We start from the raw sequence: 144,179 nt of genomic DNA on the forward strand, positions 1-144,179 counted from the left end.
AATGCCTCCAGATGTTCATCGGAAACTGCTACTGGTCTTCCAGGGAACGATCAAATGGTAGACTGTTTGAGACATTACTTTTATGGAGGAATGTGCGCATGGTGACTGTTGTATTCAATTCCGATGCAATTTCTCCGTTTCATCATCACTCTAGTAGTCCACAGATTATAGAATGCCTCCATATGTGCATCGGAAACTACTACTGGTCTTACAGGGAACGATCAAAGCGTAGACTGTTTGAGACATACCTCCCGTGGAGGAAAGTGCGCATGGTGACTGTTGTATTCATTCCCGATGCAATTTCTGTGTTTCATCAACACTCTGATAGTCCACAGATTACAGAATGCCACCAGATGTGCATCGGAAACTACTACTGGTCTTACAGGCAACGATCAAAACATAGACTGTTTGAGAATTACTCCTATGGAGGAAAGTGCGCATGGTGACTGTTGTATTCAATCCCGATGCAATTTCTGCGTTTCATCAACACTCTGATAGTCCACAGATTTCAGAATGCCTCCAGATGTGCATCCGAAACTAGTACTGGTCTTCCAGGGAAAGATCAAAGCGTAGACTGTTTGAGAAATTACTCCCATGGAGGAAAGTGCGCATGGTGACTGTTATATTCAATCCCGATGCAATTTCTGTGTTTCATCATCACTCTAGTAGTCCACAGATTACAGAATGCCTCCAAATGTGCATCGGAAACTACTACTGGTCTTACAGGGAACGATCAAAGCATTGACTGTTTGAGGATTACTCCCATGGTGGAAAGTGCGCATGGTGACTGTTGTATTCAATCCCGATGCAATTTCTGTGTTTCATCAACGCTCTGATCGTCCACAGATTACAGAATGCCACCAGATGTGCATCGGAAACTACTACTGGTGTTACAGGGAACGATCAAAGCGTAGACTGTTTGAGACATACCTCCCGTGGAGGATAGTGCGCATGGTGACTGTTGTATTTAATCCGGATGCAATTTCTGTGTTTCATCAACACTCTGATAGTCCACATTTTACAGAATGCCTCCACATGTGCATCGGAAAGTACTACTGGTCTTCCAGGGAACGATCAAAGCGTAGACTGTTTGAGACATTACTAACATGGAGGAAAGTGCGCATGGAGAATGTTGTATTCAATCCCGATGCAATTTCTGTGTTTCATCAACACTCTGATGCTCCACAGAATACAGAATGCCTCCAGATGTTAATCGGAAACTACTACTGGGCTTCCAGGGAACGATCAAAGCGTAAACTCTTTGAAACATTACTCCATGGAGGAAAGTGCGCATAGTGATTGTTGTGTTCACTCCCGATGCAATTTCTGTGTTTCATCAACACTCTGATAGTCCACAGATTACGGAAAGCGTCCAGATGTGCATCGGAAACTCTTACTGGTCTTCTGGGGAACGATCAAAGCGTAGACTGTTAGAGACATTACTCCTATGGAGTAAAGTGCGCATGGTGACTATTGTATTCAATCCCGATGCAAAATCTGAGTTTCATCAACACTCTGATAGTCCACAGGTTGCAGAATGCCTCCAGACGTGCAATTAAAACTACTACTGGTCTTCCAGGGAACGATCAAAGCGTAGACTGTTTGAGACATTACTTCCATGGAGGAAACTGCGCATGGAGACTGTTGTTTTCAATCCCGATGCAATTTCTGTGTTACATCAACTCTCTGATAGTCCACAGAGTACAGAAAGCCTCCAGATGTGCATTGGAAACTACTACTGGTCCTCCAGGGAACGATCAAAGCGTAGACTGTTAGAGACATTACTCCCACGGAGGAAAGTGCGCATGGCGACTGTTGTATTGAATCCCGATGCAATTTCTGTGTTTCATCAACACTCTGATAGTCCACAGATTACAGAATGCCGCCAGCTGTTTATCGGAAACCACTACTGGTCTTCCAGGGAACGATCGAAGCGTAGACTGTTTGAGACATTACTACCGTAGAGGAAAGTGCGCGTGGTGACTGTTGTATTCATTCCCGATGCAATTTCTGTGTTTAATCAACACTCTGATAGTCCACAGATTACAGAATGCCTCCAGATGTTCATCGGAAACTACTACTGGTCTTCCAGGAACGATCAAAGCGTAAACTGTTAGAGACATTACTCCCATTAGGGAAACTGCGCATGGAGACTGTTGTATTTAATCGCGATGCAATTTCTGTGTTTCATCAACACTCTGATAGTCCACAGATTACAGAATGCCTCCAGATGTTCATCGGAAACTACTACTGGTCTTCCAGGTAACGATCAAAGGGTAGACTGTTTGAGACATTACTTTTATGGAAGAAAGTGCGCATGGTGACTGTTGAATTCAATCCCGATGGAATTTCTGTGTTTCATCAACACTCAGATAGTCCACAGATTACAGAATGCCTCCAGATGTTCATCGGAAATTACTACTGGTCTTCCAGGGAACGATCAAAGCGTAGACTGTTTGAGAATTACTCCCATGGAGGAAAGTGCGCATGGTGACTGTTGTATTCAATCCCGATGTAATTTCTGTCTCTTATCAACACTCTGATAGTCCACAGATTACAGAAAGCCCCCACATGTGCATCGGAAACTACTACTGGTCTTCCAGGGAACGATCAAAGCGTAGACTGTTTGAGACATTACTACCGTGGAGGAAAGTGCGCATGGTGACTGTTTTATTCAATCCCGATGCAATTTCTGTGTTTCATCATCACTCTGATAGTCCACAGATTACAGAATGCCTCCAGATGTTCATCGGAAACTACTACTGGTCTTCAAGGGAACGATCAAAGCGTAAACTGTTTGAGACGTAACTCCCATGAAGGAAACTGCGCATGGAGACTGTTGTATTCAACCCCGATGCAATTTCTGTGTTTCATCGACACTCTGATAGTCCACAGAATACAGAAAGCCTCCAGATGTGCATAGGAAACTACTACTGGTCTTCTGGGGAACGATCAAAGCGTAGACTGTTAGAGACATTACTCCCATGGAGGAAAGTGCGTATGGTGACTGTTGTATTCAATCCCGATGCAATTACTGTGTTTCATCAACACTCTGATACTCCACAGAATACAGAATGCCCCCAGATGTTAATCGGAAACTACTACTGGTCTTCCAGGGAACGGTCAAAGCGTAGACTGTTTGAGACATTACTCCCATGGAGAAAAGTGCGCATGGTGACTGTTGTATTCATTCCCGATGCAATTTCTTTGTTTCATCAACACTCTTATAGTCCACAGATTACAGAATGTCTCCAGATGTGCATCGGAAACTACTACTGGTCTTCCAGAGAACGATCAAAGCGTTGACTGTTTGGGACATTACTCCCATGGAGGGAAGTGCGCATGGTGACTGTTGTATTCAATCCGGATGCAATTTCTGTGTTTCATCAACACTCTGATAGTCCACATTTTACAGAATGCCTCCAGATGTGCATCGGAAACTACTACTGGTCTTCCAGGGAACGATCAAAGCGTAGTCTGTTAAAGACATTACTCCAATGGAGGTAAGTGCGCATGGTGACTGTTGTATTGAATCCCTATGCAATATCTGTGTTTCATCAACACACTGATAGTCCACAGATTACAGAATGCCTCCATATGTTCATCGGAAGCTACTACTGGTCTTCCAGGGAACGATTAATTCGTAGACTGTTTGAGGCATTACTTTTATGGGGGAATGTGCGCATGGTGCCTGTTGTATTTAATCCCGATGCAATTTCTGTGTTTCATCAACACTCTAATAGTCCGCAGATTACAGAATGCCACCAGATGTGCATCGGAAACTACTGCTGGTCTTCCAGGGAACGATCAAATCGTAGACTGTTTGAGACATTACTCCCGTGTAGGAAAGTGCTCATGCTGACTGTTGTACTCAATCCCGAAGCAATTTCTGTGTTTCATCAACATTCTGATTGTCCACAGATTACAGAATGCCACCAGATGATCATCGTAAACTACTACTGGTCTTCCAGGGAACGATCAAATCGTAGACTGTTTGAGGCATGACTCCCGTGTAGGAAAGTCCGCATTGTGATTGTTGTACTCAATCGCGATGCAATTTCTGTGTTTCATCAGCACTCTGATAGTCCACAGATTACAGAAGGCCACCAGATGTGCATCGGAAACTACTACTGGTCTTCCAGGGAACGATCAAATCGTAGACTGTTTGAGACATTACTCCCGTGTAGGAAAGTGCGCATGGTGACTGTTGTACTCAATCCCGATGCAATTTCTGTGTTTCATCAACACCCTGATAGCCTACACATTACAGAATGCCACCAGATGTGCATCGGAAACTACTACTGGTCTTACAGGGAACGATCAAAGCATAGACTGTTTGAGAATTACTCCCATGGAGGAAACTGCGCATGTTGACTGTTGTATTCAATCCCGAGGCAATTTCTGTGTTTCATCAACACTCTGATAGTCCACAGATTACGGAAAGCCCCCAGATGTGCATCGGAAACTTCTACTGGTCTTCCAGGGAACGATCAAAGCGTAGACTGTTTGAGACATTACTGCCATGGAGGAAAGTGCGCATGGTGACTGTTGTATTCATTCCCGATGCAATTTCTGTGTTTCATCAACACTCTGATAGTCCACAGATTACAGAATGCCACCAGATATGCATCGGAAACTACTGCTGGTCTTAAAGGGAACGATCAAAGCATAGACTGTTTGAGAATTACCCCCATGGAGGAAAGTGCGTATTATGACTGTTGTATTTAATCCCGAGGCAATTTCTGTGTTTCATCAACACTCTGATAGTCCATAGGTTACAGAATGCCCCCAGATGTGCATCGGAAACTACTACTGGTCTTCCAGGGAACGATCAAAGCGTAGACTGTTTGAGACTTTACTCACATGGAGGAAAGTGCGCATGGTGCCTGTTGAATTCAATCCCGATGCAATTTCTGTGTTTCATCAACACTCTGATAGTCCACATTTTACAGAATGCCTCCAGAAGAGCATCGGAAACTACTACTGGTCTTCCAGGGAACGATCAAAGCGTAGACTGTTTGAGACATTACTCCAATGGAGGAAAGTGCGCATGGTGTCTGTTGTATTCAATCCCTATGCAATATCTGTGTTTCATCAACACACTGATAGTCCACAGATTACAGAATGCCTCCATATGTTCATCGGAAGCTACTACTGGTCTTCCAGCGAACGATTAATTCGTAGACTGTTTGAGACATTACTTTTATGGGGGAATGTGCGCATGGTGTCTGTTGTATTTAATCCCGATGCAATTTCTGTGTTTCATCAACACTCTAATAGTCCACAGATTACAGAATGCCTCCAGATGTTCATCGGAAACTACTACTGGTCTTACAGGGAACGATCAAAGCATAGACTGTTTGAGAATTACTCCCATGGAGCAAAGTGCGCTTGGTGACGGTTGTATTCAATCCCGATGCAATTTCTGCGTTTCATCAACACTCTGATAGGCCACAGATTACAGAATGCCACCATATGTTCATCGGAAGCTACTACTGGTCTTCCAGGGAACGATCAAAGCGTAGACTGTTCGAGACATACCTCCCGTGGAGGAAAGTGCGCATGGTGACTGTTGTATTCATTCCCGATGCAATTTCTGTGTTTCTTTAACACTCTGAAGGTCCACAGATTACAGAAGGCCACCAGATGTGCATCGGAAACTACTACTGGTCTTACAGGGAAGGATCAAAGAATAGACTGTTTGAGAATTACTTCCATGGAGGAAAGTGCGCATGGTGACTGTTGTATTCAATCCCGAGGCAATTTCTGTGTTTCATCAACACTCTGATAATCCGCAGATTACAGAATGCCACCAGATGTGCATCGGAAACTACTACTGGGCTTCCAGGGAACGATCAAAGAGTAGACTGTTTGAGACACTACTCCCGTGGAGGAAAGTGCGCATGGTGACTGTTGTATTCAATCCCGATGCAATTTCTGAGTTTCATCAACACTCTGATAGTCCCCAGATTACAGAATGCCACCAGATGTGCATCGGAAACTACTGCTGGTCTTCCAGGGAACGATCAAATCGTAGACTGTTTGAGACATTACACCCGTGTAGGAAAGTGCGCATGCTGACTGTTGTACTCAATCCCGATGCAATTTCTGTGTTTCATCAACACTCTGATAGTCCACAGATTACAGAATGCCTCCAGATGTGCATCGGAAACTACTACTGGTCTTCCAGGGAACGATCAAAGCGTAGACTGTTTGAGACATTACTTTTATGGAGGAATGTGCGCATGGTGAATGTTGTATTCAATCCCGATGCAATTTCTGTGTTTCGTCAACATTCTGATTGTCCACAGATTACAGAATGCCTCCACATGTTCATCGTAAACTACTACTGGTCTTCCAGGGAACGATCAAATCGTAGACTGTTTGAGACATGACTCCCGTGTAGGAAAGTGCGCATTGTGATTGATGTACTCAATCGCGATGCAATTTCTGTGTTTCATCAGCACTCTGATAGTCCACAGATTACAGAAGGCCACCAGATGTGCATCGGAAACTACTACTGGTCTTCCAGGGAACGATCAAATCGTAGATTGTTTGAGACATTACTCCCGTGTAGGAAAGTGCGCATGGTGACTGTTGTACTCAATCCCGATGCAATTTCTGTGTTTCATCAACACCCTGATAGTCTACACATTACAGAATGCCACCAGATGTGCATCGGAAACTACTACTGGTCTTACAGGGAACGATCAGAGCATAGACTATTTGAGAATTACTCCCATGGAGGAAACTGCGCATGTTGACTGTTGTATTCAATCCCGAGGCAATTTCTGTGTTTCATCAACACTCTGATAGTCCACAGACTACGGAAAGCCCCCAGATGTGCATCGGAAACTTCTATTGGACTTTCAGGGAACGATCAAAGCGTAGACTGTTTGAGACATTACTCCCATGGAGGAAAGTGCGCATGGTGACTGTTGTATTCATTCCCGATGCAATTTCTGTGTTTCATCAACACTCTGATAGTCCTCAGATTACTGAATGCCACCAGATATGCATCGGAAACTACTGCTGGTCTTAAAGGGAACGATCAAAGCATAGACTGTTTGAGAATTACTCCCATGGAGGAAAGTGCGTATTATGACTGTTGTATTCAATCCCGAGGCAATTTCTGTGTATCATCAACACTCTGATAGTCCACAGATTACAGAAAGCCCCCAGATGTGCATCGGAAACTAATACTGGTCTTCCAGGGAACGATCAAAGCGTAGACTGTTTGAGACATTACTCACATGGAGGAAAGTGCGCATGGTGCCTGTTGAATTCAATCCCGATGCAATTTCTGTGTTTCATCAACACTCTGATTGTCCACAGATTACAGAATGCCTCCAGATGTGCATCGGAAGCTACTACTGGTCTTCCAGGGAACGATCAAAGCGTAGACTGTTTGAGACATTACTTTTATGGAGGAAAGTGCGCATGGTTACTGTTGTATTCAATCCCGATGCAATTACTGTGTTTCATCAACACGCTGATAGTCTACACATTACAGAATGCCACCAGATGTGCATCGGAAACTACTACTGGTCTTACAGGGAACGATCAAAGCACAGACTGTTTGAGAATTACTCTCACGGAGGAAAGTGCGCATGTTGACTGTTGTATTCAATCCCGAGGCAATATCTGTGTTTCATCAACACTCTGATAGTCCACAGATTACGGAAAGACCCCAGATGTGCATCGGAATCTTCTACTGGTCTTCCAGGGAACGATCAGAGCGTAGACTGTTTGAGACATTACTCCCATGGAGGAAAGTGCGCATGGTGACTGTTGTATTCAATCCCGATGCAATTTCTGTGTTTCATCAACACTCTGATAGGCCACAGATTACAGAATGCCACCAGATGTTCATCGGAAACTACTACTAGTCATCCAGGGAACGATAAAAGCGTAGACAGTTCGAGACATACCTCCGGTGTAGGAAAGTGCGCATGGTGACTGTTGTATTCATTCCCGATGCTATTTCTTTGTTACTTTAACACTCTGATAGTCCAGAGATTACAGAATGCCTCCAGATGTTCATCGGAAACTACTACTGGTCTTCCAGGGAACGATCAAAGCGTAGACTGTTTGAGACATTACTAACATGGAGGAAAGTGCGCATGGTGACTGTTGTATTCAATCCCGATGCAATTTCTGTGTTTCATCAACACTCTGATACTCCACAGAATCCAGAATGCTTCCAGATGAGTATCGGAAACTACTACTGGTCTTCCAGAGAACGATCAAAGCGTAGACTGTTTGAGACATTACTTTTATGGAGGAAAGTGCGCATGGTGACTGTTGTATTGAATCCCGAAGCAATTTCTGTGTTTCATCAACACTCTGATACTCCACAGAATACAGAATGCCTCCAGATGTTAATCGGAAACTACTACGGGTCTTACAGGGAACGAACAAAGCATAGACTGTTTAAGAATTACTCCCATGGAGGAAAGTGCGCATGGTGACTGTTGTATTCAATCCCGATGCAATTTCTGTGTTTCATCAACGCTCTAATAGGCCACAGATTAAAGAAAGCCCCCAGATGTGCATCGGAAACTACTACTGGTCTTCCAGGGAACGATCAAAGCGAAGCCTGTTAGAGACATTACTCCCATGGAGGAAAGTGAGCATGGTGACTGTTGTATTCAATCCCGATGCAATTTCTGTGTTTCATCAACACTCTGATAGTCCACAGATTACAGAATGCCGCCAGCTGTTTATCGGAAAGTACTACTGGTCTTCCAGGGATCGATCAAAGCGTAGACTGTTTGAGAGATTACTACCGTGGAGGAAAGTGAGCGTGGTGACTGTTGTATTCATTCCCGATGCAATTTCTGTGTTTCATCAACACTCTGATAGTCCACAGATTACAGAATGCTTCCAGATGTTCATCGGAAACTACTACTGGTTTTCCAGGAACGATCAAAGCGTAGACTGTTTGAGACATTACTCCCATTGAGGAAACTGCGCATGGAGACTGTTGTATTCAATCCCGATGCAATTTCTGTGTTTCATCAACACTCTGATAGTCCACAGTGTACAGAAAGCCTCCAGATGTGTATAGGAAACTACTACTGGTCTTCTGGGGAACGATCAAAGCGTAGTCTGTTAAAGACATTACTCCTATGGAGGAAAGTGCGCATGGTTACTGTTGTATTGAATCCCGATACTATTACTGTGTTGCATCAACACTCTGATAGTCTACACATTACAGAATAACACCAGATGTGCATCGGAAACTACTACTGGTCTTCCAGGGAACGATCAAAGCGTAGATTGTTTGAGACATTTCTTCCGTGGAGGAAAGTGCGCATGGTGACTGTTGTATTCAATCTGGATGCAATTTCTGTGTTTCATCAACAGTCTGATAGTCCACATTTTACAGAATGCCTCCAGATGTGCATTGGAAACTACTACTGGTCTTACAGGGAACGATCAAAGCGTTGACTGTTTGAGGATTACTCCCATGGAGGAAAGTGCGCATGGTGACTGTTGTATTCAATCCCGATGCAATTTCTGTGTTTCATCATCACTCTGATAGTCCACAGATTACAGAATGCCTCCTGATGTTCATCGGAAACTACTACTGGTCTTCCAGGTAACGATCAAAGGGTAGACTGTTTGAGACATTACTTTTATGGAAGAATGTGCGCATGGTGACTGTTGTAATCAATCCCGATGCAATTTCTGTGTTTCATCATCACTCTAGTAGTCCACAGATTACAGAATGCCTCCAGATGTGCATCGGAAACTACTACTGGTCTTACAGGGAACGATCAAAGCGTTGACTGTTTGAGGATTACTCCCATGGAGGAAAGTGCGCATGGTGACTGTTGTATTCAATACCGATGCAATTTCTGTGTTTCATCAACGCTCTGATAGGCCACAGATTACAGAATGCCACCAGATGTGCATCGGAAACTACTACTGGTCTTCCAGGGAACGATCAAAGCGTAGACTGTTTGAGACATACCTCCCGTGGAGGAAAGTGCGCATGAAGACTGTTGTATTCATTCCTGATGCAATTTCTGTGTTTCATCAACACTCTGATAGTCCACAGATTACAGAATGCCACCAGATGTGCATCGGAAATTACTACTGGTCTTCCAGGGAACGATCAAAGCGTAAACTGTTTGAGACATTACTCCCATGGAGGAAACTGCGCATGGAGACTGTTGTATTCAACCCCGATGCAATTTCTGTGTTTCATCTACACTCTGATAGTCCACAGTGTACAGAAAGCCTCCAGATGTGCATAGGAAACTACTACTGGTCTTCTGGGGAACGATCAAAGCGTAGACTGTTAGAGACACTACTGCCATGGAGGAAAGTGCGCATGATGACTGTTGTATTCAATCCCGATGCAATTACTGTGTTATATCAACACTCTGATAGTCTACACATTACAGAATGCCACCAGATGTGCATCGGAAACTTCTACTGGTCTTCCAGGGAACGATCAAAGCGTAGATTGTTTGAGACATTTCTCCCGTGGAGGAAAGTGCTCATGGTGACTGTTGTATTCAATCCGGATGCTATTTCTGTGTTTCATCAACACGCTGATAGTCCACATTTTACAGAATGCCTCCAGATGTGCATCGGAAACTACTACTGGTCTTCCTGGGAACGATCAAAGCGTAGACTGTTTCAGACATTACTGACATGGAGGAAAGTGCGCATGGTGACTGTTGTATTCAATCCCGATGCAATTTCTGTGTTTCATCAACACTCTGATAGTCCACAGATTACAGAATGCCGCCAGCTGTTTATCGGAAACTACTACTTGTCTTCCAGGGAACGATCAAAGCGTAGACTGTTTGAGACATTACTACCGTAGAGGAAAGTGCGCGTGGTGACTGTTGTATTCATTCCCGATGCAATTTCTGTGTTTAATCAACACTCTGATAGTCCACAGATTTCAGAATGCCTCCAGATGTTCATCGGAAACTACTACTAATCTTCCAGGATCGATCAAAGCGTAAACTGTTTGAGACATTACTCCCATTGAGGAAACTGCGCATGGAGACTGTCGTATTCAATCCCGATGCAATTTCTGTGTTTCATCAACACTCTGATAGTCCACAGATTACAGAATGCCTCCAGATGTTCATCGGAAACTACTACTGGTCTTCCAGGTAACGCTCAAAGGGTAGACTGTTTGAGACATTACTTTTATGGAAGAAAGTGCGCATGGTGACTGTTGTATTCAATCCCGATGCAATTTCTGTGTTTCATCAACACTCTGATAGTCCACAGATTACAGAATGCCACCTGATGTGCATCGGAAACTATTACTGGTCTCACAGGGAACGATCAAAACATAGACTGTTTGAGAATTACTCCCATGGAGGAAAGTGCGCATGGTGACTGTTGTATTCAATCCCGATGCAATTTCTGTGCTTCATCAACACTCTGATAGGCCACAGATTACAGAATGCCACCAGATGTTCATCGGAAACTACTACTAGTCATCCAGGGAACGATCAAAGCGTAGACAGTTCGAGACATACCTCCGGTGTAGGAAAGTGCGCATGGTGACTGTTGTATTCATTCCCGATGCTATTTCTTTGTTACTTTAACACTCTGATAGTCCAGAGATTACAGAATGCCTCCAGATGTTCATCGGAAACTACTACTGGTCTTCCAGGGAATGATCAAAGCGTAGACTGTTTGAGACATTACTAACATGGAGGAAAGTGCGCATGGTGACTGTTGTATTCAATCCCGATGCAATTTCTGTGTTTCATCAACACTCTGATACTCCACAGAATCCAGAATGCTTCCAGATGAGTATCGGAAACTACTACTGGTCTTCCAGAGAACGATCAAAGCGTAGACTGTTTGAGACATTACTTTTATGGAGGAAAGTGCGCATGGTGACTGTTGTATTGAATCCCGAAGCAATTTCTGTGTTTCATCAACACTCTGATACTCCACAGAATACAGAATGCCTCCAGATGTTAATCGGAAACTACTACGGGTCTTACAGGGAACGAACAAAGCATAGACTGTTTGAGAATTACTCCCATGGAGGAAAGTGCGCATGGTGACTGTTGTATTCAATCCCGATGCAATTTCTGTGTTTCATCAACGCTCTAATAGGCCACAGATTAAAGAAAGCCCCCAGATGTGCATCGGAAACTACTACTGGTCTTCCAGGGAACGATCAAAGCGAAGCCTGTTAGAGACATTACTCCCATGGAGGAAAGTGAGCATGGTGACTGTTGTATTCAATCCCGATGCAATTTCTGTGTTTCATCAACACTCTGATAGTCCACAGATTACAGAATGCCGCCAGCTGTTTATCGGAAAGTACTACTGGTCTTCCAGGGATCGATCAAAGCGTAGACTGTTTGAGAGATTACTACCGTGGAGGAAAGTGAGCGTGGTGACTGTTGTATTCATTCCCGATGCAATTTCTGTGTTTCATCAACACTCTGATAGTCCACAGATTACAGAATGCTTCCAGATGTTCATCGGAAACTACTACTGGTTTTCCAGGAACGATCAAAGCGTAGACTGTTTGAGACATTACTCCCATTGAGGAAACTGCGCATGGAGACTGTTGTATTCAATCCCGATGCAATTTCTGTGTTTCATCAACACTCTGATAGTCCACAGTGTACAGAAAGCCTCCAGATGTGTATAGGAAACTACTACTGGTCTTCTGGGAACGATCAAAGCGTAGTCTGTTAAAGACATTACTCCTATGGAGGAAAGTGCGCATGGTTACTGTTGTATTGAATCCCGATACTATTACTGTGTTGCATCAACACTCTGATAGTCTACACATTACAGAATAACACCAGATGTGCATCGGAAACTACTACTGGTCTTCCAGGGAACGATCAAAGCGTAGATTGTTTGAGACATTTCTTCCGTGGAGGAAAGTGCGCATGGTGACTGTTGTATTCAATCTGGATGCAATTTCTGTGTTTCATCAACAGTCTGATAGTCCACATTTTACAGAATGCCTCCAGATGTGCATTGGAAACTACTACTGGTCTTACAGGGAACGATCAAAGCGTTGACTGTTTGAGGATTACTCCCATGGAGGAAAGTGCGCATGGTGACTGTTGTATTCAATCCCGATGCAATTTCTGTGTTTCATCATCACTCTGATAGTCCACAGATTACAGAATGCCTCCTGATGTTCATCGGAAACTACTACTGGTCTTCCAGGTAACGATCAAAGGGTAGACTGTTTGAGACATTACTTTTATGGAAGAATGTGCGCATGGTGACTGTTGTAATCAATCCCGATGCAATTTCTGTGTTTCATCATCACTCTAGTAGTCCACAGATTACAGAATGCCTCCAGATGTGCATCGGAAACTACTACTGGTCTTACAGGGAACGATCAAAGCGTTGACTGTTTGAGGATTACTCCCATGGAGGAAAGTGCGCATGGTGACTGTTGTATTCAATACCGATGCAATTTCTGTGTTTCATCAACGCTCTGATAGGCCACAGATTACAGAATGCCACCAGATGTGCATCGGAAACTACTACTGGTCTTCCAGGGAACGATCAAAGCGTAGACTGTTTGAGACATACCTCCCGTGGAGGAAAGTGCGCATGAAGGCTGTTGTATTCATTCCTGATGCAATTTCTGTGTTTCATCAACACTCTGATAGTCCACAGATTACAGAATGCCACCAGATGTGCATCGGAAATTACTACTGGTCTTCCAGGGAACGATCAAAGCGTAAACTGTTTGAGACATTACTCCCATGGAGGAAACTGCGCATGGAGACTGTTGTATTCAACCCCGATGCAATTTCTGTGTTTCATCTACACTCTGATAGTCCACAGTGTACAGAAAGCCTCCAGATGTGCTTAGGAAACTACTACTGGTCTTCTGGGGAACGATCAAAGCGTAGACTGTTAGAGACACTACTGCCATGGAGGAAAGTGCGCATGATGACTGTTGTATTCAATCCCGATGCAATTACTGTGTTATATCAACACTCTGATAGTCTACACATTACAGAATGCCACCAGATGTGCATCGGAAACTTCTACTGGTCTTCCAGGGAACGATCAAAGCGTAGATTGTTTGAGACATTTCTCCCGTGGAGGAAAGTGCTCATGGTGACTGTTGTATTCAATCCGGATGCTATTTCTGTGTTTCATCAACACGCTGATAGTCCACATTTTACAGAATGCCTCCAGATGTGCATCGGAAACTACTACTGGTCTTCCTGGGAACGATCAAAGCGTAGACTGTTTCAGACATTACTGACATGGAGGAAAGTGCGCATGGTGACTGTTGTATTCAATCCCGATGCAATTTCTGTGTTTCATCAACACTCTGATAGTCCACAGATTACAGAATGCCGCCAGCTGTTTATCGGAAACTACTACTTGTCTTCCAGGGAACGATCAAAGCGTAGACTGTTTGAGACGTTACTACCGTAGAGGAAAGTGCGCGTGGTGACTGTTGTATTCATTCCCGATGCAATTTCTGTGTTTAATCAACACTCTGATAGTCCACAGATTTCAGAATGCCTCCAGATGTTCATCGGAAACTACTACTGGTCTTCCAGGAACGATCAAAGCGTAAACTGTTTGAGACATTACTCCCATTGAGGAAACTGCGCATGGAGACTGTCGTATTCAATCCCGATGCAATTTCTGTGTTTCATCAACACTCTGATAGTCCACAGATTACAGAATGCCTCCAGATGTTCATCGGAAACTACTACTGGTCTTCCAGGTAACGCTCAAAGGGTAGACTGTTTGAGACATTACTTTTATGGAAGAAAGTGCGCATGGTGACTGTTGTATTCAATCCCGATGCAATTTCTGTGTTTCATCAACACTCTGATAGTCCACAGATTACAGAATGCCACCTGATGTGCATCGGAAACTATTACTGGTCTCACAGGGAACGATCAAAACATAGACTGTTTGAGAATTACTCCCATGGAGGAAAGTGCGCATGGTGACTGTTGTATTCAATCCCGATGCAATTTCTGTGTCTCATCAACACTCTGATAGAGCACAGATTACAGAAAGCCCCCAGACGTGCATCGGAAACTACTACTGGTCTTCCAGGGATCGATCAAAGCGTAGAATGTTTGAGAGGTTACTACCGTGGAGGAAAGTGAGCGTGGTGACTGTTGTATTCATTCCCGATGCAATTTCTGTGTTTCATCAACACTCTGATAGTCCACAGATTACAGAATGCTTCCAGATGTTCATCGGAAACTACTACTGGTTTTCCAGGAACGATCAAAGCGTAGACTGTTTGAGACATTACTCCCATTGAGGAAACTGCGCATGGAGACTGTTGTATTCAATCCCGATGCAATTTCTGTGTTTCATCAACACTCTGATAGTCCACAGTGTACAGAAAGCCTCCAGATGTGTATAGGAAACTACTACTGGTCTTCTGGGGAACGATCAAAGCGTAGTCTGTTAAAGACATTACTCCTATGGAGGAAAGTGCGCATGGTTACTGTTGTATTGAATCCCGATACTATTACTGTGTTGCATCAACACTCTGATAGTCTACACATTACAGAATAACACCAGATGTGCATCGGAAACTACTACTGGTCTTCCAGGGAACGATCAAAGCGTAGATTGTTTGAGACATTTCTTCCGTGGAGGAAAGTGCGCATGGTGACTGTTGTATTCAATCTGGATGCAATTTCTGTGTTTCATCAACAGTCTGATAGTCCACAGATTACAGAATGCCTCCTGATGTTCATCGGAAACTACTACTGGTCTTCCAGGTAACGATCAAAGGGTAGACTGTTTGAGACATTACTTTTATGGAAGAATGTGCGCATGGTGACTGTTGTAATCAATCCCGATGCAATTTCTGTGTTTCAACATCACTCTAGTAGTCCACAGATTACAGAATGCCTCCAGATGTGAATCGGAAACTACTACTGGTCTTACAGGGAACGATCAAAGCGTTGACTGTTTGAGGATTACTCCCATGGAGGAAAGTGCGCATGGTGACTGTTGTATTCAATACCGATGCAATTTCTGTGTTTCATCAACGCTCTGATAGGCCACAGATTACAGAATGCCACCAGATGTGCATCGGAAACTACTACTGGTCTTCCAGGGAACGATCAAAGCGTAGACTGTTTGAGACATACCTCCAGTGGAGGAAAGTGCGCATGAAGACTGTTGTATTCATTCCTGATGCAATTTCTGTGTTTCATCAACACTCTGATAGTCCACAGATTACAGAATGCCACCAGATGTGCATCGGAAATTACTACTGGTCTTCCAGGGAACGATCAAAGCGTAAACTGTTTGAGACATTACTCCCATGGAGGAAACTGCGCATGGAGACTGTTGTATTCAACCCCGATGCAATTTCTGTGTTTCATCTACACTCTGATAGTCCACAGTGTACAGAAAGCCTCCAGATGTGCATAGGAAACTACTACTGGTCTTCTGGGGAACGATCAAAGCGTAGACTGTTAGAGACACTACTGCCATGGAGGAAAGTGCGCATGATGACTGTTGTATTCAATCCCGATGCAATTACTGTGTTATATCAACACTCTGATAGTCTACACATTACAGAATGCCACCAGATGTGCATCGGAAACTTCTACTGGTCTTCCAGGGAACGATCAAAGCGTAGATTGTTTGAGACATTTCTCCCGTGGAGGAAAGTGCTCATGGTGACTGTTGTATTCAATCCGGATGCTATTTCTGTGTTTCATCAACACGCTGATAGTCCACATTTTACAGAATGCCTCCAGATGTGCATCGGAAACTACTACTGGTCTTCCTGGGAACGATCAAAGCGTAGACTGTTTCAGACATTACTGACATGGAGGAAAGTGCGCATGGTGACTGTTGTATTCAATCCCGATGCAATTTCTGTGTTTCATCAACACTCTGATAGTCCACAGATTACAGAATGCCGCCAGCTGTTTATCGGAAACTACTACTTGTCTTCCAGGGAACGATCAAAGCGTAGACTGTTTGAGACATTACTACCGTAGAGGAAAGTGCGCGTGGTGACTGTTGTATTCATTCCCGATGCAATTTCTGTGTTTAATCAACACTCTGATAGTCCACAGATTTCAGAATGCCTCCAGATGTTCATCGGAAACTACTACTGGTCTTCCAGGAACGATCAAAGCGTAAACTGTTTGAGACATTACTCCCATTGAGGAAACTGCGCATGGAGACTGTCGTATTCAATCCCGATGCAATTTCTGTGTTTCATCAACACTCTGATAGTCCACAGATTACAGAATGCCTCCAGATGTTCATCGGAAACTACTACTGGTCTTCCAGGTAACGCTCAAAGGGTAGACTGTTTGAGACATTACTTTTATGGAAGAAAGTGCGCATGGTGACTGTTGTATTCAATCCCGATGCAATTTCTGTGTTTCATCAACACTCTGATAGTCCACAGATTACAGAATGCCACCTGATGTGCATCGGAAACTATTACTGGTCTCACAGGGAACGATCAAAACATAGACTGTTTGAGAATTACTCCCATGGAGGAAAGTGCGCATGGTGACTGTTGTATTCAATCCCGATGCAATTTCTGTGTCTCATCAACACTCTGATAGAGCACAGATTACAGAAAGCCCCCAGACGTGCATCGGAAACTACTACTGGTCTTCCAGGGAACGATCAAATCGTAGACTGTGTGAGACATTACTACCGTGGAGGAAAGTGCGCATGGTGACTGTTTTATTCAATCCCGATGCAATTTCTGTGTTTCATCATCACTCTGATAGTCCACAGATTACAGAATGCCTCCAGATGTTCATCGGAAACTACTACTGGTCTTCCAGAGAACGATCAAAGCGTTGACTGTTTGGGACATTACTCCCATGGAGGGAAGTGCGCATGGTGAATGTTGTATTCAATCCGGATGCAATTTCTGTGTTTCATCAACACTCGGATAGTCCACATTTTACAGAATGCCTCCAGGTGTGCATCGGAAACTACTACTGGTCTTCCAGGGAACGATCAAAGCGTAGACTGTTTGAGACATTACTCCAATGGAGGAAAGTGCGCATGGTGACTGTTGTATTCAATCCCTATGCAATATCTGTGTTTCATCAACACACTGATAGTCCACAGATTACAGAATGCCTCCATATGTTCATCGGAAGCTACTACTGGTCTTCCAGGGAACGATTATTTCGTAGACTGTTTGAGACATTACTTTTATTGGGGAATGTGCGCATGGTGTCTGTTGTATTTAATCCCGTTGCAATTTCTGTGTTTCATCAACACTCTAATAGTCCACAGATTACAGAATGCCTCCAGATGTTCATCGGAAACTACTACTGGTCTTACAGGGAACGATCAAAGCATAGACTGTTTGAGAATTACTCCCATGGAGGAAAGTGCGCATGGTGACTGTTGTATTCAATCCCGATGCAATTTCTGCGTTTCATCAACAATCTGATAGGCCACAGATTACAGAATGCCACCAGATGTGCATCGGACACTACTACTGGTCTTCCAGGGAACGATCAAAGCGTAGACTGTTCGAGACATACCTCCCGTGGAGGAAAGTGCGCATGGTGACTGTTGTATTCATTCCCGATGCAATTTCTGTGTTTCTTTAACACTCTGAAGGTCCACAGATTACAGAAGGCCACCAGATGTGCATCGGAAACTACTACTGGTCTTCCAGCGAACGATCAAAGAGTAGACTGTTTGAGACACTACTCCCGTGGAGGAAAGTGCGCATGGTGACTGTTGTATTCAATCCCGATGCAATTTCTGAGTTTCATCAACACTCTGATAGTCCCCAGATTACAGAATGCCACCAGATGTGCATCGGAAACTACTGCTGGTCTTCCAGGGAACGATCAAATCGTAGACTGTTTGAGACATTACTCCCGTGTAGGAAAGTGCGCATGCTGACTGTTGTACTCAATCCCGATGCAATTTCTGTGTTTCATCAACACTCTGTTAGTCCACAGATTACAGAATGCCTCCAGATGTGCATCGGAAACTACTACTGGTCTTCCAGGGAACGATCAAAGCGTAGACTGTTTGAGACATTACTTTTATGGAGGAATGTGCGCATGGTGACTGTTGTATTCAATCCCGATGCAATTTCTGTGTTTCGTCAACATTCTGATTGTCCACAGATTACAGAATGCCTCCAGATGTTCATCGTAAACTACTACTGGTCTTCCAGGGAACGATCAAATCGTAGACTGTTTGAGACATGACTCCCGTGTAGGAAAGTGCGCATTGTGATTGTTGTACTCAATCGCGATGCAATTTCTGTGTTTCATCAGCACTCTGATAGTGCACAGATTACAGAAGGCCACCAGATGTGCATCGGAAACTACTACTGGTCTTCCAGGTAACGCTCAAAGGGTAGACTGTTTGAGACATTACTTTTATGGAAGAAAGTGCGCATGGTGACTGTTGTATTCAATCCCGATGCAATTTCTGTGTTTCATCAACACTCTGATAGTCCACAGATTACAGAATGCCACCTGATGTGCATCGGAAACTATTACTGGTCTCACAGGGAACGATCAAAACATAGACTGTTTGAGAATTACTCCCAAGGAGGAAAGTGCGCGTGGTGACTGTTGTATTCAATCCCGATGCAATTTCTGTGTCTCATCAACACTCTGATAGAGCACAGATTACAGAAAGCCCCCAGACGTGCATCGGAAACTACTACTGGTCTTCCAGGGAACGATCAAATCGTAGACTGTTTGAGACATTACTACCGTGGAGGAAAGTGCGCATGGTGACTGTTTTATTCAATCCCGATGCAATTTCTGTGTTTCATCATCACTCTGATAGTCCACAGATTACAGAATGCCTCCAGATGTTCATCGGAAACTACTACTGGTCTTCCAGAGAACGATCAAAGCGTTGACTGTTTGGGACATTACTCCCATGGAGGGAAGTGCGCATGGTGAATGTTGTATTCAATCCGGATGCAATTTCTGTGTTTCATCAACACTCTGATAGTCCACATTTTACAGAATGCCTCCAGATGTGCATCGGAAACTACTACTGGTCTTCCAGGGAACGATCAAAGCGTAGACTGTTCGAGACATACCTCCCGTGGAGGAAAGTGCGCATGGTGACTGTTGTATTCATTCCCGATGCAATTTCTGTGTTTCTTTAACACTCTGAAGGTCCACAGATTACACAAGGCCACCAGATGTGCATCGGAAACTACTACTGGTCTTCCAGCGAACGATCAAAGAGTAGACTGTTTGAGACACTACTCCCGTGGAGGAAAGTGCGCATGGTGACTGTTGTATTCAATCCCGATGCAATTTCTGCGTTTCATCAACAATCTGATAGGCCACAGATTACAGAATGCCACCAGATGTGCATCGGACACTACTACTGGTCTTCCAGGGAACGATCAAAGCGTAGACTGTTTGAGACATTACTCCAATGGAGGAAAGTGCGCATGGTGACTGTTGTATTCAATCCCTATGCAATATCTGTGTTTCATCAACACACTGATAGTCCACAGATTACAGAATGCCTCCATATGTTCATCGGAAGCTACTACTGGTCTTCCAGGGAACGATTATTTCGTAGACTGTTTGAGACATTACTTTTATGGGGGAATGTGCGCATGGTGTCTGTTGTATTTAATCCCGTTGCAATTTCTGTGTTTCATCAACACTCTAATAGTCCACAGATTACAGAATGCCTCCAGATGTTCATCGGAAACTACTACTGGTCTTACAGGGAACGATCAAAGCATAGACTGTTTGAGAATTACTCCCATGGAGGAAAGTGCGCATGGTGACTGTTGTATTCAATCCCGATGCAATTTCTGCGTTTCATCAACAATCTGATAGGCCACAGATTACAGAATGCCACCAGATGTGCATCGGACACTACTACTGGTCTTCCAGGGAACGATCAAAGCGTAGACTGTTCGAGACATACCTCCCGTGGAGGAAAGTGCGCATGGTGACTGTTGTATTCATTCCCGATGCAATTACTGTGTTTCTTTAACACTCTGAAGGTCCACAGATTACAGAAGGCCACCAGATGTGCATCGGAAACTACTACTGGTCTTCCAGCGAACGATCAAAGAGTAGACTGTTTGAGACACTACTCCCGTGGAGGAAAGTGCGCATGGTGACTGTTGTATTCAATCCCGATGCAATTTCTGAGTTTCATCAACACTCTGATAGTCCCCAGATTACAGAATGCCACCAGATGTGCATCGGAAACTACTGCTGGTCTTCCAGGGAACGATCAAATCGTAGACTGTTTGAGACATTACTCCCGTGTAGGAAAGTGCGCATGCTGACTGTTGTACTCAATCCCGATGCAATTTCTGTGTTTCATCAACACTCTGTTAGTCCACAGATTACAGAATGCCTCCAGATGTGCATCGGAAACTACTACTGGTCTTCCAGGGAACGATCAAAGCGTAGACTGTTTGAGACATTACTTTTATGGAGGAATGTGCGCATGGTGACTGTTGTATTCAATCCCGATGCAATTTCTGTGTTTCGTCAACATTCTGATTGTCCACAGATTACAGAATGCCTCCAGATGTTCATCGTAAACTACTACTGGTCTTCCAGGGAACGATCAAATCGTAGACTGTTTGAGACATGACTCCCGTGTAGGAAAGTGCGCATTGTGATTGTTGTACTCAATCGCGATGCAATTTCTGTGTTTCATCAGCACTCTGATAGTGCACAGATTACAGAAGGCCACCAGATGTGCATCGGAAACTACTACTGGTCTTCCAGGGAACGATCAAATCGTAGACTGTTTGAGACATTACTCCCGTGTAGGAAAGTGCGCATGGTGACTGTTGTACTAAATCCCGATGCAATTTCTGTGTTTCATCAACACCCTGATAGTCTACACATTACAGAATGCCACCAGATGTGCATCGGAAACTACTACTGGTCTTACAGGGAACGATGAAAGCATAGACTGTTTGAGAATTACTCCCATGGAGGAAACTGCGCATGTTGACTGTTGTATTCAATCCCGAGGCAATTTCTGTGTTCCATCAACACTCTGATAGTCCACAGATTACGGAAAGCCCCCAGATGTGCATCGGAAACTTCTACTGGTCTTCCAGGGAACGATCAAAGCGTAGACTGTTTGAGACATTACTCCCATGGAGGAAAGTGCGCATGGTGACTGTTGTATTCATTCCCGATGCAATTTCTGTGTTTCATCAACACTCTGATAGTCCACAGATTACAGGATGCCACCAGATATGCATCGGAAACTACTGCTGGTCTTAAAGGGAACGATTAAGGCATAGACTGTTTGAGAATTACTCCCATGGAGGAAAGTGCGTATTATGGCTGTTGTATTCAATCCCGAGGCAATTTCTGTGTTTCATCAACACTCTGATAGTCCACAGATTACAGAAAGCCCCCAGATGTGCATCGGAAACTACTACTGGTCTTCCAGGGAACGATCAAAGCGTAGACTGTTTGAGACATTACTCACATGGAGGAAAGTGCGCATGGTGCCAGTTGAATTCAATCCCGATGCAATTTCTGTGTTTCATCAACACTCTGATTGTCCACAGATTACAGAATGCCACCAGATGTGCATCGGAAGCTACTACTGGTCTTCCAGGGAACGATCAAAGCGTAGACTGTTTGAGACATTACTTTTATGGAGGAAAGTGCGCATGGTTACTGTTGTATTCAATCCCGATGCAATTACTGTGTTTCATCAACACCCTGATAGTCTACACATTACAGAATGCCACCAGATGTGCATCGGAAACTACTACTGGTCTTACAGGGAACGATCAAAGCATAGACGGTTTGAGAATTACTCTCACGGAGGAAAGTGCGGATGTTGACTGTTGTATTCAATCCCGAGGCAATTTCTGTGTTTCATCAACACTCTGATAGTCCACAGATTACGGAAAGCCCCCAGATGTGCATCGGAAACTTCTACTGGTCTTCCAGGGAACGATCAAATCGTAGACTGTTTGAGACATTACTCCCGTGTAGGAAAGTGCGCATGCTGACTGTTGTACTCAATCCCGATGCAATTTCTGTGTTTCATCAACACTCTGATAGTCCACAGATTACAGAATGCCTCCAGATGTGCATCGGAAACTACTACTGGTCTACCAGGGAACGATCAAAGCGTAGACTGTTTTAGACATTACTTTTATGGAGGAATGTGCGCATTGTGACTGTTGTATTCAATCCCGATGCAATTTCTGTGTTTCGTCAACATTCTGATTGTCCACAGATTACAGAATGCCTCCAGATGTTCATCGTAAACTACTACTGGTCCTCCAGGGAACGATCAAATCGTAGACTGTTTGAGACATGACTCCCGTGTAGGAAAGTGCGCATTGTGATTGTTGTACTCAATCGCGATGCAATTTCTTTGTTTCATCAGCACTCTGATAGTCCACAGATTACAGAAGGCCACCAGATGTGCATCGGAAACTACTACTGGTCTTCCAGGGAACGATCAAATCGTAGACTGTTTGAGACATTACTCCCGTGTAGGAAAGTGCGCATGGTGACTGTTGTACTCAATCCCGATGCAATTTCTGTGTTTCACCAACACCCTGATAGTCTACACATTACAGAATGCCACCAGATGTGCATCGGAAACTACTACTGGTCTTACAGGGAACGATGAAAGCATAGACTGTTTGAGAATTACTCCCATGGAGGAAACTGCGCATGTTGACTGTTGTATTCAATCCCGAGGCAATTTCTGTGTTTCATCAACACTCTGATAGTCCACAGATTACGGAAAGCCCCCAGATGTGCTTCGGAAACTTCTATTGGTCTTCCAGGGAACGATCAAAGCGTAGACTGTTTGAGACATTACTCCCATGGAGGAAAGTGCGCATGGTGACTGTTGTATTCATTCCCGATGCAATTTCTGTGTTTCATCAACACTCTGATAGTCCACAGATTACAGAATGCCACCAGATATGCATCGGAAACTACTGCTGGTCTTAAAGGGAACGATTAAAGCATAGACTGTTTGAGAATTACTCACATGGAGGAAAGCGCGTATTATGACTGTTGTATTCAATCCCGAGGCAATTTCTGTGTTTCATCAACACTCTGATAGTCCACAGATTACTGAAAGCCCCCAGATGTGCATCGGAAACTACTACTGGTCTTCCAGGGAACGATCAAAGCGTAGACTGTTTGAGACATTACTCACATGGAGGAAAGTGCGCATGGTGCCTGTTGAATTCAATCCCGATGCAATTTCTGTGTTTCATCAACACTCTGATTGTCCACAGATTACAGAATGCCTCCAGATGTGCATCGGAAGCTACTACTGGTCTTCCAGGGAACGATCAAAGCGTAGACTGTTTGAGACATTACTTTTATGGAGCAAAGTGCGCATGGTTACTGTTGTATTCAATCCCGATGCAATTACTGTGTTTCATCAACACCCTGATAGTCTACACATTACAGAATGCCACCAGATGTGCATCGGAAACTACTACTGGTCTTACAGGGAACGATCAAAGCATAGACTGTTTGAGAATTACTCTCACGGAGGAAAGTGCGCATGTTGACTGTTGTATTCAATCCCGAGGCAATTTCTGTGTTACATCAACACTCTGATAGTCCACAGATTACGGAAAGCCCCCAGATGTGCATCGGAAACTTCTACTGGTCTTCCAGGGAACGATCAAAGCGTAGACTGTTTGAGACATTACTCCCATGGAGGAAAGTGCGCATGGTGACTGTTGTATTCAATCCCGATGCAATTTCTGTGCTTCATCAACACTCTGATAGGCCACAGATTACAGAATGCCACCAGATGTTCATCGGAAACTACTACTGGTCTTACAGGAACGATCAAAGCGTAAACTGTTTGAGACATTACTCCCATTGAGGAAACTGCGCATGGAGACTGTTGTATTCAATCCCGATGCCATTTCTGTGTTTCATCAACACTCTGATAGTCCACAGTGTACAGAAAGCCCCCCGATGTGCATCGGAAACTACTACTAGTCTTCCAGATAACGATCAAAGCGTAGACTGTTCGAGACATTACTCCCATGGAGGAAAGTGCGCATGGTGACTGTTGTATTCATTCCCGATGCAATTTCTGTGTTACATTAACACTCTGATAGTCCACAGATTACAGAATGCCTCCAGATGTTCATCGGAAACTACTACTGGTCTTCCAGGGAACGATCAAAGCGTAGACTGTTTGAGACATTACTCCCATGGAGGAAAGTGCGCATGGTGACTGTTGTATTCAATCCCGATGCAATTTCTGTGTTTCATCAACACTCTGATACTCCACAGAATCCAGAATGCTTCCAGATGTGCATCGGAAACTACTACTGGTCTTCCAGGGAACTATCAAAGCGTAGACTGTTTGAGACATTACTCCCATGGAGGAAAGTGCGCATGGTGACTGTTGTATTCAATCCCGATGCAATTTCTGTGTTTCATCAACACTCTGATAGTCCACAGATTACAGAATGCTTCCAGGTGTGCATCGGAAACTACTACTGGTCTTACAGGGAATGATCAAAGCGTAGACTGTTTGGGACATTACTCCCACGGAGGAAAGTTCGCATGGTGACTGTTGTATTCATCCCGATGCAATTTCTGTGTTTCATCAACACTCTGATAGTCCATAGATTACAGAATGCCTCCAGATGTGCATCGGAAACTACTACTGGTCTTACAGGGAACGATCAAAGCGTTGACTGTTTGAGGATTACTCCCATGGAGGAAAGTGCGCATGGTGACTGTTGTATTCAATACCGATGCAATTTCTGTGTTTCATCAACGCTCTGATAGGCCACAGATTACAGAATGCCACCAGATGTGCATCGGAAACTACTACTGGTCTTCCAGGGAACGATCAAAGCGTAGACTGTTTGAGACATACCTCCCGTGGAGGAAAGTGCGCATGAAGACTGTTGTATTCATTCCCGATGCAATTTCTGTGTTTCATCAACACTCTGATAGTCCACAGATTACAGAATGCCACCAGATGTGCATCGGAAATTACTACTGGTCTTCCAGGGAACGATCAAAGCGTAAACTGTTTGAGACATTACTCCCATGGAGGAAACTGCGCATGGAGACTGTTGTATTCAACCCCGATGCAATTTCTGTGTTTCATCTACACTCTGATAGTCCACAGTGTGCAGAAAGCCTCCAGATGTGCATAGGAAACTACTACTGGTCTTCTGGGGAACGATCAAAGCGTAGACTGTTAGAGACACTACTGCCATGGAGGAAAGTGCGCATGATGACTGTTGTATTCAATCCCGATGCAATTACTGTGTTTCATCAACACTCTGATAGTCTACACATTACAGAATGCCACCAGATGTGCATCGGAAACTTCTACTGGTCTTCCAGGGAACGAACAAAGCGTAGATTGTTTGAGACATTTCTCCCATGGAGGAAAGTGCGCATGGTGACTGTTGTATTCAATCCGGATGCTATTTCTGTGTTTCATCAACACTCTGATAGTCCACATTTTACAGAATGCCTCCAGATGTGCATCGGAAACTACTACTGGTCTTCCTGGGAACGATCAAAGCGTAGACTGTTTCAGACATTACTCCCATGGAGGAAAGTGCGCATGGTGATTGTTGTATTCAATCCCGATGCAATTTCTGTGTTTCATCAACACTCTGATGGTCCACAGATTACAGAATGCCGCCAGCTGTTTATCGGAAACTACTACTTGTCTTCCAGGGAACGATCAAATCGTAGACCATTTGAGACATGACTCCCGTGTAGGAAAGTGCGCATGGTGACTGTTGTACTAAATCCCGATGCAATTTCTGTGTTTCATCAACACCCTGATAGTCTGCACATTACAGAATGCCACCAGATGTGCATCGGAAACTACTACCGGTCTTACAGGGAACGATGAAAGCATAGACTGTTTGAGAATTACTCCCATGGAGGAAAGTGCGCATGTTGACTGTTGTATTCAATCCCGAGGCAATTTCTGTGTTTCATCAACACTCTGATAGTCCACAGATAACGGAAAGCCCCCAGATGTGCATCGGAAACTTCTACTGGTCTTCCAGGGAACGATCAAATCGTAGACTGTTTGAGACATTACTCCTGTGTAGGAAAGTGCGCATGCTGACTGTTGTACTCAATCCCGATGCAATTTCTGTGTTTCATCAACACTCTGATAGTCCACAGATTACAGAATGCCTCCAGATGTGCATCGGAAACTACTACTGGTCTTCCAGGGAAGGATCAAAGCGTAGACTGTTTGAGACATTACTTTTATGGAGGAATGTGCGCATGGTGACTGTTGTATTCAATCCCGATGCAATTTCTGTGTTTCGTCAACATTCTGATTGTCCACAGATTACAGAATGCCTCCAGATGTTCATCGTAAACTACTACTGGTCTTCCAGGGAACGATCAAATCGTAGACCATTTGAGACATGACTCCCGTGTAGGAAAGTGCGCATTGTGATTGTTGTACTCAATCGCGATGCAATTTCTGTGTTTCATCAGCACTCTGATAGTCCACAGATTACAGAAGGCCACCAGATGTGCATCGGAAACTACTACTGGTCTTCCAGGGAACGATCAAATCGTAGACTGTTTGAGACATGACTCCCGTGTAGGAAAATGCACATGGTGACTGTTGTACTCAATCCCGATGCAATTTCTGTGTTTCACCAACACCCTGATAGTCTACACATTACAGAATGCCACCAGATGTGCATCGGAAACTACTACTGGTCTTCCAGGGAACGATCAAAGCGTAGACAGTTTGAGACATTACTCACATGGAGGAAAGTGCGCATGGTGCCTGTTGAATTCAATCCCGATGCAATTTCTGTGTTTCATCAACACTCTGATTGTCCACAGATTACAGAATGCCTCCAGATGTGCATCGGAAGCTACTACTGGTCTTCCAGGGAACGATCAAAGCGTAGACTGTTTGAGACATTACTTTTATGGAGGAAAGTGCGCATGGTTACTGTTGTATTCAATCCCGATGCAATTACTGTGATTCATCAACACCCTGATAGTCTACACATTACAGAATGCCACCAGATGTGCATCGGGAACTACTACTGGTCTTACAGGGAACGATCAAAGCATAGACTGTTTGAGAATTACTCTCAAGGAGGAAAGTGCGCATGTTGACTGTTGTATTCAATCCCGAGGCAATTTCTGTGTTACATCAACACTCTGATAGTCCACAGATTACGGAAAGCCCCCAGATGTGCATCGGAAACTTCTACTGGTCTTCCAGGGAACGATCAAAGCGTAGACTGTTTGAGACATTACTCCCATGGAGGAAAGTGCGCATGGTGACTGTTGTATTCAATCCCGATGCAATTTCTGTGCTTCAACAACACTCTGATAGGCCACAGATTACAGAATGCCACCAGATGTTCATCGGAAACTACTACTGGTCTTACAGGAACGATCAAAGCGTAAACTGTTTGAGACATTACTCCCATTGAGGAAACTGCGCATGGAGACTGTTGTATTCAATCCCGATGCCATTTCTGTGTTTCATCAACACTCTGATAGTCCACAGTGTACAGAAAGCCCCCCGATGTGAATCGGAAACTACTACTAGTCTTCCAGGGAACGATCAAAGCGTAGACTGTTCGAGACATTACTCCCATGGAGGAAAGTGCGCATGGTGACTGTTGTATTCATTCCCGATGCAATTTCTGTGTTATATTAACACTCTGATAGTCCACAGATTACAGAATGCCTCCAGATGTTCATCGGAAACTACTAGTGGTCTTCCAGGGAACGATCAAAGCGTAGACTGTTTGAGACATTACTCCCATGGAGGAAAGTGCGCATGGTGACTGTTGTATTCAATCCCGATGCTATTTCTGTGTTTCATCAACACTCTGACACTCCACAGAATCCAGAATGCTTCCAGATGTGCATCGGAAACTACTACTGGTCTTCCAGGGAACGATCAAACCGAAGCCTGTTAGAGACATTACTCCCATGGAGGAAAGTGCGCATGGTGACTGTTGTATTCAATCCCGATGCAATTTCTGTGTTTCATCAACACTCTGATAGTCCACAGATTACAGAATGCCGCCAGCTGTTTATCGGAAACTACTACTGGTCTTCCAGGGATCGATCAAAGCGTAGACTGTTTGAGACATTACTACCGTGGAGGAAAGTGAGCGTGGTGACTGTTGTATTCATTCCCGATGCAATTTCTGTGTTTCATCAACACTCTGATAGTGCACAGATTACAGAATGCCTCCAGATGTTCATCGGAAACTACTACTGGTCTTCCAGGAACGATCAAAGCGTAAACTGTTTGAGACATTACTCCCATTGAGGAAACTGCGCATGGAGACTGTTGTATTGAATCCCGATGCAATTTCTGTGTTTCATCAACACTCTGATAGTCCACAGTGTACAGAAAGCCTCCAGATGTGTATAGGAAACCACTACTGGTCTTCTGGGGAACGATCAAACGTAGACTGTTAGAGACATTACTCCTATGGAGGAAAGTGCGCATGTTGTTGTCTTCAGTCCTGAGACTGGTTTGATGCAGCTCTCCATGCTACTCTATCCTGTGCAAGCTGCTTCATCTCCCAGTACCTACTGCAACCTACATCCTTCTGAATCTGCTTAGTGTACTCATCTCTCGGTCTCCCTCTACGATTTTTACCCTCCACGCTGCCCTCCAATGCTAAATTTGTGATCCGTTGATGCCTCAAAACATGTCCTACCAACCGATCCCTTCTTCTAGTCAAGTTGTGCCACAAACTTCTCTTCTCCCCAATCCTATTCAATACCTCCTCATTAGTTATGTGATCTATCCACCTTATCTTTAGTATTCTTCTGTAGCACCACATTTCGAAAGCTTCTATTCTCTTCTTGTCCAAACTAGCAATCGTCCATGTTTCACTTCCATACATGGCTACACTCCAAACAAATACTTTCAGAAACGACTTCCTGATGCATAAATCTATATTCGATGTTAACAAATTTCTCTTCTTCAGAAACGCTTTCCTTGCCATTGCCAGTCTACATTTTATATCCTCTCTACTTCGACCATCATCAGTTATTTTACTTCCTAAATAGCAAATCTCCTTTACTACTTTAAGTGTCTCATTTCCTAATCTAATTCCCTCAGCATCACCCGATTTAATTCGACTACATTCCATTATCCTCGTTTTGCTTTTGTTAATGTTCATCTTATATCCTCCTTTCAAGACACTGTCCATTCCGTTCAACTGCTCTTCTAAGTCCTTTGCCGTCTCTGACAGAATTACAATGTCATCGGCGAACCTCAAAGTTTTTATTTCGTCTCCATGAATTTTAATACCTACTCCAAATTTTTCTTTTGTTTCCTTTACTGCTTGCTCAATATACAGATTGAATAACATCGGGGAGAGGCTACAACCCTGTCTCACTCCTTTCCCAACCACTGCTTCCCTTTCATGCCCCTCGACTCTTATTACTGCCATCTGGTTTCTGTACAAATTATAAATAGCCTTTCGCTCCCTGTATTTTACCCCTGCCACCTTTAGAATTTGAAAAAGAGTATTCCAGTCAACATTGTCAAAAGCTTTCTCTAAGTCTACAAATGCTAGAAACGTAGGTTTGCCTTTTCTTAATCTTTCTTCTAAGATAAGTCGTAAGGTCAGTATTGCCTCACGTGTTCCAACATTTCGACGGAATCCAAACTGATCCTCCCCGAGGTCTGCATCTACCAGTTTTTCCATTCGTCTGTAAAGAATTCGCGTTAGTATTTTGCAGCCGTGGCTTATTAAACTGATAGTTCGGTAATTTTCCCATCTGTCAGCACCTGCTTTCTTTGGGATTGGAATTATTATATTCTTCTTGAAGTCTGAGGGTATTTCGCCTGTCTCATACATCTTGCTCACCAGCTGGTAGAGTTTTGTCATGACTGGCTCTCCCAAGGCCGTCAGTAGTTCTAATGGAATGTTGTCTACTCCGGGGGCCTTGTTTCTACTCAGGTCTTTCAGTGCTCTGTCAAACTCTTCACGCAGTATCGTATCTCCCATTTCGTCTTCATCTACATCCTCTTCTATTTCCATAATATTGTCCTCAAGTACATCGCCCTTGTATAACCCTTCTATATACTCCTTCCACCTTTCTGCCTTCCCTTCTTTGCTTAGAACTGGGCTGCCATCTGAGCTCTTGATATTCATACACGTGGTTCTCTTCTCTCCAAAGGTCTCTTTAATTTTCCTGTAGGCAGTATCTATCTTACCCCTAGTGAGATAAGCTTCTACATCCTTACATTTGTCCTCTAGCCATCCCTGTTTAGCCATTTTGAACTTCCTGTCGATCTCATTTTTGAGACGTTTGTATTCCTTTTTGCCTGCTTCATTTACTGCATTTTTATATTTTCTCCTTTCATCAATTAAATTCAATATTTCTTCTGTTACCCAAGGATTTCTAGCAGCCCTTGTCTTTGTACCTACTTTATCCTCTGCTGCCTTCACTACTACATCCCTCAGAGCTACCCATTCTTCTTCTACTGTATTTCTTTCCCCTATTCCTGTCAATTGTTCCCTTATGCTCTCTCTGAAACTCTGTACAACCTCTGGTTCTTTCAGTTTATCCAGGTCCCATCTCCTTAATTTCTCACATTTTTGCAGTTTCTTCAGTTTTAATCTACAGGTCATAACCAATAGATTGTGGTCAGAGTCCACATCTGCCCCTGGAAATGTCTTACAACTTAAAACCTGGTTCCTAAATCTCTGTCTTACCATTATATAATCTATCTGATACCTTTTAGTATCTCCAGGGTTCTTCCACGTATACAACCTTCTTTCATGATTCTTAAACCAAGTGTTAGCTATGATTAAGTTGTGCTCTGTGCAAAATTCTACTAGGCGGCTTCCTCTTTCATTTCTTAGCCCCAATCCATATTCACCTACTATGTTTCCTTCTCTCCCTTTTCCTACACTCGAATTCCAGTCACCCATTACTATTAAATTTTCGTCTCCCTTCACTATCTGAATAATTTCTTTTATTTCATCGTACATTTCTTCAATTTCTTCATCATCTGCAGAGCTAGTTGGCATATAAGCTTGTACTACTGTAGTAGGTGTGGGCTTCGTGTCTATTTTGGCCACAATAATAAGTGCGCATGGTGACTGTTGTATTGAATCCCGATGCTATTACTGTGTTGCATCAACACTCTGATAGTCTACACATTACAGAATAACACCAGATGTGCATCGGAAACTACTACTGGTCTTCCAGGGAACGATAAAAGCGTAGTTTGTTTGAGACATTTCTTCCGTGGAGGAAAGTGCGCATGGTGACTGTTGTATTCAATCTGGATGCAATTTCTGTGTTTCATCAACAGTCTGATAGTCCACATTTTACAGAATGCCTCCAGATGTGCATTGGAAACTACTACTGGTCTTACAGGGAACGATCAAAGCGTTGACTGTTTGAGGATTACTCCCATGGAGGAAAGTGCGCATGGTGACTGTTGTATTCAATCCCGATGCAATTTCTGTGTTTCATCATCACTCTGATAGTCCACAGATTACAGAACGCCTCCAGATGTTCATCGGAAACTACTACTGGTCTTCCGGGTAACGATCAAAGGGTAGACTTTTTGAGACATTACTTTTACGGAAGAATGTGCGCATGGTGACTGTTGTAATCAATTCCGATGCAATATCTGTGTTTCATCATCACTCTAGTAGTCCACAGATTACAGAATGCCTCCAGATGTGCATCGGAAACTACTACTGGTCTTCCAGGGAACGATCAAAGCGTTGACTGTTTGAGGATTACTCCCATGGAGAAAAGTGCGCATGGTGACTGTTGTATTCAATCCCGATGCAATTTCTGTGTTTCATCAACGCTCTGATAGGCCACAGATTACAGAATGCCACCAGATGTGCATCGGAAACTACTAATGGTCTTCCAGGGAACGATCAAAGCGTAGACTGTTTGAGACATACCTCCCGTGGAGGAAAGTGCGCATGAAGACTGTTGTATTCATTCCCGATACAATTTCTGTGTTTCATCAACACTCTGATAGTCCACAGATTACAGAATGCCACCAGATGTGCATCGGAAATTAGTACTGGTCTTCCAGGGAACGATCAAAGCGTAAACTGTTTGAGAAATTACTCCCATGGAGGAAACTGCGCATGGAGACTGTTGTATTCAACCCCGATGCAATTTCTGTGTTTCATCTACACTCTGATAGTCCACAGTGTACAGAAAGCCTCCAGATGTGCATAGGAAACTACTACTGGTCTTCTGTTGAACGATCAAAGCGTAGACTGTTAGAGACACTACTGCCATGGAGGAAAGTGCGCATGATGACTGTTGTATTCAATCACGATGCAATTACTGTGTTTCATCAACACTCTGATAGTCTACACATTACAGAATGCCACCAGATGTGCATCGGAAACTTCTACTGGTCTTCCAGGGAACGATCAAAGCGTAGATTGATTGAGACATTTCTCCCGTGGAGGAAAGTGCGCATGGTGACTGTTGTATTCAATCCGGATGCTATTTCTGTGTTTCATCAACACTCTGATAGTCCACATTTTACAGAATGCCTCCAGATGTGCATCGGAAACTACTACTGGTCTTCCAGGGAACGATCAAAGCGTAGACTGTTTCAGACATTAGTCCCATGGAGGAAAGTGCGCATGGTGACTGTTGTATTCAATCCCGATGCAATTTCTGTGCTTCAACAACACTCTGATAGGCCACAGATTACAGAATGCCACCAGATGTTCATCGGAAACTACTACTGGTCTTACAGGAACGATCAAAGCGTAAACTGTTTGAGACATTACTCCCATTGAGGAAACTGCGCATGGAGACTGTTGTATTCAATCCCGATGCCATATCTGTGTTTCATCAACACTCTGATAGTCCACAGTGTACAGAAAGCCCCCCGATGTGCATCGGAAACTACTACTAGTCTTCCAGGGAACGATCAAAGCGTAGACTGTTCGAGACATTACTCCCATGGAGGAAAGTGCGCATGGTGACTGTTGTATTCATTCCCGATGCAATTTCTGTGTTATATTAACACTCTGATAGTCCACAGATTACAGAATGCCTCCAGATGTTCATCGGAAACTACTACTGGTCTTCCAGGGAACGATCAAAGCGTAGACTGTTTGAGACATTACTCCCATTCAGGAAAGTGCGCATGGTGACTGTTGTATTCAATCCCGATGCAATTTCTGTGTTTCATCAACACTCTGATACTCCACAGAATCCAGAATGCTTCCAGATGTGCATCGGAAACTACTACTGGTCTTCCAGGGAACGATCAAACCGAAGCCTGTTAGAGACATTACTCCCATGGAGGAAAGTACGCATGGTGACTGTTGTATTCAATCCCGATGCAATATCTGTGTTTCATCAACACTCTGATAGTCCACAGATTACAGAATGCCGCCAGCTGTTTATCGGAAACTACTACTGGTCTTCCAGGGATCGATCAAAGCGTAGACTGTTTGAGACATTACTACCGTGGAGGAAAGTGAGCGTGGTGACTGTTGTATTCATTCCCGATGCAATTTCTGTGTTTCATCAACACTCTGATAGTGCACAGATTACAGAATGCCTCCAGATGTTCATCGGAAACTACTACTGGTCTTCCAGGAACGATCAAAGCGTAAACTGTTTGAGACATTACTCCCATTGAGGAAACTGCGCATGGAGACTGTTGTATTGAATCCCGATGCAATTTTTGTGTTTCATCAACACTCTGATAGTCCACAGTGTACAGAAAGCCTCCAGATGTGTATAGGAAACCACTACTGGTCTTCTGGGGAACGATCAAAGCGTAGACTGTTAGAGACATTACTCCTATGGAGGAAAGTGCGCATGGTGAATGTTGTATTGAATCCCGATGCTATTACTGTGTTGCATCAACACTCTGATAGTCTACACATTACAGAATAACACCAGATGTGCATCGGAAACTACTACTGGTCTTCCAGGGAACGATAAAAGCGTAGATTGTTTGAGACATTTCTTCCGTGGAGGAAAGTGCGCATGGTGACTGTTGTATTCAATCTGGATGCAATTTCTGTGTTTCATCATCACTCTGATAGTCCACAGATTACAGAATGCCTCCAGATGTTCATCGGAAACTACTACTGGTCTTCCAGGTAACGATCAAAGTGTAGACTGTTTGAGACATTACTTTTACGGAAGAATGTGCGCATGGTGACTGTTGTAATCAATTCCGATGCAATTTCTGTGTTTCATCATCACTCTAGTAGTCCACAGATTACAGAATGCCTCCAGATGTGCATCGGAAACTACTACTGGTCTTACAGGGAACGATCAAAGCGTTGACTGTTTGAGGATTACTCCCATGGAGAAAAGTGCGCATGGTGACTGTTGTATTCAATACCGATGCAATTTCTGTGTTTCATCAACGCTCTGATAGGCCACAGATTACAGAATGCCACCAGATGTGCATCGGAAACTACTAATGGTCTTCCAGGGAACGATCAAAGCGTAGACTGTTTGAGACATACCTCCCGTGGAGGAAAGTGCGCATGAAGACTGTTGTATTCAATCCCGATGCAATTTCTGTGTCTCATCAACACTCTGATAGTCCACAGATTACAGAAAGCCCCCAGATGTGCATCGGAAACTACTACTGGTCTTCCAGGGAACGATCAAAGCGTAGACTGTTTGAGACATTACTACCGTGGAGGAAAGTGCGCATGGTGACTGTTTTATTCAATCCCGATGCAATTTCTGTGTTTCATCATCACTCTGATAGTCCACAGATTACAGAATGCCTCCAGATGTTCATCGGAAACTACTACTGGTCTTCAAGGGAACGATCAAAGCGTAAACTGTTTCAGACGTAACTCCCATGGAGGAATCTGCGCATGGAGACTGTTGTATTCAACCCCGATGCAATTTCTATGTTTCATCGACACTCTGATAGTCCACAGTGTACCGAAATCCTCCAGATGTGCATAGGAAACTACTACTGGTCTTCTGGGGAACGATCAAAGCGTAGACTGTTAGAGACATTACTCCCATGGAGGAAAGTGCGTATGGTGACTGTTGTATTCAATCCCGATGCAATTACTGTGTTTCATCAACACTCTGATAGTCTACACATTACAGAATGCCACCAGATGTGCATCGGAAACTACTACAGGTCTTCCAGGGAACGATCAAAGCGTAGATTGTTTGAGACATTTCTCCCGTGGAGGAAAGTGCGCATGGTGACTGTTGTATTCAATCCGGACGCAATTTATGTGTTTCATCCACACTCTGATAGTCCACATTTTACAGAATGCCTCCAGATGTGCATCGGAAACTACTAATAGTCTTCCAGTTAACGATCAAATCGTAGACTGTTTGAGACATTACTAAATTAGATGAAAGTGCGCATGGTGACTGTTGTATTCAATCCTGATGCAATTTCTGTGTTTCATCAACACTCTGATACTCCACAGAATACAGAATGCCACCAGATGTGCATCGGAAACTACTACTGGTCTTCCAGAGAACGATCAAAGCGTTGACTGTTTGGGACATTACTCCCATGGAGGGAAGTGCGCATGGTGTCTGTTGTATTCAATCCGGATGCAATTTCTGTGTTTCATCAACACTCTGATAGTCCACATTTTACAGAATGCCTCCAGATGTGCATCGGAAACTACTACTGGTCTTCCAGGGAACGATCAAAGCGTAGACTGTTTGAGACATTACTCCAATAGAGGAAAGTGCGCATGGTGACTCTTGTATTCAATCCCTATGCAATATCTGTGTTTCATCAACACACTGATAGTCCACAGATCACAGAATGCCTCCATATGTTCATCGGAAGCTACTACTGGTCTTCCAGGGAACGTTTAAATCGTAGACTGTTTGAGACATTACTTTAATGGAGGAATGTGCGCATGGTGACTGTTGTATTCAATCCCGATGCAATTTCTGTGTTTCGTCAACATTCTGATTGTCCACAGATTACAGAATGCCTCCAGATGTTCATCGTAAACTACTACTGGTCTTCCAGGGAACGATCAAATCGTAGACTGTTTGAGACATGACTCCCGTGAAGGAAAGTGCGCATTGTGATTGTTGTATTCAATCGCGATGCAATTTCTGTGTTTCATCAGCACTCTGATAGTCCACAGATTACAGAAGGCGACCAGATGTGCATCGGAAACTACTACTGGTCTTCCAGGGAACGATCAAATCGTAGACTGTTTGAGACATTACTTCCGTGTAGGAAAGTGCGCATGGTGACTGTTGTACTCAATCCCGATGCAATTTCTGTGTTTCGTCAACAACCTGATAGTCTACACATTACAGAATGCCACCAGATGTGCATCGGAAACTACTACTGGTCTTACAGGGAACGATCAAAGCATAGACTGTTTGAGAATTACTCCCATGGAGGAAACTGCGCATATTGACTGTTGTATTCAATCCCGAGGCAATTTCTGTGTTTCATCAACACTCTGATAGTCCACAGATTACGGAAAGCCCCCTGATGTGCATCGGAAACTCCTAGTGGTCTTCCAGGGAACGATCAAAGCGTAGACTGTTTGAGACATTACTCCCATGGAGGAAAGTGCGCATGGTGACTGTTGTATTCATTCCCGATGCAATTTCTGTGTTTCATCAATACTCTGATAGTCCACAGATTACAGAATGCCAACAGATATGCATCGGAAACTACTGCTGGTCTTAAAGGGAACGATCAAAGCATAGACTGTTTGAGAATTACTCCCATGGAGGAAAGTGCGTATTATGACTGTTGTATTCAATCCCGAAGCAATTTCTGTGTTTCATCAACACTCTGATAGTCCACAGATTACAGAAAGCCCCCAGATGTGCATCGGAAACTACTACTGGTCTTCCAGGGAACGATCAAAGCGTAGACTGTTTGAGACATTACTTTTATGGAGGAAAGTGCGCATGGTGCCTGTTGAATTCAATCCCGATGCAATTTCTGTGTTTCATCAACACTCTGATTGTCCACAGATTACAGAATGCCTCCAGATGAGCATCGGAAGCTACTACTGGTCTTCCAGGGAACGTTCAAAGCGTAGACTGTTTGAGACATTACTTTTATGGAGGAAAGTGCGCATGGTTACTGTTGTATTCAATCCCGATGCAATTACTGTGTTTCATCAACACCCTGATAGTCTACACATTACAGAATGCCACCAGATGTGAATCGGAAACTACTACTGGTCTTACAGGGAACGATCAAAGCATAGACTGTTTGAGAATTACTCTCACGGAGGAAACTGCGCATGTTGACTGTTGTATTCAATCCCGAGGCAATTTCTGTGTTTCATCAACACTCTGATACTCCACAGAATCCAGAATGCTTCCAGATGTGCATCGGAAACTACTACTGGTCTTCCAGGGAACGATCAAAGCGCAGACTGTTTGAGACATTACTCCCATGGAGGAAAGTGCGCATGGTGACTGTTGTATTCAATCCCGATGCAATTTCTGTGTTTCATCAACACTCTGATAGTCCACAGATTACAGAATGCTTCCAGGTGTGCATCGGAAACTACTACTGGTCTTACAGGGAACGATGAAAGCGTAGACTGTTTGGGACATTACTCCCACGGAGGAAAGGGCGCATGGTGACTGTTGTATTCATCCCGATGCAATTTCTGTGTTTCATCAACACTCTGATAGTCCATAGAATACAGAATGCCTCTAGATGTGCATCGGAAACTACTACTGGTCTTCCAGGGAACGATCAAAGCGTAGACAGTTTGAGACATTACTTTTATGGAGGAAAGTGCGCATGGTGACTGTTGTATTGAATCCCGAAGCAATTTCTGTGTTTCATCAACACTCTGATACTCCACAGAATACAGAATGCCTCCAGATGTTAATCGGAAACTACTACGGGTCTTACAGGGAACGAACAAAGCATAGACTATTTGAGAATTACTCCCATGGAGGAAAGTGCGCATGGTGACTGTTGTATTCAATCCCGATGCAATTTCTGTGTTTCATCAACACTCTAATAGGCCACAGATTAAAGAAAGCCCCCAGATGTGCATCGGAAACTACTACTGGTCTTCCAGGGAACGATCAAAGCGAAGCCTGTTAGAGAGATTACTCCCATGGAGGAAAGTGCGCATGGTGACTGTTGTATTCAATCCCGATGCAATTTCTGTGTATCATCAACACTCTGATAGTCCACAGATTACAGAATGCCGCCAGCTGTTTATCGGAAACTACTACTGGTCTTCCAGGGATCGATCAAAGCGTAGACTGTTTGAGACATTACTACCGTGGAGGAAAGTGAGCGTGGTGACTGTTGTATTCATTCCCGATGCAATTTCTGTGTTTCATCAACACTCTGATAGTCCACAGATTACAGAATGCCTCCAGATGTTCATCGGACACTACTACTCGTCTTCCAGGAACGATCAAAGCGTAAACTGTTTGAGACATTACTCCCATTGAGGAAACTGCGCATGGAGACTTTTGTATTCAATCCCGATGCAATTTCTCTGTTTCATCAACACTCTGATAGTCCACAGTGTACAGAAAGCCTCCAGATGTGTATAGGAAACTACTACTGGTCTTCTGGGGAACGATCAAAGCGTAGACTGTTAGAGACATTACTTCTATGGAGGAAAGTGCGCATGGTGACTGTTGTATTGAATCCCGATGCTATTACTGTGTTGCATCAACACTCTGATAATCTACACATTACAGAATAACACCAGATGTGCATCGGAAACTACTACTGGTCTTCCAGGGAACGATCAAAGCGTAGATTGTTTGAGACATTTCTTCCGGGGAGGAAAGTGCGCATGGTGACTGTTGTATTCAATCTGGATGCAATTTCTGTGTTTCATCAACAGTCTGATAGTCCACATTTTACAGAATGCCTCCTGATGTGCATTGGAAACTACTACTGGTCTTACAGGGAACGATCAAAGCGTTGACTGTTTGAGGATTACTCCCATGGAGGAAAGTGCGCATGGTGACTGTTGTATTCAATCCCGATGCAATTTCTGTGTTTCATCATCACTCTGATAGTCCACAGATTACAGAATGCCTCCAGATGTTCATCGGAAACTACTACTGGTCTTCCAGGTAACGATCAAAGGGTAGACTGTTTGAGACATTACTTTTATGGAAGAATGTGCGCATGGTGACTGTTGTAATCAATCCCGATGCAATTACTGTGTTTCATCATCACTCTAGTAGTCCGCAGATTACAGAATGCCTCCAGATGTGCATCGGAAACTACTACTGGTCTTACAGGGAACGATCAAAGCGTTGACTGTTTGAGGATTACTACCATGGAGGAAAGTGCGCATGGTGACTGTTGTATTCAATACCGATGCAATTTCTGTGTTTCATCAACGCTCTGATAGGCCACAGATTACAGAATGCCACCAGATGTGCATCGGAAACTACTACTGGTCTTCCAGGGAACGATCAAACCGTAGACTGTTTGAGACATTACTATCATGGAGGAAAGTACGCATGGTGACTTTTGTATTCAATACCGATGCAATTTCTGTGTTTCATCAACACTCTAATAGTCCACAGATTACAGAATGCCTCCAGATGTGCATCGGAAACTACTACTGGTCTTCCAGGGAACGATCAAAGCGTTGACTGTTTGGGACATTACTCCCATGGAGGAAAGTGCGCATGGTAACTGTTGTATTCAATACCGATGCAATTTCTGTGTTTGATCATCACTCTGATAGTCCACAGATTACAGAATGCCTCCAGATGTGCATTGGAAACTACTACTGGTCTTCCAGGGAACGATCAAAGCGTAGACTGTTTGAGACATTACTAGTATGGAGGAATGTGCGCTTGGTGACTGTTGTATTCAATCCCGATGCAATTTCTGTGTTTCATCAACACTCTGATAGTCCACAGATTACAGAATGCTTCCAGGTGTGCATCGGAAGCTACTACTGGTCTTACAGGGAACGATCAAAGCGTAGACTGTTTGGGACATTACTCCCACGGAGGAAAGTGCGCATGGTGACTGTTGTATTCATCCCGATGCAATTTCTGTGTTTCATCAACACTCTGATAGTCCACAGATTACAGAATGCCTCCAGATGTTCATCGGAAACTACTACTGGTCTTCCAGGAACGATCAAAGCGTAAACTGTTTGAGACATTACTCCCATTGAGGAAACTGCGCATGGTGACTGTTGTATTCAATCCCGATGCAATTTCTGTGTGTCATCAACACTTTGATAGTCCACAGTGTACAGAAAGCCTCCAGATGTGTATAGGAAACTACTACTGGTCTTCTGGGGAACGATCAAAGCGTAGACTGTTAGAGACATTACTCCTATGGAGAGAAGTGCGCATGGTGACTGTTGTATTGAATCCCGATGCAATTTCTGTGTATCATCAACACTCTGATACTCCACAGAATACAGAATGCCTCCAGATGTGCATCGGAAACTACTACTGGTCTTCCAGGGAACGATCAAAGCGTAGACTGTTTGAGACATTACTATCATGGAGGAAAGTGCGCATGGTGACTGTTGTATTCAATACCGATGCAATTTCTGTGTTTCATCATCACGCTGATAGTCCACAGATTACAGAATGCCTCCAGATGTGCATCGGAAACTACTACTGGTCTTCCAGGGAACGATCAAAGCGTAGACTTTTTGAGACATTACATTATCGAGGAATGTGCGCATGGTGACTGTTGTATTCAATCCCGATGCAATTTCTGTGTTTCATCAACACTCTGATAGTCCACAGATTACAGAATGCTTCCAGGTGTGCATCGGAAACTACTACTGGTCTTACAGGGAACGATCAAAGCGTAGACTGTTTGGGACATTACTCCCACGGAGGAAAGTGAGCATGGTGACTGTTGTATTCATCCCGATGCAATTTCTGTGTTTCATCAACACTCTCATAGTCCATAGATTACAGAATGCCTCCAGATGTGCATCGGAAACTACTACTGGTCTTCCAGGGAACGATCAAAGCGTAGACTGTTTGAGACATTACTTTTATGGAGGAAAGTGCGCATGGTGACTGTTGTATTGAATCCCGAAGCAATTTCTGTCTTTCATTAACACTCTGATACTCCACAGAATACAGAATGCCTCCAGATGTTAATCGGAAACTACTACTGGTCTTACAGGGAACGAACAAAGCATTGACTGTTTGAGAATTACTCCCATGGAGGAAAGTGCGCATGGTGACTGTTGTATTCATCCCGATGCAATTTCTGTGTTTCATCAACACTCTCATAGTCCATAGATTACAGAATGCCTCCAGATGTGCATCGGAAACTACTACTGGTCTTCCAGGGAACGATCAAAGCGAAGCCTGTTAGAGACATTACTCCCATGGAGGAAAGTGCGCATGGTGACTGTTGTATTCAATCCCGATGCAATTTCTGTGTTTCATCAACACTCTGATAGTCCACTGATTACAGAATGCCGCCAGCTGTTTATCGGAAACTACTACTGGTCTTCCAGGGAACGATCAAAGCGTAAACTGTTTGAGACATTACTACCGTGGAGGAAAGTGCGCGTGGTGACTGTTGTATTCATTCCCGATGCAATTTCTGTGTTTCATCAACACTCTGATAGTCCACAGATTACAGAATGCCTCCAGATGTGCATCGGAAACTACTAATAGTCTTCCAGTTAACGATCAAATCGTAGACTGTTTGAGACATTACTAAATTAGATGAAAGTGCGCATGGTGACTGTTGTATTCAATCCTGATGCAATTTCTGTGTTTCATCAACACTCTGATACTCCACATTTTACAGAATGCCTCCAGATGTGCATCGGAAACTACTACTGGTCTTCCAGGGAACGATCAAAGCGTAGACTGTTTGAGACATTACTCCAATAGAGGAAAGTGCGCATGGTGACTCTTGTATTCAATCCCTATGCAATATCTGTGTTTCATCAACACACTGATAGTCCACAGATCACAGAATGCCTCCATATGTTCATCGGAAGCTACTACTGGTCTTCCAGGGAACGTTTAAATCGTAGACTGTTTGAGACATTACTTTAATGGAGGAATGTGCGCATGGTGACTGTTGTATTCAATCCCGATGCAATTTCTGTGTTTCGTCAACATTCTGATTGTCCACAGATTACAGAATGCCTCCAGATGTTCATCGTAAACTACTACTGGTCTTCCAGGGAACGATCAAATCGTAGACTGTTTGAGACATGACTCCCGTGAAGGAAAGTGCGCATTGTGATTGTTGTATTCAATCGCGATGCAATTTCTGTGTTTCATCAGCACTCTGATAGTCCACAGATTACAGAAGGCGACCAGATGTGCATCGGAAACTACTACTGGTCTTCCAGGGAACGATCAAATCGTAGACTGTTTGAGACATTACTTCCGTGTAGGAAAGTGCGCATGGTGACTGTTGTACTCAATCCCGATGCAATTTCTGTGTTTCGTCAACAACCTGATAGTCTACACATTACAGAATGCCACCAGATGTGCATCGGAAACTACTACTGGTCTTACAGGGAACGATCAAAGCATAGACTGTTTGAGAATTACTCCCATGGAGGAAACTGCGCATATTGACTGTTGTATTCAATCCCGAGGCAATTTCTGTGTTTCATCAACACTCTGATAGTCCACAGATTACGGAAAGCCCCCTGATGTGCATCGGAAACTCCTAGTGGTCTTCCAGGGAACGATCAAAGCGTAGACTGTTTGAGACATTACTCCCATGGAGGAAAGTGCGCATGGTGACTGTTGTATTCATTCCCGATGCAATTTCTGTGTTTCATCAATACTCTGATGGTCCACAGATTACAGAATGCCAACAGATATGCATCGGAAACTACTGCTGGTCTTAAAGGGAACGATCAAAGCATAGACTGTTTGAGAATTACTCCCATGGAGGAAAGTGCGTATTATGACTGTTGTATTCAATCCCGAAGCAATTTCTGTGTTTCATCAACACTCTGATAGTCCACAGATTACAGAAAGCCCCCAGATGTGCATCGGAAACTACTACTGGTCTTCCAGGGAACGATCAAAGCGTAGACTGTTTGAGACATTACTTTTATGGAGGAAAGTGCGCATGGTGCCTGTTGAATTCAATCCCGATGCAATTTCTGTGTTTCATCAACACTCTGATTGTCCACAGATTACAGAATGCCTCCAGATGAGCATCGGAAGCTACTACTGGTCTTCCAGGGAACGTTCAAAGCGTAGACTGTTTGAGACATTACTTTTATGGAGGAAAGTGCGCATGGTTACTGTTGTATTCAATCCCGATGCAATTACTGTGTTTCATCAACACCCTGATAGTCTACACATTACAGAATGCCACCAGATGTGAATCGGAAACTACTACTGGTCTTACAGGGAACGATCAAAGCATAGACTGTTTGAGAATTACTCTCACGGAGGAAACTGCGCATGTTGACTGTTGTATTCAATCCCGAGGCAATTTCTGTGTTTCATCAACACTCTGATACTCCACAGAATCCAGAATGCTTCCAGATGTGCATCGGAAACTACTACTGGTCTTCCAGGGAACGATCAAAGCGCAGACTGTTTGAGACATTACTCCCATGGAGGAAAGTGCGCATGGTGACTGTTGTATTCAATCCCGATGCAATTTCTGTGTTTCATCAACACTCTGATAGTCCACAGATTACAGAATGCTTCCAGGTGTGCATCGGAAACTACTACTGGTCTTACAGGGAACGATGAAAGCGTAGACTGTTTGGGACATTACTCCCACGGAGGAAAGGGCGCATGGTGACTGTTGTATTCATCCCGATGCAATTTCTGTGTTTCATCAACACTCTGATAGTCCATAGAATACAGAATGCCTCTAGATGTGCATCGGAAACTACTACTGGTCTTCCAGGGAACGATCAAAGCGTAGACAGTTTGAGACATTACTTTTATGGAGGAAAGTGCGCATGGTGACTGTTGTATTGAATCCCGAAGCAATTTCTGTGTTTCATCAACACTCTGATACTCCACAGAATACAGAATGCCTCCAGATGTTAATCGGAAACTACTACGGGTCTTACAGGGAACGAACAAAGCATAGACTGTTTGAGAATTACTCCCATGGAGGAAAGTGCGCATGGTGACTGTTGTATTCAATCCCGATGCAATTTCTGTGTTTCATCAACACTCTAATAGGCCACAGATTAAAGAAAGCCCCCAGATGTGCATCGGAAACTACTACTGGTCTTCCAGGGAACGATCAAAGCGAAGCCTGTTAGAGAGATTACTCCCATGGAGGAAAGTGCGCATGGTGACTGTTGTATTCAATCCCGATGCAATTTCTGTGTATCATCAACACTCTGATAGTCCACAGATTACAGAATGCCGCCAGCTGTTTATCGGAAACTACTACTGGTCTTCCAGGGATCGATCAAAGCGTAGACTGTTTGAGACATTACTACCGTGGAGGAAAGTGAGCGTGGTGACTGTTGTATTCATTCCCGATGCAATTTCTGTGTTTCATCAACACTCTGATAGTCCACAGATTACAGAATGCCTCCAGATGTTCATCGGACACTACTACTCGTCTTCCAGGAACGATCAAAGCGTAAACTGTTTGAGACATTACTCCCATTGAGGAAACTGCGCATGGAGACTTTTGTATTCAATCCCGATGCAATTTCTCTGTTTCATCAACACTCTGATAGTCCACAGTGTACAGAAAGCCTCCAGATGTGTATAGGAAACTACTACTGGTCTTCTGGGGAACGATCAAAGCGTAGACTGTTAGAGACATTACTTCTATGGAGGAAAGTGCGCATGGTGACTGTTGTATTGAATCCCGATGCTATTACTGTGTTGCATCAACACTCTGATAATCTACACATTACAGAATAACACCAGATGTGCATCGGAAACTACTACTGGTCTTCCAGGGAACGATCAAAGCGTAGATTGTTTGAGACATTTCTTCCGGGGAGGAAAGTGCGCATGGTGACTGTTGTATTCAATCTGGATGCAATTTCTGTGTTTCATCAACAGTCTGATAGTCCACATTTTACAGAATGCCTCCTGATGTGCATTGGAAACTACTACTGGTCTTACAGGGAACGATCAAAGCGTTGACTGTTTGAGGATTACTCCCATGGAGGAAAGTGCGCATGGTGACTGTTGTATTCAATCCCGATGCAATTTCTGTGTTTCATCATCACTCTGATAGTCCACAGATTACAGAATGCCTCCAGATGTTCATCGGAAACTACTACTGGTCTTCCAGGTAACGATCAAAGGGTAGACTGTTTGAGACATTACTTTTATGGAAGAATGTGCGCATGGTGACTGTTGTAATCAATCCCGATGCAATTACTGTGTTTCATCATCACTCTAGTAGTCCACAGATTACAGAATGCCTCCAGATGTGCATCGGAAACTACTACTGGTCTTACAGGGAACGATCAAAGCGTTGACTGTTTGAGGATTACTACCATGGAGGAAAGTGCGCATGGTGACTGTTGTATTCAATACCGATGCAATTTCTGTGTTTCATCAACGCTCTGATAGGCCACAGATTACAGAATGCCACCAGATGTGCATCGGAAACTACTACTGGTCTTCCAGGGAACGATCAAACCGTAGACTGTTTGAGACATTACTATCATGGAGGAAAGTACGCATGGTGACTTTTGTATTCAATACCGATGCAATTTCTGTGTTTCATCAACACTCTAATAGTCCACAGATTACAGAATGCCTCCAGATGTGCATCGGAAACTACTACTGGTCTTCCAGGGAACGATCAAAGCGTTGACTGTTTGGGACATTACTCCCATGGAGGAAAGTGCGCATGGTAACTGTTGTATTCAATACCGATGCAATTTCTGTGTTTGATCATCACTCTGATAGTCCACAGATTACAGAATGCCTCCAGATGTGCATTGGAAACTACTACTGGTCTTCCAGGGAACGATCAAAGCGTAGACTGTTTGAGACATTACTAGTATGGAGGAATGTGCGCTTGGTGACTGTTGTATTCAATCCCGATGCAATTTCTGTGTTTCATCAACACTCTGATAGTCCACAGATTACAGAATGCTTCCAGGTGTGCATCGGAAGCTACTACTGGTCTTACAGGGAACGATCAAAGCGTAGACTGTTTGGGACATTACTCCCACGGAGGAAAGTGCGCATGGTGACTGTTGTATTCATCCCGATGCAATTTCTGTGTTTCATCAACACTCTGATAGTCCACAGATTACAGAATGCCTCCAGATGTTCATCGGAAACTACTACTGGTCTTCCAGGAACGATCAAAGCGTAAACTGTTTGAGACATTACTCCCATTGAGGAAACTGCGCATGGTGACTGTTGTATTCAATCCCGATGCAATTTCTGTGTGTCATCAACACTTTGATAGTCCACAGTGTACAGAAAGCCTCCAGATGTGTATAGGAAACTACTACTGGTCTTCTGGGGAACGATCAAAGCGTAGACTGTTAGAGACATTACTCCTATGGAGAGAAGTGCGCATGGTGACTGTTGTATTGAATCCCGATGCAATTTCTGTGTATCATCAACACTCTGATACTCCACAGAATACAGAATGCCTCCAGATGTTAATCGGAAACTACTACTGGTCTTCCAGGGAACGATCAAAGCGTAGACTGTTTGAGACATTACTATCATGGAGGAAAGTACGCATGGTGACTGTTGTATTCAATACCGATGCAATTTCTGTGTTTCATCAACACTCTAATAGTCCACAGATTACAGAATGCCTCCAGATGTGCATCGGAAACTACTACTGGTCTTCCAGGGAACGATCAAAGCGTTGACTGATTGTTACATTACTCCCATGGAGGAAAGTGCGCATGGTGACTGTTGTATTCAATACCGATGCAATTTCTGTGTTTCATCATCACGCTGATAGTCCACAGATTACAGAATGCCTCCAGATGTGCATCGGAAACTACTACTGGTCTTCCAGGGAACGATCAAAGCGTAGACTTTTTGAGACATTACATTATCGAGGAATGTGCGCATGGTGACTGTTGTATTCAATCCCGATGCAATTTCTGTGTTTCATCAACACTCTGATAGTCCACAGATTACAGAATGCTTCCAGGTGTGCATCGGAAACTACTACTGGTCTTACAGGGAACGATCAAAGCGTAGACTGTTTGGGACATTACTCCCACGGAGGAAAGTGAGCATGGTGACTGTTGTATTCATCCCGATGCAATTTCTGTGTTTCATCAACACTCTCATAGTCCATAGATTACAGAATGCCTCCAGATGTGCATCGGAAACTACTACTGGTCTTCCAGGGAACGATCAAAGCGTAGACTGTTTGAGACATTACTTTTATGGAGGAAAGTGCGCATGGTGACTGTTGTATTGAATCCCGAAGCAATTTCTGTCTTTCATTAACACTCTGATACTCCACAGAATACAGAATGCCTCCAGATGTTAATCGGAAACTACTACTGGTCTTACAGGGAACGAACAAAGCATTGACTGTTTGAGAATTACTCCCATGGAGGAAAGTGCGCATGGTGACTGTTGTATTCATCCCGATGCAATTTCTGTGTTTCATCAACACTCTCATAGTCCATAGATTACAGAATGCCTCCAGATGTGCATCGGAAACTACTACTGGTCTTCCAGGGAACGATCAAAGCGAAGCCTGTTAGAGACATTACTCCCATGGAGGAAAGTGCGCATGGTGACTGTTGTATTCAATCCCGATGCAATTTCTGTGTTTCATCAACACTCTGATAGTCCACTGATTACAGAATGCCGCCAGCTGTTTATCGGAAACTACTACTGGTCTTCCAGGGAACGATCAAAGCGTAAACTGTTTGAGACATTACTACCGTGGAGGAAAGTGCGCGTGGTGACTGTTGTATTCATTCCCGATGCAATTTCTGTGTTTCATCAACACTCTGATAGTCCACAGATTACAGAATGCCTCCAGATGTTCATCGGAAACTACTACTGGTCTTCCAGGAACGATCAAAGCGTAAACTGTTTGAGACATTACTCCCATTGAGACAACTGCGCATGGAGACTGTTGTATTTAATCCCGATGCAATTTCTGTGTGTCATCAACACTCTGATAGTCCACAGTGTACAGAAAGCCTCCAGATGTGTATAGGAAACTACTACTGGTCTTCTGATGACGATCAAAGCGTAGACTGTTAGAGACAATACTCCTATGGAAGAAAGTGCGTATGGTGACTGTTGTATTGAATCCCGATGCTATTACTGTGTTGCATCAACACTCTGATAGTCTACACATTACAGAATGCCACCAGATGTGCATCGGAAACTACTACTGGTCTTCCAGGGAACGATCTAGGCGTAGATTGTTTGAGACATTTCTCCCGTGGAGGAAAGTGCGCATGGTGACTGTTGTATTCAATCTGGATGCAATTTCTGTGTTTCATCAACAGTATGATAGTCCACATTTTACAGAATGCCTCCAGCTGTGCATTGGAAACTACTACTGGTCTTCCAGGGAACGATCAAACATAGACTGTTTGAGACATTATTCCCAAGGAGGAAAGTGCGCATGGTGACTGTTGTATTGAATCCCGATGCAATTTCTGTGTTTCATCAACACTTGATACTCCACAGAATACATAATGCCACCAGATGTGCATCGGAAACTACTACTGGTCTTCCAGGGAACGATCTAGGCGTAGATTGTTTGGGACATTGCTCCCACGGAGGAAAGTGCTCATGGTGACTGTTGTATTCATCCCGATGCAATTTCTGTGTTTCATCAACACTCTAATAGTCCACAGATTACAGAATGCCTCCAGATGTGCATCGGAAACTACTACTGGTCTTCCAGGGAACGATCAAAGCGTTGACTGTTTGGGACATTACTCCCATGGAGGAAAGTGCGCATGGTGACTGTTGTATTCAATACCGATGCAATTTCTGTGTTTCATCATCACTCTGATAGTCCACAGATTACAGAATACCTCCAGATGTGCATCGGAAACTACTACTGGTCTTCCAGGGAACGATCAAAGCGTCGAGTGTTTGAGACATTACTATTATGGAGGAATGTGCGCATGGTGATTGTTGTATTCAATCCCGATGCAATTTCTGTGTTTCATCAACACTCTGATAGTCCACAGATTACAGAATGCTTCCACGTGTGCATCGGAAACTACTACTGGTCTTACAGGGAACGAACAAAGCATAGACTGTTTGAGAATTACTCCCATGGAGGAAAGTGCGCATGGCGACTGTTGTATTCAATTGCGATACAATTACTGTGTTTCATCAACACTCTGATAGTCCACAGATTTCACAATGCCTCCAGATGTGCATCGAAAACTACAATTGGTCTTCCAGGGAAAGATCAAAGCGTAGACTGTTTGAGAAATTACTCCCATGGAGGAAAGTGCGCATGGTGACTGTTGTATTCAATCCCGATGCAATTTCTGTGTTTCATCATCACTCTGATAGTCCACAGATTACAGAATGCCTCCAGATGTTCATCGGAAACTACTACTGGTCTTCCAGGTAACGATCAAATGGTAGACTGTTTGAGACATTACTTTTATGGAAGAATGTGCGCATGGTGACTGTTGTAATCAATCCCGATGCAATTTCTGTGTTTCATCATCACTCTAGTAGTCCACAGATTACAGAATGCCTCCAGATGTGCATCGGAAACTACTACTGGTCTTACAGGGAACGATCAAAGCGTTGACTGTTTGAGGATTACTCCCATAGAGGAAAGTGCGCATGGTGACTGTTGTATTCAATACCTATGCAAATTCTGTGTTTCATCAACGCACTGATTGGCCACAGATTACAGAATGCCACCAGATGTGCATCGGAAACTACTACTGGACTTCCAGGGAACGATCAAAGCATAGACTGTTTGAGACATACCTCCCGTGGAGGAAAGTGCGCATGGTGACTGTTGTATTCATTCCCGATGCAATTTCTGTGTTTCATCAACATTCTGATAGTCCACAGATTACAGAATGCCACCAGATGTGCATCGGAAACTACTACTGGTCTTCCTGGGAACGATCAAAGCGTAGACTGTTTGAGACATTACTCCCATGGAGGAAAGTGCGCATGGAGAATGTTGTATTCAATCCCGATGCAATTTCTGTGTTTCATCAACACTCTGATACTCCACAGAATACAGAATCCCTCCAGATGTTAATCGGAAACTACTACTGGTCTTCCAGTGAACGATCAAATCGTAGACTGTTTGAGACATTACTATCATGGAGGAAAGTACGCATGGTGACTGTTGTATTCAATACCGATGCAATTTCTGTGTTTCATCAACACTCTAATAGTCCACAGATTACAGAATGCCTCCAGATGTGCATCGGAAACTACTACTGGTCTTCCAGGGAACGATCAAAGCGTTGACTGTTTGGGACATTACTCCCATGGAGGAAAGTGCGCATGGTGACTGTTGTATTCAATACCGATGCAATTTCTGTGTTTCATCATCACTCTGATAGTCCACAGATTACAGAATACCTCCAGATGTGCATCGGAAACTACTACTGGTCTTCCAGGGAACGATCAAAGCGTAGAGTGTTTGAGACATTACTATTATGGAGGAATGTGCGCATGGTGATTGTTGTATTCAATCCCGATGCAATTTCTGTGTTTCATCAACACTCTGATAGTCCACAGATTACAGAATGCTTCCACGTGTGCATCGGAAACTACTACTGGTCTTACAGGGAACGATCAAAGCGTAGACTGTTTGGGACATTGCTCCCACGGAGGAAAGTGCTCATGGTGACTGTTGTATTCATCCCGATGCAATTTCTGTGTTTCATCAACACTCTGATAGTCCATAGATTACAGAATGCCTCCAGATGTGCATCGGAAACTACTACTGGTCTTCCAGGGAACGATCAAAGCGTAGACTGTTTGAGACATTACTTTTATGGAGGAAAGTGCGCATGGTGACTGTTGTATTGAATCCCGAAGCAATTTCTGTGTTTCATCAACACTCTGATACTCCACAGAATACAGAATGCCTCCAGATGTTAATCGGAAACTACTACTGGTCTTACAGGGAACGAACTAAGCATAGACTGTTTGAGAATTACTCCCATGGTGGAAAGTGCGCATGGTGACTGTTGTATTCAATCCCGATGCAATTTCTGTGTTTCATCAACACTCTAAAAGGGCACAGATTAAAGAAAGCCTCCAGATGTGCATCGGAAACTACTACTGGTCTTCCAGGGAACGATCAAAGCGAAGCCTGTTAGAGACATTACTCCCATGGAGGAAAGTGCGCATGGTGACTGTTGTATTCAATCCCGATGCAATTTCTGTGTTTCATCAACACTCTGATAGTCCACAGATTACAGAATGCCGCCAGCTGTTTATCGGAAACTACTACTGGTCTTCCAGGGAACGAACAAAGCGTAGACTGTCTGAGACATTACTACCGTGGAGGAAAGTGCGCGTGGTGACTGTTGTATTCATTCCCGATGAAATTTCTGTGTGTCATCAACACTCTGATAGTCCACAGTGTACAGAAAGCCTCCAGATGTGTATATGAAACTACTACTGGTCTTCTGGGGAACGATCAAAGCGTAGACTGTTAGAGACATTACTCCTATGTAGGAAAGTGCGCATGGTGACAGTTGTATTGAATCCCGATGCTATTACTGTGTTGCATCAACACTCTGATAGTCTACACATTACAGAATGCCACCAGATGTGCATCGGAAACTACTACTGGTCTTCCAGGGAACGATCTAAGCGTAGATTGTTTGAGACATTTCTCCCAAGGAGGAAAGTGAGCATGGTGACTGTTGTATTCAATCTGGATGCAATTTCTGTGTTTCATCAACAGTATGATAGTCCACATTTTACAGAATGAATCCTGATGTGCACTGGAAACTAATACTGGTCTTCCAGGGAACGATCAAAGCATAGACTGTTTGAGACATTACTCCCAAGGAGGAAAGTGCGCATGGTGACTGTTGTATTGAATCCCGATGCAATTTCTGTGTTTCATCAACACTGGATACTCCACAGAATACAGAATGCCTCCAGATGTTAATCGGAAACTACTACTGGTCTTCCAGAGAACGATCAAAGCGTAGACTGTTAGAGACATTACTCCCATGGACGAAAGTGCGCATGGCGACTGTTGTATTCAATTCCGATGCAATTACTGTGTTTCATCAACACTCTGATAGTCCACAGATTTCAGAATGCCTCCTAATGTGCATCGGAAACTACTACTGGTCTTCCAGGGAAAGATCAAAGCGTAGACTGTTTGAGAAATTACTCCCATGGAGGAAAGTGCGCATGGTGACTGTTGTATTCAATCCCGATGCAATTTCTGTGTTTCATCATCACTCTGATAGTCCATAGATTACAGAATGCCTCCAGATGTTCATCGGAAACTACTACTGGTCTACCAGGTAACGATCAAAGGGTACTCTGTTTGAGACACTACTTTTATGGAAGAATGTGCGCATGGTGACTGTTGTAATAAATCCCGATGCAATTTCTGTGTTTCATCATCACTCTAGTAGTCCACAGATTACAGAATGCCTTCAGATGTGCATCGGAAACTACTACTGGTCTTACAGGGAACGATCAAAGCGTTGACTGTTTGAGGATTACTGCCATGGAGGAAAGTGCGCATGGTGACAGTTGTATTCAATACCGATGCAATTTCTGTCTTTCATCAACGCGCTGATAGGCCACAGATTACAGAATGCCACCAGATGTGCATCGGAAACTACTACTGGTCTTCCAGGGAACGATCAAAGCGTAGACTGTTTGAGACATACCTCCAGTGGAGGAAAGTGCGCATGAAGACTGTTGTATTCATTCCCGACGCAATTTCTGTGTTTCATCAACTCTCTGATAGTCCACAGATTACAGAATGCCACCAGATGTGCATCGGAAACTACTACTGGTCTTCCAGGGAACGATCAAAGCGTAAACTGTTTGAGACATTACTTCCATGGAGGGAACTGCGCATGGAGACTGTTGTATTCAACCCCGATGCAATTTCTGTGTTTCATCAACACTCTGATAGTCCACAGTGTACAGAAAGCCTCCAGATGTGCATAGGAAACTACTACTGGTCTTCTGGGGAACGATCAAAGCGTAGACTGTTAGAGACACTACTGCCATGGAGGAAAGTGCGCATGATGACTGTTGTATTCAATCCCGATGCAATTTCTGTGTTTCATCAACACTCTGATACTCCACAGAATACAGAATGCCTCCAGATGTTAATCGGAAACTACTACTGGCCTTCCAGGGAACGATCAAAGCGTAGACTGTTTGAGACATTACTATCATTGAGGAAAGTACGCATGGTGACTGTTGTATTCAATACCGATGCAATTTCTGTGTTTCATCAACACTCTAATAGTCCACAGATTACAGAATGCCTCCAGATGTGCATCGGAAACTACTACTGGTCTTCCAGGGAACGATCAAAGCGTTGACAGTTTGGGACATTACTCCCATGGAGGAATGTGCGCATGGAGACTTTTGTATTCAATCCCGATGCAATTTCTGTGTTTCATCAACACTCTGATAGTCCACAGATTACAGAATGCTTCCAGGTGTGCATCGGAAACTAGTACTGGTCTTACAGGGAACGATCAAAGCGTAGACTGTTTGGGACATTACTTCCACGGAGGAAAGTGCGCATGGTGACTGTTGTATTCATCCCGATGCAATTTCTGTGTTTCATCAACACTCTGATAGTCCATAGATTACAGAATGCCTCCAGATGTGCATCGGAAACTACTACTGGTCTTCCAGGGAACGATCAAAGCGTAGACTGTTTGAGTCATTACTTTTATGGAGGAAAGTGCGCATGGTGACCGTTGCATTGAATCCCGAAGCAATTTCTGTGTTTCATCAACACTCTGATACTCCACAGAATACAGAATGCCTCCAGATGTTAATCGGAAACTACTACTGGTCTTACAGGAACGAACAAATCGTAGACTGTTTGAGAATTACTCCCATGGAGGAAAGTGCGCATGGTGGCTGTTGTATTCAATCCCGATGCAATTTCTGTGTTTCATCAACACTCTAATAGGCCACAGATTGAAGAAAGCCCCCAGATGTGCATCGGAAACTACTACTGGTCTTCCAGGAAACGATCAAAGCGTAGACTGTTTGAGACATTTCTCCTATGGAGGAAAGTGCGCATGGTGACTGTTGTATTGAATCCCGATGCTATTACTGTGTTGCATCAACACTCTGATAGTCTACACATTACAGAATGCCACCAGATGTGCATCGGAAACTACTACTGGTCTTCCAGGGAACGATCTAAGCGTAGATTGTTTGAGACATTTCTCCCGTGGAGGAAAGTGCGCATGGTGACTGTTGTATTCAATCTGGATGAAATTTCTGTGTTTCATCAACAGTATGATAGTCAACATTGTACAGAATGCCTCCAGATGTGCATCGGAAACTACTACTGGTCTTCCAGGGAACGATCAAAGCGTAAACTGTTTGAGACATTACTCCCATGGAGGAAACTGCGCATGGAGACTGTTGTATTCAACCCCGATGCAATTTCTGTGTTTCATCAACACTCTGATAGTCCACAGTGTACAGAATGCCTCCAGATGTGCATCGGAAACTACTACTGGTCTTCCAGGGAACGATCAAAGCGTAAACTGTTTGAGACATTACTCCCATGGAGGGAACTGCGCATGGAGTCTGTTGTATTCAACCCCGATGCAATTTCTGTGTTTCATCAACACTCTGATAGTCCACAGTGTACAGAAAGCCTCCAGATGTGCATAGGAAACCACTACTGGTACTCTGGGGAACGATCAAAGCGTAGACTGTTAGAGACACTACTGCCATGGACGAAAGTGCGCATGATGACTGTTGTATTCAATCCCGATGCAATTACTGTGTTTCATCATCACTCTGATAGTCTACACATTACAGAATGCCACCAGATGTGCATCGGGAACTTCTACTGGTCTTCCAGGGAACGATCAAAGCGTAGATTGTTTGAGACATTTCTCCCGTGGAGGAAAGTGCGCATGGTGACTGTTGTATTCAATCCGGATGCTATTTCTGTGTTTCATCAACACTCTGATAGTCCACATTTTACATAATGCCTCCAGATGTGCATCGGAAACTACTACTGGTCTTCCAGGGAACGATCAAAGCGTAGACTGTTTGAGACATTACTCCCATTGAGGAAACTGCGCATGGAGACTGTTGTATTCAATCCCGATGCAATTCCTGTGTGTCATCAACACTCTGAAAGTCCACAGTGTACAGAAAGCCTCCAGATGTGTATAGGAAACTACTACTGGTCTTCTGGGGACCGATCAAAGCGTAGACTGTTAGAGACATTACTCCTATGGAGGAAAGTGCGCATGGTGACTGTTGTATTGAATCCCGATGCTATTACTGTGTTGCATCAACACTCTGATAGTCTACACATTACAGAATGCCACCAGATGTGCATCGGAAACTACTACTGGTCTTCCAGGGAACGATCTAAGCGTAGATTGTTTGAGACATTTCTCCCGTGGAGGAAAGTGCGCATGGTGACTGTTGTATTCAATCTGGATGCAATTTCTGTGTTTCATCAACAGTATGATAGTCAACATTGTACAGAATGCCTCCAGATGTGCATCGGAAACTACTACTGGTCTTCCAGGGAACGATCAAAGCGTAAACTGTTTGAGACATTACTCCCATGGAGGAAACTGCGCATGGAGACTGTTGTATTCAACCCCGATGCAATTTCTGTGTTTCATCAACACTCTGATAGTCCACAGTGTACAGAAAGCCTCCAGATGTGCATCGGAAACCACTACTGGTCTTCCAGGGAACGATCAAAGCGTAAACTGTTTGAGACATTACTCCCATGGTGGGAACTGCGCATGGAGTCTGTTATATTCAACCCCGATGCAATTTCGGTGTTTCATCAACACTCTGATAGTCCACAGTGTACAGAAAGCCTCCAGATGTGCATAGGAAACTACTACTGGTCTTCTGGGGAACGATCAAAGCGTAGACTGTTAGAGACACTACTGCCATGGAGGAAAGTGCGCATGATGACTGTTGTATTCAATCCCGATGCAGTTACTGTGTTTCATCATCACTCTGATAGTCTACACATTACAGAATGCCACCAGATGTGCATCGGAAACTTCTACTGGTCTTCCAGGGAACGATCAAAGCGTAGATTGTTTGAGACATTTCTCCCGTGGAGGAAAGTGCGCATGGTGACTGTTGTATTCAATCCGGATGCTATTTCTGTGTTTCATCAACACTCTGATAGTCCACATTTTACATAATGCCTCCAGATGTGCATCGGAAACTACTACTGGTCTTCCAGGGAACGATCAAAGCGTAGACTGTTTGAGACATTACTCCCATTGAGGAAACTGCGCATGGAGACTGTTGTATTCAATCCCGATGCAATTTCTGTGTGTCATCAACACTCTGAAAGTCCACAGTGTACAGAAAGCCTCCAGATGTGTATAGGAAACTACTACTGGTCTTCTGGGGAACGATCAAAGCGTAGACTGTTAGAGACATTACTCCTATGGAGGAAAGTGCGCATGGTGACTGTTGTATTGAATCCCGATGCTATTACTGTGTTGCATCAACACTCTGATAGTCTACACATTACAGAATGCCACCAGATGTGCATCGGAAACTACTACTGGTCTTCCAGGGAACGATCTAAGCGTAGATTGTTTGAGACATTTCTCCCGTGGAGGAAAGTGCGCATGGTGACTGTTGTATTCAATCTGGATGCAATTTCTGTGTTTCATCAACAGTATGATAGTCAACATTGTACAGAATGCCTCCAGATGTGCATCGGAAACTACTACTGGTCTTCCAGGGAACGATCAAAGCGTAAACTGTTTGAGACATTACTCCCATGGAGGAAACTGCGCATGGAGACTGTTGTATTCAACCCCGATGCAATTTCTGTGTTTCATCAACACTCTGATAGTCCACAGTGTACAGAAGGCCTCCAGATGTGCATCGGAAACTACTACTGGTCTTCCAGGAAACGATCAAAGCGTAAACTGTTTGAGACATTACTCCCATGGAGGGAACTGCGCATGGAGTCTGTTGTATTCAACCCCGATGCAATTTCGGTGTTTCATCAACACTCTGATAGTCCACAGTGTACAGAAAGCCTCCAGATGTGCATAGGAAACTACTACTGGTCTTCTGGGGAACGATCAAAGCGTAGACTGTTAGAGACACTACTGCCATGGAGGAAAGTGCGCATGATGACTGTTGTATTCAATCCCGATGCAATTACTGTGTTTCATCATCACTCTGATAGTCTACACATTACAGAATGCCACCAGATGTGCATCGGAAACTTCTACCTGTCTTCCAGGGAACGATCAAAGCGTAGATTGTTTGAGACATTTCTCCCGTGGAGGAAAGTGCGCATGGTGACTGTTGTATTCAATCCGGATGCTATTTCTGTGTTTCATCAACACTCTGATAGTCCACATTTTACATAATGCCTCCAGATGTGCATCGGAAACTACTACTGGTCTTCCAGGGAACGATCAAAGCGTAGACTGTTTGAGACATTACTCCCATGGAGGAAAGTGCGCATGGAGAATGTTGTATTCAATCCCGATGCAATTTCTGTGTTTCATCAACACTCTGATACTCCACAGAATACAGAATGCCTCCAGATGTTAATCGGAAACTACTACTGGCCTTCCAGGGAACGATCAAAGCGTAGACTGTTTGAGACATTACTATCATTGAGGAAAGTACGCATGGTGACTGTTGTATTCAATACCGATGCAATTTCTGTGTTTCATCAACACTCTAATAGTCCACAGATTACAGAATGCCTCCAGATGTGCATCGGAAACTACTACTGGTCTTCCAGGGAACGATCAAAGCGTTGACTGTTTGGGACATTACTCCCATGGAGGAATGTGCGGATGGAGACTTTTGTATTCAATCCCGATGCAATTTCTGTGTTTCATCAACACTCTGATAGTCCACAGATTACAGAATGCTTCCAGGTGTGCATCGGAAACTACTACTGGTCTTACAGGGAACGATCAAAGCGTAGCCTGTTTGGGACATTACTTCCACGGAGGAAAGTGCGCATGGTGACTGTTGTATTCATCCCGATGCAATTTCTGTGTTTCATCAACACTCTGATAGTCCATAGATTACAGAATGCCTCCAGATGTGCATCGGAAACTACTACTGGTCTTCCAGGGAACGATCAAAGCGTAGACTGTTTGAGACATTACTTTTATGGAGGAAAGTGCGCATGGTGACTGTTGTATTGAATCCCGAAGCAATTTCTGTGTTTCATCAACACTCTGATACTCCACAGAATACAGAATGCCTCCAGATGTTAATCGGAAACTACTACTAGTCTTACAGGGAACGAACAAATCGTAGACTGTTTGAGAATTACTCCCATGGAGGAAAGTGCGCATGGTGGCTGTTGTATTCAATCCCGATGCAATTTCTTTGTTTCATCAACACTCTAATAGGCCACAGATTAAAGAAAGCCCCCAGATGTGCATCGGAAACTACTACTGGTCTTCCAGGGAACGATCAAAGCGAAGCCTGTTAGAGACATTACTCCTATGGAATAAAGTGCGCATGGTGACTGTTGTATTGAATCCCGATGCTATTACTGTGTTGCATCAACACTCTGATAGTCTACACATTACAGAATGCCTCCAGATGTGCATCGGAAACTACTACTGGTCTTCCAGGGAACGATCAAAGCGTAGACTGTTTGAGACATTACTATTATGGAGGAATGTGCGCATGGTGACTGTTGTATTCAATCCCGATGCAATTTCTGTGTTTCATCAACACTCTGATAGTCCACAGATTACAGAATGCTTCCAGGTGTGCATCGGAAACTACTACTGGTCTTACAGGGAACGATCAAAGCGTAGACTGTTTGGGACATTACTCCCACGGAGGAAAGTGCGCATGGTGACTGTTGTATTCATCCCGATGCAATTTCTGTGTTTCATCAACACTCTGATAGTCCATAGATTACAGAATGCCTCCAGATGTGCATCGGAAACTACTACTGGTCTTCCAGGGAACGATCAAAGCGTAGACTGTTTGAGACATTACTTTTATGGAGGAAAGTGCGCATGGTGACTGTTGTATTGAATCCCGAAGCAATTTCTGTGTTTCATCAACACTCTGATACTCCACAGAATACAGAATGCCTCCAGATGTTAATCGGAAACTACTACTGGTCTTACAGGGAACGAACAAATCATAGACTGTTTGAGAATTACTCCCATGGAGGAAAGTGCGCATGGTGACTGTTGTATTCAATCCCGATGCAATTTCTGTGTTTCATCAACACTCTAATAGGCCACAGATTAAAGAAAGCCCCCAGATGTGCATCGGAAACTACTACTGGTCTTCCAGGGAACGATCAAAGCGAAGCCTGTTAGAGACATTACTCCTATGGAGGAAAGTGCGCATGGTGACTGTTGTATTCAATCCCGATGCAATTTCTGTGTTTCATCATCACTCTGATAGTCTACACATTACAGAATGCCACCAGATGTGCATCGGAAACTTCTACTGGTCTTCCAGGGAACGATCAAAGCGTAGATTTTTTGAGACATTTCTCCCGTGGAGGAAAGTGCGCATGGTGACTGTTGTATTCAATCCGGATGCTATTTCTGTGTTTCATCAACACTCTGATAGTCCACATTTTACAGAATGCCTCCAGATGTGCATCGGAAACTACTACTGGTCTTCCAGGGAACGATCAAAGCGTAGACTGTTTGAAACATTACTCCCATGGAGGAAAATGCGCATGGAGGATGTTGTATTCAATCCCGATGCAATTTCTGTGCTTCATCAACACTCTGATACTCCACAGAATACAGAATGCCTCCAGATGTTAATCGGAAACTACTACTGGTATTCCAGGGAACGATCAAAGCGTTGACTGTTTGGGACATTACTCGCATGGAGGAAAGTGCGCATTGTGACTGTTGTATTCAATCCCGATGCAATTTCTGTGTTTCATCAACACTCTAATAGGCCACAGATTAAAGAAAGCACCCAGATGTGCATCGGAAACTACTACTGGTCTTCCAGGGAACGATCAAAGCGAAGCCTGTTAGAGACATTACTCCTATGGAGGAAAGTGCGCATGGTGACTGTTGTATTCAATCCCGATGCAATTTCTGTGTTTCATCAACACTCTGATAGTCCACAGATTACAGAATGCCGCCAGCTGTTTATCGGAAACTACTACTGGGATTCCAGGGAACGATCAAAGCGTAGACTGTTTGAGACATTACTACCGTGGAGGAAAGTGCGCGTGGTGAGTGTTGTATTCATTCCCGATGCAATTTCTGTGTTTCATCAACACTCTGATAGTCCACAGTGTACAGAAAGCCTCCAGATGTGTATATGAAACTACTACTGGTCTTCTGGGGAACGATCAAAGCGTAGACTGTTAGAGACATTACTCCTATGGAGGAAAGTGCGCATGGTGACTGTTGTATTGAATCCCGATGCTATTACTGTGTCGCATCAACACTCTGTTAGTCTACACATTACAGAATGCCACCAGATGTGCATCGGAAACTACTACTGGTCTTCCAGGAAACGATCTAAGCGTAGATTGTTTGAGACATTTCTCCCGTGGAGGAAAGTGCGCATGGTGACTGTTGTATTCAATCTGGATGCAATTTCTGTGTTTCATCAACACTTGATACTCCACAGAATACAGAATGCCTCCAGATGTTAATCGGAAACTACTACTGGTCTTCCAGAGAATGATCAAAGCGTAGACTGTTAGAGACATTACTCCCATGGACGAATGTGCTCATGGCGACTGTTGTATTCAATTCCAATGCAATTACTGTGTTTCATCAACACTCTGATAGTCCACAGATTTCAGAATGCCTCCAGATGTGCATCGGAAACTACTACTGGTCTTCCAGGGAAAGATCAAAGCGTAGACTGTTTGAGAAATTACTCCCATGGAGGAAAGTGCGCATGGTGACTGTTGTATTCAATACCGATGCAATTTCTGTGTTTCATCATCACTCTGATAGTCCACAGATTACAGAATGCCTCCAGATGTGCATCGGAAACTACTACTGGTCTTCCAGGGAACGATCAAAGCGTAGACTGTTTGAGACATTACTATTATGGAGGAATGTGCGCATGGTGACTGTTGTATTCAATCCCGATGCAATTTCTGTGTTTCATCAACACTCTGATAGTCCACAGATTACAGAATGCTTCCAGGTGTGCATCGGAAACTACTACTGGTCTTACAGGGAACGATCAAAGCGTAGACTGTTTGGGACATTACTCCCACGGAGGAAAGTGCGCATGGTGACTGTTGTATTCATCCCGATGCAATTTCTGTGTTTCATCAACACTCTGATAGTCCATAGATTACAGAATGCCTCCATATGTGCATCGGAAACTACTACTGGTCTTCCATGGAACGATCAAAGCGTAGACTGTTTGAGACATTACTTTTATGGAGGAAAGTGCGCATGGTGACTGTTGTATTGAATCCCGAAGCAATTTCTGTGTTTCATCAACACTCTGATACTCCACAGAATACAGAATGCCTCCAGATGTTAATCGGAAACTACTACTGGTCTTACAGGGAACGAACAAATCATAGACTGTTTGAGAATTACTCCCATGGAGGAAAGTGCGCATGGTGACTGTTGTATTCAATCCCGATGCAATTTCTGTGTTTCATCAACACTCTAATAGGCCACAGATTAAAGAAAGCCCCCAGATGTGCATCGGAAACTACTACTGGTCTTCCAGGGAACGATCAAAGCGAAGCCTGTTAGAGACATTACTCCTATGGAGGAAAGTGCGCATGGTGACTGTTGTATTCAATCCCGATGCAATTTCTGTGTTTCATCAACACTCTGATAGTCCACAGATTACAGAATGCCGCCAGCTGTTTATCGGAAACTACTACTGGTCTTCCAGGGAACGATCAAACCGTAGACTGTTTGAGACATTACTACCGTGGAGGAAAGTGCGCGTGGTGAGTGTTGTATTCATTCCCGATGCAATTTCTGTGTTTCATCAACACTCTGATAGTCCACAGATTACAGAATGCCTCCAGATGTTCATCGGAAACTACTACTGGTCTTCCAGGAACGATCAAAGCGTAAACTGTTTGAGACATTACTCCCATTGAGGAAACTGCGCATGGAGACTGTTGTATTCAATCCCGATGCAATTTCTGTGTGTCATCAAAACTCTGATAGTCCACAGTGTACAGAAAGCCTCCAGATGTGTATAGGAAACTACTACTGGTCTTCTGGGGAACGATCAAAGCGTAGACTGTTAGAGACATTACTCCTATGGAGGAAAGTGCGCATGGTGACTGTTGTATTGAATCCCGATGCTACTACTGTGTTGCATCAACACTCTGATAGTCTACACATTACACAATGCCACCAGATGTGCATCGGAAACTACTACTGGTCTTCCAGGGAACGATCTAAGCGTAGATTGTTTCAGACATTTCTCCCGTGGAGGAAAGTGCGCATGGTGACTGTTGTATTCAATCTGGATGCAATTTCTGTGTTTCATCAACAGTATGATAGTCAACATTTTACAGAATGCCTCCAGATGTGCATCGGAAACTACTACTGGTCTTCCAGGGAACGATCAAAGCGTAAACTGTTTGAGACATTACTCCCATGGACGAAACTGCGCATGGAGACTGTTGTATTCAACCCCGATGCAATTTCTGTGTTTCATCAACACTCTGATAGTCCACAGTGTACAGAAAGCCTCCAGATGTGCATAGGAAACTACTACTGGTCTTCTGGGGAACGATAAAAGCGTAGACTGTTAGAGACACTACTGCCATGGAGGAAAGTGCGCATGATGACTGTTGTATTCAATCCCGTTGCAATTACTGTGTTTCATCATCACTCTGATAGTCTACACATTACAGAATGCCACCAGATGTGCATCGGAAACTTCTACTGGTCTTCCAGGGAACGATCAAAGCGTAGATTGTTTGAGACATTTCTCCCGTGGAGGAAAGTGCGCATGGTGACTGTTGTATTCAATCCGGATGCTATTTCTGTGTTTCATCAACACTCTGATAGTCCACATTTTACAGAATGCCTCCAGATGAGCATCGGAAACTACTACTGGTCTTCCAGGGAACGATCAAAGCGTAGACTGTTTGAAACATTACTCCCATGGAGGAAAGTGCGCATGGAGAATGTTGTATTCAATCCCGATGCAATTTCTGTGCTTCATCAACACTCTGATACTCCACAGAATACGGAATGCCTCCAGATGTTAATCGGAAACTACTACTGGTCTTCCAGGGAACGATCAAAGCGTAGACTGTTTGAGACATTACTATCATTGAGGAAAGTAGACATGGTGACTGTTGTATTCAATACCGATGCAATTTCTGTGTTTCAACAACACTCTAATAGTCCACAGATTACAGAATGCCTCCAGATGTGCATCGGAAACTACTACTGGTCTTCCAGGGAACGATCAAAGCGTTGACTGTTTGGGACATTACTCCCATGGAGGAAAGTGCGCTTGGTGACTGTTGTATTCAATACCGATGCAATTTCTGTGTTTCATTATCACTCTGATAGTCCACAGATTAGAGAATGCCTGAAGATGTGCATCGGAAACTACTACTGGTCTTCCTGGGAACGATCAAAGCGTAGACTGTTTGAGACATTACTATTATGGAGGAATGTGCGCATTATGACTGTTGTATTCAATCCCGATGCAATTTCTGTGTTTCATCAACACTCTGATAGTCCACAGATTACAGAATGCTTCCAGGTGTGCATCGGAAACTACTACTGGTCTTACAGGGAACGATCAAAGCGTAGACTGTTTGGGACATTACTCCCACGGAGGAAAGTGCGCATGGTGACTGTTGTATTCATCCCGATGCAATTTCTGTGTTTCATCAACACTCTGATAGTCCATAGATTACAGAATGCCTCCAGATGTGCATCGGAAACTACTACTGGTCTTCCAGGGAACGATCAAAGCGTAGACTGTTTGATACATTACTTTTATGGAGGAAAGTGCGCATGGTGACTGTTGTATTGAATCTGGATGCAATTTCTGTGTTTCATCAACAGTATGATAGTCAACATTTTACAGAATGCCTCCAGATGTGCATTGAAAACTACTACTGGTCTTCCAGGGAACGATCAAAGCATAGACTGTTTGAGACATTACTCTCAAGGAGGAAAGTGCGCATGTTGACTGTTGTATTGAATCCCAATGCAATTTCTGTGTTTCATCAACACTTGATACTCCACAGAATACAGAATGCCTCCAGATGTTAATCGGAAACTACTACTGGTCTTCCAGAGAACGATCAAAGCGTAGACTGTTAGAGACATTACTCCCATGGACGAATGTGCTCATGGCGACTGTTGTATTCAATTCCGATGCAATTACTGTGTTTCATCAACACTCTGATAGTCCACAGATTTCAGAATGCCTCCAGATGTGCATCGGAAACTACTACTGGTCTTCCAGGGAAAGATCAAAGCGTAGACTGTTTGAGAAATTACTCCCATGGAGGAAAGTGCGCATGGTGACTGTTGTATTCAATCCCGATGCAATTTCTGTGTTTCATCATCACTCTGATAGGCCACAGATTACAGAATGCCTCCAGATGTTCGTCGGAAACTACTACTGGTCTTCCAGGTAACGATCAAAGGGTAGACTGTTTGAGACATTACTTTTATGGAAGAATGTGCGCATGGTGACTGTTGTAATCAATCCCGATGCAATTTCTGTGTTTCATCATCACTCTAGTAGTCCACAGATTACAGAATGCCTCCAGATGTGCATCGGAAACTACTACTGGTCTTCCAGGGAACGATCAAAGCGTAAACTGTTTGAGACATTACTCCCATGGAGGAAACTGCGCATGGAGACTGTTGTATTCAACCCCGCTGCAATTTCTGTGTTTCATCAACACTCTGATAGTCCACAGTGTACAGAAAGCCTCCAGATGTGCATAGGAAACTACTACTGGTCTTCTGGAGAACGATCAAAGCATAGACTGTTAGAGACACTACTGCCATGGAGGAAAGTGCGCATGGAGAATGTTGTATTCAATCCCGATGTAATTTCTGTGTTTCATCAACACTCTGATACTCCACAGAATACAGAATGCCTCCAGTTGTTAATCGGAAACTACTACTGGTCTTCCAGGGAACGATCAAATCGTAGACTGTTTGAGACATTACTATCATGGAGCAAAGTACGCATGGTGACTGTTGTATTCAATACCGATGCAATTTCTGTGTTTCATCAACACTCTAATAGTCCACAGATTACAGAATGCCTCCAGATGTGCATCGGAAACTACTACTGGTCTTCCAGGGAACGATCAAAGCGTTGACTGTTTGGGACATTACTCGCATGGAGGAAAGTGCGCATGGAGACTGTTGTATTCAATACCGATGCAATTTCTGTGTTTCATTATCACTCTGATAGTCCACAGATTACAGAATGCTTCCAGGTGTGCATCGGAAACTACTATTGGTCTTACAGGGAACGATCAAAACGTAGACTCTTTGGGACATTACTCCCACGGAGGAAAGTGCGCATGGTGACTGTTGTATTCATCCCGATGCAATTTCTGTGTTTCATCAACACTCTGATAGTCCATAGATTACAGAATGCCTCCAGATGTGCATCGGAAACTACTACTGGTCTTCCAGGGAACGATCAAAGCGTAGACTGTTTGATACATTACTTTTATGGAGGAAAGTGCGCATGGTGACTGTTGTATTGAATCCCGAAGCAATTTCTGTGTTTCATCAACACTCTGATACTCCACAGAATACAGAATGCCTCCAAATGTTAATCGGAAACTACTACTGGTCTTACAGGGAACGAAAAAACCATAGACTGTTTGAGAATTACTCCCATGGAGGAAAGTGCGCATTGTGACTGTTGTATTCAATCCCGATGCAATTTCTGTGTTTCATCAACACTCTAATAGGCCACAGATTAAAGAAAGCACCCAGATGTGCATCGGAAACTACTACTGGTCTTCCAGGGAACGATCAAAGCGAAGCCTGTTAGAGACATTACTCCTATGGAGGAAAGTGCGCATGGTGACTGTTGTATTCAATCCCGATGCAATTTCTGTGTTTCATCAACACTCTGATAGTCCACAGATTACAGAATGCCGCCAGCTGTTTATCGGAAACTACTACTGGGATTCGAGGGAACGATCAAAGCGTAGACTGTTTGAGACATTACTACCGTGGAGGGAAGTGCGCGTGGTGAGTGTTGTATTCATTCCCGATGCAATTTCTGTGTTTCATCAACACTCTGATAGTCCACAGTGTACAGAAAGCCTCCAGATGTGTATATGAAACTACTACTGGTCTTCTGGGGAACGATCAAAGCGTAGACTGTTAGAGACATTACTCCTATGGAGGAAAGTGCGCATGGTGACTGTTGTATTGAATCCCGATGCTATTACTGTGTCGCATCAACACTCTGTTAGTCTACACATTACACAATGCCACCAGATGTGCATCGGAAACTACTACTGGTCTTCCAGGAAACGATCTAAGCGTAGATTGTTTGAAACATTTCTCCCGTGGAGGAAAGTGCGCATGGTGACTGTTGTATTCAATCTGGATGCAATTTCTGTGTTTCATCAACACTTGATACTCCACAGAATACAGAATGCCTCCAGATGTTAATCGGAAACTACTACTGGTCTTCCAGAGAATGATCAAAGCGTAGACTGTTAGAGACATTACTCCCATGGACGAATGTGCTCATGGCGACTGTTGTATTCAATTCCAATGCAATTACTGTGTTTCATCAACACTCTGATAGTCCACAGATTTCAGAATGCCTCCAGATGTGCATCGGAAACTACTACTGGTCTTCCAGGGAAAGATCAAAGCGTAGACTGTTTGAGAAATTACTCCCATGGAGGAAAGTGCGCATGGTGACTGTTGTATTCAATACCGATGCAATTTCTGTGTTTCATCATCACTCTGATAGTCCACAGATTACAGAATGCCTCCAGATGTGCATCGGAAACTACTACTGGTCTTCCAGGGAACGATCAAAGCGTAGACTGTTTGAGACATTACTATTATGGAGGAATGTGCGCATGGTGACTGTTGTATTCAATCCCGATGCAATTTCTGTGTTTCATCAACACTCTGATAGTCCACAGATTACAGAATGCTTCCAGGTGTGCATCGGAAACTACTACTGGTCTTACAGGGAACGATCAAAGCGTAGACTGTTTGGGACATTACTCCCACGGAGGAAAGTGCGCATGGTGACTGTTGTATTCATCCCGATGCAATTTCTGTGTTTCATCAACACTCTGATAGTCCATAGATTACAGAATGCCTCCAGATGTGCATCGGAAACTATTACTGGTCTTCCAGGGAACGATCAAAGCGTAGACTGTTTGAGACATTACTTTTATGGAGGAAAGTGCGCATGGTGACTGTTGTATTGAATCCCGAAGCAATTTCTGTGTTTCATCAACACTCTGATACTCCACAGAATACAGAATGCCTCCAGATGTTAATCGGAAACTACTACTGGTCTTACAGGGAACGAACAAATCATAGACTGTTTGAGAATTACTCCCATGGAGGAAAGTGCGCATGGTGACTGTTGTATTCAATCCCGATGCAATTTCTGTGTTTCATCAACACTCTAATAGGCCACAGATTAAAGAAAGCCCCCAGATGTGCATCGGAAACTACTACTGGTCTTCCAGGGAACGATCAAAGCGAAGCCTGTTAGAGACATTACTCCTATGGAGGAAAGTGCGCATGGTGACTGTTGTATTCAATCCCGATGCAATTTCTGTGTTTCATCAACACTCTGATAGTCCACAGATTACAGAATGCCGCCAGCTGTTTATCGGAAACTACTACTGGGATTCGAGGGAACGATCAAAGCGTAGACTGTTTGAGACATTACTACCGTGGAGGGAAGTGCGCGTGGTGAGTGTTGTATTCATTCCCGATGCAATTTCTGTGTTTCATCAACACTCTGATAGTCCACAGTGTACAGAAAGCCTCCAGATGTGTATATGAAACTACTACTGGTCTTCTGGGGAACGATCAAAGCGTAGACTGTTAGAGACATTACTCCTATGGAGGAAAGTGCGCATGGTGACTGTTGTATTGAATCCCGATGCTATTACTGTGTCGCATCAACACTCTGTTAGTCTACACATTACACAATGCCACCAGATGTGCATCGGAAACTACTACTGGTCTTCCAGGAAACGATCTAAGCGTAGATTGTTTGAAACATTTCTCCCGTGGAGGAAAGTGCGCATGGTGACTGTTGTATTCAATCTGGATGCAATTTCTGTGTTTCATCAACACTTGATACTCCACAGAATACAGAATGCCTCCAGATGTTAATCGGAAACTACTACTGGTCTTCCAGAGAATGATCAAAGCGTAGACTGTTAGAGACATTACTCCCATGGACGAATGTGCTCATGGCGACTGTTGTATTCAATTCCAATGCAATTACTGTGTTTCATCAACACTCTGATAGTCCACAGATTTCAGAATGCCTCCAGATGTGCATCGGAAACTACTACTGGTCTTCCAGGGAAAGATCAAAGCGTAGACTGTTTGAGAAATTACTCCCATGGAGGAAAGTGCGCATGGTGACTGTTGTATTCAATACCGATGCAATTTCTGTGTTTCATCATCACTCTGATAGTCCACAGATTACAGAATGCCTCCAGATGTGCATCGGAAACTACTACTGGTCTTCCAGGGAACGATCAAAGCGTAGACTGTTTGAGACATTACTATTATGGAGGAATGTGCGCATGGTGACTGTTGTATTCAATCCCGATGCAATTTCTGTGTTTCATCAACACTCTGATAGTCCACAGATTACAGAATGCTTCCAGGTGTGCATCGGAAACTACTACTGGTCTTACAGGGAACGATCAAAGCGTAGACTGTTTGGGACATTACTCCCACGGAGGAAAGTGCGCATGGTGACTGTTGTATTCATCCCGATGCAATTTCTGTGTTTCATCAACACTCTGATAGTCCATAGATTACAGAATGCCTCCAGATGTGCATCGGAAACTATTACTGGTCTTCCAGGGAACGATCAAAGCGTAGACTGTTTGAGACATTACTTTTATGGAGGAAAGTGCGCATGGTGACTGTTGTATTGAATCCCGAAGCAATTTCTGTGTTTCATCAACACTCTGATACTCCACAGAATACAGAATGCCTCCAGATGTTAATCGGAAACTACTACTGGTCTTACAGGGAACGAACAAATCATAGACTGTTTGAGAATTACTCCCATGGAGGAAAGTGCGCATGGTGACTGTTGTATTCAATCCCGATGCAATTTCTGTGTTTCATCAACACTCTAATAGGCCACAGATTAAAGAAAGCCCCCAGATGTGCATCGGAAACTACTACTGGTCTTCCAGGGAACGATCAAAGCGAAGCCTGTTAGAGACATTACTCCTATGGAGGAAAGTGCGCATGGTGACTGTTTTATTCAATCCCGATGCAATTTCTGTGTTTCATCAACACTCTGATAGTCCACAGATTACAGAATGCCGCCAGCTGTTTATCGGAAACTACTACTGGTCTTCCAGGGAACGATCAAACCGTAGACTGTTTGAGACATTACTACCGTGGAGGAAAGTGCGCGTGGTGAGTGTTGTATTCATTCCCGATGCAATTTCTGTGTTTCATCAACACTCTGATAGTCCACAGATTTCAGAATGCCTCCAGATGTTCATCGGAAACTACTACTGGTCTTCCAGGAACGATCAAAGCGTAAACTGTTTGAGACATTACTCCCATTGAGGAAACTGCGCATGGAGACTGTTGTATTCAATCCCGATGCAATTTCTGTGTGTCATCAACACTCTGATAGTCCACAGTGTACAGAAAGCCTCCAGATGTGTATAGGAAACTACTACTGGTCTTCTGGGGAACGATCAAAGCGTAGACTGTTAGAGACATTACTCCTATGGAGGAAAGTGCGCATGGTGACTGTTGTATTGAATCCCGATGCTACTACTGTGTTGCATCAACACTCTGATAGTCTACACATTACACAATGCCACCAGATGTGCATCGGAAACTACTACTGGTCTTCCAGGGAACGATCTAAGCGTAGATTGTTTGAGACATTTCTCCCGTGGAGGAAAGTGCGCATGGTGACTGTTGTATTCAATCTGGATGCAATTTCTGTGTTTCATCAACAGTATGATAGTCAACATTTTACAGAATGCCTCCAGATGTGCATCGGAAACTACTACTGGTCTTCCAGGGAACGATCAAAGCGTAAACTGTTTGAGACATTACTCCCATGGAGGAAACTGCGCATGGAGACTGTTGTATTCAACCCCGATGCAATTTCTGTGTTTCATCAACACTCTGATAGTCCACAGTGTACAGAAAGCCTCCAGATGTGCATAGGAAACTACTACTGGTCTTCTGGGGAACGATAAAAGCGTAGACTGTTAGAGACACTACTGCCATGGAGGAAAGTGCGCATGATGACTGTTGTATTCAATCCCGATGCAATTACTGTGTTTCATCATCACTCTGATAGTCTACACATTACAGAATGCCACCAGATGTGCATCGGAAACTTCTACTGGTCTTCCAGGGAACGATCAAAGCGTAGATTGTTTGAGACATTACTCCCGTGGAGGAAAGTGCGCATGGTGACTGTTGTATTCAATCCGGATGCTATTTCTGTGTTTCATCAACACTCTGATAGTCCACATTTTACAGAATGCCTCCAGATGTGCATCGGAAACTACTACTGGTCTTCCAGGGAACGATCAAAGCGTAGACTGTTTGAAACATTACTCCCATGGAGGAAAGTGCGCATGGAGAATGTTGTATTCAATCCCGATGCAATTTCTGTGCTTCATCAACACTCTGATACTCCACAGAATACGGAATGCCTCCAGATGTTAATCGGAAACTACTACTGGTCTTCCAGGGAACGATCAAAGCGTAGACTGTTTGAGACATTACTATCATTGAGGAAAGTACACATGGTGACTGTTGTATTCAATACCGATGCAATTTCTGTGTTTCAACAACACTCTAATAGTCCACAGATTACAGAATGCCTCCAGATGTGCATCGGAAACTACTACTGGTCTTCCAGGGAACGATCAAAGCGTTGACTGTTTGGGACATTACTCCCATGGAGGAAAGTGCGCTTGGTGACTGTTGTATTCAATACCGATGCAATTTCTGTGTTTCATTATCACTCTGATAGTCCACAGATTAGAGAATGCCTCCAGATGTGCATCGGAAACTACTACTGGTCTTCCTGGGAACGATCAAAGCGTAGACTGTTTGAGACATTACTATTATGGAGGAATGTGCGCATTATGACTGTTGTATTCAATCCCGATGCAATTTCTGTGTTTCATCAACACTCTGATAGTCCACAGATTACAGAATGCTTCCAGGTGTGCATCGGAAACTACTACTGGTCTTACAGGGAACGATCAAAGCGTAGACTGTTTGGGACACTACTCCCACGGAGGAAAGTGCGCATGGTGACTGTTGTATTCATCCCGATGCAATTTCTGTGTTTCATCAACACTCTGATAGTCCATAGATTACAGAATGCCTCCAGATGTGCATCGGAAACTACTACTGGTCTTCCAGGGAACGATCAAAGCGTAGACTGTTTGATACATTACTTTTATGGAGGAAAGTGCGCATGGTGACTGTTGTATTGAATCTGGATGCAATTTCTGTGTTTCATCAAAAGTATGATAGTCAACATTTTACAGAATGCCTCCAGATGTGCATTGAAAACTACTACTGGTCTTCCAGGGAACGATCAAAGCATAGACTGTTTGAGACATTACTCTCAATGAGGAAAGTGCGCATGTTGACTGTTGTATTGAATCCCGATGCAATTTCTGTGTTTCATCAACACTTGATACTCCACAGAATACAGAATGCCTCCAGATGTTAATCGGAAACTACTACTGGTCTTCCAGAGAACGATCAAAGCGTAGACTGTTAGAGACATTACTCCCATGGACGAATGTGCTCATGGCGACTGTTGTATTCAATTCCGATGCAATTACTGTGTTTCATCAACACTCTGATAGTCCACAGATTTCAGAATGCCTCCAGATGTGCATCGGAAACTACTACTGGTCTTCCAGGGAAAGATCAAAGCGTAGACTGTTTGAGAAATTACTCCCATGGAGGAAAGTGCGCGTGGTGACTGTTGTATTCAATCCCGATGCAATTTCTGTGTTTCATCGTCACTCTGATAGGCCACAGATTACAGAATGCCTCCAGATGTTCATCGGAAACTACTACTGGTCTTCCAGGTAACGATCAAAGGGTAGACTGTTTGAGACATTACTTTTATGGAAGAATGTGCGCATGGTGACTGTTGTAATCAATCCCGATGCAATTTCTGTGTTTCATCATCACTCTGATAGTCTACACATTACAGAATGCCACCAGATGTGCATCGGAAACTTCTACTGGTCTTCCAGGGAACGATCAAAGCGTAGATTGTTTGAGACATTACTCCCGTGGAGGAAAGTGCGCATGGTGACTGTTGTATTCAATCCGGATGCTATTTCTGTGTTTCATCAACACTCTGATAGTCCACATTTTACAGAATGCCTCCAGATGTGCATCGGAAACTACTACTGGTCTTCCAGGGAACGATCAAAGCGTAGACTGTTTGAAACATTACTCCCATGGAGGAAAGTGCGCATGGAGAATGTTGTATTCAATCCCGATGCAATTTCTGTGCTTCATCAACACTCTGATACTCCACAGAATACGGAATGCCTCCAGATGTTAATCGGAAACTACTACTGGTCTTCCAGGGAACGATCAAAGCGTAGACTGTTTGAGACATTACTATCATTGAGGAAAGTACACATGGTGACTGTTGTATTCAATACCGATGCAATTTCTGTGTTTCAACAACACTCTAATAGTCCACAGATTACAGAATGCCTCCAGATGTGCATCGGAAACTACTACTGGTCTTCCAGGGAACGATCAAAGCCTTGACTGTTTGGGACATTACTCCCATGGAGGAAAGTGCGCTTGGTGACTGTTGTATTCAATACCGATGCAATTTCTGTGTTTCATTATCACTCTGATAGTCCACAGATTAGAGAATGCCTCCAGATGTGCATCGGAAACTACTACTGGTCTTCCTGGGAACGATCAAAGCGTAGACTGTTTGAGACATTACTATTATGGAGGAATGTGCGCATTATGACTGTTGTATTCAATCCCGATGCAATTTCTGTGTTTCATCAACACTCTGATAGTCCACAGATTACAGAATGCTTCCAGGTGTGCATCGGAAACTACTACTGGTCTTACAGGGAACGATCAAAGCGTAGACTGTTTGGGACATTACTCCCACGGAGGAAAGTGCGCATGGTGACTGTTGTATTCATCCCGATGCAATTTCTGTGTTTCATCAACACTCTGATAGTCCATAGATTACAGAATGCCTCCAGATGTGCATCGGAAACTACTACTGGTCTTCCAGGGAACGATCAAAGCGTAGACTGTTTGATACATTACTTTTATGGAGGAAAGTGCGCATGGTGACTGTTGTATTCAATCCGGATGCTATTTCTGTGTTTCATCAACACTCTGATAGTCCACAGATTTCAGAATGCCTCCAGATGTGCATCGGAAACTACTACTGGTCTTCCAGGGAAAGATCAAAGCGTAGACTGTTTGAGAAATTACTCCCATGGAGGAAAGTGCGCATGGTGACTGTTGTATTCAATCCCGATGCAATTTCTGTGTTTCATCATCACTCTGATAGGCCACAGATTACAGAATGCCTCCAGATGTGCATCGGAAACTACTACTGGTCTTCCAGGTAACGATCAAAGGGTAGACTGTTTGAGACATTACTTTTATGGAAGAATGTGCGCATGGTGACTGTTGTAATCAATCCCGATGCAATTTCTGTGTTTCATCATCAGTCTAGTAGTCCACAGATTACAGAATGCCTCCAGATGTGCATCGGAAACTACTACTGGTCTTCCAGGGAACGATCAAAGCGTAGACTGTTTGAGACATTACTATCATTGAGGAAAGTACACATGGTGACTGTTGTATTCAATACCGATGCAATTTCTGTGTTTCAACAACACTCTAATAGTCCACAGATTACAGAATGCCTCCAGATGTGCATCGGAAACTACTACTGGTCTTCCAGGGAACGATCAAAGCCTTGACTGTTTGGGACATTACTCCCATGGAGGAAAGTGCGCTTGGTGACTGTTGTATTCAATACCGATGCAATTTCTGTGTTTCATTATCACTCTGATAGTCCACAGATTAGAGAATGCCTCCAGATGTGCATCGGAAACTACTACTGGTCTTCCTGGGAACGATCAAAGCGTAGACTGTTTGAGACATTACTATTATGGAGGAATGTGCGCATTATGACTGTTGTATTCAATCCCGATGCAATTTCTGTGTTTCATCAACACTCTGATAGTCCACAGATTACAGAATGCTTCCAGGTGTGCATCGGAAACTACTACTGGTCTTACAGGGAACGATCAAAGCGTAGACTGTTTGGGACATTACTCCCACGGAGGAAAGTGCGCATGGTGACTGTTGTATTCATCCCGATGCAATTTCTGTGTTTCATCAACACTCTGATAGTCCATAGATTACAGAATGCCTCCAGATGTGCATCGGAAACTACTACTGGTCTTCCAGGGAACGATCAAAGCGTAGACTGTTTGATACATTACTTTTATGGAGGAAAGTGCGCATGGTGACTGTTGTATTCAATCCGGATGCTATTTCTGTGTTTCATCAACACTCTGATAGTCCACAGATTTCAGAATGCCTCCAGATGTGCATCTGAAACTACTACTGGTCTTCCAGGGAAAGATCAAAGCGTAGACTGTTTGAGAAATTACTCCCATGGAGGAAAGTGCGCATGGTGACTGTTGTATTCAATCCCGATGCAATTTCTGTGTTTCATCATCACTCTGATAGGCCACAGATTACAGAATGCCTCCAGATGTTCATCGGAAACTACTACTGGTCTTCCAGGTAACGATCAAAGGGTAGACTGTTTGAGACATTACTTTTATGGAAGAATGTGCGCATGGTGACTGTTGTAATCAATCCCGATGCAATTTCTGTGTTTCATCATCAGTCTAGTAGTCCACAGATTACAGAATGCCTCCAGATGTGCATCGGAAACTACTACTGGTCTTCCAGGGAACGATCAAAGCGTAAACTGTTTGAGACATTACTCCCATGGAGGAAACTGCGCATGGAGACTGTTGTATTCAACCCCGATGCAATTTCTGTGTTTCATCAACACTCTGATAGTCCACAGTGTACAGAAAGCCTCCAGATGTGCATAGGAAACTACTACTGGTCTTCTGGGGAACGATAAATGCGTAGACAGTTAGAGACACTACTGCCATGGAGGAAAGTGCGCATGATGACTTTTGTATTCAATCCCGATGCAATTACTGTGTTTCATCATCACTCTGATAGTCTACACATTACAGAATGCCACCAGATGTGCATCGGAAACTTCTACTGGTCTTCCAGGGAACGATCAAAGCGTAGATTGTTTGAGACATTACTCCCGTGGAGGAAAGTGCGCATGGTGACTGTTGTATTCAATCCGGATGCTATTTCTGTGTTTCATCAACACTCTGATAGTCCACATTTTACAGAATGCCTCCAGATGTGCATCGGAAACTACTACTGGTCTTCCAGGGAACGATCAAAGCGTAGACTGTTTGAAACATTACTCCCATGGAGGAAAGTGCGCATGGAGAATGTTGTATTCAATCCCGATGCAATTTCTGTGCTTCATCAACACTCTGATACTCCACAGAATACGGAATGCCTCCAGATGTTAATCGGAAACTACTACTGGTCTTCCAGGGAACGATCAAAGCGTAGACTGTTTGAGACATTACTATCATTGAGGAAAGTACACATGGTGACTGTTGTATTCAATACCGATGCAATTTCTGTGTTTCAACAACACTCTAATAGTCCACAGATTACAGAATGCCTCCAGATGTGCATCGGAAACTACTACTGGTCTTCCAGGGAACGATCAAAGCCTTGACTGTTTGGGACATTACTCCCATGGAGGAAAGTGCGCTTGGTGACTGTTGTATTCAATACCGATGCAATTTCTGTGTTTCATTATCACTCTGATAGTCCACAGATTAGAGAATGCCTCCAGATGTGCATCGGAAACTACTACTGGTCTTCCTGGGAACGATCAAAGCGTAGACTGTTTGAGACATTACTATTATGGAGGAATGTGCGCATTATGACTGTTGTATTCAATCCCGATGCAATTTCTGTGTTTCATCAACACTCTGATAGTCCACAGATTACAGAATGCTTCCAGGTGTGCATCGGAAACTACTACTGGTCTTACAGGGAACGATCAAAGCGTAGACTGTTTGGGACATTACTCCCACGGAGGAAAGTGCGCATGGTGACTGTTGTATTCATCCCGATGCAATTTCTGTGTTTCATCAACACTCTGATAGTCCATAGATTACAGAATGCCTCCAGATGTGCATCGGAAACTACTACTGGTCTTCCAGGGAACGATCAAAGCGTAGACTGTTTGATACATTACTTTTATGGAGGAAAGTGCGCATGGTGACTGTTGTATTCAATCCGGATGCTATTTCTGTGTTTCATCAACACTCTGATAGTCCACAGATTTCAGAATGCCTCCAGATGTGCATCGGAAACTACTACTGGTCTTCCAGGGAAAGATCAAAGCGTAGACTGTTTGAGAAATTACTCCCATGGAGGAAAGTGCGCATGGTGACTGTTGTATTCAATCCCGATGCAATTTCTGTGTTTCATCATCACTCTGATAGGCCACAGATTACAGAATGCCTCCAGATGTTCATCGGAAACTACTACTGGTCTTCCAGGTAACGATCAAGGGGAGACTGTTTGAGACATTACTTTTATGGAAGAATGTGCGCATGGTGACTGTTGTAATCAATCCCGATGCAATTTCTGTGTTTCATCATCAGTCTAGTAGTCCACAGATTACAGAATGCCTCCAGATGTGCATCGGAAACTACTACTGGTCTTCCAGGGAACGATCAAAGCGTAGACTGTTTGAGACATTACTATCATTGAGGAAAGTACACATGGTGACTGTTGTATTCAATACCGATGCAATTTCTGTGTTTCAACAACACTCTAATAGTCCACAGATTACAGAATGCCTCCAGATGTGCATCGGAAACTACTACTGGTCTTCCAGGGAACGATCAAAGCGTTGACTGTTTGGGACATTACTCCCATGGAGGAAAGTGCGCTTGGTGACTGTTGTATTCAATACCGATGCAATTTCTGTGTTTCATTATCACTCTGATAGTCCACAGATTAGAGAATGCCTCCAGATGTGCATCGGAAACTACTACTGGTCTTCCTGGGAACGATCAAAGCGTAGACTGTTTGAGACATTACTATTATGGAGGAATGTGCGCATTATGACTGTTGTATTCAATCCCGATGCAATTTCTGTGTTTCATCAACACTCTGATAGTCCACAGATTACAGAATGCTTCCAGGTGTGCATCGGAAACTACTACTGGTCTTACAGGGAACGATCAAAGCGTAGACTGTTTGGGACATTACTCCCACGGAGGAAAGTGCGCATGGTGACTGTTGTATTCATCCCGATGCAATTTCTGTGTTTCATCAACACTCTGATAGTCCATAGATTACAGAATGCCTCCAGATGTGCATCGGAAACTACTACTGGTCTTCCAGGGAACGATCAAAGCGTAGACTGTTTGATACATTACTTTTATGGAGGAAAGTGCGCATGGTGACTGTTGTATTCAATCCGGATGCTATTTCTGTGTTTCATCAACACTCTGATAGTCCACAGATTTCAGAATGCCTCCAGATGTGCATCGGAAACTACTACTGGTCTTCCAGGGAAAGATCAAAGCGTAGACTGTTTGAGAAATTACTCCCATGGAGGAAAGTGCGCATGGTGACTGTTGTATTCAATCCCGATGCAATTTCTGTGTTTCATCATCACTCTGATAGGCCACAGATTACAGAATGCCTCCAGATGTTCATCGGAAACTACTACTGGTCTTCCAGGTAACGATCAAAGGGTAGACTGTTTGAGACATTACTTTTATGGAAGAATGTGCGCATGGTGACTGTTGTAATCAATCCCGATGCAATTTCTGTGTTTCATCATCAGTCTAGTAGTCCACAGATTACAGAATGCCTCCAGATGTGCATCGGAAACTACTACTGGTCTTCCAGGGAACGATCAAAGCGTAAACTGTTTGAGACATTACTCCCATGGAGGAAACTGCGCATGGAGACTGTTGTATTCAACCCCGATGCAATTTCTGTGTTTCATCAACACTCTGATAGTCCACAGTGTACAGAAAGCCTCCAGATGTGCATAGGAAACTACTACTGGTCTTCTGGGGAACGATCAAAGCGTAGACTGTTAGAGACACTACTGCCATGGAGGAAAGTGCGCATGGAGAATGTTGTATTCAATCCCGATGTAATTTCTGTGTTTCATCAACACTCTGATACTCCACAGAATACAGAATGCCTCTAGTTGTTAATCGGAAACTACTACTGGTCTTCCAGGGAACGATCAAATCGTAGACTGTTTGAGACATTACTATCATGGAGGAAAGTACGCATGGTGACTTTTGTATTCAATACCGATGCAATTTCTGTGTTTCATCAACACTCTAATAGTCCACAGATTACAGAATGCCTCCAGATGTGCATCGGAAACTACTACTGGTCTTCCAGGGAACGATCAAAGCATTGACTGTTTGGGACATTACTCCCATGGAGGAAAGTGCGCATGGTGACTGTTGTATTCAATACCGATGCAATTTCAGTGTTTCATCATCACTCTGATAGTCCACAGATTACAGAATGCCTCCAGATTTGCATCGGAAACTACTACTGGTCTTCCAGGGAACGATCAAATCGTAGACTGTTTGAGACATTACTATTACGGAGGAATGTGCGCATGGTGACTGTTGTATTCAATCCCGATGCAATTTCTGTGCTTCATCAACACTCTGATACTCCACAGAATACAGAATGCCTCCAGATGTTAATCGGAAACTACTACTGGTCTTCCAGGGAACGATCAAAGCGTAGACTGTTTGAGACATTACTATCATTGAGGAAAGTACACATGGTGACTGTTGTATTCAATACCGATGCAATTTCTGTGTTTCAACAACACTCTAATAGTCCACAGATTACAGAATGCCTCCAGATGTGCATCGGAAACTACTACTGGTCTTCCAGGGAACGATCAAAGCGTTGACTGTTTGGGACATTACTCCCATGGAGGAAAGTGCGCTTGGTGACTGTTGTATTCAATACCGATGCAATTTCTGTGTTTCATTATCACTCTGATAGTCCACAGATTAGAGAATGCCTCCAGATGTGCATCGGAAACTACTACTGGTCTTCCTGGGAACGATCAAAGCGTAGACTGTTTGAGACATTACTATTATGGAGGAATGTGCGCATTATGACTGTTGTATTCAATCCCGATGCAATTTCTGTGTTTCATCAACACTCTGATAGTCCACAGATTACAGAATGCTTCCAGGTGTGCATCGGAAACTACTACTGGTCTTACAGGGAACGATCAAAGCGTAGACTGTTTGGGACATTACTCCCACGGAGGAAAGTGCGCATGGTGACTGTTGTATTCATCCCGATGCAATTTCTGTGTTTCATCAACACTCTGATAGTCCATAGATTACAGAATGCCTCCAGATGTGCATCGGAAACTACTACTGGTCTTCCAGGGAACGATCAAAGCGTAGACTGTTTGATACATTACTTTTATGGAGGAAAGTGCGCATGGTGACTGTTGTATTCAATCCGGATGCTATTTCTGTGTTTCATCAACACTCTGATAGTCCACAGATTTCAGAATGCCTCCAGATGTGCATCTGAAACTACTACTGGTCTTCCAGGGAAAGATCAAAGCGTAGACTGTTTGAGAAATTACTCCCATGGAGGAAAGTGCGCATGGTGACTGTTGTATTCAATCCCGATGCAATTTCTGTGTTTCATCATCACTCTGATAGGCCACAATTACAGAATGCCTCCAGATGTTCATCGGAAACTACTACTGGTCTTCCAGGTAACGATCAAAGGGTAGACTGTTTGAGACATTACTTTTATGGAAGAATGTGCGCATGGTGACTGTTGTAATCAATCCCGATGCAATTTCTGTGTTTCATCATCAGTCTAGTAGTCCACAGATTACAGAATGCCTCCAGATGTGCATCGGAAACTACTACTGGTCTTCCAGGGAACGATCAAAGCGTAAACTGTTTGAGACATTACTCCCATGGAGGAAACTGCGCATGGAGACTGTTGTATTCAACCCCGATGCAATTTCTGTGTTTCATCAACACTCTGATAGTCCACAGTGTACAGAAAGCCTCCAGATGTGCATAGGAAACTACTACTGGTCTTCTGGGGAACGATAAATGCGTAGACAGTTAGAGACACTACTGCCATGGAGGAAAGTGCGCATGATGACTGTTGTATTCAATCCCGATGCAATTACTGTGTTTCATCATCACTCTGATAGTCTACACATTACAGAATGCCACCAGATGTGCATCGGAAACTTCTACTGGTCTTCCAGGGAACGATCAAAGCGTAGATTGTTTGAGACATTACTCCCGTGGAGGAAAGTGCGCATGGTGACTGTTGTATTCAATCCGGATGCTATTTCTGTGTTTCATCAACACTCTGATAGTCCACATTTTACAGAATGCCTCCAGATGTGCATCGGAAACTACTACTGGTCTTCCAGGGAACGATCAAAGCGTAGACTGTTTGAAACATTACTCCCATGGAGGAAAGTGCGCATGGAGAATGTTGTATTCAATCCCGATGCAATTTCTGTGCTTCATCAACACTCTGATACTCCACAGAATACGGAATGCCTCCAGATGTTAATCGGAAACTACTACTGGTCTTCCAGGGAACGATCAAAGCGTAGACTGTTTGAGACATTACTATCATTGAGGAAAGTACACATGGTGACTGTTGTATTCAATACCGATGCAATTTCTGTGTTTCAACAACACTCTAATAGTCCACAGATTACAGAATGCCTCCAGATGTGCATCGGAAACTACTACTGGTCTTCCAGGGAACGATCAAAGCCTTGACTGTTTGGGACATTACTCCCATGGAGGAAAGTGCGCTTGGTGACTGTTGTATTCAATACCGATGCAATTTCTGTGTTTCATTATCACTCTGATAGTCCACAGATTAGAGAATGCCTCCAGATGTGCATCGGAAACTACTACTGGTCTTCCTGGGAACGATCAAAGCGTAGACTGTTTGAGACATTACTATTATGGAGGAATGTGCGCATTATGACTGTTGTATTCAATCCCGATGCAATTTCTGTGTTTCATCAACACTCTGATAGTCCACAGATTACAGAATGCTTCCAGGTGTGCATCGGAAACTACTACTGGTCTTACAGGGAACGATCAAAGCGTAGACTGTTTGGGACATTACTCCCACGGAGGAAAGTGCGCATGGTGACTGTTGTATTCATCCCGATGCAATTTCTGTGTTTCATCAACACTCTGATAGTCCATAGATTACAGAATGCCTCCAGATGTGCATCGGAAACTACTACTGGTCTTCCAGGGAACGATCAAAGCGTAGACTGTTTGATACATTACTTTTATGGAGGAAAGTGCGCATGGTGACTGTTGTATTCAATCCGGATGCTATTTCTGTGTTTCATCAACACTCTGATAGTCCACAGATTTCAGAATGCCTCCAGATGTGCATCGGAAACTACTACTGGTCTTCCAGGGAAAGATCAAAGCGTAGACTGTTTGAGAAATTACTCCCATGGAGGAAAGTGCGCATGGTGACTGTTGTATTCAATCCCGATGCAATTTCTGTGTTTCATCATCACTCTGATAGGCCACAGATTACAGAATGCCTCCAGATGTTCATCGGAAACTACTACTGGTCTTCCAGGTAACGATCAAAGGGTAGACTGTTTGAGACATTACTTTTATGGAAGAATGTGCGCATGGTGACTGTTGTAATCAATCCCGATGCAATTTCTGTGTTTCATCATCAGTCTAGTAGTCCACAGATTACAGAATGCCTCCAGATGTGCATCGGAAACTACTACTGGTCTTCCAGGGAACGATCAAAACGTAGACTGTTTGAGACATTACTATCATTGAGGAAAGTACACATGGTGACTGTTGTATTCAATACCGATGCAATTTCTGTGTTTCAACAACACTCTAATAGTCCACAGATTACAGAATGCCTCCAGATGTGCATCGGAAACTACTACTGGTCTTCCAGGGAACGATCAAAGCGTTGACTGTTTGGGACATTACTCCCATGGAGGAAAGTGCGCTTGGTGACTGTTGTATTCAATACCGATGCAATTTCTGTGTTTCATTATCACTCTGATAGTCCACAGATTAGAGAATGCCTCCAGATGTGCATCGGAAACTACTACTGGTCTTCCTGGGAACGATCAAAGCGTAGACTGTTTGAGACATTACTATTATGGAGGAATGTGCGCATTATGACTGTTGTATTCAATCCCGATGCAATTTCTGTGTTTCATCAACACTCTGATAGTCCACAGATTACAGAATGCTTCCAGGTGTGCATCGGAAACTACTACTGGTCTTACAGGGAACGATCAAAGCGTAGACTGTTTGGGACATTACTCCCACGGAGGAAAGTGCGCATGGTGACTGTTGTATTCATCCCGATGCAATTTCTGTGTTTCATCAACACTCTGATAGTCCATAGATTACAGAATGCCTCCAGATGTGCATCGGAAACTACTACTGGTCTTCCAGGGAACGATCAAAGCGTAGACTGTTTGATACATTACTTTTATGGAGGAAAGTGCGCATGGTGACTGTTGTATTCAATCCGGATGCTATTTCTGTGTTTCATCAACACTCTGATAGTCCACAGATTTCAGAATGCCTCCAGATGTGCATCGGAAACTACTACTGGTCTTCCAGGGAAAGATCAAAGCGTAGACTGTTTGAGAAATTACTCCCATGGAGGAAAGTGCGCATGGTGACTGTTGTATTCAATCCCGATGCAATTTCTGTGTTTCATCATCACTCTGATAGGCCACAGATTACAGAATGCCTCCAGATGTTCATCGGAAACTACTACTGGTCTTCCAGGTAACGATCAAAGGGTAGACTGTTTGAGACATAACTTTTATGGAAGAATGTGCGCATGGTGACTGTTGTAATCAATCCCGATGCAATTTCTGTGTTTCATCATCAGTCTAGTAGTCCACAGATTACAGAATGCCTCCAGATGTGCATCGGAAACTACTACTGGTCTTCCAGGGAACGATCAAAGCGTAAACTGTTTGAGACATTACTCCCATGGAGGAAACTGCGCATGGAGACTGTTGTATTCAACCCCGATGCAATTTCTGTGTTTCATCAACACTCTGATAGTCCACAGTGTACAGAAAGCCTCCAGATGTGCATAGGAAACTACTACTGGTCTTCTGGGGAACGATCAAAGCGTAGACTGTTAGAGACACTACTGCCATGGAGGAAAGTGCGCATGGAGAATGTTGTATTCAATCCCGATGTAATTTCTGTGTTTCATCAACACTCTGATACTCCACAGAATACAGAATGCCTCCAGTTGTTAATCGGAAACTACTACTGGTCTTCCAGGGAACGATCAAATCGTAGACTGTTTGAGACATTACTATCATGGAGGAAAGTACGCATGGTGACTTTTGTATTCAATACCGATGCAATTTCTGTGTTTCATCAACACTCTAATAGTCCACAGATTACAGAATGCCTCCAGATGTGCATCGGAAACTACTACTGGTCTTCCAGGGAACGATCAAAGCATTGACTGTTTGGGACATTACTCCCATGGAGGAAAGTGCGCATGGTGACTGTTGTATTCAATACCGATGCAATTTCAGTGTTTCATCATCACTCTGATAGTCCACAGATTACAGAATGCCTCCAGATTTGCATCGGAAACTACTACTGGTCTTCCAGGGAACGATCAAATCGTAGACTGTTTGAGACATTACTATTACGGAGGAATGTGCGCATGGTGACTGTTGTATTCAATCCCGATGCAATTTCTGTGCTTCATCAACACTCTGATACTCCACAGAATACAGAATGCCTCCAGATGTTAATCGGAAACTACTACTGGTCTTCCAGGGAACGATCAAAGCGTAGACTGTTTGAGACATTACTATCATTGAGGAGAGTACACATGGTGACTGTTGTATTCAATACCGATGCAATTTCTGTGTTTCAACAACACTCTAATAGTCCACAGATTACAGAATGCCTCCAGATGTGCATCGGAAACTACTACTGGTCTTCCAGGGAACGATCAAAGCGTTGACTGTCTGGGACATTACTCCGATGGAGGAAAGTGCGCTTGGTGACTGTTGTATTCAATACCGATGCAATTTCTGTGTTTCATTATCACTCTGATAGTCCACAGATTAGAGAATGCCTCCAGATGTGCATCGGAAACTACTACTGGTCTTCCTGGGAACGATCAAAGCGTAGACTGTTTGAGACATTACTATTATGGAGGAATGTGCGCATTATGACTGTTGTATTCAATCCCGATGCAATTTCTGTGTTTCATCAACACTCTGATAGTCCACAGATTACAGAATGCTTCCAGGTGTGCATCGGAAACTACTACTGGTCTTACAGGGAACGATCAAAGCGTAGACTGTTTGGGACATTACTCCCACGGAGGAAAGTGCGCATGGTGACTGTTGTATTCATCCCGATGCAATTTCTGTGTTTCATCAACACTCTGATAGTCCATAGATTACAGAATGCCTCCAGATGTGCATCGGAAACTACTACTGGTCTTTCAGGGAACGATCAAAGCGTAGACTGTTTGATACATTACTTTTATGGAGGAAAGTGCGCATGGTGACTGTTGTATTGAATCCCGAAGCAATTTCTGTGTTTCATCAACACTCTGATACTCCACAGAATACAGAATGCCTCCAGATGTTAATCGGAAACTACTACTGGTCTTACAGGGAACGAACAAAGCATAGACTGTTTGAGAATTACTCCCATGGAGGAAAGTGCGCATGGTGACTGTTGTATTCAATCCCGATGCAATTTCTGTGTTTCATCAACACTCTAATAGGCCACGGATTAAAGAAAGCACCCAGATGTGCATCGGAAACTACTACTGGTCTTCCAGGGAACGATCAAAGCGAAGCCTGTTAGAGACATTACTCCTATGGAGGAAAGTGCGCATGGTGACTGTTGTATTCAATCCCGATGCAATTTCTGTGTTTCATCAACACACTGATAGTCCACAGATTACAGAATGCCGCCAGCTGTTTATCGGAAACTACTACTGGGATTCCAGGGAACGATCAAAGCGTAGACTGTTTGAGACATTACTACCGTGGAGGAAAGTGCGCGTGGTGAGTGTTGTATTCATTCCCGATGCAATTTCTGTTTTCATCAACACTCTGATAGTCCACAGAATACAGAATGCCTCCAGATGTTCATCGGAAACTACTACTGGTCTTCCGGGAACGATCAAAGCGTAAACTGTTTGAGACATTACTCCCATTGAGGTAACTGCACATGGAGACTGTTGTATTCAATCCCGATGCAATTCTGTGTGTCATCAACACTCTGATAGTCCACAGTGTACAGAAAGCTTCCAGATGTGTATATGAAACTACTACTGGTCTTCTGGGGAACGATCAAAGCGTAGACTGTTAGAGACATTACTCCTATGGAGGAAAGTGCGCATGGTGACTGTTGTATTGAATCCCGATGCTATTACTGTGTTGCATCAACACTCTGTTAGTCTACACATTACAGAATGCCACCAGATGAGCATCGGAAACTACTACTGGTCTTCCAGGGAACGATCTAAGCGTAGATTGTTTGAGACATTTCTCCCGTGGAGGAAAGTGCGCATGGTGACTGTTGTATTCAATCTGGATGCAATTTCTGTGTTTCATCAACAGTATGATAGTCAACATTTTACAGAATGCCTCCAGATGTGCATTGAAAACTACTACTGGTCTTCCAGGGAACGATCAAAGCATAGACTGTTTGAGACATTACTCCCAAGGAGGAAAGTGCGCATGTTGACTGTTGTATTGAATCCCGATGCAATTTCTGTGTTTCATCAACACTTGATACTCCACAGAATACAGAATGCCTCCAGATGTTAATCGGAAACTACTACTGGTCTTCCAGAGAACGATCAAAGCGTAGACTGTTAGAGACATTACTCCCATGGAGGAAAGTGCGCATGGTGACTGTTGTATTCAATCCCGATGCAATTTCTGTGTTTCATCATCACTCTGATAGTCCACAGATTACAGAATGCCTCCAGATGTTCATCGGAAACTACTACTGGTCTTCCAGGTAACGATCAAAGTGTAGACTGTTTGAGACATTACTTTTATGGAAGAATGTGCGCATGGTGACTGTTGTAATCAATCCCGATGCAATTTCTGTGTTTCATCATCAGTCTAGTAGTCCACAGATTACAGAATGCCTCCAGATGTGCATCGGAAACTACTACTGGTCTTCCAGGGAACGATCAAAGCGTAAACTGTTTGAGACATTACTCCCATGGAGGAAACTGCGCATGGAGACTGTTGTATTCAACCCCGATGCAATTTCTGTGTTTCATCAACACTCTGATAGTCCACAGTGTACAGAAAGCCTCCAGATGTGCATAGGAAACTACTACTGGTCTTCTGGGGAACGATAAATGCGTAGACAGTTAGAGACACTACTGCCATGGAGGAAAGTGCGCATGATGACTGTTGTATTCAATCCCGATGCAATTACTGTGTTTCATCATCACTCTGATAGTCTACACATTACAGAATGCCACCAGATGTGCATCGGAAACTTCTACTGGTCTTCCAGGGAACGATCAAAGCGTAGATTGTTTGAGACATTACTCCCGTGGAGGAAAGTGCGCATGGTGACTGTTGTATTCAATCCGGATGCTATTTCTGTGTTTCATCAACACTCTGATACTCCACAGAATACGGAATGCCTCCAGATGTTAATCGGAAACTACTACTGGTCTTCCAGGGAACGATCAAAGCGTAGACTGTTTGAGACATTACTATCATTGAGGAAAGTACACATGGTGACTGTTGTATTCAATACCGATGCAATTTCTGTGTTTCAACAACACTCTAATAGTCCACAGATTACAGAATGCCTCCAGATGTGCATCGGAAACTACTACTGGTCTTCCAGGGAACGATCAAAGCCTTGACTGTTTGGGACATTACTCCCATGGAGGAAAGTGCGCTTGGTGACTGTTGTATTCAATACCGATGCAATTTCTGTGTTTCATTATCACTCTGATAGTCCACAGATTAGAGAATGCCTCCAGATGTGCATCGGAAACTACTACTGGTCTTCCTGGGAACGATCAAAGCGTAGACTGTTTGAGACATTACTATTATGGAGGAATGTGCGCATTATGACTGTTGTATTCAATCCCGATGCAATTTCTGTGTTTCATCAACACTCTGATAGTCCACAGATTACAGAATGCTTCCAGGTGTGCATCGGAAACTACTACTGGTCTTACAGGGAACGATCAAAGCGTAGACTGTTTGGGACATTACTCCCACGGAGGAAAGTGCGCATGGTGACTGTTGTATTCATCCCGATGCAATTTCTGTGTTTCATCAACACTCTGATAGTCCATAGATTACAGAATGCCTCCAGATGTGCATCGGAAACTACTACTGGTCTTCCAGGGAACGATCAAAGCGTAGACTGTTTGATACATTACTTTTATGGAGGAAAGTGCGCATGGTGACTGTTGTATTCAATCCGGATGCTATTTCTGTGTTTCATCAACACTCTGATAGTCCACAGATTTCAGAATGCCTCCAGATGTGCATCGGAAACTACTACTGGTCTTCCAGGGAAAGATCAAAGCGTAGACTGTTTGAGAAATTACTCCCATGGAGGAAAGTGCGCATGGTGACTGTTGTATTCAATCCCGATGCAATTTCTGTGTTTCATCATCACTCTGATAGGCCACAGATTACAGAATGCCTCCAGATGTTCATCGGAAACTACTACTGGTCTTCCAGGTAACGATCAAAGGGTAGACTGTTTGAGACATTACTTTTATGGAAGAATGTGCGCATGGTGACTGTTGTAATCAATCCCGATGCAATTTCTGTGTTTCATCATCAGTCTAGTAGTCCACAGATTACAGAATGCCTCCAGATGTGCATCGGAAACTACTACTGGTCTTCCAGGGAACGATCAAAGCGTAGACTGTTTGAGACATTACTATCATTGAGGAAAGTACACATGGTGACTGTTGTATTCAATACCGATGCAATTTCTGTGTTTCAACAACACTCTAATAGTCCACAGATTACAGAATGCCTCCAGATGTGCATCGGAAACTACTACTGGTCTTCCAGGGAACGATCAAAGCGTTGACTGTTTGGGACATTACTCCCATGGAGGAAAGTGCGCTTGGTGACTGTTGTATTCAATACCGATGCAATTTCTGTGTTTCATTATCACTCTGATAGTCCACAGATTAGAGAATGCCTCCAGATGTGCATCGGAAACTACTACTGGTCTTCCTGGGAACGATCAAAGCGTAGACTGTTTGAGACATTACTATTATGGAGGAATGTGCGCATTATGACTGTTGTATTCAATCCCGATGCAATTTCTGTGTTTCATCAACACTCTGATAGTCCACAGATTACAGAATGCTTCCAGGTGTGCATCGGAAACTACTACTGGTCTTACAGGGAACGATCAAAGCGTAGACTGTTTGGGACATTACTCCCACGGAGGAAAGTGCGCATGGTGACTGTTGTATTCATCCCGATGCAATTTCTGTGTTTCATCAACACTCTGATAGTCCATAGATTACAGAATGCCTCCAGATGTGCATCGGAAACTACTACTGGTCTTCCAGGGAACGATCAAAGCGTAGACTGTTTGATACATTACTTTTATGGAGGAAAGTGCGCATGGTGACTGTTGTATTCAATCCGGATGCTATTTCTGTGTTTCATCAACACTCTGATAGTCCACAGATTTCAGAATGCCTCCAGATGTGCATCGGAAACTACTACTGGTCTTCCAGGGAAAGATCAAAGCGTAGACTGTTTGAGAAATTACTCCCATGGAGGAAAGTGCGCATGGTGACTGTTGTATTCAATCCCGATGCAATTTCTGTGTTTCATCATCACTCTGATAGGCCACAGATTACAGAATGCCTCCAGATGTTCATCGGAAACTACTACTGGTCTTCCAGGTAACGATCAAAGGGTAGACTGTTTGAGACATTACTTTTATGGAAGAATGTGCGCATGGTGACTGTTGTAATCAATCCCGATGCAATTTCTGTGTTTCATCATCAGTCTAGTAGTCCACAGATTACAGAATGCCTCCAGATGTGCATCGGAAACTACTACTGGTCTTCCAGGGAACGATCAAAGCGTAAACTGTTTGAGACATTACTCCCATGGAGGAAACTGCGCATGGAGACTGTTGTATTCAACCCCGATGCAATTTCTGTGTTTCATCAACACTCTGATAGTCCACAGTGTACAGAAAGCCTCCAGATGTGCATAGGAAACTACTACTGGTCTTCTGGGGAACGATCAAAGCGTAGACTGTTAGAGACACTACTGCCATGGAGGAAAGTGCGCATGGAGAATGTTGTATTCAATCCCGATGTAATTTCTGTGTTTCATCAACACTCTGATACTCCACAGAATACAGAATGCCTCCAGTTGTTAATCGGAAACTACTACTGGTCTTCCAGGGAACGATCAAATCGTAGACTGTTTGAGACATTACTATCATGGAGGAAAGTACGCATGGTGACTTTTGTATTCAATACCGATGCAATTTCTGTGTTTCATCAACACTCTAATAGTCCACAGATTACAGAATGCCTCCAGATGTGCATCGGAAACTAATACTGGTCTTCCAGGGAACGATCAAAGCATTGACTGTTTGGGACATTACTCCCATGGAGGAAAGTGCGCATGGTGACTGTTGTATTCAATACCGATGCAATTTCAGTGTTTCATCATCACTCTGATAGTCCACAGATTACAGAATGCCTCCAGATTTGCATCGGAAACTACTACTGGTCTTCCAGGGAACGATCAAATCGTAGACTGTTTGAGACATTACTATTACGGAGGAATGTGCGCATGGTGACTGTTGTATTCAATCCCGATGCAATTTCTGTGCTTCATCAACACTCTGATACTCCACAGAATACAGAATGCCTCCAGATGTTAATCGGAAACTACTACTGGTCTTCCAGGGAACGATCAAAGCGTAGACTGTTTGAGACATTACTATCATTGAGGAAAGTACACATGGTGACTGTTGTATTCAATACCGATGCAATTTCTGTGTTTCAACAACACTCTAATAGTCCACAGATTACAGAATGCCTCCAGATGTGCATCGGAAACTACTGCTGGTCTTTCAGGGAACGATCAAAGCGTAGACTGTTTGATACATTACTTTTATGGAGGAAAGTGCGCATGGTGACTGTTGTATTGAATCCCGAAGCAATTTCTGTGTTTCATCAACACTCTGATACTCCACAGAATACAGAATGCCTCCAGATGTTAATCGGAAACTACTACTGGTCTTACAGGGAACGAACAAACCATAGACTGTTTGAGAATTACTCCCATGGAGGAAAGTGCGCATGGTGACTGTTGTATTCAATCCCGATGCAATTTCTGTGTTTCATCAACACTCTAATAGGCCACGGATTAAAGAAAGCACCCAGATGTGCATCGGAAACTACTACTGGTCTTCCAGGGAACGATCAAAGCGAAGCCTGTTAGAGACATTACTCCTATGGAGGAAAGTGCGCATGGTGACTGTTGTATTCAATCCCGATGCAATTTCTGTGTTTCATCAACACACTGATAGTCCACAGATTACAGAATGCCGCCAGCTGTTTATCGGAAACTACTACTGGGATTCCAGGGAACGATCAAAGCGTAGACTGTTTGAGACATTACTACCGTGGAGGAAAGTGCGCGTGGTGAGTGTTGTATTCATTCCCGATGCAATTTCTGTGTTTCATCAACACTCTGATAGTCCACAGAATACAGAATGCCTCCAGATGTTCATCGGAAACTACTACTGGTCTTCCGGGAACGATCAAAGCGTAAACTGTTTGAGACATTACTCCCATTGAGGTAACTGCACATGGAGACTGTTGTATTCAATCCCGATGCAATTCTGTGTGTCATCAACACTCTGATAGTCCACAGTGTACAGAAAGCTTCCAGATGTGTATATGAAACTACTACTGGTCTTCTGGGGAACGATCAAAGCGTAGACTGTTAGAGACATTACTCCTATGGAGGAAAGTGCGCATGGTGACTGTTGTATTGAATCCCGATGCTATTACTGTGTTGCATCAACACTCTGTTAGTCTACACATTACAGAATGCCACCAGATGAGCATCGGAAACTACTACTGGTCTTCCAGGGAACGATCTAAGCGTAGATTGTTTGAGACATTTCTCCCGTGGAGGAAAGTGCGCATGGTGACTGTTGTATTCAATCTGGATGCAATTTCTGTGTTTCATCAACAGTATGATAGTCAACATTTTACAGAATGCCTCCAGATGTGCATTGAAAACTACTACTGGTCTTCCAGGGAACGATCAAAGCATAGACTGTTTGAGACATTACTCCCAAGGAGGAAAGTGCGCATGTTGACTGTTGTATTGAATCCCGATGCAATTTCTGTGTTTCATCAACACTTGATACTCCACAGAATACAGAATGCCTCCAGATGTTAATCGGAAACTACTACTGGTCTTCCAGAGAACGATCAAAGCGTAGACTGTTAGAGACATTACTCCCATGGACGAATGTGCTCATGGCGACTGTTGTATTCAATTCCGATGCAATTACTGTGTTTCATCAACACTCTGATAGTCCACAGATTTCAGAATGCCTCCAGATGTGCATCGGAAACTACTACTGGTCTTCCAGGGAAAGATCAAAGCGTAGACTGTTTGAGAAATTACTCCCATGGAGGAAAGTGCGCATGGTGACTGTTGTATTCAATCCCGATGCAATTTCTGTGTTTCATCATCACTCTGATAGTCCACAGATTACAGAATGCCTCCAGATGTTCATCGGAAACTACTACTGGTCTTCCAGGTAACGATCAAAGTGTAGACTGTTTGAGACATTACTTTTATGGAAGAATGTGCGCATGGTGACTGTTGTAATCAATCCCGATGCAATTTCTGTGTTTCATCATCACTCTAGTAGTCCACAGATTACAGAATGCCTCCAGATGTGCATCGGAAACTACTACTGGTCTTCCAGGGAACGATCAAAGCGTAAACTGTTTGAGACATTACTCCCATGGAGGAAACTGCGCATGGAGACTGTTGTATTCAACCCCGATGCAATTTCTGTGTTTCATCAACACTCTGATAGTCCACAGTGTACAGAAAGCCTCCAGATGTGCATAGGAAACTACTACTGGTCTTCTGGGGAACGATCAAAGCGTAGACTGTTAGAGACACTACTGCCATGGAGGAAAGTGCGCATGGAGAATGTTGTATTCAATCCCGATGTAATTTCTGTGTTTCATCAACACTCTGATACTCCACAGAATACAGAATGCCTCCAGTTGTTAATCGGAAACTACTACTGGTCTTCCAGGGAACGATCAAATCGTAGACTGTTTGAGACATTACTATCATCGAGGAAAGTACGCATGGTGACTGTTGTATTCAATACCGATGCAATTTCTGTGTTTCATCAACACTCTAATAGTCCACAGATTACAGAATGCCTCCAGATGTGCATCGGAAACTACTACTGGTCTTCCAGGGAACGATCAAAGCGTTGACTGTTTGGGACATTACTCCCATGGAGGAAAGTGCGCATGGTGACTGTTGTATTCAATACCGATGCAATTTCAGTGTTTCATCATCACTCTGATAGTCCACAGATTAGAGAATGCCTCCAGATGTGCATCGGAAACTACTACTGGTCTTCCTGGGAACGATCAAAGCGTAGACTGTTTGAGACATTACTATTATGGAGGAATGTGCGCATTATGACTGTTGTATTCAATCCCGATGCAATTTCTGTGTTTCATCAACACTCTGATAGTCCACAGATTACAGAATGCTTCCAGGTGTGCATCGGAAACTACTACTGGTCTTACAGGGAACGATCAAAGCGTAGACTGTTTGGGACATTACTCCCACGGAGGAAAGTGCGCATGGTGACTGTTGTATTCATCCCGATGCAATTTCTGTGTTTCATCAACACTCTGATAGTCCATAGATTACAGAATGCCTCCAGATGTGCATCGGAAACTACTACTGGTCTTTCAGGGAACGATCAAAGCGTAGACTGTTTGATACATTACTTTTATGGAGGAAAGTGCGCATGGTGACTGTTGTATTGAATCCCGAAGCAATTTCTGTGTTTCGTCAACAATCTGATACTCCACAGAATACAGAATGCCTCCAGATGTTAATCGGAAACTACTACTGGTCTTACAGGGAACGAACAAACCATAGACTGTTTGAGAATTACTCCCATGGAGGAAAGTGCGCATGGTGACTGTTGTATTCAATCCCGATGCAATTTCTGTGTTTCATCAACACTCTAATAGGCCACGGATTAAAGAAAGCACCCAGATGTGCATCGGAAACTACTACTGGTCTTCCAGGGAACGATCAAAGCGAAGCCTGTTAGAGACATTACTCCTAAGGAGGAAAGTGCGCATGGTGACTGTTGTATTCAATCCCGATGCAATTTCTGTGTTTCATCAACACACTGATAGTCCACAGATTACAGAATGCCGCCAGCTGATTATCGGAAACTACTACTGGGATTCCAGGGAACGATCAAAGCGTAGACTGTTTGAGACATTACTACCGTGGAGGAAAGTGCGCGTGGTGAGTCTTGTATTCATTCCCGATGCAATTTCTGTGTTTCATCAACACTCTGATAGTCCACAGATTACAGAATGCCTCCAGATGTTCATTGGAAACTACTACCGGTCTTCCAGGAACGATCAAAGCGTAAACTGTTTGAGACATTACTCCCATTGAGGTAACTGCGCATGGAGACTGTTGTATTCAATCCCGATGCAATTCTGTGTGTCATCAACACTCTGATAGTCCACAGTGTACAGAAAGCTTCCAGATGTGTATATGAAACTACTACTGGTCTTCTGGGGAACGATCAAAGCGTAGACTGTTAGAGACATTACTCCTATGGAGGAAAGTGCGCATGGTGACTGTTGTATTGAATCCCGATGCTATTACTGTGTTGCATCAACACTCTGTTAGTCTACACATTACAGAATGCCACCAGATGAGCATCGGAAACTACTACTGGTCTTCCAGGGAACGATCTAAGCGTAGATTGTTTGAGACATTTCTCCCGTGGAGGAAAGTGCGCATGGTGACTGTTGTATTCAATCTGGATGCAATTTCTGTGTTTCATCAACAGTATGATAGTCAACATTTTACAGAATGCCTCCAGATGTGCATTGAAAACTACTACTGGTCTTCCAGGGAACGATCAAAGCATAGACTGTTTGAGACATTACTCCCAAGGAGGATAGTGCGCATGTTGACTGTTGTATTGAATCCCGATGCAATTTCTGTGTTTCATCAACACTTGATACTCCACAGAATACAGAATGCCTCCAGATGTTAATCTTAAACTACTACAGGTCTTCCAGAGAACGATCAAAGCGTAGACTGTTAGAGACATTACTCCCATGGACGAATGTGCTCATGGCGACTGTTGTATTCAATTCCGATGCAATTACTGTGTTTCATCAACACTCTGATAGTCCACAGATTTCAGAATGTATCCAGATGTGCATCGGAAACTACTACTGGTCTTCCAGGGAACGATCAAAGCGTTGACTGTTTGGGACATTACTCCCATGGAGGAAAGTGCGCATGGTGACTGTTGTATTCAATACCGATGCAATTTCAGTGTTTCATCATCACTCTGATAGTCCACAGATTACAGAATGCCTCCAGATTTGCATCGGAAACTACTACTGGTCTTCCAGGGAACGATCAAATCGTAGACTGTTTGAGACATTACTATTATGGAGGAATGTGCGCATGGTGACTGTTGTATTCAATCCCGATGCAATTTCTGTGTTTCATCAACACTCTGATAGTCCACAGATTACAGAATGCTTCCAGGTGTGCATCGGAAACTACTACTGGTCTTACAGGGAACGATCAAAGCGTGGACTGTTTGGGACATTACTCCCACGGAGGAAAGTGCGCATGGTGACTGTTGTATTCATCCCGATGCAATTTCTGTGTTTCATCAACACTCTGATAGTCCATAGATTACAGAATGCCTCCAGATGTGCATCGGAAACTACTACTGGTCTTCCAGGGAACGATCAAAGCGTAGACTGTTTGAGACATTACTTTTATGGAGGAAAGTGCGCATGGTGACTGTTGTATTGAATCCCGAAGCAATTTCTGTGTTTCATCAATACTCTGATACTCCACAGAATACAGAATGCCTCCAGATGTTAATCGGAAACTACTACTGGTCTTACAGGGAACGAACAAAGCATAAACTGTTTGAGAATTACTCCCATGGAGGAAAGTGCGCATGGTGACTGTTGTATTCAATCCTGATGCAATTTCTGTGTTTCATCAACACTCTAATAGGCCACAGATTAAAGAAAGCCCCCAGATGTGCATCGGAAACTACTACAGGTCTTCCAGGGCACGATCAAAGCGAAGCCTGTTAGAGACATTACTCCCATGGAGGAAAGTGCGCATGGTGACTGTTGTATTCAATCCCGATGCAATTTCTGTGTTTCATCAACACTCTGATAGTCCACAGATTACAGAATGCCGCCAGCTGTTTATCGGAAACTACTACTGGTCTTCCAGGGAACGATCAAAGCGTAGACTGTTTGAGACATTACTACCGTATAGGAAAGCGCGCGTGGTGACTGTTGTATTCATTCCCGATGCAATTTCTGTGTTTCATCAACACTCTGATAGTCCACAGATTACAGAATGACTCCAGATGTTCATCGGAAACTACTACTGGTCTTCCAGGAACGATCATAGCGTAAACTGTTTGAGACATTACTCCCATTGAGGAAACTGCGCATGGAGACTGTTTTATTCAATCCCGATGCAATTTCTGTGTTTCATCAATACTCTGATAGTCCACAGTGTACAGAAAGCCTCCAGATGTGTATAGCAAACTACTACTGGTCTTCTGGGCAACGATCAAAGCGTAGACTGTTAGAGACATTACTCCTATGGAGGAAAGTGCGCATGGTGACTGTTGTATTGAATCCCGATGCTATTACTGTGTTGCATCAACAGTCTGATAGTCCACATTTTACAGAATGCCTCCAGATGTGCATTGGAAACTACTACTGGTCTTCCAGGGAACGATCAAAGCATAGACTGTTTAAGACATTACTCATAAGGAGGAAAGTACGCATGGTGACTGTTGTATTGAATTCCGATGCAATTTCTGTGTTTCTTCAACACTTGATACTCCACAGAATACAGAATGAATCCAGATGTTAATCGGAAACTACTACTGGTCTTCCAGAGAACGATCAAAGCGTAGACTGTTAGAGACATTACTCCCATGGACGAAAGTGCGCATGGCGACTGTTGTATTCAATCCCGATGCAATTACTGTGTTTCATCAACACTCTGATAGTCCACAGATTTCAGAATGCCTCCAGATGTTCATCGGAATCTACTACTGGTCTTCCAGGTAACGATCAAAGGGTAGACTGTTTTAGACATTACTTTTATGGAAGAATGTGCGCATGGTGACTGTTGTAATCAATCCCGATGCAATTTCTGTGTTTCGTCATCAATCTAGTAGTCCACAGATTACAGAATGCCTCCAGATGTGCTCGGAAACTACTACTGGTCTTCCAGGGAACGATCAAAGCGTTGACTGTTTGAGGATTACTCCCATGGAGGAAAGTGCGCATGGTGACTGTTGTATTCAATACCGATGCAATTTCTGTTTTTCATCAACGCTCTGATAGGCCACAGATTACAGAATGCCACCAGATAAGCATCGGAAACTACTACTGGTCTTCCAGGGAACGATCAAAGCGTAGACTGTTTGAGACATACCTCCCGTGGAGGAAAGTGCGCATGAAGACTGTTGTATTCATTCCCGATGCAATTTCTGTGTTTCATCAACACTCTGATAGTCCACAGATTACAGAATGCCACCAGATGTGCATCGGAAACTACTCTTGGTCTTCCAGGGAACGATCAAAGCGTAAACTGTTTGAGACATTACTCCCATGGAGGAAACTGCGCATGGAGACTGTTGTATTCAACCCCGATGCAATTTCTGTGTTTCATCAACACTCTGATAGTCCACAGTGTACAGAAAGCCTCCAGATGTGCAAAGGAAACTACTACTGGTCTTCGGGGAACGATCAAATCGTAGACTGTTAGAGACACTACTGCCATGGAGGAAAGTGCGCATGATAACTGTTGCATTCAATCCCGATGCAATTACTGTGTTTCATCAACACTCTGATAGTCTACACATTACAGAATGCCACCAGATGTGCATCGGAAACTTCTACTGGTCTTCCAGGGAACGATCAAAGCGTAGATTGTTTGAGACATTTCTCCCGTGGAGGAAAGTGCGCATAATGACTGTTGTATTCAATACCGATGCAATTTCTGTGTTTCATCATCACTCTGATAGTCCACAGATTACAGAATGCCTCCAGATTTGCATCGGAAACTACTATTGGTATTCCAGGGAACGATCAAAGCGTAGACTGTTTGAGACATTACTATTTTGGAGGAATGTGCGCATGGTGACTGTTGTATTCAATCCCGATGAAATTTCTGTGTTTCATCAACACTCTGATAGTCCACAGATTACAGAATGCCTCCAGATGTGCATCGGAAATTGCAACTGGTCTTCCAGGGAACGATCAAAGCGTAACCTCTTTGAAACATTACTCCATGGAGGAAAGTGCGCATGGTGATTGTTGTGTTCACTCCCGATGCAATTTCTGTGTTTCATCAACACTCTGATAGTCCACAGATTACGGAAAGAGTCCAGATGTGCATCGGAAACTCTTACTGGTCTTCTGGGGAACGATCAAAGCGTAGACTGTTAGAGACATTACTCCCATGGAGTAAAGTGCGCATGGTGACTGTTTTCTTCAATCCCGATGCAATATCTGTGTTTCATCAACACTCTGATAGTCCACAGGTTGCAGAAAGCCTCCAGACGTGCAATTAAAACTACTACTGGTCTTCCAGGGAACGATCAAAGCGTAGACTGTTTGAGACATTACTTCCATGGAGGAAACTGCGCATGGTGTCTGTTGTACTCAATCCCGATGCAATTTCTGTGTTTCATCAACACTCTGATAGTCCACAGATTACAGAATGCCTCCAGATGTTCATCGGAAACTGCTACTGGTCTTCCAGGGAACGATCAAAGGGTAGACTGTTTGAGACATTACTTTTATGGAGGAATGTGCGCTTGGTGACTGTTGTATGCAATTCTGATGCAATTTCTCCGTTTCATCATCACTCTAGTAGTCCACAGATTACAGAATGCCTCCAGATGTGCATCGGAAACTACTACTGGTCTTACAGGGAACGATCAAAGCGTAGACTGTTTGAGACATACCTCCCGTCGAGGAAAGTGCGCATGGTGACTGTTATATTCATTCACGATGCAATTTCTGTGTTTCATCGACACTCTGATAGTCCACAGATTACAGAATGCCACCAGATGTGCATCGGAAACTACTACTGGTCTTACAGGGAACGATCATAACATAGACTGTTTGAGAATTACTCCCATGGAGGAAAGTGCGCATGGTGACTGTTGTATTCAATCCCGATGCAATTTCTGTGTTTCATCAACACTCTGATAGTCCACAGATTACAGAAAGCCCCCAGATGTGCATCGGAAACTACTACTGGTCTTCCAGGGAACGATCAAAGCGTAGACTGTTTGAGACATTACTCCAATGGAGGAAAGTGCGCATGGTGACTGTTGTATTCAATCCCTATGCAATACCTGTGTTTCATCAACACACTGATAGTCCACATTTTACAGAATGCCTCCAGATGTTCATCGGAAGCTACTACTGGTCTTCCAGGGAACGATCAAATCGTAGACTGTTTGAGACATTACTTTTATGGGGGAATGTGCGCATGGTGTCTGTTGTATTTAATCCCGATGCAATTTCTGTGTTTCATCAACACTCTAATAGTCCACAGATTACAGAATGCCTCCAGATGTTCATCGGAAACTACTACTGGTCTTACAGGGAACGATCAAAGCATAGACTTTTTGAGAATTTCTCCCATGGAGGAAAGTGCGCATAGTGACTGTTGTATTCAATCCCTATGCAATTTCTGTGTTTCATCATCACTCCAATAGGCCACAGATTACAGAATGCCACCAGATGTGCATCGGACACTACTACTGGTCTTCCAGGGAACGATCAAAGCGTAGACTGTTCGAGACATACATCCCGTGGAGGAAAGTGCGCATGGTGACTGTTGTATTCATTCCCGATGCAATTTCTGTGTTTCTTTAACACTCTGAAGGTCCACAGATTACAGAAGGCCACCAGATTTGCATCGGAAACAACTACTGGTCTTGCAGGAAAGGGTCAAAGAATAGACCGTTTCGGAATTACTTCCATGGAGGAAAGTGCGCATGGTGACAGTTGTATTCAATCCCGAGGCAATTTCTCTGTTTCATCAACACTCTGATAGTCCGCAGATTACAGAATGCCACCAGATGTGCATCGGAAACTACTACTGGTCTTCCAGGGAACGATCAAAGAGTAGACTGTTTGAAACACTACTCCCGTGGAGGAAAGTGCGCATGGTGACTGTTGTATTCAATCCCGATGCAATTTCTGAGTTTCATCAACACTCTGATAGTCCCCAGATTACAGAATGCCACCAGATGTGCATCGGAAACTACTACTGGTCTTCCAGGGAACGATCAAATCGTAGACTGTTTGAGACATTACTTTTATGGAGGAATGTGCGGATGTTGACTGTAGAATTCAATCCCGATGCAATTTCTGTGTTTCGTCAACATTCTGATAGTCAACAGATTACAGAATGCCTAAAGATGTTCATCGTAAACTACTACTGGTCTTCCAGGGAACGATCAAATCGTAGACTGTTTGAGACATTACTCCCATGGAGGAAACTGCGCATGTTGACTGTTGTATTCAATCCCGAGGCAATTTCTGTGTTACATCAACACTCTAATAGTCCACAGATTACAGAATGCCTCCATATGTTCATCGGAAACTACTACTGGTCTTACAGGGAACGATCAAAGCATAGACTGTTTGAGAATTACTCCAATGGAGGAAAGTGCGCATGGTGACTTTTGTATTCAATCCCGATGCAATTTCTGTGTTTAATCAACACTCTGATAAACCACAGATTACAGAATGCCACCAGATGTGCATCGGACTCTACTACTCGTCTTAAAGGGAACGATCAAAGCGTAGACTGTTCGAGACATACCTCCCGTGGAGGAAAGTGCGCATGGTGACTGTTGTATTCAATCCCGATGCAATTTCTGAGTTTCATCAACACTCTGATAGTCCCCAGATTACAGAATGCCACCAGATGTGCTTCGGAAACTACTACTGGTCTTCCAGGGAACGATCAAATCGTACACTGTTTGAGACATTACTCCCGTGTAGGAAAGTGCGCATGGTGACTGTTGTACTCAATCCCGATGCAATTTCTGTGTTTCATCAACACCCTGATAGTCTACACATTACAGAATGACACCAGATGTGCATCGGAAACTACTACTGGTCTTACAGGGAACGATCAAAGCATAGACTGTTTGAGAATTACCCCCATGGAGGAAACTGCGCATGTTGACTGTTGTATTCAATAACGAGGCAATATCTGTGTTTCATCAACACTCTGATAGTCCACAGATTACGGAAAGCCCCCAGATGTGCATCGGAAACTTCTACTGGTCTTTCAGGGAACGATCAAAGCGTAGACTGTTTGAGACATTACTCCCATGGAGGAAAGTGCGCATGGTGACTGTTGTATTCATTCCCGATGCAATATCTGTGTTTCACCAACACTCTGATAGTCCACAGATTACAGAATGCCACCAGATGTGCATCGGAAACTACTGCTGGTCTGAAAGGGAACGATCAAAGCATAGACTGTTTGAGAATTACTCCCATGGAGGGAAGTGCGCATTATGACTGTTGTATTCAATACCGAGGCAATTTCAGTGTTTCATCAACACTCTGATAGTCCACAGATTACAGAAAGCACCCAGATGTGCATCGGGAACTACTACTGGTCTTCCAGGGAACGATCAAAGCGTAGACTGTTTGAGACTTTACTCACATGGAGGAAAGTGCGCATGGTGTCTGTTGAAAGAATCCCGATGCAATTTCTGTGTTTCATCAACACTCTGATAGTCCACAGATTACAGAATGCCTCCAGATGTGCATCGGAAGCTACTACTGGTCTTCCAGAAAACGATCAAAGCGTAGACTGTTTGAGACATTACTCCCATGGAGGACAGTGCGTATGGTGACTGTTGTATTCAATCCCGTAGCAATTACTGTGTTTCATCAACACCCTGATAGTCTACACATTACAGAATGCCACCAGATGTGCATCGGAAACTACTACTGGTCTTACAGGGAACGATCAAAGCATAGACTTTTTGAGAATTACTCCCACGGAGGAAAGTGCGCATGGTGGCTGTTGTATTCAATCCCGATGCAATTTCTGTGTTTCATCAACACTCTGATAGTCCACAGATTACGGAAAGCCCTCAGATGTGCGTCGGAAACTTCTACTGGTCTTCCAGGGAACGATCAAAGCGTAGACTGTTTGAGACATTACTCCCTTGGAGGAAAGTGCGCATGGTGGCTGTTGTATTCAATCCCGATGCAATTTCTGTGTTTCATCAACAATCTGATAGGCCACAGATTACAGAATGCCACCAGATGTGCATCGGAAACTACTACTAGTCTTCCAGGGAACGATCAAAGCGTAGACTGTTCGAGACATACCTCCAGTGGAGGAAAGTGCGCATGGTGACTGTTGTATTTATTCCCGATGCAATTTCTGTGTTTCTTTAACACTCTGATAGTCCATAGATTACAGAATGCCACCAGATGTGCATCGGAAACTACTACTGCTCTTCCAGGGAGCGATCAAATCGTAGACTGTTTCAGACATTACTCCCGTGTAGGAAAGTGCGCATGGTAACTGTTGTATTCAATCCCGATGTAATTTCTGTGTTTCATCAACACTCTGACACTCCACACATTACAGAAAGCCTCCAGATGTGCATCGGAAACTACTCCTGGTCTTCCAGGGAACGATCAAAGCGTAGACTGTTTGAGACATTACTCCCATGGAGGAAAGTGCGCATGGTGACTGTTGTATTCAATCATGATGCAATTTCAGTGTTTCATCAACACTCTGATATTCCACAGATTACAGAATGCCTCCAGATGTGCATCGGAAACTACTACTGGTCTTCCAGGGAACGATCAAAGCGTAGAATGTTGGGACATTACTTTTATTGAGGAATGGGCGCATGGTGACTGTTGTATTCAATCCCGATGCAATTTCTGTGTTTCATCAACACTCTGATAGTCTACAGATTACAGAATGCCTCCAGATGTGCATCGGAAACTGCTACTGGTCTTCCAGTGAACGATCAAAGCGTAAACTCATTGAAACATTACTCCCATGGAGGAAAGTGCGCATGGTGACTGTTGTATTGAATCCCGATGCAACTTCTGTGTTTCATCAACACTCTGATAGTCCACAGATTACGGAAAGCCTCCGTATGTGCATCGGAAACTACTACTGGTTTTCCAGGGAACGATCAAAGCGTAGACTGTTAGAGACATTACTCCCATGGAGGAAAGTGCGCATCTTGACTGTTGTATTCAATCTCGATGCAATTTCTGTGTTTCATCAACACTCTGATAGTCCACAGATTACAGAATTCCTCCAGATGTGCATCGGAAACTACTACTGGTCTTAAAGGGAACGATCAAAGCGTTGACTGTTTGGGACATTACTCCCATGGAGGAAAGTGCGCATGGTGCCTGTTGAATTCAATCCCGATGCAATTTCTGTGTTTCATCAACACTCTGATAGTCCACAGATTACAGAATGCCACCAGATGTGCATCGGAAACTACTACTGGTCTTACAGGGAACGATCAAAGCATAGACTGTTTGAGAATTACTCCCATGAAGGAAAGTACGCATGTTGACTGTTGTATTCAATCCCGAGGCATTTTCTGTGTTTCATCAACACTTTGATAGTCCACAGATTACGGAAAGCCCCCAGATGTGCATCGGAAACCACTACTGGTCTTCCAGGGAACGATCAAAGCGTAGACTGTTTGAGACTCTACTCCCACGGAGGAAACTGCGCATAGTGACTGTTGTATTCATTCCCGATGCAATTTCTGTGTTTCATCAACACTCTGATATTCCACAGATTACAGAATGCCTCCAGATGTGCATCGGAAACTACTACTGGTCTTCCAGGGAACGATCAAAGCGTAGACTGTTGAGACATTACATTTATGGAGGAATGGGCGCATGGTGACTGTTGTATTCAATCCCGATGCAATTTCTGTGTTTCATCAACACTCTGATTGTCTACAGATTACAGAATGCCTCCAGATGTGCATCGGAAACTGCTACTGGTCTTCCAGTGAACGATCAAAGCGTACACTCTTTGAAACATTACTCCCATGGAGGAAAGTGCGCATGGTGACTGTTGTATTGAATCCCGATGCAATTTCTGTGTTTCATCAACACTCTGATAGTCCACAGATTACAGAATGCCATCAGATGTGCATCGGAAACTACTACTGGTCTTACAGGGAACGATCAAAGCATAGACTGTTCGAGAATTACTCCCATGGAGGAAAGTACGCATGTTGACTGTCGTATTCAATCCCAATGCATTTTCTGTGTTTCATCAACACTCTGATAGTCCACAGATTACAGAATGCCACGAGATGTGCATCGGAAACTACTACTGGTCTTCCATGGAACGATCCAGGCGTAGACTGTTTCAGACACTACTTCGATGGAGGAAAGTGCGCATGGTGACTGTTGTATCCAATCCCGATGCAATTTCTGTGTTTCATCAACACTCTGTTAGTCCACAGTGTACAGAAAGCCTCCAGATGTGCATAGGAAACCACTACTGGTCCTCTGGGGAACGATCAAAGCGTAGAGACTTTACTCCCATGGAGGAAAGTGCGCATGGTGACTGTTGTTTTCAATCCCGATGCAATTACTGTGTTTCATCAACACCCTAATAGCCTACACATTACAGAATGCCACCAGATGTGCATCGGAAACTACTACTGGTCTTCCAGGGAACGATCAAATCGTAGATTGTTTGAGGCATTACTCCCGTGGAGGAAAGTGCGCATGGTGACTGTTGTATTCAATCCGGATCCAATTTCTGTGTTTCATCAACACTCTGATAGTCCACATTTTACAGAATGCCTCCAGATGTGCATCGGAAACTACTACTGGTCTTCCAGGGAACGATCAAAGCGTAGACTCTTTGAGACATTACTCCCATGGAGGAAAGTGCGCATGGTGACTGTTGTATTCAATCCCGATGCATTTTCTGTGTTGCATCAACCCTCTGATAGGCCACAGATTACAGAATGCCACCAGATGTGCATCGGAAACTACTACTGGTCTTCCAGGGAACGCTCAAAGCGTAGACTGTTCGAGACATACCTCCCGTGGAGAAAAGTGCGCTTGGTGACTATTGTATTCAATCCTTATGCAATTTCTGTGTTTCTTTAACACTCTGATAGTCCACAGATTACAGAAGGCCACCAGATGTGCATCGGAAACTACTACTGGTCTTACAGGGTACGATCAAAGAATAGACTGTTTGAGAATTACTTCCATGGAGGAAAGTGCGCATGGTGACTGTTGTATTCAATCCCGATGCAATTTCTGTGTTTCATCAACACTCTGATAGTCCACAGATTACAGAATGCCTCCAGAAGTGCATCGGAAACTGCTACTGGTATTCCAGGGAACGATCAAAGCGTAAACTCTTTGAAACATTACTTCCATGGAGGAAAGGGTGCATGGTGACTGTTGTATTCAATCCCGATGCAATTTCTGTTTTTCATCAACACTCTGATAGTCCACAGATTACGGAAAGCCCCCAGATGTGCATCGGAAACTACTACTGGTCTTCCAGGGAACGATCAAAGCGTAGACTGTTTGATACATTACTCCCATGGAGGAAACTGCGCATTGTGACTCTTGTATTCATTCCCGATGCAATTTCAGTGTTTCATCAACACTCTGATAGTCCACGGATTACAGAATGCCACCAGATGTGCATCGGAAACTACTACTGGTCTTACAGGGAACGATCAAAGCATAGACTGTTTGAGAATTACTCCCATGGAGGAAAGTGCGCATGTTGACTGTTATATTCAATCCCGAGGCAATTTCTGTGTTTCATCAGCACTCTGATAGTCCACAGATTACAGAAAGCCCCCAGATGTGCATCGGAAACTACTACTGGTCTTCCAGGGAACGATCAAAGCGTAGACTCTTTGAGACATTACTCCCATGGACGAAACTGCGCATGGAGACTGTTGTATTCAATCCCGATGCAATTTCTGTGTTTCATCAACACTCTGATAGTCCACAGATTATAGAATGCCTCCAGATGTTCATCGGAAAGTACTACTTGTCTTCCAGGGAACGATCAAAGCGTAGACTGTTTGAGACTTTACTCCCATGGAGGAATGTGCGCGTGGTGACTGTTGTATTCAATCGCAATGCAATTTCTGTGTTTCATCAACACTCTGATAGTCCACAGTGTACTGAAAGCCTCCAGATGTGCATAGGAAATTACTACTGGTCTTCTGGGGAACGATCAAGGCGTAGACTGTTAGAGACATTACTCCCATGGAGGAAAGTGCGCATGGTGACTGTTGTATTCAATCCCGATGCAATTTCTGTGTTTCATCAACACTCTGATAGTCCACAGAGAACAGAAAGCCTCCAGATGTGCATCGGAAACTACTACTGGTCTTCCAGGGAACGATGAAAGCGTAAACTGTTAGAGACATTACTCCCATTGAGGAAAGTGCGCATGGTGACTGTTGTATTCAATCCCGATGCAATTTCTGTGTTTCATCAACATTCTGATAGTCCACAGATTACAGAATGCCCCCAGATGTTCATCGTAAACTACTACTTGTCTTCCAGGGAACGATCAAAGCGTAGACTGTTTGATACATTACTCCCATGGAGGAAACTGCGCATGGAGACTCTTGTATTCAACCCCGATGCAATTTCTGTCTTTTATCAACACTGTGATAGTCCACAGTGTTCAGAAAGCCTCCAGATGTGCATAGGAAACTACTACATGTCTTCTGGTGAACGATCAAATCGTAGACTGTTTGAGACATTACTTCAATGGAGGAAAGTGCGCATGGTGACTGTTGTATTCAATCCCGAGGCAATTTCTGTGCTTCATCAACACTCTGATAGTCCACAGATTACAGAAAAACCCCAGATGTGCATCGGAATCTACTACTGGTCTTCCAGGGAACGATCAAATCGTAGACTGTTTGAGACATTACTCCCATGGAGGAAACTGCGCGTGGTGACTGTTGTATTCCTTCCCGATCCAATTTCTGTGTTTCATCAACACTCCAATAGTCCACAGATTACAGAATGCCTCCAGATGTTCATCGTAAACTACTACTGGTCTTACAGGGAACGATCAAATCGTAGACTGTTTGAGACATTACTTTTATGGGGGAATGTGCGCATGGTGACTGTTGTATTCAATCCCGATGCAATTTCTGTGTTTCATCAACACTCTAATAGTCCACAGATTACAGAATGCCTCCAGATTTGCATCGGAAACTACTACTGGTCTTACAGGGAACGATCAAAGCATAGACTGTTTGAGAATTACTCCCATGGAGGAAAGTGCGCATGGTGACTGTTGTATTCAATCCCGATGCAATTTCTGTGTATCATCAACACTCTGATATTAAACAGATTACAGAATGCCTCCAGATGTGCATCGGAAACTATTACTGGTCTTCCAGGGAACGATCAAAGCGTAGACTTTTGAGACATTACTTTTATGGAGGAATGTGCGCATGGTAACTGTTGTATTCAATCCCGATGCAATTTCTGTGTTTCATCAACACTCTGATAGTCCACAGATTACAGAATGACTCCAAAAGTGCATCGGAAACTGCTACTGGTATTCCAGGGAACGATCAAAGAGTAAACTCTTTGAAACATTACTTCCATGGAGGAAAGGGTGCATGGTGACTGTTGTATTCAATCCCGATGCAATTTCTGTGTTTCATCAACTCTCTGATAGTCCACAGATTACGGAAAGCCTCCAGATGTGCATCGGAAACTACTACTGGCCTTCCAGGGAACGATCAAAGCGGACACTGTTAGAGACATTACTCCCATGGAGTAAAGTGCTCATGGTGACTGTTGTATTCAATCCCGATGCAATTTCTGTGTTTCATCAACACTCTGGTAGACCACAGATTACAGAATGCCTCTAGATGTGCAATTGAAACTACTACTGGTCTTCCAGGGAACGATCAAAGCGTAGACTGTTTGAGACATTACTCCCATGGAGGAAACTGCGTATGGAGACTGTTGTATTCAATCCCGATGCAATTTCTGTGTTTCATCAACACTCTGATAGTCTACAGAGTACAGAAAGCCTCCAGATGCGCATCGGAAACTAGTACTGGTCTTCCAGGGAACGATCAAAGCGTAGACTGTTAGAGACATTACTCATATGGAGGAAAGTGCGCATGGTGACTTTTGTAATCAATCCCGATGCAATTTCTGTGTTTCATCAACACTCTGATAGTCCACAGAGAACAGAAAGCCTCCAGATGTTCATCGGAAACTACTACTGGTCTTCCAGAGAACGATCAAAGCGTAAACCGTTAGAGACATTACTCCCATGGAGGAAAGTGCGCATAGTGACTGTTGTATTCAATCCCGATGCAATTTCTGTGTTTCTTCAACACTCTGATAGTCCACAGATTACGGAAAGCCCCCAGATGTGCATCGGAAACTACTACTGGTCTTCCAGGGAACGATCAAAGCGTAGACTGTTTGATACATTACTCCCATGGAGGAAACTGCGCATTGTGACTCTTGTATTCATTCCCGATGCAATTTCAGTGTTTCATCTACACTCTGATAGTCCACGGATTACAGAATGCCACCAGATGTGCATTGGAAACTACTACTGGTCTTACAGGGAACGATCAAAGCATAGACTGTTTGAGAATTACTCCCATGGAGGAAAGTGCGCATGTTGACTGTTATATTCAATCCCGAGGCAATTTCTGTGTTTCATCAGCACTCTGATAGTCCACAGATTACAGAAAGCCCCCAGATGTGCATCGGAAACTACTACTGGTCTTCCAGGGAACGATCAAAGCGTAGACTGTTTGAGACATTACTCCCATGGACGAAACTGCGCATGGAGACTGTTGTATTCAATCCCGATGCAATTTCTGTGTTTCATCAACACTCTGATAGTCCACAGATTACAGAATGCCTCCAGATGTTCATCGGAAAGTACTACTTGTCTTCCAGGGAACGATCAAAGCGTAGACTGTTTGAGACTTTACTCCCGTGGAGGAATGTGCGCATGGTGACTGTTGTATTCAATCGCAATGCAATTTCTGTGTTTCATCAACACTCTGATAGTCCACAGTGTACAGAAAGCCTCCAGATGTGCATAGGAAATTACTACTGGTCTTCTGGGGAACGATCAAGGCGTAGACTGTTAGAGACATTACTCCCAACGAGGAAAGTGCGCATGGTGACTGTTGTATTCTATCCCGATGCAATTTCTGTGTTTCATCAACACTCTGATAGTCCACAGAGAACAGAAAGCCTCCAGATGTGCATCGGAAACTACTACTGGTCTTCCAGGGAACGATCAAAGCGTAAACTGTTAGAGACATTACTCCCATTGAGGAAAGTGCGCATGGTGATTGTTGTATTCAATCCCGATGCAATTTCTGTGTTTCATCAACATTCAGATAGTCCACAGATTACAGAATGCCCTCAGATGTTCATCGTAAACTACTACTTGTCTTCCAGGGAACGATCAAAGCGTAGACTGTTTGATACATTACTCCCATGGAGGAAACTGCGCATGGAGACTCTTGTATTCAACCCCGATGCAATTTCTGTCTTTTATCAACACTGTGATAGTCCACAGTGTTCAGAAAGCCTCCAGATGTGCATAGGAAACTACTACTGGTCTTCTGGGGAACGATCAAATCGTAGACTGTTTGAGACATTACTCCAATGGAGGAAAGTGCGCATGGTGACTGTTGTATTCAATCCCGAGGCAATTTCTGTGTTTCATCAACACTCTGATAGTCCACAGATTCCAGAAAAACCCCAGATGTGCATCGGAATCTACTACTGGTCTTCCAGGGAACGATCAAATCGTAGACTGTTTGAGACATTACTCCCATGGAGGAAACTGCGCATGGTGACTGTTGTATTCCTTCCCGATCCAATTTCTGTGTTTCATCAACACTCCAATAGTCCACAGATTACAGAATGCCTCCAGATGTTCATCGTAAACTACTACTGGTCTTACAGGGAACGATCAAATCGTAGGACTGTTTGAGACACTACTTTTATGGGGGAATGTGCGCATGGTGACTGTTGTATTCAATCCTGATGCAATTTCTGTGTTTCATCAACACTCTAATAGTCCACAGATTACAGAATGCCTCCAGATGTGCATCGGAAACTACTACTGGTCTTACAGGGAACGATCAAAGCATAGACTGTTTGAGAATTACTCCCATGGAGGAAAGTGCGCATGGTGACTGTTGTATTCAATCCCGATGCAATTTCTGTGTATCATCAACACTCGGATATTAAACAGATTACAGAATGCCTCCAGATGTGCATCGGAAACTATTACTGGTCTTCCAGGGAACGATCAAAGCGTAGACTTTTGAGACATTACTTTTATGGAGGAATGTGCGCATGGTAACTGTTGTATTCAATCCCGATGCAATTTCTGTGTTTCATCAACACTCTGATACTCCACAGATTACAGATTGCCTCCAGATGCGCATCGGAAACTGCTACTGGTCTTCCAGGGAACGATCAAAGCGTAGACTGTTGAGACATTACTTTTATGGAGGAATGGGCGCATGGTGACTGTTGTATTCAATCCTGATGCAATTTCTGTGTTTCATCAACACTCTGATAGTCTACAGATTACAGAATGCCTCCAGATGTGCATCGGAAACTGCTACTGGTCTTCCAGTGAACGATCAAAGCGTAAAGTCTTTGAAACATTACTCCCATGGAGGAAAGTGCGCATGGTGACTGTTGTATTCAATCATGATGCAATTTCTGTGTTTCATCAACACTCTGATATTCCACAGATTACAGAATGCCTCCAGATGTGCATCGGAAACTACTACTGGTCTTCCAGGGAACGATGAAAGCGTAGACTGTTGAGACATTACTTTTATGGAGGAATGGGCGCATGGTGACTGTTGTATTCAATCCCGATGCAATTTCTGTGTTTCATCAACACTCTGATAGTCCACAGAGTACAGAAAGCCTCCAGATGTGCATCGGAAACTACTACTGGTCTTCCAGGGAACGATCAAAGCGTAGACTGTTAGAGACATTACTCAAATGGAGGAAAGTGCGCATGGTGACTATTGTATTTAATCCCGATGCAATTTCTGTGTTTCATCAACACTCTGATTGACCACAGAGTACAGAATGCCTCGAGATGTGCATCGGAAACTACTACTGGTCTTCCAGAGAACGATCAAAGCATAGTCTGTTTGAGAATTACTCCCATGGAGGAAAGTGCGCATGTGGACTGTTCTATTCAATCCCGAGGTAATTTCTGTGTTTCATCAACAGTCTGATAGTCCACAGATTACAGAAAGCCCCCAGATGTCCATCGGAAAGTACTACTGGTCTTCCAGGGAACGATCAAAGCGTAGACTGTTAGAGACATTACTCATATGGAGGAAAGTGCGCATGGTGACTGTTGTAATCAATCCCGATGCAATTTCTGTGTTTCATCAACACTCTGATAGTCCACAGAGTACAGAATGCCTCGAGATGTGTATCGGAATCTACTACTGGTCTTCCAGGGAACGATCAAAGCATAGACTGTTTGAGAATTACTCCCATGGAGGAAAGTGAGCATGGTGACTGTTGTATTCAATCCCGATGCAATTTCTGTGTTTCATCAACACTCTGATAGTCCACAGAGAACAGAAAGCCTCCAGATGTTCATCGGAAACTACTACTGGTCTTCCAGAGAACGATCAAAGCGTAAACTGTTAGAGACATTACTCCCCTGGAGGAAAGTGCGCATAGTGACTGTTGTATTCAATCCCGATGCAATTTCTGTGTTTCATCAACATTCTGATAGTCCACAGATTACAGAATGCCTTCAGATGTTCATTGTAAACTACTACTGGTCTTCCAGGGAACGATCAAAGCGTAGGCTGTTTGAGACATTACTCCCATGGAGGAAACTGCGCATGGAAACTCTTGTATTCAACCCCGATGCAATTTCTGTCTTTCATCAACACTCTGATAGTCCACAGAGTACAGAATGCCTCGAGCTGTGCATCAGAATCTACTACTGGTCTTCCAGGGAACGATCAAAGCATAGACTGTTTGAGAATTACTCCCATGGAGGAAAGTGCGCAATGTGACTGTTGTATTCAATCCCGATGCAATTTCTGTGTTTCATCAACACTCTGATAGTCCACAGAGAACAGAAAGCCTCCAGATGTTCATCGGAAACTACTACTGGTCTTCCAGAGAACGATCAAAGCGTAAACTGTTAGAGACATTACTCCCATGGAGAAAAGTGCGCATAGTGACTGTTGTATTCAATCCCGATGCAATTTCTGTGTTTCATCAACACTCTGATAGTCCACAGATTACGGAAAGCCCCCAGATGTGCATCGGAAACTACTACTGGTCTTCCAGGGAACGATCAAAGCGTAGACTGTTTGAGACATTACTCCCATGGACGAAACTGCGCATGGAGACTGTTGTATTCAATCCCGATGCAATTTCTGTGTTTCATCAACACTCTGATAGTCCACAGATTACAGAATGCCTCCAGATGTTCATCGGAAAGTACTACTTGTCTTCCAGGGAGCCATCAAAGCGTAGACTGTTTGAGACTTTACTCCCATGTAGGAATGTGCGCATGGTGACTGTTGTATTCAATCGCGATGCAATTTCTGTGTTTCATCAACACTCTGATAGTCCACAGTGTACAGAAAGCCTCCAGATGTGCATAGGAAATTACTACTGGTCTTCTGGGGAACGATCAAGGCGTAGACTGTTAGAGACATTACTCCCATGGAGGAAAGTGCGCATGGTGACTGTTGTATTCAATCCCGATGCAATTTCTGTGTTTCATCAACACTCTGATAGTCCACAGAGAACAGAAAGCCTCCAGATGTGCATCGGACTACTACTGGTGGTCTTCCAGGGAACGATCAAAGCGTAAACTGTTAGAGACATTACTCCCATTGAGGAAAGTGCGCATGGTGACTGTTGTATTCAATCCCGATGCAATTTCTGTGTTTCATCAACATTCTGATAGTCCACAGATTACAGAATGCCCTCAGATGTTCATCGTAAACTACTACTTGTCTTCCAGGGAACGATCAAAGCGTAGACTGTTTGATACATTACTCCCATGGAGGAAACTGCGCATGGAGACTCTTGTATTCAACCCCGATGCAATTTCTGTCTTTCATCAACACTGTGATAGGTTACAGTGTTCAGAAAGCCTCCAGATATGCATAGGAAACTACTACTGGTCTTCTGGTGAACGATCAAAGCGTAGACTGTTTGAGACATTACTCCAATGGAGGAAAGCGCGCATGGTGACTGTTGTATTCAATCCCGAGGCAATTTCTGTGTTTCATCAACACTCTGATAGTTCACAGATTACAGAAAAACCCCAGATGTGCATCGGAATCTACTACTGGTCTTCCAGGGAACGATCAAATCGTAGACTGTTTGAGACATTACTCCCATGGAGGAAACTGCGCGTGGTGACTGTTGTATTCCTTCCCGATCCAATTTCTGTGTTTCATCAACACTCCAATAGTCCACAGATTATAGAATTCCTCCAGATGTTCATCGTAAACTACTACTGGTCATCCAGGGAACGATCAAATCGTAGACTGTTTGAGACATTACTTTTATGGGGGAATGTGCGCATGGTGACTGTTGTATTCAATCCCGATGTAATTTCTGTGTTTCATCAACACTCTAATAGTCCACAGATTACAGAATGCCTCCAGATGTGCATCGGAAACTACTACTGGTCTTACGGGAACGAACAAAGCATATACTGTTTGAGAATTACTCCCATGGAGGAAAGTGCGCATGGTGACTGTTGTATTCAATCCCGATGCAATTTCTGTGTTTCATCAACACTCTGATAGTCCACAGAGAACAGAAAGCCTCCAGATGTTCATCGGAAACTACTACTGGTCTTCCAGAGAACGATCAAAGCGTAAACCGTTAGAGACATTACTCCCATGGAGGAAAGTGCGCATAGTGACTGTTGTATTCAATCCCGATGCAATTTCTGTGTTTCATCAACACTCTGATAGTCCACAGTGTACAGAAAGCCTCCAGATGTGCATAGGAAATTACTACTGGTCTTCTGGGGAACGATCAAGGCGTAGACTGTTAGAGACATTACTCCCATGGAGGAAAGTGCGCATGGTGACTGTTGTATTCAATCCCGATGCAATTTCTGTGTTTCATCAACACTCTGATAGTCCACAGAGAACAGAAAGCCTCCAGATGTGCATCGGACTACTACTGGTGGTCTTCCAGGGAACGATCAAAGCGTAAACTGTTAGAGACATTACTCCCATTGAGGAAAGTGCGCATGGTGACTGTTGTATTCAATCCCGATGCAATTTCTGTGTTTCATCAACATTCTGATAGTCCACAGATTACAGAATGCCCTCAGATGTTCATCGTAAACTACTACTTGTCTTCCAGGGAACGATCAAAGCGTAGACTGTTTGATACATTACTCCCATGGAGGAAACTGCGCATGGAGACTCTTGTATTCAACCCCGATGCAATTTCTGTCTTTCATCAACACTGTGATAGTCCACAGTGTTCAGAAAGCCTCCAGATATGCATAGGAAACTACTACTGGTCTTCTGGTGAACGATCAAAGCGTAGACTGTTTGAGACATTACTCCAATGGAGGAAAGTGCGCATGGTGACTGTTGTATTCAATCCCGAGGCAATTTCTGTGTTTCATCAACACTCTGATAGTTCACAGATTACAGAAAAACCCCAGATGTGCATCGGAATCTACTACTGGTCTTCCAGGGAACGATCAAATCGTAGTCTGTTTGAGACATTACTCCCATGGAGGAAACTGCGCGTGGTGACTGTTGTATTCCTTCCCGATCCAATTTCTGTGTTTCATCAACACTCCAATAGTCCACAGATTACAGAATTCCTCCAGATGTTCATCGTAAAATACTACTGGTCATCCAGGGAACGATCAAATCGTAGACTGTTTGAGACATTACTTTTATGGGGGAATGTGCGCATGGTGACTATTGTATTCAATCCCGATGCAATTTCTGTGTTTCATCAACACTCTAATAGTCCACAGATTACAGAATGCCTCCAGATGTGCATCGGAAACTACTACTGGTCTTACAGGGAACGAACAAAGCATATACTGTTTGAGAATTACTCCCATGGAGGAAAGTGCGCATGGTGACTGTTGTATTCAATCCCGATGCAATTTCTGTGTTTCATCAACACTCTGATAGTCCACAGAGAACAGAAAGCCTCCAGATGTTCATCGGAAACTACTACTGGTCTTCCAGAGAACGATCAAAGCGTAAACCGTTAGAGACATTACTCCCATGGAGGAAAGTGCGCATAGTGACTGTTGTATTCAATCCCGATGCAATTTCTGTGTTTCATCAACACTCTGATAGTCCACAGATTACGGAAAGCCCCCAGATGTGCATCGGAAACTACTACTGGTCTTCCAGGGAACGATCAAAGCGTAGACTGTTTGATACATTACTCCCATGGAGGAAACTGCGCATTGTGACTCTTGTATTCATTCCCGATGCAATTTCAGTGTTTCATCTACACTCTGATAGTCCACGGATTACAGAATGCCACCAGATGTGCATCGGAAACTACTACTGGTCTTACAGGGAACGATCAAAGCATAGACTGTTTGAGAATTACTCCCATGGAGGAAAGTGCGCATGTTGACTGTTATATTCAATCCCGAGGCAATTTCTGTGTTTCATCAGCACTCTGATAGTCCACAGATTACAGAAAGCCCCCAGATGTGCATCGGAAACTACTACTGGTCTTCCAGGGAACGATCAGAGCGTAGACTGTTTGAGACATTACTCCCATGGACGAAACTGCGCATGGAGACTGTTGTATTCAATCCCGATGCAATTTCTGTGTTTCATCAACACTCTGATAGTCCACAGATTACAGAATGCCTCCAGATGTTCATCGGAAAGTACTACTTGTCTTCCAGGGAACGATCAAAGCGTAGACTGTTTGAGACTTTACTCCCATGGAGGAATGTGCGCATGGTGACTGTTGTATTCACTCGCAATGCAATTTCTGTGTTTCATCAACACTCTGATAGTCCACAGTGTACAGAAAGCCTCCAGATGTGCATAGGAAATTACTACTGGTCTTCTGGGGAACGATCAAGGCGTAGACTGTTAGAGACATTACTCCCATGGAGGAAAGTGCGCATGGTGACTGTTGTATTCAATCCCGATGCAATTTCTGTGTTTCATCAACACTCTGATAGTCCACAGAGAACAGAAAGCCTCCAGATGTGCATCGGAAACTACTACTGGTCTTCCAGGGAACGATCAAAGCGTAAACTGTTAGAGACATTACTCCCATTGAGGAAAGTGCGCATGGTGATTGTTGTATTCAATCCCGATGCAATTTCTGTGTTTCATCAAATTTCTGATAGTCCACAGATTACAGAATGCCCTCAGATGTTCATCGTAAACTACTACTTGTCTTCCAGGGAACGATCAAAGCGTAGACTGTTTGATACATTACTCCCATGGAGGAAACTGCGCATGGAGACTCTTGTATTCAACCCCGATGCAATTTCTGTCTTTTATCAACACTGTGATAGTCCACAGTGTTCAGAAAGCCTCCAGATGTGCATAGGAAACTACTACTGGTCTTCTGGGGAACGATCAAATCGTAGACTGTTTGAGACATTACTCCAATGGAGGAAAGTGCGCATGGTGACTGTTGTATTCAATCCCGAGGCAATTTCTGTGTTTCATCAACACTCTGATAGTCCACAGATTACAGAAAAACCCCAGATGTGCATCGGAATCTACTACTGGTCTTCCAGGGAACGATCAAATCGTAGACTGTTTGAGACATTACTCCCATGGAGGAAACTGCGCATGGTGACTGTTGTATTCCTTCCCGATCCAATTTCTGTGTTTCATCAACACTCCAATAGTCCACAGATTACAGAATGCCTCCAGATGTTCATCGTAAACTACTACTGGTCTTACAGGGAACGATCAAATCGTAGGACTGTTTGAGACATTACTTTTATGGGGGAATGTGCGCATGGTGACTGTTGTATTCAATCCCGATGCAATTTCTGTGTTTCATCAACACTCTAATAGTCCACAGATTACAGAATGCCTCCAGATGTGCATCGGAAACTACTACTGGTCTTACAGGGAACGATCAAAGCATAGACTGTTTGAGAATTACTCCCATGGAGGAAAGTGCGCATGGTGACTGTTGTATTCAATCCCGATGCAATTTCTGTGTATCATCAACACTCTGATATTAAACAGATTACAGAATGCCTCCAGATGTGCATCGGAAACTATTACTGGTCTTCCAGGGATCGATCAAAGCGTAGACTTTTGAGACATTACTTTTATGGAGGAATGTGCGCATGGTAACTGTTGTATTCAATCCCGATGCAATTTCTGTGTTTCATCAACACTCTGATACTCCACAGATTACAGAATGCCTCCAGATGTGCATCGGAAACTGCTACTTGTCTTCCAGGGAACGATCAAAGCATAGACTGTTGAGACATTACTTTTATGGAGGAATGGGCGCATGGTGACTGTTGTATTCAATCCTGATGCAATTTCTGTGTTTCATCAACACTCTGATAGTCTACAGATTACAGAATGACTCCAGATGTGCATCGGAAACTGCTACTGGTCTTCCAGTGAACGATCAAAGCGTAAACTCTTTGAAACATTACTCCCATGGAGGAAAGTGCGCATGGTGACTGTTGTATTCAATCATGATGCAATTTCTGTGTTTCATCAACACTCTGATATTCCACAGATTACAGAATGCCTCCAGATGTGCATCGGAAACTACTACTGGTCTTCCAGGGAACGATCAAAGCGTAGACTGTTGAGACATTACTTTTATGGAGGAATGGGCGCATGGTGACTGTTGTATTCAATCCCGATGCAATTTCTGTGTTTCATCAACACTCTGATAGTCCACAGAGTACAGAAAGCCTCCAGATGTGCATCGGAAACTACTACTGGTCTTCCAGGGAACGATCAAATCGTAGACTGTTAGAGACATAACTCAAATGGAGGAAAGTGCGCATGGTGACTATTGTATTTAATCCCGATGCAATTTCTGTGTTTCATCAACACTCTGATTGACCACAGAGTACAGAATGCCTCGAGATGTGCATCGGAAACTACTACTGGTCTTCCAGGGAACGATCAAAGCATAGTCTGTTTGAGAATTACTCCCATGGAGGAAAGTGCGCATGTGGACTGTTCTATTCAATCCCGAGGCAATTTCTGTGTTTCATCAACAGTCTGATAGTCCACAGATTACAGAAAGCCCCCAGATGTCCATCGGAAAGTACTACTGGTCTTCCAGGGAACGATCAAAGCGTAGACTGTTAGAGACATTACTCATATGGAGGAAAGTGCGCATGGTGACTGTTGTAATCAATCCCGATGCAATTTCTGTGTTTCATCAACACTCTGATAGTCCACAGATTACAGAATGCCCTCAGATGTTCATCGTAAACTACTACTTGTCTTCCAGGGAACGATCAAAGCGTAGACTGTTTGATACATTACTCCCATGGAGGAAACTGCGCATGGAGACTCTTGTATTCAACCCCGATGCAATTTCTGTCTTTCATCAACACTGTGATAGTCCACAGTGTTCAGAAAGCTTCCAGATATGCATAGGAAACTACTACTGGTCTTCTGGTGAACGATCAAAGCGTAGACTGTTTGAGACATTACTCCAATGGAGGAAAGTGCGCATGGTGACTGTTGTATTCAATCCCGAGGCAATTTCTGTGTTTCATCAACACTCTGATAGTTCACAGATTACAGAAAAACCCCAGATGTGCATCGGAATCTACTACTGGTCTTCCAGGGAACGGTCAAATCGTAGACTGTTTGAGACATTACTCCCATGGAGGAAACTGCGCGTGGTGACTGTTGTATTCCTTCCCGATCCAATTTCTGTGTTTCATCAACACTCCAATAGTCCACAGATTACAGAATTCCTCCAGATGTTCATCGTAAACTACTACTGGTCATCCAGGGAACGATCAAGGCGTAGACTGTTAGAGACATTACTCCCATGGAGGAAAGTGCGCATGGTGACTGTTGTATTCAATCCCGATGCAATTTCTGTGTTTCATCAACACTCTGATAGTCCACAGAGAACAGAAAGCCTCCAGATGTGCATCGGAAACTACTACTGGTCTTCCAGGGAACGATCAAAGCGTAAACTGTTAGAGACATTACTCCCATTGAGGAAAGTGCGCATGGTGATTGTTGTATTCAATCCCGATGCAATTTCTGTGTTTCATCAAATTTCTGATAGTCCACAGATTACAGAATGCCCTCAGATGTTCATCGTAAACTACTACTTGTCTTCCAGGGAACGATCAAAGCGTAGACTGTTTGATACATTACTCCCATGGAGGAAACTGCGCATGGAGACTCTTGTATTCAACCCCGATGCAATTTCTGTCTTTTATCAACACTGTGATAGTCCACAGTGTTCAGAAAGCCTCCAGATGTGCATAGGAAACTACTACTGGTCTTCTGGGGAACGATCAAATCGTAGACTGTTTGAGACATTACTCCAATGGAGGAAAGTGCGCATGGTGACTGTTGTATTCAATCCCGAGGCAATTTCTGTGTTTCATCAACACTCTGATAGTCCACAGATTACAGAAAAACCCCAGATGTGCATCGGAATCTACTACTGGTCTTCCAGGGAACGATCAAATCGTAGACTGTTTGAGACATTACTCCCATGGAGGAAACTGCGCATGGTGACTGTTGTATTCCTTCCCGATCCAATTTCTGTGTTTCATCAACACTCCAATAGTCCACAGATTACAGAATGCCTCCAGATGTTCATCGTAAACTACTACTGGTCTTACAGGGAACGATCAAATCGTAGGACTGTTTGAGACATTACTTTTATGGGGGAATGTGCGCATGGTGACTGTTGTATTCAATCCCGATGCAATTTCTGTGTTTCATCAACACTCTAATAGTCCACAGATTACAGAATGCCTCCAGATGTGCATCGGAAACTACTACTGGTCTTACAGGGAACGATCAAAGCATAGACTGTTTGAGAATTACTCCCATGGAGGAAAGTGCGCATGGTGACTGTTGTATTCAATCCCGATGCAATTTCTGTGTATCATCAACACTCTGATATTAAACAGATTACAGAATGCCTCCAGATGTGCATCGGAAACTATTACTGGTCTTCCAGGGATCGATCAAAGCGTAGACTTTTGAGACATTACTTTTATGGAGGAATGTGCGCATGGTAACTGTTGTATTCAATCCCGATGCAATTTCTGTGTTTCATCAACACTCTGATACTCCACAGATTACAGAATGCCTCCAGATGTGCATCGGAAACTGCTACTTGTCTTCCAGGGAACGATCAAAGCATAGACTGTTGAGACATTACTTTTATGGAGGAATGGGCGCATGGTGACTGTTGTATTCAATCCTGATGCAATTTCTGTGTTTCATCAACACTCTGATAGTCTACAGATTACAGAATGACTCCAGATGTGCATCGGAAACTGCTACTGGTCTTCCAGTGAACGATCAAAGCGTAAACTCTTTGAAACATTACTCCCATGGAGGAAAGTGCGCATGGTGACTGTTGTATTCAATCATGATGCAATTTCTGTGTTTCATCAACACTCTGATATTCCACAGATTACAGAATGCCTCCAGATGTGCATCGGAAACTACTACTGGTCTTCCAGGGAACGATCAAAGCGTAGACTGTTGAGACATTACTTTTATGGAGGAATGGGCGCATGGTGACTGTTGTATTCAATCCCGATGCAATTTCTGTGTTTCATCAACACTCTGATAGTCCACAGAGTACAGAAAGCCTCCAGATGTGCATCGGAAACTACTACTGGTCTTCCAGGGAACGATCAAATCGTAGACTGTTAGAGACATAACTCAAATGGAGGAAAGTGCGCATGGTGACTATTGTATTTAATCCCGATGCAATTTCTGTGTTTCATCAACACTCTGATTGACCACAGAGTACAGAATGCCTCGAGATGTGCATCGGAAACTACTACTGGTCTTCCAGGGAACGATCAAAGCATAGTCTGTTTGAGAATTACTCCCATGGAGGAAAGTGCGCATGTGGACTGTTCTATTCAATCCCGAGGCAATTTCTGTGTTTCATCAACAGTCTGATAGTCCACAGATTACAGAAAGCCCCCAGATGTCCATCGGAAAGTACTACTGGTCTTCCAGGGAACGATCAAAGCGTAGACTGTTAGAGACATTACTCATATGGAGGAAAGTGCGCATGGTGACTGTTGTAATCAATCCCGATGCAATTTCTGTGTTTCATCAACACTCTGATAGTCCACAGAGTACAGAATGCCTCGAGATGTGTATCGGAATCTACTACTGGTCTTCCAGGGAACGATCAAAGCATAGACTGTTTGAGAATTACTCCCATGGAGGAAAGTGAGCATGGTGACTGTTGTATTCAATCCCGATGCAATTTCTGTGTTTCATCAACACTCTGATAGTCCACAGAGAACAGAAAGCCTCCAGATGTTCATCGGAAACTACTACTGGTCTTCCAGAGAACGATCAAAGCGTAAACTGTTAGAGACATTACTCCCCTGGAGGAAAGTGCGCATAGTGACTGTTGTATTCAATCCCGATGCAATTTCTGTGTTTCATCAACATTCTGATAGTCCACAGATTACAGAATGCCTTCAGATGTTCATTGTAAACTACTACTGGTCTTCCAGGGAACGATCAAAGCGTAGGCTGTTTGAGACATTACTCCCATGGAGGAAACTGCGCATGGAAACTCTTGTATTCAACCCCGATGCTATTTCTGTCTTTCATCAACACTCTGATAGTCCACAGAGTACAGAATGCCTCGAGCTGTGCATCAGAATCTACTACTGGTCTTCCAGGGAACGATCAAAGCATAGACTGTTTGAGAATTACTCCCATGGAGGAAAGTGCGCAATGTGACTGTTGTATTCAATCCCGATGCAATTTCTGTGTTTCATCAACACTCTGATAGTCCACAGAGAACAGAAAGCCTCCAGATGTTCATCGGAAACTACTACTGGTCTTCCAGAGAACGATCAAAGCGTAAACTGTTAGAGACATTACTCCCATGGAGAAAATTGCGCATAGTGACTGTTGTATTCAATCCCGATGCAATTTCTGTGTTTCATCAACACTCTGATAGTCCACAAATTACGGAAAGCCCCCAGATGTGCATCGGAAACTACTACTGGTCTTCCAGGGAACGATCAAAGCGTAGACTGTTTGAGACATTACTCCCATGGACGAAACTGCGCATGGAGACTGTTGTATTCAATCCCGATGCAATTTCTGTGTTTCATCAACACTCTGATAGTCCACAGATTACAGAATGCCTCCAGATGTTCACCGGAAAGTACTACTTGTCTTCCAGGGAACCATCAAAGCGTAGACTGTTTGAGACTTTACTCCCATGTAGGAATGTGCGCATGGTGAATGTTGTATTCAATCGCGATGCAATTTCTGTGTTTCATCAACACTCTGATAGTCCACAGTGTACAGAAATCCTCCAGATGTGCATAGGAAATTACTACTGGTCTTCTGGGGAACGATCAAGGCGTAGACTGTTAGAGACATTACTCCCATGGAGGAAAGTGCGCATGGTGACTGTTGTATTCAATCCCGATGCAATTTCTGTGTTTCATCAACACTCTGATAGTCCACAGAGAACAGAAAGCCTCCAGATGTGCATCGGACTACTACTGGTGGTCTTCCAGGGAACGATCAAAGCGTAAACTGTTAGAGACATTACTCCCATTGAGGAAAGTGCGCATGGTGACTGTTGTATTCAATCCCGATGCAATTTCTGTGTTTCATCAACATTCTGATAGTCCACAGATTACAGAATGCCCTCAGATGTTCATCGTAAACTACTACTTGTCTTCCAGGGAACGATCAAAGCGTAGACTGTTTGATACATTACTCCCATGGAGGAAACTGCGCATGGAGACTCTTGTATTCAACCCCGATGCAATTTCTGTCTTTCATCAACACTGTGATAGTCCACAGTGTTCAGAAAGCTTCCAGATATGCATAGGAAACTACTACTGGTCTTCTGGTGAACGATCAAAGCGTAGACTGTTTGAGACATTACTCCAATGGAGGAAAGTGCGCATGGTGACTGTTGTATTCAATCCCGAGGCAATTTCTGTGTTTCATCAACACTCTGATAGTTCACAGATTACAGAAAAACCCCAGATGTGCATCGGAAACTACTACTGGTCTTCCAGGGAACGGTCAAATCGTAGACTGTTTGAGACATTACTCCCATGGAGGAAACTGCGCGTGGTGACTGTTGTATTCCTTCCCGATCCAATTTCTGTGTTTCATCAACACTCCAATAGTCCACAGATTACAGAATTCCTCCAGATGTTCATCGTAAACTACTACTGGTCATCCAGGGAACGATCAAATCGTAGACTGTTTGAGACATTACTTTTATGGGGGAATGTGCGCATGGTGACTGTTGTATTCAATCCCGATGCAATTTCTGTGTTTCATCAACACTCTAATAGTCCACAGATTACAGAATGCCTCCAGATGTGCATCGGAAACTACTACTGGTCTTACAGGGAACGAACAAAGCATATACTGTTTGAGAATTACTCCCATGGAGGAAAGTGCGCATGGTGACTGTTGTATTCAATCCCGATGCAATTTCTGTGTATCATCAACACTCTGATATTCCACAGATTACAGAATGCCTCCAGATGTGCATCGGAAACTATTACTGGTCTTCCAGGGAACGATCAAATCGTAGACTTTTGAGACATTACTTTTATGGAGGAATGTGCGCATGGTAACTGTAGTATTCAATCCCGATGCAATTTCTGTGTTTCATCAACACTCTGATACTCCACAGATTACAGAATGCCTCCAGATGTGCATCGGAAACTGCTACTGGTCTTCCAGGAACGATCAAAACGTAAACTCATTGAAACATTACTCCCATGGAGGAAAGTGCGCATGGTGACTGTTGTATTCAATCCCGATACAATTTCTGTGTTTCATCAACACTCTGATAGTCCACAGATTACGGAAAGCCTCCGTATGTGGATCGGAAACTACTACTGGTCTTCCAGGGAACGATCAAAGCGTAGACTGTTAGAGACATTACTCCCATGGAGTAACGTGCGCATGGTGACTGTTGTATTCAATCCCGATGGAATTTCTGTGTTTCATCAACACTCTGGTAGTCCACAGAATACAGAATGCCTCCAGATGTGCAATTGAAACTACTACTGGTCTTCAAGGGAACGATCAAAGCGTAGACTGTTTGAGACATTACTCCCATGGAGGAAACTGCGCATGAAGACCGTTGTATTCAATCCCGATGCAATTTCTGTGTTTCATCAACACTCTGATAGTCCACAGAGTACAGAAAGCCTCCAGATGTGCATCGGAAACTACTACTGGTCTTCCAGGGAACGATCAAAGCGTAGACTGTTAGAGACATTACTCAAATGGAGGAAAGTGCGCATGGTGACTATTGTATTCAATCCCGATGCAATTTCTGTGTTTCAACAACACTCTGATTGACCACAGAGTACAGAATGCCTCGAGATGTGCATCGGAAACTACTACTGGTCTTCCAGGGAACGATCAAAGCATAGTCTGTTTGAGAAGTACTCCCATGGAGGAAAGTGCGCATGTGGACTGTTCTATTCAATCCCGAGGCAATTTCTGTGTATCATCAACAGTCTGATAGTCCACAGATTACAGAAAGCCCCCAGATGTCCATCGGAAACTACTACTGGTCTTCCAGGGAACGATCAAAGCGTAGACTGTTTGAGATATTACTCCCATGAGGATACTGCGCATGGAGACTGTTGTATTCAATCCCGATGCAATTTCCGTGTTTCAACACTCTGATAGTCCACAGATTACAGAATGCCACCAGATGTTCATCGGAAAGTACTACTGGTCTTCCAGGGAACGATCAAAGCGTAGACTGTTTGAGACTTTACTCCCATGGAGGAATGTGCGCATGGTGACTGTTGTATTCAATCCCGATGCAATTACTGTGTTTCATCAACACCCTGATAGTCTACACATTACAGAATGCCACCAGATGAGCATCGGAAACTACTACTGGTCTTCCAGGGAACGATCAAATCGTAGATTGTTTGAGACATTACTCCCGTGGAGGAAGGTGCGCATGGTGACTGTTGTATTCAATCCGGATCCAATTTCTGTGTTTCATCAACACTCTTATTGTCCACATTTTACAGAATGCCTCCAGATGTGCATCGGAAACTACTACTGGTTTTCCAGGGAACGATCAAAGCGTAAACTGTTTGAGACATTACTCCCATGGAGGAAAGGCGCATGGTGACTGTTATATTCAATCCTTATGCAATTTCTGTGTTTCTTTAACACTCTGATAGTCCACAGATTACAGAATGCCACCACATGTGCATCGGAAACTACTACTGGTCTTACAGGGAACGATCAAAGAATAGACTCTTTGAAACATTACTCCCATGGAATAAAGGGCGCATGGTGACTGTTGTATTCAATCCCGATGCAGTTTCTGTGTTTCATCAACACTCTGATAGTCCACAGAGTACAGAAAGCCTCCAGATGCGCATCGGAAACTACTACTGGTCTTCCAGGGAACGATCAAAGCGTAGACTGTTAGAGACATTACTCACATGGAGGAAAGTGCGCATGGTGACTGTTGTAATCAATCCCGATGCAATTTCTGTGTTTCATGAACACTCTGATAGTCCACAGAGTACAGAATGCCTCGAGATGTGCATCGGAAACTACTACTGGTCTTCCAGGGGACGATCAAAGCATAGCCTGTTTGAGAATTACTCCCATGGAGGAAAGTGCGCATGGTGACTGTCGTATTCAATCCCGATGCAATTTCTGTGTTTCATCAACACTCTGATAGTGCACAGTCTTCAGAAAGCCTCCAGATGTTCATCGGAAACTACTACTGGTCTTCCAGGGAACGATCAAAGCGTAGACTATTCGAGACATACCTCCCGTGGAGAAAAGTGCGCATGGTGACGGTTGTATTCAATCCTTATGCAATTTCTGTGTTTCTTTAACACTCTGATAGTCCACAGATTACAGAAGGCCAATAGATGTGCATCGGAAACTACTACTGGTCTTACAGGGAACGATCAAAGAATAGACTGTTTGAGAATTACTTCCATGGAGGAAAGTGCTCATGGTGACTGTTGCATTCAATCCCGAGGCAATTTCAGTGTTTCATCAACACTCAGATAGTCCACAGATTACAGAATGCCTCCAGGTTTGCAACGGAAGCTACTACTGGTCTTCCAGGGAACGATCAAATCGTAGACTGTTTGAGACATTACTCCCACGGAGGAAAGTGCGCATGGTGACTGTTGTATTCAATCCCGATGCAATTTCTGTGTTTCATCAACACTCTGATATTCCACAGATTACAGAATGCCTCCAGATCTGCATCGGAAACTACTACTGGTCTTCCAGGGAACGATCAAAGCGTAGACTTTCGAGACATTACTTTTATGGAGGAAAGTGCGCATGGTGACTGTTGTACTCAATCCCGATGCAATTTCTGTGTTTCATCAACACTCTGATAGTCCACAGATTACAGAATGCCTCCAGATGTGCATCGGAAACTGCTACTGGTATTCCAGGGAACGATCAAAGCGTAAACTCTTTGAAACACTACTCCCATGGAGGAAAGGGTGCATGGTGACTGTTGTATTCAGTCCCGATGCAATTTCTGTGTTTCATCAACACTCTGATAGTCCACAGATTACGGAAAGCCTCCGTATGTGCATCGGAAACTACTACTGGTCTTCCAGGGAACGATCAAAGCGGACACTGTTAGAGACATTACTCCCATGGAGTAAAGTAGCATTGTGACTGTTGTATTCAATCCCGATGCAATTTCTGTGTTTCATCAACACTCTGGTAGTCCACGTATTACAGAATGCCTCCAGATGTGCAATTGAAACTACTACTGGTATTCCAGGGAACGATCAAAGCGTAGACTGTTTGAGACATTACTCCCATGGAGGAAACTGCGTATGGAGACTGTGGTATTCAATCCCGATGCAATTTCTGTGTTTCATCAACACTCTGATAGTCCACAGATTACAGAATGCCTCCAGATGTGCATCGGAAACTACTACTGCTCTTCCAGGGAACGATCAAATCGTAGACTGTTTCAGACATTACTCCCGTGTAGGAAAGTGCGCATGGTGACTGTTGTATTCAATCCCGATGTAATTTCTGTGTTTCATCAACACTCTGATACTCCACACATAACAGAAAGCCTCCAGATGTGCATCGGAAACTACTACTGGTCTTCCATGGAACGATCAAAGCGTAGACTGTTTGAGACATTACTCCCATGGAGGAAAGTGCGCATGGTGACTGTTGTATTGAATCCCGATGCAATTTCTGTGTTTCATCAACACTCTGATAGTCCACAGATTACGGAAAGCCTCCGTATGTGCATCGGAAACTACTACTGGTCTTCCAGGGAACGATCAAAGCGTAGACTGTTAGAGACATTACTCCCGTTGAGGAAAGTGCGCATGGTGACTGTTGTATTCAATCCGGATCCAATTTCTGTGTTTCATCAACACTCTGATAGTCCACATTTTACAGAATGCCTCCAGATGTGCATCGGAAAATACTACTGGTCTTCCAGGGAACGATCAAAGCGTAAACTCTTTGAGACATTACTCCCATGGAGGAAAGTGCGCATGGTGACTGTTGTATTCAATCCCGATGCATTTTCTGTGTTTCATCAACACTCTGATAGGCCACAGATTACAGAATGCCACCAGATGTGCATCGGAAACTACTACTGGTCTTCCAGGGAACGCTCAAAGCGTAGACTGTTCGAGACATACCTCCCGTGGGGAAAAGTGCGCTTGGTGACTGTTGTATTCAATCCTTATGCAATTTATGTGTTTCTTTAACACTCTGATAGTCCACAGATTACAGAAGGCCACCAGATGTGCATCGGAAACTACTACTGGTCTTACAGGGAACGATCAAAAAATAGACAGTTTGAGAATTACTTCCATGGAGGAAAGTGCGCATGGTGACTGTTGTATTCAATCCCGATGCAATTTCTGTGTTTCATCAACACTCTGATATTCCACAGATTACAGAATGCCTCCAGATGTGCATCGGAAACTACTACTGGCCTTCCAGGGAACAATCAAAGCGTAGAATTTCGAGACATTACTTTTATGGAGGAATGTGCGCATGGTGACTGTTGTATTCAATCCCGATGCAATTTCTGTGTTTCATCAACACTCTGATACTCCACAGATTACAGAATGCCTCCAGAAGTGCATCGGAAACTGCTACTGGTATTCCAGGGAACGATCAAAGCGGACACTGTTAGAGACATTACTCCCATGGAGTAAAGTGCGCATGGTGACTGTTGTATTCAATCCCGATGCAATTTCTGTGTTTCATCAACACTCTGGTAGTCCACAGATTACAGAATGCCTCCAGATCTGCAATTGAAACTACTACTGGTCTTCCAGGGAAAGATCAAAGCGTAGACTGTTTGAGACATTACTCCCATGGAGGAAACTGCGTATGGAGACTGTTGTATTCAATCCCGATGCAATTTATGTGTTTCATCAACACTCTGATATTCCACAGATTACAGAATGCCTCCAGATGTGCATCGGAAACTACTACTGGCCTTCCAGGGAACAATCAAAGCGTAGAATTTCGAGACATTACTTTTATGGAGGAATGTGCGCATGGTGACTGTTGTATTCAATCCCGATGCAATTTCTGTGTTTCATCAACACTCTGATACTCCACAGATTACAGAATGCCTCCAGAAGTGCATCGGAAACTGCTACTGGTATTCCAGGGAACGATCAAAGCGGACACTGTTAGAGACATTACTCCCATGGAGTAAAGTGCGCATGGTGACTGTTGTATTCAATCCCGATGCAATATCTGTGTTTCATCAACACTCTGGTAGTCCACAGATTACAGAATGCCTCCAGATCTGCAATTGAAACTACTACTGGCCTTCCAGGGAAAAATCAAAGCGTAGACTGTTTGAGACATTACTCCCATGGAGGAAACTGCGTATGGAGACTGTTGTATTCAATCCAGATGCAATTTCTGTGTTTCATCATCATTCTGATTGTCCACAGATTGCAGAATGCCTCCAGATGTTCATCGCAAACTACTACTGGTCTTCCAGGGAACGATCAAAGCGTAGGCTGTTTGAGACATTACTCCCATGGAGGAAACTGCGCATGGAAACTCTTGTATTCAACCCCGATGCAATTTCTGTCTTTCATCAACACTCAGATAGTCCACAGTGTACAGCAAGCCTCCAGATGTGCATAGGAAACTATTACTGGTCTTCCAGGGAACGATCAAAGCATAGACTGTTTGAGAATTACTCCCATGGAGGAAAGTGCGCATGGTGACTGTTGTATTCAATCGCGATGCAATTTCTGTATTTCATCAACACTCTGATAGTCCACAGAGAACAGAAAGCCTCCAGATGTTCATCGGAAACTACTACTGGTCTTCCAGGGAACGATCAAAGCGTAAACTGTGAGACATTACTCCCATGGAGGAAAGTGCGCATGGTGGCTGTTGTATTCAATCCCGATGCAATTTCTGTGTTTCATCAACATTCTGATTGTCCACAGATTGCAGAATGCCTCCAGATGTTCATCGCAAACTACTACTGGTCTTCCAGGGAACGATCAAAGCGTAGGCTGTTTGAGACATTACTCCCATGGAGGACACTGCGCATGGAGACTCTTGTATTCAACCCCGATGCAATTTCTGTCTTTCATCAACACTCAGATAGTCCACAGTGTACAGCAAGCCTCCAGATGTGCATAGGAAACTATTACTGTTCTTCTGGGGAACGATCAAATCGTAGACTGTTAGAGACGTTACTCCCATGGAGGAAAGTGCGCATGGTGACTGTTGTATTCAATCCCATGGCAATTTCTGTATTTCATCAACACTCTGATAGTCCACAGATTACAGAAAGCCCCACATGTTCATCGGAATCTACCACTGGTCTTCCAGGCAGCGATCAAAGCGCAGACTGTTTGAGACATTACTCCCATGGAGGAAACTGCGCATGGTGACTGTTGTATTCATTCCCGATGAAAATTTCTGTGTTTCATCAACACTCTGATAGTCCACAGATTACAGAATGCCTCCAGATGTGCATCGGAAAATACTACTGGTCTTACAGGGAACGATCAAAGCATAGACAGTTTGAGAATTACTCCCATGGAGGAAAGTGCGCATGGTGACTGTTGTATTCAATCCGGATGCAATTTCTGTGTTTCATCAAAACTCTGATAGTCCACAGATTACGGAAAGCCCCCAGATGTGCATCGGAAACTACTACTGATCTTCCAGGGTACGATCAAAGCGTAGACTGTTTGATACATTACTCCCATGGAGGAAACTGCGCACAGTGACTGTTGTATTCATTCCCGATGCAATTTCAGTGTTTCATCAACACTCTGATAGTCCACAGATTACAGAATGCCACCAGATGTGCATCGGAAACTACTACTGGTCTTACAGGGAACGATCAAAGCATAGACTGTTTGAGAATTACTCCCATGGAGGAAAGTGCGCATGTTGACTGTTATATTCAATCCCGAGGCAATTTCTGTGTTACATCAGCACTCTGATAGTCCACAGATTACAGAAAGCCCCCAGATGTGCATCGGAAACTACTACTGGTCTTCCACGGAACGATCAAAGGGTAGACTGTTTGAGACATTACTCCCATGGAGGAAACTGCGCATGGAGACTGTTGTATTCAATCCCGATGCAATTTCTGTGTTTCATCAACACTCTGATAGTCCACAGTGTACAGAAAGCCTCCAGATGTGCATAGGAAATTACTACTGGTCTTCTGGGAACGATCAAGGCGTAGACTGTTAGAGACATTACTCCCATTTAGGAAAGTGCGCATGGTGACTGTTGTATTCAATCCCGATGCAATTTCTGTGTTTCATCAACACTCTGATAGTCCACAGAGAACAGAAAGCCTCCAGATGTGCATCGGAAACTACTACTGGTCTTCCAGGGAACGATCAAAGCGTAAACTGTTAGAGACATTACTCCCATTGAGGAAAGTGCGCATGGTGACTGTTGTATTCAATCCCGAGGCAATTTCTGTGTTTCATCAACACTCTGATAGTCCACAGATTACAGAAAAACCCCAGATGTGCATCGGAATCTACTACTGGTCTTCCAGGGAACGATCAAAGCGTAGACTGTTTGAGACGTTACTCCCATGGAGGAAACTGCGCATGGTGGCTGTTGTATTCCTTCCCGATCCAATTTCTGTGTTTCATCAACACTCTAATAGTCCACAGATTACAGAATGCCTCCAGATGTTCATCGTAAACTACTACTGGTCTTTCAGGGAACGATCAAATCGTAGACTGTTTGAGACATTACTTTTATGGGGGAATGTGCGCATGGTGACTGTTGTATTCAATCCCGATGCAATTTCTGTGTATCATCAACACTCTGATATTCCACAGATTACAGAATGCCTCCAGATGTGCATCGGAAACTATTACTGGTCTTCCAGGGAACGATCAAAGCGTAGACTTTTGAGACATTACTTTTATGGAGGAATGTGCACATGGTAACTGTTGTATTCAATCCCGATGCAATTTCTGTGTTTCATCAACACTCTGATACTCCACAGATTACAGAATGCCTCCAGATGAGCATCGGAAACTGCTACTGGTCTTCCAGGAACGATCAAAGCGTAAACTCATTGAAACATTACTCCCATGGAGGAAAGTGCGCATGGTGACTGTTGTATTCAATCCCGATACAATTTCTGTGTTTCATTAACACTCTGATAGTCCACAGATTACGGAAAGCCTCCGTATGTGGATCGGAAACTACTACTGGTCTACCAGGGAACGATCAAAGCGTAGACTGTTAGAGACATTACTCCCATGGTGTAACGTGCGCATGGTAACAGTTGTATTCAATCCCGATGCAATTTCTGTGTTTCATCAACACTATGATAGTCCACAGAGTACAGAAAGCCTCCAGATGTGCATCGGAAACTACTACTGGTCTTCCAGGGAACGATCAAGGCGTAGACTGTTAGAGACATTACTCAAATGGAGGAAAGTGCGCATTGTGACTATTGTATTCAATCCCGATGCAATTTCTGTGTTTCATCAACACTCTGATTGACCACAGAGTACAGAATGCCTCGAGATGTGCATCGGAAACTACTACTGGTCTTCCAGGGTACGATCAAGGAATAGACTGTTTGAGAATTACTCCCATGGAGGAAAGTGCGCATGTGGACTGTTCTATTCAATCGCGAGGCAATTTCTGTGTTTCATCAACAGTCTGATAGTCCACAGATTACAGAAAGCCCCCAGATGTCCATCGGAAACTACTACTGGTCATCCAGGGAACGATCAAAGCGTAGACTGTTTGAGATATTACTCCCATGAGGAAACTGCGCAGGGAGACTCTTGTATTCAATCCCGATACATTTTCTGTGTTTCATCAACACTCTGATAGGCCACAGATTACAGATTGCCACCAGATGTGCATCGGAAACTACTACTGGTCTTCCAGGGAACGATCAAAGCGTAGACTATTCGAGACATACCTCGCGTGGAGAAAAGTGCGCATGGTGACTGTTGTATTCAATCCTTATGCAATTTCTGTGTTTCTTTAACACTCTGATAGTCCACAGATTACAGAATGCCACCAGATGTGCATCGGAAACTACTACTGGTCTTACAGTGATTCATCAAAGCATAGACTGTTTGAGAATTACTCCCATGGAGGAAAGTGCGCATGGTGACTGTTGTATTCAATCCCGAGGCAATTTCTGTGTTTCATGAACACTCTGATAGTCCAGAGATACAGAATGCCTCCAGATGTGCATCGGAAACTACTACTGGCCTTACAGTGAACCATCAAAGCATAGACTGTTTGAGAATTACTCCCATGGAGGAAAGTGCGCATGGTGACTGTTGTATTCAATCCGGATGCAATTTCTGTGTTTCATCAACACTCTGATAGTCCACAGATTACGGAAAGCCCCCAGATGTGCATCGGAAACTACTACTGGTCGTCCAGGGAACGATCAAAGCGTAGACTGTTTGATACATTACTCCCATGGAGGAAACTGGGCATAGTGACTGTTGTATTCATTCCCGATGCAATTTCAGTGTTTCATCAACACTCTGATAGTCCACAGATTACAGAATGCCACCAGATGTGCATCGGAAACTACTACTGGCCTTACAGGGAACGATCAAAGCATAGACTGTTTGAGAATTACTCCCATGGAGGAAAGTGCGCATGTTGACTGCTGTATTCAATCCCGAGGCAATTTCTGTGTTTCATCAGCACTCCGATAGTCCACAGATTACAGAAAGCCCCCATATGTGCATCGTAAACTACTACTGGTCTTCCAGGGAACGATCTAAGCGTAGACTGTTTGATACATTACTCCCATGGAGGAAACTGGGCATAGTGACTGTTGTATTTATTTCCGATGCAATTTCAGTGTTTCATCAACACTCTGATAGTCCACAGATTACAGAATGCCTCCAGGTGTGCATCGGAAGCTACTACTGGTCTTCCAGGGAACGATCAAAGCATAGACTGTTTGAGAATTACTCCCATGGAGGAAAGTCCGCATGTTGACTGCTGTATTCAATCCCGAGGCAATTTCTGTGTTTCATCAGCACTCCGATAGTCCACAGATTACAGAAAGCCCCCAGATGTGCATCGTAAACTACTACTGGTCTTCCAGGGAACGATCAAAGCGTAGACTGTTTGAGACATTACTCCCATGGACGTAACTGCGCTTGGAGACTGTTGTATTCAATCCCGATGCAATTTCTGTGTTTCATCAACACTCTGATACTCCACAGATTACAGAATACCTCCAGATGTTCATCGGAAAGTACTACATGTCTTCCAGGGAACGATCAAAGCGTAGACTGTTTGAGACTTTACTCCCATGGAGGAATGTGCGCATGGTGACATATTCAATCGCGAGGCAATTTCTGTGTTTCATCAACACTCTGATAGTCCACAGATTACAGAAAAACCCCAGATGTGCATCGGAATCTACTACTGGTCTTCCAGGGAACGATCAAATCGTAGACTCTTTGAGACATTACTTATATGGGGGAATGTGCGCATGGTGATTGTTGTATACAATCCCGATGCAATTTCTGTGTTTCATCAACACTCTAATAGTATACACATTACAGAATGCCTCCAGATGTGCATCGGAAACTACTACTGGTCTTCCAGGGAACGATCAAAGCGTAGACTGTTAGAGACATTACTCCCATGGAGTAAAGTGCGCATGGTGACTGTTGTATACAATCCCGATGCAATTCCTGTGTTTCATCAACACTCTGGTAGTCCACAGAATACAGAATGCCTCCAGATGTGCAACTGAAACTACTACTGGTCTTCCAGGTAACGATCAAAGCGTAGACTGTTAGAGACATTACTCAAATGGTGGAAAGTGCGCATGGTGACTATTGTATTCAATCCCGATGCAATTTCTGTGTTTCATCAACACTCTGATATTCCACAGATTACAGAATGCCTCCAGATGTGCATCAGAAACTACTACTGGTCTTCCAGGGAACGATCAAAGCGTAGACTGTTTGAGACATTACTCCCATGGAGGAAACTGCGCATGGAGACTGTTGTATTCAATCCCGATGCAATTTCTGTGTTTCATCAACACTCTGATAGTCCACAGAGTACAGAAAGCCTCCAGATGCGCATCGGAAACTACTACTGGTCTTCCAGGGAACGATCAAAGCGTAGACTGTTAGAGACATTACTCCTATGGAGGAAAGTGCGCATGGTGACTGTTGTAATCAATCCCGATGCAATTTCTGTGTTTCATGAACACTCTGATAGTCCACAGATTACAGAATGCCTCGAGATGTGCATCGGAAACTACTACTGGTCTTCCAGGGAACGATTAAAGCATACACTGCTTGAGAATTACTCCCATGGAGGAAAGTGCGCATGGTGACTGTTGTATTCAATCCCGATGCAATTTCTGTGTTTCATCAACACTCTGATAGTCCACAGTCTTCAGAAAGCCTCCAGATGTTCATCGGAAACTACTACTGGTCTTTCAGGGAGCGATCAAAGCGTAAACTGTTAGAGACATTACTCCCATGGAGAAAAGTGCGCATGGTGACTGTTGTATTCAATCCCGATGCAATTTCAGTGTTTCATCAACACTCTGATAGTCCACAGATTACAGAATGCCACCAGATGTGCATCGGAAACTACTACTGGCCTTACAGGGAACGATCAAAGCATAGACTGTTTGAGAATTACTCCCATGGAGGAAAGTGCGCATGTTGACTGCTGTATTCAATCCCGAGGCAATTTCTGTGTTTCATCAGCACTCCGATAGTCCACAGATTACAGAAAGCCCCCAGATGTGCATCGTAAACTACTACTGGTCTTCCAGGGAACGATCAAAGCGTAGACTGTTTGAGACATTACTCCCATGGACGTAACTGCGCATGGAGACTGTTGTATTCAATCCCGATGCAATTTCTGTGTTTCATCAACACTCTGATAGTCCACAGATTACACAATGCCTACAGATGTTCATCGGAAAGTACTACATGTCTTCCAGGGAACGATCAAAGCGTAGACTGTTTGAGACTTTACTCCCATGGAGGAATGTGCGCATGGTGACATATTCAATCGCGAGGCAATTTCTGTGTTTCATCAACACTCTGATAGTCCACAGATTACAGAAAAACCCCAGATGTGCATCGGAATCTACTACTGGTCTTCCAGGGAACGATCAAATCGTAGACTGTTTGAGACATTACTTATATGGGGGAATGTGCGCATGGTGATTGTTGTATACAATCCCGATGCAATTTCTGTGTTTCATCAACACTCTAATAGTATACACATTACAGAATGCCTCCAGATGTGCATCGGAAACTACTACTGGTCTTCCAGGGAACGATCAAAGCGTAGACTGTTTGAGACATTACTCCCATGGAGTAAAGTGCGCATGGTGACTGTTGTATTCAATCCCGATGCAATTCCTGTGTTTCATCAACACTCTGGTAGTCCACAGAATACAGAATGCCTCCAGATGTGCAACTGAAACTACTACTGGTCTTCCAGGGAACGATCAAAGCGTAGACTGTTAGAGACATTGCTCAAATGGTGGAAAGTGCGCATGGTGACTATTGTATTCAATCCCGATGTAATTTCTGTGTTTCATCAACACTCTGATTGACCACAGAGTACAGAATGCCTCGAGATGTGCATCGGAAACTGCTACTGGTCTTCCAGGAAAGGATCAAAGCATAGACTGTTTGAGACATTACTCCCGTGGAGGAAAGTGCGCATGGTGACTGTTGTATTCTATCCCGATGCAATTTCTGTGTTTCATCAACACTCTGATATTCCACAGATTACAGAATGCCTCCAGATGTGCATCAGAAACTACTACTGGTCTTCCAGGGAACGATCAAAGCGTAGACTGTTTGAGACATTACTCCCATGGAGGAAACTGCGCATGGAGACTGTTGTATTCAATCCCGATGCAATTTCTGTGTTTCATCAACACTCTGATAGTCCACAGAGTACAGAAAGCCTCCAGATGCGCATCGGAAACTACTACTGGTCTTCCAGGGTACGGTCAAAGCGTAGACTGTTAGAGACATTACTCCTATGGAGGAAAGTGCGCATGGTGACTGTTGTAATCAATCCCGATGCAATTTCTGTGTTTCATGAACACTCTGATAGTCCACAGATTACAGAATGCCTCGAGATGTGCATCGGAAACTACTTCTGGTCTTCCAGGGAACGATTAAAGCATACACTGCTTGAGAATTACTCCCATGGAGGAAAGTGCGCATGGTGACTGTTGTATTCAATCCCGATGCAATTTCTGTGTTTCATCAACACTCTGATAGTCCACAGTCTTCAGAAAACCTCCAGATGTTCATCGGAAACTACTACTGGTCTTTCAGGGAGCGATCAAAGCGTAAACTGTTAGAGACATTACTCCCATGGAGAAAAGTGCGCATGGTGACTGTTGTATTCAATCCCGATGCAATTTCAGTGTTTCATCAACACTCTGATAGTCCACAGATTACAGAATGCCACCAGATGTGCATCGGAAACTACTACTGGCCTTACAGGGAACGATCAAAGCGTAGACTGTTTGAGACATTAGTCCCGTGGAGGAAAGTGCGCATGGTGACTGTTGTATTCAATCCCGAGGCAATTTCTGTGTTTCATCAACACTCTGATAGTCCACAGATTACAGAATGCCTCCAGATGTTCATCGGAAAGTACTACTTGTCTTCCAGGGAACGATCAAAGCGTAGACTGTTTGAGACTTTACTCCCATGGAGGAATGTGGGCATGGTGACTGTTGTATTCAATCGCGAGGCAATTTCTGTGTTTCATCAACACTCTGATAGTCCACAGATTACAGAAAAACCCAAGACGTGCATCGGAATCTACTACTGGTCTTCCAGGGAACGATCAAAGCGTAGACTGTTTGAGACATTACTCCCATGGAGGAAACTGCGCATGGTGACTGTTGTATTCCTTCCCGATCGAATTTCTGTGTTTCATCAACACTCTAATAGTCCACAGATTACAGAATGCCTCCAGATGTTCATCGTAAACTACTACTGGTCTTCCAGGGAACGATCTAATCGTAGACTGTTTGAGACATTAGTTATATGGGGGAATGTGCGCATGGTGATTGTTGTATACAATCCCGATGCAATGTCTGTGTTTCATCAACACTCTAATAGTATACACATTACAGAATGCCTCCGGATGTGCATCGGAAACTATTACTGGTCTTCCAGAGAACGATCAAAGCGTAGACTTTTGAGACATTACTTTTATGGAGGAATGTGCGCATTGTGACAGTTGTATTCAATCCCGATGCAATTTCTGTGTTTCATCAACACTCTGATACTCCACAGATTACAGAATGCCTCCAGATGTGCATCGGAAACTGCTACTGGTCTTCCAGGAACGATCAAAGCGTAAACTCTTTGAAACATTACTCCCATGGGGGAAAGTGCGCATGGTGACTGTTGTATTCAATCCCGATGCAATTTCTGTGTTTCATCAACACTCTGATAGTCCACAGATTACGGAAAGCCTCCGTATGTGCATCGGAAACTACTACTGGTCTTCCAGGGAACGATCAAAGCGTAGACTGTAAGAGACATTACTCCCATGGAGGAAAGTGCGCATGGTGACTGTTGTATTCAATCCCGAGGCAATTTCTGTGTTTCATCAACACTCTGATAGTCCAGAGATACAGAATGCCTCCAGATGTGCATCGGAAACTACTACTGGCCTTACAGGGAACCATCAAAGCATAACTGTTTGAGAATTACTCCCATGGAGGAAAGTGCGCATGGTGACTGTTGTATTCAATCCGGATGCAATTTCTGTGTTTCATCAACACTCTGATAGTCCACAGATTACGGAAAGCCCCCAGATGTGCATCGGAAACTACTACTGGTCTTCCAGGGAACGATCAAAACGTTGACTGTTTGATACATTACTCCCATGGAGGAAACTGGGCATAGTGACTGTTGTATTCATTCCCGATGCAATTTCAGTGTTTCATCAACACTCTGATAGTCCACAGATTACAGAATGCCACCAGATGTGCATCGCAAACTACTACTGGCCTTACGGGGAACGATCAAAGCATAGACTGTTTGAGAATTACTCCTATGGAATAAAGTGCGCATGTTGACTGCTATATTCAATCCCGAGGCAATTTCTGTGTTTCATCAGCACTCCGATAGTCCACAGATTACAGAAAGCCCCCAGATGTGCATCGGAAACTACTACTGGTCTTCCAGGGAACGATCAAAGCGTACACAGTTTGAGACATTACTCCCATGGACGTAACTGCGCATGGAGACTGTTGTATTCAATCCCGATGCAATTTCTGTGTTTCATCAACACACTGATAGTCCACAGATTACAGAATGCCTCGAGATGTGCATCGGAAACTGCTACTCGTTTTCCAGGGAACGATCAAAGCATAGACTGTTTGAGAATTACTCCCATGTAGGAAAGTGCGCATGGTGACTGTTGTATTCAATCCCGATGCAATTTCTGTGTTTCATCAACACTCTGATAGTCGACAGAGAACAGAACGCCTCCAGATGTGCATATTAAACTACTACTGGTCTTCTGGGGAACGATCAAAGCGTAGACTGTTAGAGACATTACTCCCATGGAGGAAAGTGCGCATGGTAACTGTTGTATTGAATCCCGAGGCAATTTCTGTGTTTCATCAACACTCTGATAGTCCACAGATTACAGAAAGCCCCCAGATGTGCATCGGAATCTACTACTGGTCTTCCAGGGAACGATCAAAGCGTAGACTGTTTGAGACATTACTCCCATGGAGGAAACTGCGCATGGTGACTGTTGTATTCATTCCCCATGCTATTTCTGTGTTTCATCAACACTCTGATAGTCAACAGATTACAGAATTTCTCCAGATGCGTATCGGAAACTACTACTCGTCTTACAGGGAACGATCAAAGCATAGACTGTTTGAGAATTACTCCCATGGAGGAAAGTGCGCATGGTGACTGTTGTATTCAATTCACGATGCAATTTCTGTGTTTCGTCTACACTCTGATAGTCCGCAGATTACGGAAAGCCCCCAGATGTGCATCAGAAGCTACTACTGGTCTTCCAGGGAACGATCAAAGCGTAGACTGTTTGAGACATTACTCCCATGGAGGAAACTGCGCATGGTCAATGTTGTATTCATTAACCATGCAATTTCTGTGTTTCATCAACACTCTGATAGTCCACAGATTACAGAATTTCTCCAGATGCGTATCGGAAACTACTACTGGTCTTACAGAGAACGATCAAAGCATAGACTGTTTGAGAATTACTCCCATGGAGGAAAGTGCGCATGGTGACTGTTGTATTCAATCCCGATGCAATTTCTGTGTTTCATCAACACTCTGATAGTCCACAGATTACGGAAAGCCCCCAGATGTGCATCAGAAACTACTACTGGTCTTCCAGGGAACGAGCAAAGCGTAGACTGTTAGAGACATTACTCAAATGGAGGAAATTGCGCATGATGACTATTGTATTCAATCCCGATGCAATTTCTGTGTTTCATCAACACTCTGATTGACCACAGAGTACAGAATGCCTCGAGATGTGCATCGGAAACTGCTACTGGTCTTCCAGGGAACGATCAAAGCGTAGACTGTTTGAACATTACTCCCATGGACGAAACTGCGCATGGAGACTGTTGTATTCAATCCCGATGCAATTTCTGTGTTTCATCAACACTCTGATAGTCCTCAGATTACAGAATGCCTCCAGATGTTCATCGGAAAGTACTACTTGTCTTCCAGGGAAAGATCAAAGCGTAAACTGTTTGAGACTTTACTCCCATGGAGGAATGTGCGCATGGTGACTGTTGTATTCAATCGCGAGGCAATTTCTGTGTTTCATCAACACTCTGATAGTCCACAGATTACAGAAAAACCCCAGATGTGCATCGGAATCTACTACTGGTCTTCCAGGGAACGATCAAAGCGTAGACTGTTTGAGACATTACTCCCATGGAGGAAACTGCGCATGGTGACTGTTGTATATCTTCCCGATCCAATTTCTGTGTTTCATCAACACTCTAATAGTCCACAGATTACAGAATGCCTCCAGATGTTCATCGTAAACTACTACTGGTCTTCCAGGGAACGATCAAATCGTAGACTGTTTGAGACATTATTTATAAGGGGGAATGTGCGCATGGTGACTGTTGTATTCAATCGCGATGCAATTTCTGTGTTTCATCAACACTCTAATAGTCCACAGATTACAGAATGCCTCCAGATGTGCATCGGAAACTACTACTGGTCTTACAGGGAACGAACAAAGCATAGACTGTTTGAGAATTACTCCCATGGAGGAAAGTGCGCATGGTGACTGTTGTATTCAATCCCGATGCAATTTCTGTGTATCATCAACACTCTGATATTCCACAGATTACAGAATGCCTCCAGATGTGCATCGGAAACTATTACTGGTCTTCCAGGGAACGATCAAAGCGTAGACTTTTGAGACATTACTTTTATGGAGGAATGTGCGCATGGTGACTGTTGTATTCAATCCCGATGCAATTTCTGTGTTTCATCAACACTCTGATACTCCACAGATTAGAGAATACCTCCAGATGTGCATCGGAAACTGCTACTGGTCTTCCAGGAACGATCAAAGCGTAAACTCTTTGAAACATTACTCCCATGGAAGAAAGTGCGCATGGTGACTGTTGTATTCAATCCCGATGCAATTTCTGTGTTTCATCAACACTCTGATAGTCCACAGATAACGGAAAGCCTCCGTATGTGCATCGGAAAGTACTACTGGTCTTCCAGGGAACGATCAAAGCGTAGACTGTTAGAGACATTACTCCCATGGAGTTAAGTGCGCATGGTGACTGTTGTATTTAATCCCGATGCAATTTCTGTGTTTCATCTACACTCTGGTAGTCCACAGAATACAGAATGCCTCCAGATGTGCAATTGAAACTACTACTGGTCTTCCAGGGAACGATCAAACCGTAGACTGTTTGAGACATTACTCAAACGGAGGAAACAGCGCATGGAGACCGTTGTATTCAATCCCGATGCAATTTCTGTGTTTCATCATACTCTGATAGTCCACAGAGTACAGAAAGCCTCCAGATGTGCATCGGAAACTACTACTGGTCTTCCAGGGAACGATCAAAGCGTAGACTGTTAGAGACATTACTCAAATGGAGGAAAGTGCGCATGGTGACTATTGTATTCAATCCCGATGCAATTTCTGTGTTTCATCAACACTCTGATTGACCTCAGAGTACAGAATGCCTCGAGATGTGCATCGGAAACTGCTACTGGTCTTCCAGGGAACGATAAAAGCATAGACTGTTTGAGAATTACTCCCATGGAAAAAAGTGCGCATGGTGACTGTTGTATTCAATCCCGATGCAATTTCTGTGTTTCATCAACACTCTGATAGTCCACAGAAAACAGAAGCCTCCAGATGTGCATCGGAAACTACTACTGGTCTTCCAGGGAACGATCAAAGCCTAAACTGTTAGAGACATTACTCCCATGGAGGAAAGTTCGCATGGTGACTGTTGTATTCAATCCCGATGCAATTTCTGTGTTTCATCAACACTCTGATAGTCAACAGATTACAGAAAGCCCCCAGATGTGCATCGGAATCTACTACTGGTCTTCCAGGGAACGATCAAAGCCTAAACTGTTAGAGACATTACTCCCATGGAGGAAAGTTCGCATGGTGACTGTTGTATTCAATCCCGATGCAATTTCTGTGTTTTATCAACATTCTCATAGTCCACAGTCTTCAGAAAGCCTCCAGATGTGCATATTAAACTACTACTGGTCTTCTGGGGAACGATCAAGGCATAGACTGTTTAGAATTACTCCCACGGAGGAAAGTGCGCATGGTGACTGTTGTATTCAATCCCGATGCAATTTCTGTGTTTCATCAACACTCTGATAGTCCACACATTACGGAAAGCCCCCAGATGTGCATCAGAAACTACTACTGGTCTTCCAGGGAACGATCAAAGCGTAGAGTGTTTGAGACATTACTCCCATGGAGGAAACTGCGCATAGTGACTGTTGTATTCATTCCCGATGCAATTTCTGTGTTTCATCAACACTCTGATAGTCCACAGATTACAGAATGCCACCAGATGTGCATCGGAAACTACTGCTGGTCTTCCAGGGAACGATCAAATCGTAGACTGTTTGAGACATTACTTATATGGGGGAATGTGCGCATGGTGACTGTTGTATTCAATCCCGATGTAATTTCTGTGTTTCATCAACACTCTAATAGTCCACAGATTACAGAATGCCTCCAGATGTGCATCGGAAACTACTACTGGTCTTACAGGGAACGATCAAAGCATAGACTGTTTGAGAATTACTCCCATGGAGGAAAGTGCGCATGGTGACTGTTGTATTCAATCCCGATGCAATTTCTGTGTATCATCAACACTCTGATATTCCACAGATTACAGAATGCCTGCAGATGTGCATCGGAAACTATTACTGGCCTTCCAGGGAACGATCAAAGCG

This window comes from Schistocerca gregaria, unplaced genomic scaffold, assembly GCF_023897955.1.
Source record: "Schistocerca gregaria isolate iqSchGreg1 unplaced genomic scaffold, iqSchGreg1.2 ptg000001l___fragment_3, whole genome shotgun sequence".
Taxonomy (NCBI): Eukaryota; Metazoa; Arthropoda; class Insecta; order Orthoptera; family Acrididae; genus Schistocerca; species Schistocerca gregaria.